This window comes from Prionailurus bengalensis, chromosome B2 (genome assembly GCF_016509475.1).
Source record: "Prionailurus bengalensis isolate Pbe53 chromosome B2, Fcat_Pben_1.1_paternal_pri, whole genome shotgun sequence".
NCBI lineage: Eukaryota > Metazoa > Chordata > Mammalia > Carnivora > Felidae > Prionailurus > Prionailurus bengalensis.
The window spans coordinates 25,925,608-26,069,786 of record NC_057349.1 but is presented as its reverse complement, the minus strand read 5'-3'; the positions used below and the strand labels follow the sequence as shown (position 1 = coordinate 26,069,786).

At 39.6% G+C, this 144,179-nt stretch overlaps 1 protein-coding gene and 1 long non-coding RNA gene across 2 annotated transcripts; both read right to left on the bottom strand.

Moving 5' to 3' along the window:
- Positions 1-51,111: 51,111 nt before the first annotated feature.
- On the bottom strand, positions 51,112-57,969 carry LOC122489303. The gene is made up of 2 exons (XR_006298889.1): positions 57,887-57,969; positions 51,112-55,191 (listed from the first exon to the last, which is right to left on the bottom strand). It is a non-coding gene; the product is annotated as an uncharacterized LOC122489303 (long non-coding RNA).
- Positions 57,970-59,522: 1,553 nt separating this feature from the next.
- MYLK4 (myosin light chain kinase family member 4) lies at positions 59,523-136,201 on the bottom strand. The gene is made up of 11 exons (XM_043593137.1): positions 136,043-136,201; positions 77,205-77,283; positions 73,414-73,519; positions 71,059-71,152; positions 70,876-70,985; positions 69,779-69,920; positions 66,712-66,782; positions 65,782-65,910; positions 65,014-65,166; positions 61,732-61,810; positions 59,523-59,576 (listed from the first exon to the last, which is right to left on the bottom strand). Exons 1-11 carry the CDS (start codon positions 136,199-136,201, stop codon positions 59,523-59,525), a joined length of 1,176 nt encoding a protein of 391 aa, XP_043449072.1.
- Positions 136,202-144,179: the final 7,978 nt, after the last annotated feature.

Genomic DNA, 144,179 nt, shown 5'->3' with positions numbered 1-144,179 from the left:
GGCATCACACTTCCCAATTTCAAACTATATTACAAACACACAGTAATTAAAACACTATGGTATTGGCATAAAAACAGACATATAGATCAATGGAATAGAATAGAAAGCCCAGAATTAAACCCACATGCATACAGTTCATTGATTTACAACAAAGGAGCCAATAATGGACAATGGGAAAAGAACAGTCTCTTCAATAAATGATGTTGGGGAAATTGGACAATCATAAGCAAAAGAATGAAACTGGACCACTGTCTTACACAATACATTAAACTTTTTTTATTTATTTAAATATATGAAATTTATTGTCAAATTGGTTTCCATACAACACCTAGTGTTCATACCAAAAGATGCCCTCCACAATACCCATCACCCACCCTCCCCTTCCTCCCACCCCCCATCAACCCTCAGTTTGTTCTCAGTTTTTAAGAGTCTCTTATGCTTTGGCTCTCTCCCACTCTAACCTCTTTTTTCCCCCCCCTTCCCCTCCCCTATCGGTTCCTGTTAAGTTTCTCAGGATCCACATAAGAGTGAAACCATATGGTATCTGTCTTTCTCTGTATGGCTTATTTCACTTAGCATCACACTCTCCAGTTCTGTCCATGTTGCTACAAAGGGCCATATTTCATTCTTTCTCATTGCCACGTAGTACTCCATTGTGTATATAAACCACAATTTCTTTATCCATTCATCAGTTGATGGACATTTAGGCTCTTTAAATAATTTGGCTATTGTTGAGAGTGCTGCTATAAACATTGGGGTAAAAGTGCCCCTATGCATCAGTACTCCTGTATCCCTTGGGTACATTCCTAGCAGTGCTACTGCTGGGTCATAGGGTAGGTATGTTTTTAATTTTTTGAGGAACCTCCACACTGTTTTCTAGAGTGGCTGCACCAGTTTGCATTCCCACCAACAGTGCAAGAGGGTTCCCGTTTCTCCACATCCTCTCCAGCATCTATAGTCTCCTGATTTGTTCATTTTGGCCACTCTGACTGGCGTGAGGTGATATCTGAGTGCACAATACATTAAAATTAATTCAAAATGGATCGAACACTTGAATATAAGACATGAACCCATAAAACTCCTAGAAGAAAGCATAGTCGGTGAGCTTCCTGACATAGATGGTGATGATTTCATGAATCTGACACCAACAACAAAAGCAACAAAAGAAAACAAACAAGTTGGACTACATTAAACTAAAAAGCTTTTGCACAGCAAAGGAAACCACCAACAAAATGAAAAAGCAACCTACTGAAATGGGAGAAAATATTTGCAAATCATATATCTGATAAGGGGCTAATATCCAAAATATATAAAGAATTCATACTACTCAATAAAAATAAAACAATCCAATTAAAAATGGGCAGAAGATTTGAACAGACATTTTTCTAAAGAAGGTATACAAATGGCCAACAGGTACATGAAAAAATGCTCAGCATCATTAATCACCAGAGAAATGCAAATCAAAACCACAATGAGATAACACCTCAGACCTACTAGAATGGCTACTATCAAAAAGACTAGAAATAGCAAGTGTTGGCAAGGATGTGGAAAAAAGGGAACCCTTGTGCACTGTTAGTGGGAATGTAAATTGGTGTAGGCACTATGGAAAATGGTGTGGTGTTTCCTCAAAAAATCAAAAACAGAACTACCATATTATTTAATAATTTCACTTATGGGTACTTATCTACAGAAAACTAGAACACTAACTCAAAAAGATATATGCACCCCCATGTTCATTGCAACACTATTTGCAGTAAACAAGGTAACAAAAACAACCTATATGTCCACTGATGGATGAATGGATAAAGAATTTGTGGTTTATATACACAATGGAGTACTACGTGGCAATGAGAAAGAATGAAATATGGCCCTTTGTAGCAACATGGATGGAACTGGAGAGTGTTATGCTAAGTGAAATAAGCCATACAGAGAAAGACAGATACCATATGGTTTCACTCTTATGTGGATCCTGAGAAGCTTAACAGAAACCCATGGGGGAGGGGAAGGAAAAAAAAAAAGGAGGTTAGAGTGGGAGAGAGCCAAAGCATAAGAGACTCTTAACAACTGAGAACAAACTGAGGGTTGATGGGGGGTGAGAGGAAGGGGAGGGTGGGTGATGGGTATTGTGGAGGGCATCTTTTGGGATGAGCACTGGGTGTTGTATGGAAACCAATATGACAATAAACTTCATATATTGAAAAAAAAGAATTTGTGGTATAGATATAAAATGGAATATTATTCAGCCATAAAAATGAATGAAATATTGCCATTTGAGACAATGTGGATGGATATGTAGGGCATTATGCTAAGTGAAATAAGTCTAACAGAGAAAGACAAATACTATATGATTTCACATATATGTGGAATCTTAAAAAAATTTTTTTTAATTAAGCTCACAGATACAGACAAAAAATTGGTGGTTTCTAGAGGCAGGGCATTGGACATAGGAGAAATGGGTGAACTGTTTTGTTTTGGCTTAGTTTAGTTTAGTTCAGTTTAGCTTTAGTTTAGTTTAGTTTAAATAAATTACATAAAAAATAAAAAATAAATAAAAGTTAAATCTTTGTGTTTCAAAGCTACTGAGCCACCTGCATCTCTATGGAAAATAACACTTTTTTTGGCTGTGTAGCCAAGAAAAGTAGTAGTATAAACAATACACCATTTAAGGGTTTAATGATACTATCAAGGACAAGAATAGGATTCAAGAAAGATATTTTTTATTTAGTTTTGAAAAAATTCTAGATGTAAGTAAAGGTTTTAAATATGCAAATATTTTGCTTCCTCAAGTTTACATCTTAAATATATATTAACTCTATCTTCTCTCTCACTGCCACCACCTGGACCCAGACCCTAATCATTGCCCAACACCACCAACCAATAACCTAATTGCTTACCCAGTTTCTGGTCTGACCCCTCTGTTAACATTCTTCCACAAAACAATTTTTCTAGAAGTGCAAATCCTCCCTTCTTAAGGCCTCCAATGTCTCTAAAATGCTATGATATTCTTCAGCACATGGGACATCATACTGCTCCCTAGCCACTATCTGTCCAATCCCATACCTCTGTCATTCTCCTCAAATCATAGGCTCCCGATTCCCCTGAGAGTGCAGTCATAGCCAACTAGCTCAGTCTCCATGCCCTTGCAAGCCCTCTGCATTAAGGCATCTCTACTGAATTTGATGCATTTCAGCTCACACCTTGCCTCCTGGGCATTGCCTTCCCTCACCTGCAAACAGAATTCATTAGTCCCTTCTTTGTGTCACTGTGGAACTCATATTGACCTCTATAGCACTCATGCCCCTATATTGTGGTTGTTTACTTCTGCATCCTTCAGGATCTGGCATATAGAGGGGCTGAAGGCATGTTTAATGGATAAATTAATACATTAAATTCTCTGAATTTAGCCTAAGGCAGGAAGTGGTGAAAAATAATCTCAGTTGAGCAATCAGTCCACCGTAAGGACATGACTAATTCTGCAGGCAGTACAACGTTTCGGAGTATCTTGCTGTGCTTAACTCAGGAGTGTTAGCATTCAGGGAACCTGTATGAGGCCCCCAGCATTTCTGAATGGAAACAACATCCTGAGGAAGTGAATCCATTTGGGAACATTCTGATGCTTTGTTCTTTCCAGTTTTTACACATCATTGTGTATTCATGCAACAGAAATGCACCAGATAAGGAAAGCCGAGAGCAGGTTGACTTATCAAGGGGTGGAAACATGTTAGAACTTCATGACAACACATAAGATAGAATTTCAGGGGCGCCTGGGTGGCTCAGTCGGTTAAGCATCCAACTTCCACTCAGGTCATGATCTCACAGTTTGTGAGTTTGAGCCCCACAAACTCACTCTGTGCTAACAGCTGGGAGCCTGCTTCAGATTCTGTGTCTCCCTCTCTCTGCCCTTCCCCAGCTTGCTCTCTGTCTCTCTCTCTCTCTCTCTGTCTCTCTCTCTCTCTCTCTCTTAAATAAATAAATAAATAAATAAGAATTTCCAGAGTAACTTTGTATATAGAAGATCTATGCAGGCTCAATGAATTCCTCAGCTCTGCTCATGGGTATGCAAAATAATATTTTCTATACATTTTCAATAAGAGGCTAAGTGATTAAACACATAGACTCTAGAGACAGACCAACCTGAGTTCAAGTCCTACTTTTACCACCTGCTGAATATATGACTTTTGATATGCAACTTCTCTAAGCCTCCATTTTTTCCCTCCTTGAAACATGGTTGTTATGAGTATTAACAAAGTGCAGGTAAGACATTAAGCATGGGGTCAGACATACTGGATATGATCAAAATATTAAAAGCAGTGATAGACATTAAGCTGAATTATTCTTTTCTGAACAAGTCACTGATTTGAAATATGTCTCCAGATAAATGCACCATGCCTCAGTGTCACATGTATGACCAATACTAATGAAATGTTAAGAAAATAATCCCCTTCTTATGAGTTGCAGTTAATTTGCCTCAGTCAATGGAATCATGTGAGTAGAATCCATTGGGTCACCTAAGTGATTGACATGCTAATTTTCCTATGTTCTGATTATCTGCTGTTACATACAAATATTGCCCACAAACCTTAAATGCATATTACTAAAGGAAAGAAGCCAGTCTAAAAAGGCTATATACTGTATGATCTTAACTACATGATGCTCTGGAAAAGGCAAAACCATGGTGACAGTAAAAAGTTCAGTGGTTGGGGCACCTGAATGGCTCAGCTGGAGAAGCCATTTGATTTGACTCTTGATTTCGGCTCAGGTCATGATCTCATTGTTCCTGAGTTCAAGCCCCATGTTGGGCTCCGCACTGACAGCACAGAGCCTGCTTGGGATTCTCTCTTTCTCTCTCTGCCACACCCCTCTCTCTCTCTCTCTCTCAAAAATAAGTATATAAACTTAAAAATTTTAGTGGTTGCCAGGGGTAAGAGGGTGGGGTTGGAAAGATAAATGAACGGAGCACAGAGAATTTTCAGAGAATAAAATTATTCTGGATGAGGGGCGCCTGGGTGGCGCAGTCGGTTAAGCGTCCGACTTCAGCCAGGTCACGATCTCGCGGTCTGTGAGTTCGAGTCCCGCGTCAGGCTCTGGGCTGATGGCTCAGAGCCTGGAGCCTGTTTCCGATTCTGTGTCTCCCTCTCTCTCTGCCCCTCCCCCGTTCATGCTCTGTCTCTATCTGTCCCAAAAATAAATAAACGTTGAAAATTATTCTGGATGATACTGTAATGGCAAACACATGACATTATGCATTTGTGAAAACCCATAAAATGTACTCCACCAAGAGTGAATCCTAACGTAAACTATGGACCTTTGTTAATAATAATGTACCAATAGTGATCCACCAATTGTAACAAATGTAGCACACTAATACAAAATGTAAATAATAGAGGAAACAGTGTGCAGAAGAGAGCAGGTATGTGAGAACTCCTCTCTGATCAATTTTTCATTAAAGCTAAAACTGCTCCTAAAAAATGAAGTCTAGAGGCACCTGGGTGGCTCAGTCAGTTACGCTTCTGATTCGTGATTTTGGCCCAGGATCGTGGGATCTAGCCATCAGGCTACATGCTGAGAATGGAACCTGCTAAAAATTCTCTCTCTGTCTCTCTTCCCGTCTGCCATTCTCCCCCACTCACACTTGCTCTTTCTTTCTCTCCCTCTCTCTGTAAAAAAATAAAATGAAATCTTATTTAAAAAAAACAGAAAGAAAAAATGAAGTCTATTAATAATAACAAAAACTGCCCCAAAACTTAGTGGAAGCCGATTTTCTAAGAAAAGCCAAATGGTTTTCCCTTTTCAATATAAGAAATGGCAAAGTGTTTGTGGCCATCTTCAATTGACGATAGCAAGTTGGTTCATGTCTCTAGAAAGTAAGATAATCTACTTGAGAAGAAGGTAAAAAGATAGTTTCCATTCACAAATCTGAACAAAGCAGATTTCCCAGGATGCTTTGTAAAACGTCTGAAATGACACTTAAGAACCACTGCTGTAATCCAGACACACAATGTACAAAATGAAAGTTGATCAACATGCTCAGAAAATTAATTTGCTGGGAAACTAGAGGAAATGTCATTGTTTCCAAATAATTAACAGGACCGGGGGTTTAAATTAATGAAAATTCTGAATTATGGTCTCACAAAAGTCCAGTATTGTTATTTTTGAACAAAAGCAGTCATTACACTAGGATAACAGTATTTCTTACCAAGTCTTTTTTTTTTTTAAGATTTTTTTTTTCAACGTTTATTTATTTTTGGGACAGAGAGAGACAGAGCATGAACGGGGGAGGGGCAGAGAGAGAGGGAGACACAGAATCGGAAACAGGCTCCAGGCTCTGAGCCATCAGCCCAGAGCCCGACGCGGGGCTCAAACTCACGGACCGCGAGATCGTGACCTGGCTGAAGTCGGACGCTTAACCGACTGCGCCACCCAGGCGCCCCTCTTACCAAGTCTTTAAATGCCACAGAGAATGTCTTTCCTGTAGACACTCCTGGAAAGGGACTGGTGGGCCCCTCCCCTGGCCTCAGGACTGGGGAGTAGTTCCAGTGCTTCCAGTCACCACAAGGGCCTGGGAGTCTTGGAGAGGTGCCAGTGGCTTGGACGTCCTAGTGCATTGTTCCTCTCTGGGGTCCTGCTGGCTCCCTGCTGGCTCCACTGAGAACTGTGCTCATTGCCCTCCCTTTGTATCCCCAGCCTCAGGGGGTCTTTCTTCCAGTATTACCCTCCTGCTCTTGGACAGCGCATTTGCTTGTCTCCTCAATCCTTTCTTCTCTAATGACTTACATTCTTGAGTGCACAAAATCCAGAGATATTCCTAGACCATTTTTTCTTTCTCACCTGGCATTGCTTTCTCCAAAGCAGTGAAGACACCCAGACAGGTATCTGCCAGAGTTGAGGACAAGAGAGAGAAACACAAATTCCAGAGGGGAGAAACCTATAAATTAATTAGTCAAGAATGTTACACCTACATGCACAGTTCTATAGCAAGAAAGCCACAATGAGCCAGGACTCTATCATGACCAGATGAGAAGCTCATTATTTCCAAACTCTGGGAATATGCTATCAGGGAGGCGTGATTGAGAGAACAGATCATAAGGGATAGATTTGCTAATGCCCCTCTCCTAAACGATATACAAACCAAGCAGAGTGGTAAAGACTTCGGGTAGAATTTGAGGGGAGTTTGGAATATCTCATGAAGTAAAATTCAGCATCATGAAAAATAGACAAGTGAGGATGAACTAGAGGCTGAGAAAATCTGTTGGCTAGAGAAATAATAGGATCACAGGATTGGGGGAGAACCAGAATGTGCTGATCAACATGGAGGTCATTTCAGAATTGACACATGTGCTGACGCACTCTCAAGAGGAGGATGGGGAGAGGGAAAGAGGAAGAAGGCAGGGACACAGGAGGAGAGAGACAAGGCAGAAAAGGAGGAAAAGAAGGACAGGAGAGAAGGAGGCATAAGAGGCTGGCAAGATAGCCAAATGCTCGATGTAATAGTTGGAGGAATTCTGGCAAATATTGCAACATGAGATAGACAGTAGGAAGTAAGGTCCAGTCCAAAAGGAGCCTCCTTTCTCTTGACTATAGTGGCCAGGAGTACATAGACTCCTTTTACATTATAAAATGGCTGGGGTTTCAGTGATTGGGGCTATCGGACAAGTTAGCTGTAAGGTGAGTGACAGGGTGACCCAGCCATGCTGATTGAATTACATGAGACCAAGGCAACTTAGAAAAACCCAGGTCATTCGCATCAAATAGTGAGCTCTGCACCTACAGTGGCTCCCTAACTTTATTACAACAGACTCAATACAGTGAGAGCCACTGGTAGAGGGAGAAGAGGAAGGACCAGAAATCACACCATAGGCCTATTTTTGGAAAGACAACCTTTTCTTATCCTTTTTCTGGATGGTAGCAGCCAATTTTATCTTAGCAAACTACTCATCCAACATGGATGAGACCCCTTACCAGTATCTGAGCAGCCAGCTGCAAAAACTTTATTTAATAAGCAAAAATTTTATATTTAGTACATGAGCTACCTGCAAATGGATTTCAACTGTTTTGAGCATTTTATTGCTATTAGGCAGGCAGAATATTCTACCAGAGGTGCACTATTAACATAGCCTTTATCCTTCAAGAGAACAAAAATAAACTTTACTTAATTCTTGCAACCCAAATTGCAAATTTCATAATCTACATGCTTTTCTTCCTTTTTGTAATATTTCTGTTTCAAAGATATGCACCTATGACCTGTATCACAGAACAATAACCACAAATGTCACATAGACATACTATATGCTTTGAAAATATGACCGAATTGGTGCCAAATGGTATGTGTCACTAGCTGAAAAGGTTTTGCCTCTAAAGCACAGTTATTTGAGTTCTGAAAATTATTTCCATCTGAGGAAGGTTTGGGGGCCTAATATGACAGGAGGGGATAGGGTCAGCAGTAATCTGATCTCCAAAAAAGTTGTCACAATTATCACCTATGCTGGTGGTCTTGGCCCAGATTCAAACTGACCAGGAGCAAAGAAAGAATGCCCTTCTCTTTCTTGTTCTTGGAGCATGGCTATGGTAACTCCTGGGCCCTCCATAGTTAGCAAAGTATGAAAGGCATGCTAATTGTAGGTGAGGTGAGTACAGGACTTGAAGACACAGAAGACATTCACCTAAAAGGCCAATACATTTAAAAGGCCACAATAGGCCAAAATGAACAAATCTGGAGACTATAGATGCTGGAGAGGATGTGGAGAAACAGGAACCCTCTTGCACTGTTGGTGGGAATGCAAACTGGTGCAGCCACTCTAGAAAACAGTGTGGAGGTTCCTCAAAAAATTAAAAACAGACCTACCCTATGACCCAGCAGTAGCACTGCTAGGAATGTACCCAAGGGATACAGGAGTACTGATGCATAGGGGCACTTTTACCCCAATGTTTATAGCAGCACTCTCAACAATAGCCAAATTATTTAAAGAGTCTAAATGTCCATCAACTGATGAATGGATAAAGAAATTGTGGTTTATATACACAATGGAGTACTACGTGGCAATGAGAAAGAATGAAATATGGCCCTTTGTAGCAACATGGACAGAACTGGAGAGTGTGATGCTAAGTGAAATAAGCCATACAGAGAAAGACAGATACCATATGGTTTCACTCTTATGTGGATCCTGAGAAACTTAACAGAAACCCATGGGGGAGGGGAAGGGAAAAAAAAGAGGTTAGAGTGGGAGAGAGCCAAAGCATAAGAGACTCTTAAAAACTGAGAACAAACTGAGGGTTGATGGGGGTGGGAGGAAGGGGAGGGTGGGTGATGGGTATTGCGGAAGGCATCTTTTAGGATGAACACTGGATGTTGTATGGAAACCAATTTGACAATAAATTTCAAAAAAAAAATGAAAAATAAAAAATAAAAAAACGAAAGGCCACAATAGCAGGCAGAATTCCAAGATGGCCCCATGATTTCCATTCTCTAGTGTGCAGACAACCTTCTCTCAGTCACTGGATAGACTAACCTAGATACTGCTGTGAAGGGATTTTACAGATGTAATTAATTAAGCTCCCAAATCAGCTGACCTTAAGATAGATTATCCAACAGGCCTGACCTAATCACATGAGCTCTTTAAATCTGGATGGAGAGGTCAGAGATTCAAAGCATGAGAAGGATTTGATGCACCATCACTGACTTGAAGATACAAGGAAGGCAGGTGACCTCTTAGAGCGTAAGAGTAACCCCAGCTGACAGCAAGCGGGAAACAAGAACCTCGGCCCTATAACTATGGGAACTGAATTCTGCCAACAGTGAGAATGAGCTTGGAAACATTTGTTTTCTATAAAACCTCCAGATGAGAAATAAGACAGGCCCACCCCTTGACTTAAGCCTTCACCTGAGCAGAGAAGCCAGCCAGGTCAATGCTGGACTTCTGATCCACAGAAACCACGGCATAATAAATGTGTGTTGCTTTAAATCACTCAGTTTGTGTTGTTATTCCACGGTAGAAAACACATCGAGCCACCTTTGTGTCTTTCTATATTTGTCTGTCTCCTTTGTCTCACTTATTCTCCTTCTCCATCTATGACACACATAAGCCAGACAAGTGAGAATAATTCATTTGTCTAGATCTAAAAGAGGAAAGTCCTCTATACAAATAAAGTGAAAGTAATATTTCTATTACAAGATTTTGGCATGTAGAGTTTTGTCTTAAGAAAAACAAAACAGCTTGATGACTGCATAAAATGTGGATAGGTCATCCCAGTGATATGCTGGTTCTCTGCCATGGCACCCAGCAGCCCTCAGCTTCTCAGAGTCAGAAAAGCAGGGCCAGGACGAGGGGGTGATGAGTGAGGTGCTCATCTTGGGTGCAAAATTTAAGGGGGTGCCAGAAACATCAGTCATTGAGATGGAAAACATTTTTAATTGCAGTGAAACACACATAGCATAAAATATACCTCTTAATCATGCTTAAGTATGTGCTTCAGTGGCAACATACATGAGCAACCATCACCACTATCCATCTCCAGAACGCTTTTCATTTTGCAAAACTGTAACTCTATACCCACACTATAGTAACTTCCCAGATAAATCACATTTTAATACAGTATTTTTTGTTAGACTTCATTCCTTAGAGCAGTTTTAGTTTCACAGCAAAATTAAGAGGAAAGTACAGAGATTTCCCACATGTCCGCATCCTTACACATGCACAGACTTCCCCACTATCAAGATCCCCACCAGTGGTACAGTTGTCATAATTGATGATTCTACATTGACACGTCATCAGCACCCCAAATTGCAGCTTACATTAGGGTTCACTCTTGGCTGCTGTACATTCTTCCAGCTTAGACACACGAATGATGACATGTATCTACCGATGTAGTTTTTTTGTTAATTTTTTTTTAACATTTATACATTTTTGAGAGACCAAGAAAGCATGAGCAGGGGAGGAGCAGAGACAGAGGGAGACACAGAATCTGAAGCAGGCTCCAGGCTCTGAGCCATCAGCACAGAGCCCGATGCGGGGCTCGAACTCAGCAACTGGGAGATCATGACCTGAGCCAAAGTCGGATGTTTAAGCAACTGAGCCACCCAGGAGCCCCTATACCAGTGTAGTTCTTAACAGAGTAGTGTCACTGTCCTTAAAAATCCTCTGTGCTCTGCCATTTCACCCCTCCCTCCCCTGCAACCCTGGCAAGAACTCATCTTTTTACTGTCTCTACCTCTTTGCCTTTTCCAGGATGTCATATAGTTGGAATCATATAGTACTGGCTTTTTTCACTCAGTAACATGCATTTAAGTTTCCTTAAAACTAGTGCAAAACAAATCCAGGATGAACAAAATATCAGAATTTAAAGACCAGATCAGTACTAGTGGCCACCCCAACCGGCTTGACACTTGAACTCAGTCTGTGGTCTCATCACATAAGGGATTCTGTCCTCTCATCCAATTGGGACATTTTCGTTCAACCACTTGCTGCCAATATTTTTGCTTATTTCGAGAAAATCATCTACGTGAATTATAAGCCAGAATAGACTGGAAATGGAGTCGGCAGTTGCGCGCCCTGCCAACAGTCAGAGCATTGCCGCTCGCCACACCCCCCCCTCCCCTGCGGACATTTCTGGGAAGTTCCTAGGTGGTGGGTGGTGTAGATTACAGCTGAGAAATTAGTTCAGATCCTGCAAATAAATAAGAGGGATGAAGAATCAGCATGGAGCATATGTCCCCAGCTTCCAGCTCAAGCTCCCATCACTGTTTCCAGCGCTTTTACTGGCATGACTTCAAAATAACCCCTTTCTGAATTTCAGCAGAAAAGTGCTTTCAGCAATGAGAGAATTACTTTGTGAGTGGGGAAAGGCAAAGCATGTCCCCTCACAAGCCCTCTCCCCGCCCAAAGAGTGCCGTCAGGTTGGGGTGGAGCAGCTGCAGGTGCTGGCCAGTGCTGGTCCCTCCTTAAATGAGGGGCTCGGGGGTGAGCCCTCCTGGGTGGTGGCCACAGACCCTGACACCACTGCACCGCGTGGTGTGTGATTCACTGGGCTACACGTCTCCAAAGGAGTCCAAGCTCACTGCAGTGAATAAGAAGAAAAGATGAAATTTCTTTCGAGCCTGGTCCAGGAAAGCCATCAGAACGTGCCATTTCTGATATTCCTCTGATGGAAGACAGCCTCTAGGCTTCTCAGGAGCCAGCGAGTGACTTGGCCGCTGTTGATTTCTAAATAGAATATTCCTGAATAGATCCAGGTCCGACAGCAACTGCACTGGAGGTGGAGAAACTTAGGTGTTGCGACAGGGTAGGATCAGGGAAAGGTGATCGGCTTTAAAGTTACTCAAAAGCCCTTCTGGATACAGTCCCCTTGCCTGGCTCCTGGCAAAGCAGGTCGATCTACCAAATGCTCTTTCCTCTCCAAAAGATTGAAAGGTGTTCTGTCCTGCTCCCAGAAGACAATGTTCCTGAACAGATCAAGGGAAACCCATGGGCTCACAGAAAAGAAGTGCTCACTACCTTAGGTTTATTCTTCTCTGCCTACTATGAATATGGCAGTTTAAAAAGGGATGTAAAGAATTTTCATTGTTAATCTCCAGAAAATGGCTCTTAGCTTCTAGAGCAGAAGCCACTTTAATTTTTAAGGATCTATAAAACAATGGCTGAAACTCTTGCATCTCTTCACAACTTCTAGGAATCTTGCACAGGAGAGCAAGATCCACACCCTTCTCTAGAGTTGGAAGCTACTTCAAGCCATTGTGCAGAGGCAATGTCCTTACAAAAAAAGGAAAGGCAGGCTGGAGTGAGGGCCAAATCCCTGTTCTTGGGGAGTTTCTCTGTGTTCTTTACCTCAACCTCATACCTGCTTCAGAGAGAGAATTCAGTTTGTGATTTCCTTGATGAGGAAACAGGTTCTCAGACAATGTAAGGCACTTTCAAAGTCAAACAACTCCTGCCCTTCCTGCTGTGCCTGGAGCCCCTGGAGAGCTGGATTTTGCAGGAGTGAGGGTGGCATGTGCAGTGGGAGTGTTAAAGGGACTTTAACCCTTTTGTGTTTGTGAATGAAGTCAAGTCAGGCTGTGCATTCTTCCCCAGTAGTCTAAGAATTTCTTTTGAGAAATAAAATATTTTATGTTATGCTTTTTGATAGCCTGTGTGGGATAAAGTTAAAAGAGAAAGTTAGGCTTTACTGTTATTTTCCCAGAAATGGTCATTCTGTGATTTTCAGGATCCAAATCCAACTGGCCTTCCTTGAAAGAGAGTGAGGACCTCAAGCACCAGTGGCTGCCACAACCCCCCTCCCCACCTTGTGAAGCACCAGGTGGCTCCATGTGACCAAATCCAGCAGGTAGAATGCTCCCCTGCTCAACAAGCTCTCTCTATGCTCCCAGCCATGGGCAATGAGAGATGGGGCACTGTGTCTCCTTTGATGCACATGCAAAATGAGATTCAGAGAGGTTAGCAGATTCCCCCCAGTACTTGGACTTTGGCCCCAGTGGCCTGATGGCAGGTTTCCATGGCAGAGAGTGGTACAGTAGGAACAGGTCACCTGTCATCTAATGGGGCCACCAGGGGGCTGGTTGAATGAGAGACCTGGGATCCCCTGGGTCTCTGTCCAAGGCCTGGTCAAGGCAGATTCTTCTTTCCTGCTTTCCAAAGAAAGGCTGAGTGCCACTTCCCTGATTTTACCATGTGACTTAAGGCTGAGGTGGGGGTCCCAAGGAAGCTGTAAAATTAGACCCTTCTGACAAGGTGAATATGATGTACTCACATTTTCTCAAGGTGAAAACTCACACTCAGGAGGCAGCGGTGGCAGTCTTTACCCCTGGAAATTCTATGAATGTTGAAGTACGAAATGCAATGAATATATACCATGGTGTCTTTTTGTTTGATAAAAAAAAAAGGCAAAAATAAATCTCTGCTCCAAACTACTCCAGCAATATAGGACTTCTCTGAAACAATCTCAAAAGAGCATCCCCCTCACCACCAAGATCATTTCTCTTCCTGATCATGAATTGCAAAGAAAAGAAGCAAATAGGAGAAAGAAGAGGGAAGCATTTCAGATTGTACAGACGGGTTTCTGGTTCAGCCTTTTTAACAAGGAAGTCCATACAAAAACAAACAAAACAAAATGCAAATTAAAATGCAACCTTGAGAGCTGTGTGTTTATTTTAAATTTGTCACGATTTGCATTACTGTTTGATATGGCTTTGCAACATCCTGAGGCTCTAATTGTGACTTTCTTTTTTCCCAGTTAGATTTTCTGCTCTTTTGAAGTTAGGAAATGTCAGTGGTTTCTTTCAAGCATCTTTGGGCAAGACTTTTTTTTTTTTTTTTTTTTTTTTTTTTTTTTAGCGTCAGAGCAGGAAAGGGCCATTCAGCTTATCTTGTTCACTTCCTGAAATCCAAACAAGCTCTCAGAAAACCACATCTCACCCTATCCATTCAGCAAGAGTCTCTGCACTTGGACAGGATATTTCAGAGCCATTTCAACCTTATAAAAACTTTTAGAACTGGTTTGAAAAGTCTCCAAAGATTTTGAGAAATAACTTAGAAAGTTTGAGACTAAAATTGGTGTGGTTATTTCTCTCCTAAGGAAATGATTCAGAAAAATCCTTTCTTTCCTCAGAGAATTCCATTCCAGTTGGCTGTCCAAAGCCCTCCAGTGGACTGATGGCTAATATTTTCAAACTCTTGTCTTAATTCTATTCAGCCATTGAGTGGAGGATGCCTCCAGCTATTCTTGTAACACCCCTCATCCTGAGTGAGAAACGGGTTTTGAGATTTGCATGTGATAGAAATGAAGCATTTTGAATGAATCTACTTGCCCTCATCCAATAGTATCTATTTAAGACTAATCTGCAAAAAAAAAAAACAAAACTCATTTGCAGAACATAGGGGTTTTCACTATACAAGAACTCCCCCCCCCAAAAAAAAACAAAAAAAACCCACAAAAGATATGAATTCCAGCGCAAACTCTGCATCTTATTTTGCCAAAAAAAGATTTAAAACTGCCTGTCCTTAAAAAACAGTTACAGGGAGGGTCAGTGGTCAGTACAAATCAACTAAATTTCCAAACACAGCGCCACCTCTTGGCCAATAATCTGTAGTCCTCCTATTTTAATGTGGAACCAAATTACTCCTATTTTAATGTAAAAAAGCAGAAATGTCAAGTAAAATATATTACTAAGGACCAGAAGCAAGCAATGTCCAACCTTCTCAATTGAAATAACAAAGCTCCTTATAATGTACCTGGAGTGGTCTTGGGAACATGACAGCATGGGTTTGTGTGAGTGAGCTCTTAATGCCGTGGCTATTATGGCTACAATTGACTTTAAATGGTGGTGTCTCTGAATAAAAGCAGTTACTCCCAGGGGCCCATGAGGGTTATGTGTGTTTAGGGCTGGCCACCAGGAATCTGTTCGTTGTTATCAATGCAGACAGTAAATGTATTCATCCATCAACCCCAGATGCTCATGTGGAAGCCCTAAACTAACACTCATCAGAGGAGCCAGGCTGGGCTCAGGCCATAGAATGAGCCCAGCCATAGAATGCAAGTTATTATTTTTTTAAAGTTCCATTATCACACCACAAGATTTGTAATCATATTTCATTGTGAGTTAAAAATAAAATCCAGTCCCCAAAATCACAACATTCAATTCTATTAGAACATGATTGCTTGCTATTTTTAAACTAATCCCAGTGACATCATATACATCCAGCTTCTTTGATAAAAGAGGGACAATTCATGAGTGAATCATCAAGATAGATTTTGCTTATCCTTTTAAGCAGCACATTTTTATTTTTAATCATAACCATTTTGGTTACATTTTTTCCCAAAACATATCACAAACTTCCCAGCCTTCTTAATAACTGAGTATTTTCATTGTGGTAAAATATACACAACATAATTTGCCATTCTACCCATTTTAAGTGCAGTTCACTTTTAAGTGCACAGTATTTAAATAGTGTGAAATACATCCAAAAGGTTGTGTGCAACCGTCACCACCACCCATAAGAACCAATTATTTTTAACATAAATGAACATTGTTTTGATGATTCTGACATCATTATAAATATCCAGCATTATTCTGTGTTGTAATATTACTCACGGGGACAAATGAAGGGTTTATGGTTGTTTACCCCATATATTAGACAACCTCCAGTTGCTAAAGTATTGAGGCCTTGAGATAGCATTTTAATTGCTTTCGTTTTTGTTGTTCTTTGTCTTTTCCCATTGGGGTGCGAACCGTCATTTGCTTGTGACACCCACTCTTCCTTAACTTTCTGCGGGGAAAGCCAATAATCACACTTGGTAAATGCTACATACACATCCTGTGAATGGACTTCATGGTGTGCATTTTTGTGCTTTGGAAAACATTTTTGTTTCTCTCAGGTTCTTAACTTTGTCTTAGATTGCATGATTGACATATATCTGACCTGTAAATAAGGAAAGACCCTTATTCTTGTGAATCTTGGTTGCCTGAAGCTCCCCGTCACATCAAAAGGCAAAATGCAATAATAACATCTGGAAGCCTAGTCCCCACTGTGAAAGCAAAAGAGAAAATTCAATTAAGGAGACAGAAAAATTTAAGCAAAACTCCCTTTTAGGTTATTATCATTTCCTGCCATAGAAATAAAAGACAGATTCTGCCTATATTTGCTCTCAATTTGTCTTGACCATACATTTTTACTTATGGAATTGTTCCTCATAAATATAGTAAGAAAAGAAATAAACTTTGGCCAAAATCTGAAAATTTAGAGCAACCAGAAATCAGGCAACTCTGGTAAGGATAAATCAGGTGGGAAGGTGATGTTTCCAAATACCTATTTCCTTTCTGCTTCAGTATGTGCTGGGTGGATGAATAAGTACTTTCTCTGAAAGTATCTGCTACAGTTTTGTTTTTGTTTTTGTTTTTTTGTTTTTTCAGTTAAATCAGTGGTTATCACCTGTTGGTGATTTTTTTCCCCCAGAGACATTTGGCAAGGTCTGGAGACATTTTTGGTTGTCACAGCTGGGGAGGAGATGCTACTGGCACCCAGTGGGTAGAGGCCAGGGAGGCTGCTAGGCATTCTACAGTGCACAGGAGAATTCCCATAGCACAGAATTATTCAGTCCCAGTATCAATAGTGCTGAGGCTGAGAGCCCTGAATTAAGCAAATCATAACATAATAGAAGAGACGGTTGCCACAGGGAAAGGCCACAGAGAGGAAAGCAGTAACTATAAGTAGGTCACATAAATGCTGCACGTGTCATGAAATATTTGTGGGTTCCTAAAAATTGATTTTTAAACCTGGAGGACTATTGATTATTTGAGTTTGATCCTACAAAATGTGAATAATCCTCCTAAGAAGTAGAAGCTGTCTGGGCCCCTGGGTGGCTCAGTTGGTTAGGCTACCAACTTCAGCTCAGGTCATGATCTCACAGTCTGTGGATTCGAGCCCCGCATTGGGCTCTGTGCTGACAGCTCAGAGCCTGGATCCTGCTTCAGATTCTGTGTCTCCCTCTCTCTCTGCCCCTCCTCCACTCACACTGTCTCTCTTTCTCTCTCAAAAATTAATAAACATTAAGAAACACACACACACACTTTAGTTAGAAGAAGAAGAAGAAGAAGAAGAAGAAGAAGAAGAAGAAGTCAGGATGAGCCAACCTGAGCATTTGGAGAATTGTTATAGTTGTATCTGCCTCTAAAGGGAGAGGACAGAAGTTGCCTCAGGTCTGGAAAAAGGACCTGACTAGCTTAATCTATGTGATTCTCAGAAGAAACATAATTATTTAATAATAATTGAAGAAATGCTCAAACCCCTCATAATCAGGAAAATGCAAGTTAAGAAAATGGAATGCCCTCTTTCACCCTTCAAATAGCTACACTTTAAAAATATGACAATATAGACTTTTGTTCCTTGTACTTCTATATTGTTATGCATATTTCACTAAGAGTGTGTACTTATATATTACCAAAACAATCATAATTTTTATTTAAAGAATCAAATTCATTTCACAAATATAAAATGACAGGACAAACTATATTTATTTTGTGGCCTATTTGAAGGCATTTTTTGGATGGGATTAACATTTAAATCAATAAACTTTGAGTAAATCAGATTGTCCTCCATAATATGGATTGTGCCTATAATGTGGGTGGGCCTCATCCAATCAGTTGAAAGTCTAAGAAAAAGACTGACCTCCCTCAAGGAAGAGGGAATTCTGTCAGCCTTTGGACTTGCACTGCAACTTTTCCTTGGGTCTCCAGCCTACTGATGTACCCTGCAAATTTTGGACTTGCCAGCCTCCAAAATCAGGTGAGTCAATTCCCTAAAATAATTCCCTCCCTCTTTCTCTCAATATATATATTGAGATATATTTCTATGTAACTATAGATATATCTGTATAGGTACAGATAGACATATAGAGAGTTGCTTTACATACACACACACACACACACACACACACATCCTATTGGTTCTGTTTCTCTGAAGAACCATAACACTAACTAGTTTATAAGAAACAAGTTTGAAGACAATTTAAATTCCCAACATTATTGGAGTCAATATATTAAAAGCACCATATTCGTATAATGGAATTAAAAACATTCATTAAAATGAATAATTATGTTTATGTCTTTCCACTTGAACAGCTCTTGAACACAAAATGTTGAATATACAAAATAGTCTTAAGATGCCACTAATGTAAATTGTAAAAATATAAAACACTACTATCCTTTTATTATGGAAAATATAAGTGTAATGAAAATATTAAAAATGTGATTGGGGAGGATATACATAAAATTACTGAGTTGTGGGTCTGTGGAGGGAGAGGATGAGGGAAGGCATCCCTGATGTGACAAGAAATGGGACTGCGAAGGGCTCAAAGAAAACTCCCATTTCATTAGTAATGTTTAGGGGGGTTTGGGTTCATTTTTTTTGTTTGAGAGACAGAGACAGAGCGTGAGCATCAGAGAGAGAGAGGGACAGAGGATCCAAAGAGGAAGTGGGCTCTGTGCTGACAGCAACAAGCCCAATGCAGGGTCTGAACTCATGAACCATGAGATCATGACCTGAGCCGAATTCAGACACTCAACTGACTAGTCACCTAGGCATCCCATGTTTAGTTTTTTTAATAAAAAATACCTGGGGCATATGAAAAGATGTTAGATGGTGCTTGTAGGGTTTGAATTATGCCCACACACACAAGAGATAGAGATTGAGAGAGAGAGAGAGAGAGAGAGAGAGAGAGTAAAGAACATCCACCCATAACCTATTAATGTGACATTCTTTGGAAAGAAATCTTTGCAGATGTAATTGAGTTAAAGATCTTGAGATGAGATCATCCCAGAGTAGGGTGGGTCCTAAATCTAATGACAAGTTCTTACCATCACAGACTTCAATTCTGCTTCCAAAATTCTGGAACTATTATCCAAAAATATGTTGATATATCTGAGATACATACATCAGGTAAAAGTATGAAGATTAGATCTAATTAGCACAGCAGCACCTAACCAGTTCTTGTCCTTCTTGAGGTGGTACAACACTCTAATTCCAGGACTAGAATATGGTCTTAAAAGCTTCCCACCTGCCCTCTGGCCCTCTCTTCCTCACCTTGGCAATCTTGGGAGCCATGTGCTCCAGATGGCATAGTGACAAGATGTAAGCCTGGATCCCTGCACAACTTTGGGAAGAGATCTGCCTTGAAAGCCGCGTGATCTGGATTTTGATAAGCACAAAGCAAACTTCGATTGAGTTACTAAGACCTTGGGGTTAGCTTCTGCAGCATGAGCAGTTTTCCCAACAAATACAAGCCCCAGAAGCGTCAATCTCATTATTTAGTCTTTGACCTCCTTGAACAACCACATTTACAGATCCTTCCATCACTATTATTCCATTAATTATTATGGCTCACTTAGTTCTTTTTTGGATTATTAAACCATTAGTAAACATGCATTAAAATAAATGTATAGCCTGTCCCACTGGGATTTCATAAATACCATTTAATAGCCAAATACTTTACCTCCCACCCCATCCGACTCTGAAGAGCATATTGTAATTAGAACACTATTTGCACAATGATAAAAACAAAGCAGCTTTATGGATTGTGCTGGATACCCAATGTGGTTAAGCCATTCAACTTTGAGTTCTGACAGGCTCAGATTGTTTGTTTAGACCCTTTTCAAAAAGAAAGAGATACGCCATGTGCTATACAAGGTGTGTATGTGCACATGTTTGTTACCAATTAAGCCTTGCTTAGTCTTCGTTCTTCCTGACCAAAAATTGGCATTTTTTTATAGATCTCTCTCACACAAGATGTCTCACATGTGATATAGATGTGACTTAAGGAAGCAGTAAAATGTAGTGAACACAGGCTTTGAAGTTCAGGAGACCTGGGTTCAAATTCTGACATTTACCAGCTATGTATGCTTGAGCAACTCACTCAACTTCTTGATTTCCTCATGTAGAAAATGGGCTAACAGTATTGCCTTGTGGCATTTGTCATGAGTTTTAAAAATCCTTAACAGAGGGGAGCCTGGGTGGCTCAATCAGCTAAGCCTCCGACTTCAGCTCAGGTCATTAATGATCTCCCAGTTAGTGAGTTCGAGTCCCGCATCAGGTTCTGTGCTGACAGCTCAGAGTCTGGAGCCTGCTTCAGATTCTGTGTCTCTCTGTCTCCCCCTGCCCCTCCCCCACTCGCTGTCTCTCTCTCTCTCTCTCTCTCTCTCTCTCTCTCAAAAATAAATAAATAAACTCAAAAAAAAAAAAAAAAAGATTAACAGAGAGCTTGTCCAGTCTAAGCCCAGGTTGAATGGTATCTTTTACTGTAGCCCTACTGTCCAGAGGAAATTCCCAAAGGTCCTTTGCCTGGAAGATCAAGGAAGAATACAGGAGATACCCATTGTGATCTCCACCACCATGTCCATGGAATCCTGCCCCCTAGAGGCAGAAGGTGTAATATTACCTATCTTAGACCAAGATGCAGCGCCTGGTGGCTCAGTGGGTTGAGGGTCCTACTCTTGGTTTCCACTCAGGTCATGATCTCTGGGTGGGTTCAAGCCCCGAGTTAGGCTCCACTCAGATGGTGTGGATTCTCTCTCTCTCTTGCTCTCGCTCTCTCTGCCCCTCCCTCACTCGTGAGTGTGCACTCTCTCTCTCTCTCTCTCTCTCTCAAAAATAAATAAACTTAAAAAAAGAGAAGACGCTGACCAAGTTGACATTGGGGGAATTCGAGGACACCGTTAGGAGCTGATGAGGCACAGGCATTAGAACCAAGCCTTTACAGAGGTGGAGGAGCAGACACCAGGGGTTGGGGGTGAGGAAATTCTGCAGCCAGGAAGGCACTCCCCTTGACAAAAAACAGAGGCCCACCCAGTTAGACAAATCTGAAGACCAAAAGCCACCTGCTTTGACTCAATTCATTGTGTTGTGACCAATTTTCAAGTAGGAATAGCCTGGGTATTGACAAACTTGTCTTAAAATTAAAGCAAAAGACAGATGTCTTGAAGGATACTTATTAAAATGTTTCTAGTCATCCTTGGATGGTGGTACTTGAGGTGATTTCTCACACTTTATTTTACAAAACCTATAAAGCCATTTTCAATAAGAACAGCAACAACAACAATAAACATAGTGGGAATGTGGAAGAGGTACCCAGGGTTCTAAGTTAAAGAACTAACTTCAGGGGCGCCTGGGTGGCGCAGTCGGTTAAGCGTCCGACTTCAGCCAGGTCACGATCTCGCGGTCTGTGAGTTCGAGCCCCACGTCAGGCTCTAGGCTGATGGCTCAGAGCCTGGAGCCTGTTTCCGATTCTGTGTCTCCCTCTCTGCCCCTCCCCCGTTCATGCTCTGTCTCTCTCTGTCCCAAAAATAAATAAACGTTGAAAAAAAATTTAAAAAAAAAATAAAGAACTAACTTCAAATCCCAAATCTACCACCACCAGCTGGAACCTTGAGTGAATCACATAGAACTACCGAGGGCCTCAGTTTCCACATCTGCATGATGGGGATAATGGTATCTATCCTAGGATTCTTTGAAGCTTAAAGTAGGTAAGTTATGATATGTGAAACATCTAGAATAGGGCTCAGAAAGCAGTATTTTTTTTTTTTATTTTAACACTGTAAAACAACTTGTTTGGGTCAAGTCATTTTTCATGGAAGGTGTTGACTTTATTGGAAACTGACCATCCCCTTCATCACAATTTTCCACAGGAAAGTCAGAGAAGGGGGACTTTCTACTTCACTTCTTAATGCCTCCAAGACACTGGCAGGGGGAGAAAGGGAAAGGGAAGGGGACTGTGAAAAGCACAGCTGTTGAAATCAGAGGATAATGTCAGTATCCACCCATTCAGATTTTAGCTATCACAGCCAAACTAAGAGTCAGCCCCTAGAGAAGGTGTTTGAAGCCACAGCAACTCTGCAGACCCCCACCCATGCGACCTCACCCCAGGCCTGGCCATCTAGCCCACAGTGTACCCAAGCCAGAGGCACCAGTGACTCAAACCCATCTCCATTTTAACTTGGCATCCTGGAGCTTTTGAACAGGTTACACAAATGTGTGTGACAAAAATAGGCCAGCATGCCCTGCTCTGCCAGAGGCTCATTGTTGAGGGATGATGTTGGGGAGAGTCAAAACCAGGAACCCAGGCTCAGCACAGGACCCTCTACCTCTACAGTGGGCGTCCTCTCTTTGCTCTTTACTTGTTCCTCTTCTCCATTCGTTGTAATCCATCTTTTTCCAAAAGTTGGCAGGTTAGCTGGAGACAAATCCCCCTGGTCAGCTTTTCTGTCTTTTCCATCTTTAGTTTAGATTTCTCCTGAGAGCTGCTAATCCACTCTCGGCTCATCAATAACTTCATCAGCAAATCCTTCCAGATCTTCCTCGCCTCCTTCCCCTACTCAGCTAAGCCGAGAATATGACCTGGCTGCCCTGGGGGTTCCAGCCTCTCCATCTTCCCATCTCCTTCCTCCCAGGGCCTCAATCTTTCTCTCCTTGTTTGCATCCTATGCTCACCATTTACCACCGCAATGAACATGCAGTTGTTTTACCGTGACATCAACCAGTTAAGGACTTTTCCCAGGACTTACAATTTTGTAGCAGAGAGGGATTTTCTATCCGAAGCAGAATGTTGGTCTTGTTTTTAAACATAACAATAATCTGAGGCATGCCAGGGTGGCTCAGTAGGTTGAGCATCTGATTCTTGATTTCAGCTCGGGTCATGGGATTGAGTCCCGAGTCAGGCTCCGAGGCAAGGGTGGAGCTTGCTTGGGTTTCTCTTCCTCTCTCTCTCTCTCTCACACACACAATCTCTCTCTCTCTCTCTCTCTCTCTCTCCCTCTGCCCCTCTCCCCCACTCATGTGCACTCTCTGTATTTAAAATAAAAAATAAAAATACATTAAAAGATAAATAAATAAAAATAACAATAAACTGAAAGAACAAGTTACTCTAAAGGTATTTGGCCCAAGGCAGTCATGTCCAGAGAAGCATTTTTCCTATCTATTAATTTGTTCCCTTTCCTTAACCAAATGTGCACACTGCTGTTCCCTTTCCTTAACCAAATGTGCACACAATAGCTTGTGACCTTCCTACAAGGGAATGTGTACTTAAAAAGGATCTCCTCTCTGCCCCTCTGGGCTGTGGCTTCTCAAACCACCCTCCACGCCCAAAGGCAGGGTGCTATAAGAAGGTGAAGAGTAAGCCGGAGGAGACTCACCTGGCCCAGTGTCTTACCCACAGCCTGACGCCACAGTCTGCTACACTCTGAACTGCCAGAAGAGCAGCTCTGGGTGCCTCTCTCCTCTCAGCTGGCAGGAACACTTGTAGGATAAAGGCAACATCCTTTTGAGGTTCTGTGTGGACATGCTCGCTCACTTCTCTGGATGCACACGCATCCGGTTTTTCTTAGGAAGCCAGCAAAGTATAGCAATGGGACCTGGTCAGTCTGAGAGCTGCAGGGCTTTGCCCCGTTCCGGTATTTATCTCACTGGCCATGTGACCCTGAATATCTGACCTTCAATTTCTTCCTCTGTAGAATGGTGAACACAATGCCTACTTTGCTAGAATGTTGGGAGAACTGCTTAAAACAAAATAGGTACCAACCAGCATATTTGATGAACCAAGAGTCTTAAAATAAGCATGTGCTCAGGCTGTCCTAGAGATGCACAGGCACCTGCCAGCTCTTGCCATTTTGCTGTGGCCCTTGCACTCCATGAGCTGTGTCATTTGTATCAAGGTTCTTTATTTTTGTTGCCATCTCATCAACACCCTCCTGTCTGAGTTGCCCCATTAATGATGCCCCCCCCTTTCCAATGTCCCAGTACAAGATATTTTATCGTTTCTTTCAGCTATTCTTACACCAAGGCTCCATCTATAACCTCAGCCATGTTCAGAGTGCTCTCTCAAGGCTCAGCAGTTCCCAGAGTCTGCTCCCAGCGTCCCTGGTCCCAACTCAGGGAGTTCATCTGCATCAGTTCCCTAAACAATGAGAAGCACATTTAGCTCCCTGCAGATTGAGGCAGATTGAGCTGGGCTCTTCCGTTGCCAGTCACAGTGCTGGACTGACAACAAGGACTGATTCAGGCCCAGCAGGTCTTGGCTTGGAATGTTTTGATTGCTAATGTCCAAAGTTGGTCTTCACTCTTTTATGGGAACAAATTCATGCATGCGCCCCAGTGGATAGAGCTGTTTTCCCTGCTTGCTGTGGACACGTGTCACCCTGCTGCTGACCTCCGGCCCCCCATCCCCTGGCCAGTGCCTTTGCCACCAGGGCCCTACTGTCAACAGATTTCTTTCCAGATGTTCACCTGCGTGCCTCTATCAGACCACCTTACACTTTGCAGGGGTTGCTCTCCTTGCTCGTTAATGCTTCTGAGAGCTTTCTCTGAAGCAGCTGGGGTGGGAGGGGAGAATCTGCGGAGAAATGGCGCTTTATAAATCAAAAAATAATAATGGAGTGTATGCTAAGCACTGGAGGCTGGAAAGGGTCTGGCAACCCCAGAGGGCGCGGGAGCAAAGGGGCGCGCGACTAGTGAATGACGACACTGCCCTCTGGTGGCCAGTCTGAGCTAGAACCCGGAAAGTGACTGCAATCTCTGGAGCAAGCCCGGCTGGGTTTCCACACAATGCAGATGAGTTTTCCCATTAACCCCGTAGATACCAAACCATAATTGTACAATGAAAAGAATTCCCCAGGAAACATTAAATCCAGGAGGAAGCATAGTAGAAAAACCTCATTTTTGTACTGTTTCAATTTGTGTGTGTGTGTGTGTGTGTGTGTGTGTGTTTGTCCCCAGATAGTAGAACTTCTGAGTAGTTCAGAGCTCACCAAAGAAGCCCAAACTTTCTAGGGTATTTTAAAACGTTGCTTTTCATAAACAAAATATTTAAGCCATTTCTATCACTGTTGTTGAGGGTTACTACTGACCAAAAACGCTTGTGAAACCCCCTAAAAAAATGGAAGTTTGTACCTCTTTCGCATTAAGTAAAAATGCCAGTTTTCATGTTTAATTTATTCAGACTCTGAACTTCATATATAATATAAACTCAGAATTTAGCTTCTCTCCAAGCCAGAAACCTGGCTTCTGCACTCATCCACATACTGCTTGAGAATGGCATACTTGAAGTTGAACATATAAGCCAAGTTTGATGAAGTTGTCTTTAACAGGGAATTTCATTAAAATTTCAATCACTTGCTGTAAATATCTCCAGTCTAGACTGAGGAAAACGCTGTAGCATACTTGGAAGTTGGGGTGGAGTATTGTAGTCCAAGAAGGCATATTCCTTTTGGTATTTCCACCCCCTGGCTGTGTAATCTCAAAACTTTGACTCTATTTCTTCATAACTGAAAGATCCTAGTGTTTTCATTCTACCCCATAATTGTGTGGAAAAGAGGTTAATATGATAGTTTTTATAAAGCACTTTGAACCCCAAGGGAACAGCTTTATGAAAGTTACCTTCAGTGAAGTAGAAAAAAATAGACTTACATTTAGATATGATGATCCAAAGTTGGAAGTTCTCAGAAGATTATAGATCAAATCTACCCCTCCCCCAAATGATGTAAACTTTGGGCAAACATTAAACTGGTTTTGTGTGTTTATGTTATGGTACTTGAGTGCCTGATGAATAGAAATATTGGTCTGAAGAAAGTGTTGTTTTCTACTAGAGTTATAAGTATCACAGTTAGGAAAACTGAAACCCAAACAAATACACAAAGAAATCATAAGCAAAGGCCTTAACCTGTGCTCTGCAAACTGGGCACTACTCCCACCTTGGATCCTACAGAATACTTACCAGAAGCCCTACCCATATGAAGAAAGATCGATCACGGTGATTAAAGGTTGGAGTGACTCTATGAAGCAGAGGAACAGTAGCAGGGTACCCCAGTTCAGTGGGAAATGATCTCCACATTGAGAGCTCATCTTTCACTAGTTTTCAAGCTGCATTCTTTAAAAAAAAATTGTGGTAAATACACCAACATAAGATTTATCATCTTAAGCATTTTTAAGTGTATGGTCCAATGGCATTAAGTACATTCACATTGCTGTGCAACTATTACCACTATTCAACCACAGAATCCTTTTCATCTTGCAAATCTGAAGCTCTGTACCTATCAAACAAGCCTTTTCAGCCCCTGGCAGCCACCGTTCTCCTTCCTGTTTCTACTCTAGGAAACTCATCCAGTATTTGCCCTTTTGTGACTGGCTTATTTTACTTAGCTTGATGTCCTCAAAGTTCATCCATTGTCTGGCATGTGTCAGAATTACCTTTTTAAGCCTGAGTAACATTCCGTATGTGTATACACCACGTTTTCATCTGTCAGTGGACACTGGGGTGCTTTCACTTTTTGGCTATTGTGAATAATGCTGCTATGAGCATGACTTACAAATATCTCTTCAAGTCCTTGCTTTCAATTCTTTTGGGTGTATACCTCAAAGTGGAATTGCTAGATCATCTAGAAATACTATATTTAATTTATTTTCCATAAGAGCTGCACCATCTCCCATTCCCACCAACAGTGCACGAGGGCTCCAATTTCTCTGCCTCCTTGCCAACACTTATTTTCTGTTTTTTTTGACAGAAGCCATCGTGATGGGCATATGAGGTGATAGAGCTACCTTCTTTTGATTAGTGTGATAATTACAATCTCTGGGAGTTTTACAGAAAGATGATTTATTTTCATTTCTTAGACAAGAATAATTTAGTTAGTCAAGATCTACTCAGCACAGTCTTATAACAGGGCCTAGCCTCCATGGGGATTCTCCATTTCACCTGGCCCACCCATCCCCCAATCTCCTAACCCTGCCCACCTAACCATACAGTAAGAATTGGTGGAGGGAGGGAAGGAGGATACCCAAGACTTGAGGAAACTTGGAGCCCATGTGACCCAGTGCCTGGGTGGCATCCGGAGGGCAGCAGCCTCCAGACAAGACCTCACAACTACCTCACACAGCCCAGACACCCTAAACTCATTAGTCTTGAGGTCCAGTGTCCGGTAGCCGCCTGGTTGGCTGGAGCTGTATGCTGATGTTCAACCACACAGTGGTTTCCAAGGGAGCCTGGGAAAAAGGCTGGACCCCAGATTATAAAGGAACAAGACCCTGATAGACAAAAATGAACAAGTGGGAAGCCGCTGTGGCCCTGACCAGGTCTGGGAATGAGTTGGGATGGAAAGTCATCTAAATATAGCCTGTTTATAGCCAATGATCTGACTTCCTCAGGCACTGCTTATATGACAGTGGTGACTATAGCACAATTATTCTAAACTGGTCATTTTTATCACTGACTTTTTATTTGTACTTGAACTGATTTTATTGTAGGTAGCAGAGAATTATAACCCCAGACTATTGCTGTGGTTAGAAGATATGCACAGCTTCTCTGGAAAGCTTGGTGTTGAGCCTGTTTTGGTGTTTGAATATTTAAAACAAGATAAAAATAATACGAAGGGATCACATCTTTTTTCACATCTCAACATTCATCTTACTTACTTAGTTTCCTACAGAAAAATCCATTTTAACTCCTTACTTGTGCAAAGAGTTGCAAATATAAACTTCAGTTATGGGTCCCACTCGAGGGGCTGTGAATGAGAACCCCAGGACCAAGGATCCTGTAAGCATGGGAACTGTCTTCTTAGGGACAGTGTGGAATTCCAGATGTGGTTAGAGCTTCCCCATCTGTAAGCCATAAGAGTGGACTCAGTAAAAACCGCCTGAGTAATAAACGGAGTAATGTTACTCTGTAAAAAACCAAGTTACTCAGTAGAGAAAAAACAAAAAAACAATCCCATTCCTTCTGGCAGTGAGTAGTCCCCAACCTTACTACATATGAGAATCGCTTGTGGAGATTTTGGAGAGCTCAGTGCCCAGACTGCATCCCAGACAGACTGGATGGGATGGGAACCACCAGGTGGGACCTGGGAAGCATCTGTTAGCTGACTCTTGCATGCACATGAGGTACACGAGCACTGCCCGGCAAATGCATGGCACCTGGCACTCCAGGGCTGATCTGATATGCAGCGGGAACAGCAACAAGACATTTCAAAAGGAAATAATGGATCAAAGATTCTTTGATTAGGTGCAGTGAGCAGCTGACCTCTGAAGAGAATTGTGACTTTTTAGGCAGTGTGAAAGTAAAGAAAAACAAAACACATCAACAAACAACTGACACCATTACAAAGTAGAGGCTTGTGAGCCCCCTTTCACCCAAATACTTCCTTCCCTCACACACTCATTAAAAATCCTCTTAAGGTATGGATTTAAATAATTTTTTTTTTACATTTATTTATTTTTGAGAGACAGAGCACAAGTCGGGGAGGGGCAGAGATAGAAGGAGACACAGAATCCAAAGCAGGCTCCAGGCTCCAAACTGTCAGCACAGAACCCAATGCGGAGCTCGAACACACAAACTGCGAGATCATGACCTGAGCCGAAGTCCAACGTTTAACCAACTGAGCCACCCAGGCGCCCCTTAAGGTATGGATTTAATCAATTCTCTCCGTAGAGTAAATGACTGTGGAAAACCAAAAGGATGCCCTTGGCTGGAGCACTCAACTTGATCCCTCCTCCCCACAACCCCCAACACACAGGCATACATGTGCATCTAGACATACTTGCAAATACACATACCCACACATGCTCAAACACACAAACACGCATGCATGCACGCATGACCACACCCACACGTGCAAACTAATCACTATTTTATGAATCTCCATGTTTATTCGAATCTTAGAAGATTAGGAAGTTCTTCTGCCTTTTAAAAATCTCTTTCCCAGGGCTTCTGGGTTGCTCAGTAGGTTAAGTGTCTGACTCTTGGTTTCAACTCAGGTCATGATCTCACGGCTTGTGGGTTCAAGCCCTGCATCAGGCTCTGTGCTGACAGCCCAGAGCCTGGAGCCTCCTTCAGATTCTGTGTCTCCCTCTCTCTGTTCCTCCCCGATGCATCCTCTGTCTCTCTCTCCTTCAAAAATAAATAAACATTTTAAAAAATAGTTAAAAAAAAACTTTCCCTAAAATTTGCTAATTCCCAGAGCCCATCTCCTACACTGCTCCTAAAATTAAATCTATACATCCTTTTGATTTTAGGGAATTTCATTTTTAAAAATAGTGAAATAGACGAGGTTATAGAATTAACAAGCACAGGAGATAACAGAATCAAAAAATATAGAAAATTATGGAGCCATGGTTCCAACGCTCCTAATTGCCTTTTCTAGGAGATCTGGAACATTCTATCTCTAACTTCTATATGTTTTTCCCAGTGGCTGGCCAGAGAAGCCCAAGAGCTTCAGGTCTTTGCTTTTATTCCTGAGGGTAAAACCCACACCTCACCCCCACCACCATCCTCCTCCAACACTTATCCCTAAGTCCTGAAGGATTCCCTGTCACTAGATCCCCTTTATAGAATCTCTGCCAGCAGGCATATATTAGGCATTTTTTCCCACTGGGCTCTAAGCGCTAAGTTCAAAGACCACCTCTCCCAGAGCAGAAAGTATTTGGGGCATCAAGGAACAAGGAAGGGAAAAGTGACATGGGGTCTTTGCCACCTGCTCCCTAGACCCTGAGAAGATAAATGGAAGGCTTCCTTCCTGCAAACCCCAAATGGGCCAAGCTGATGGAGGAGAATACTTCACAGCAAAATAACTTTCAGCACTTACTAATTAAGCATGTGACATTGCCATTTATTAAATCTAGTAGAAATGGTTAGAAGTACAAGAGCTAAAAAGAACAAAATACTTGGCAAATGTTGAATTGCTGATGTCAGCTATTAATGTCAAAATATGACAAAATATTGTCAAAATGTGCCACTAGCCTGCCAAAATTTCAGGTTGCTAATGTATCTGCAAGGTCCTTTAATAACAGTTGTTCCAAACATTTGAGAGCATGTGGCCTAGTAGAGAATGCACAATTCTAGGAAGCCTCACTTCCAATTCTGCCAGAAGTAACTTAGGTTGTTCATGCAGCCACTATAGGCCTCAGATCTTCATTTGGAAATGAGTGGTAATAACATCTGCCTTAGGCTTGGTGCATCCCCTAAGAATATCTGAGCACTTGTTGAATAGCAACACTATCTGGACTATACTCACATAACAATGTGCTCAACATTATTATCCATCAAGGAAATGCAAATGTGAACCACACTGAGGTAGCACTATGCTCCCACTGAAATGGCTGAAGTAAATAAGGTTGAGCACACCACAAGTTTGTGAGGATAGGGAGCATCTAGAACTCTTATACACCACTAGCGGGGGTGCAAAGTGATACAACCATTTTGAAACCCATGTGGCAGTTATGGTACTTCCATATGACCCAGCAATCCCATGCCTGGGTATTTACCCAAGGAGATGAATCACATGTCCACACAAAGACTCAAATGCCAACATTCACAGCAGCATTATTCAGATAACAAAGACCTGGAACAACTTAAATACCCTTCAGTTGCTAAAAAAAATAAATAAATAAACAAAGTCTGGAATATCCAAAGGGTAAAAATTACTGAGCAATCAAAAGGAACAAAATACTAACCCAAGGAGAAACATGAAAGGATCACAAGACATTCTGCTAAATGAAGAAAGTTGACTTCTTTCCCCCAAAAATTATATATTATTTGATTCCATGGATATGAAAGTGTACAAAAGGCAAAACTATAGTGACATAAGGTATCAGTAGTTGTCAGGGGTTGGGATCAGGAGAGGGGATTAAATGTAAGGGGACACAAGGACATTTTGGGGGTAATAGAAATGTTCCATATCTTTATTATGGTGATGGCTGCTATATGAAAGTACCAAATTCATCATACTGTAGTCTACAGTGTGTATGATGTATGCAGTGTGTGCACTTAAAATGCTTGAATTTTATTGTATGTAAATAATGCCTCATTTAAGCTAGAAAAAAATTAAGTCTTCCATGCAACATCCATTTTAATACTATCATTACAGCATTATCCGTGGGGCAAGCAAGTGTTTGCTGGTTCCCACCATGGCCAGTATCACCCACTTGTGGGGCAGATGGCCGAGGTTAGGGATCAGCCTTGGTTCAACTCTACCACCTCTGCACATTCTAAGGGGATAACTGTTTATTTCACTGGCCCACAAGGCAATTACATTGTGAGAACTTTCTGTTTTCAGCAGGAGAACCAAACAAGTGCAGGAGTAAAGTGTGCCGCCCTTTGGGACAGAGTTCAGGGACCAGATGCTGCTGGCACAGAGGTTTCCAGATGCTCCATGCTGTTCTCAGAAAGCTCTGACTTCTACATGGGGTGGAGGAGCCTTACAGGGAGAGAAAGTGCAGGCTGCACAAAAGGGGCAGGTCCTGGGGGCACCTCAGTGGCTCATTCAGTTAAGCGACTGACTTCGACTCAGGTCATGATCTTATGGTTTGTGAGCTCAAGCCTGAGCCCCGCATCGGGCTCCCTGCTGTTAGCACAGAGTAGGCTTTGGATCCTCTGTCCCCCACACTCTCTCTCTGCCCCTCCCCCCCTTTCTCTCAAAAATAAATATTTAGGGGCGCCTGGGTGGCGCAGCCGGTTAAGCGTCCCACTTCAGCCAGGTCACGATCTCGCGGTCCGTGAGTTCGAGCCCCGCGTCAGGCTCTGGGCTGATGGCTCGGAGCCTGGAGCCTGTTTCCGATTCTGTGTCTCCCTCTCTCTCTGCCCCTCCCCCGTTCATGCTCTGTCTCTCTCTGTCCCAAAAATAAATTAAAAAAAAAAAAATTTAAAAACGTGTGTGTGTGGAGGGGGGTAAGTCCTGAGTAAGAAAGAATCCTGGAGGAGGTTTCAAATCCAATGCAGGAACATGTAGTAGGGAAAAGCATTCATGAGAAGCAGCATACAGGCTCCTGTTGTGTGAAAACCAAATACAATTCATTCAAAAAACCAAAAGCAAATTCATTCAAGTAACCAAATAGATTGTTTATTTAAATAAACTGACCTTCTCTTCCACTTTATTGAGTAGTGGAGAATTAGTTGTAATGACCTAGCCAACTAATTGGTCATTTTGTTCCCGTGTAGACTTAAACTTAAGGACATTACGATGACAGCTGTTAGTTTGAGTTATTTTGAAAGTAGAACCTGAGGGGCGCTGGGTGGTTCAGTCAGTTAAACATCTGACTTTGGCTCAGGTCATGATCTCATGGTTTGTGAGTTCAAGCCCCGTGTCAGACTCTGCACTGACAAGTAGAAGCCTGGAACCTACTTCAGATTCTGTCTCCCTCTCTCTGCCCCTCCCCTGCTCTCTCCCAGAGAGATTCTGTCTCTTGCTCTCTCTCTCTTTCTCTCTCAAATAAATAAATAAATAAACATTAAAAAAGAAGAAGAAGAAGAAGAAGAAGAAGAAAGAAGAAGACAATCAGAGCCTGAGACAGAGTTTGGATGCAGGTATTTTATAGAGAAAATAGTTAGCAGAGTGAAGGATGGAGAGAGGAAGACCAAAAGAGAAGAAAAGTCCATCAAGACTGTGTTACTGAACTGGCTAATGCAGTGGGAAACTGGGCTCAACTCCCCTGGGGGTTCTGAGGAACTGGGAAGAATGTGCCCTAGCATCCTCTCTCCAAAGGACAGGAAGTTGGGGATTTCTCATGGACTTCCATCTCCCATAGGTGGAAGGTCCCCAGGGGGATTTTGCTCCAAGGCTGTGTGTACCTAGACAAAGCCACTTTCCGTGGTTTAGGAAGAGTCCTGCAGCTGAAAAGGAGCAAGCCAGCTGGAGCATACATTTGCACAGACTTGGAACTGCCCACTGCAGTTGCACTGAATTTAGGTGAGTTGAGGGATGTGGTGCCAGACAGTAAAAGTGTGGGGCAGACAGCTCACTCTGTGAGATGTGTTGGGTGATCCTTCAGTGCTGTTCAGTGGCTGGAAGGTGAATATGGAGAGGTTTTCAAGCTGCCATTGGCCTTCTGATCCTATGACCCTATAAAAGGTATGGGTGTCCCTGACTAGAAGAACTGGAGATGCAGGATTGTTACCATGTGCCCTTCATCCTAAAACTTAGACTAAGTCATCACAAAAAGCAAACATGTAGACAAGGTTTAATGGTTTCACTTTAATGGCATCCAATTCCTCCAAGACAAGCCAGGGGCACACTTCCTGTCCCGAGCCTTGCACTTGCAGTGAAAGCTCCAGATCTAAATGGAAGACAAGATGCACTGGAGGTAATCTGATATTCTAGCCTTGTTCCTGAAGTAAGTGGACAGAATATGCACATGTGTAATAAGAGCTCCAAGGGTGACCAGATACTTGCCAAATGACCTGGGGGATTCTCTGTGCTTTTTGAACTTTTCTTTGGAGATAAGGGATAATGAGCAGGTTTCTGCCATTTTTGAAATATCAACTGTATGTGCTCTGCCTTTTCTATGGAGGTCACTTTACCTTAAAGCTTTGAGGAAATGTCTCAATTCTCCAAAAAGCTTAGATCCTGAACAAACTCTTGTCCTACCAAAAGAGGAGAACCAATCCCCAAGCAGCTCACAGATGGGAAATCAGAAGGCAAGAGAAGTGATTTCAGATATGCTCTTAATAACGAAACCTTTTATTAGCAATGGTGTTTCCCTATATCACAAATTCCCAGGACCTGGCTAAACACTTTGGGTAACTGAGAGGCCAGCCTATCCCCAGAGAGTATTTGACACTCAATAAAAAGAGCTGCACTAATTTAAACAGTTTCAGAACGGCTGACAAATATGAACAAAGCTCTAGACTAAAGAGTAAAAATGTAAAGGAGCATTTTCATTTTGAGTGGCCAGATTGACTTTAAAACAGAGATAACAGATAAGAGCATCCAATAAATCAAGCTCATAGACACATTTACAATGAAATAATTATCTGGTAAATACTGACCTAGCCTAAGAAAAAGTCTGGGATATCAGATTATCCGAAATGTGCTTCTTTGTTTTCCACTTAGATTTGTGTCTATTCATGGCAGGTGCTGTAAACAGCATGCAGGAAACTCTAAGTGTGTGTGTGTATTTTTAAACAAATTTCTATCTTAAGCCAACTCTTCTGTACCCTGATGTTTTAATATGAATTCATGATCATTTAGTTTAACCTTTGTTAAATGTTTCCCCGAGGCTAAAACACTACATGTATATGTATGTGTGTTGTATGTAAGTGTGTGTGAATTCATAGAGAATAGAAAATAATGCCAAAAAAAAGAAAGAAAAGAATGTCAGTGAAGATAGGCATAAAGAGAGTTTCCTTATGATACCATAAGTGCTACATATGTGCTGACTACCTTTATGACCACAGCTAGTATCGCTGCAATCATATGTGTCAAAGCACCATCTCTTCAGTAACCCCAAAGGAGAAGATGCATTTTTCACAAGGGAGAGAATTTCAAAGTTTTCCAGATGGGCTCTCTTACAATGTTTCTCCCCTAACCCAATGACTTGGTGCCATCCTCACCAGACCAATATCCATGTAGCCAGGACATGCTTATGAACTGGCATTAGAGACAATGTGATAGACTATTTCACTGATGCTTTTGGTTTAGAAAGACCATAGGGTAAACTCCAGCCTGGCCACTGAATGACCTTCAACAAGTTACCTAACTGTAGAAGACAGTTATATGGAAAAATCAGTATTATAGCAGGACACATTTCACACTGACTACTATGGAGATTAAATTAGATAATGAGGGTAAATCTCTTAGCACAATTCCAGGCACAAAATATCTGCTCAATTAATAATGATAGCTATGAACATGGTATGCCAGGTAACTTTTCATACACGTAAGCACCAATGCTTGAAAACCTCCTTGATCTGTCTCTGTCTTAGAGCCAGTCTGCTTCTTTGGGCAACATATTGGAACCTTATTTTACTTTATGTTATTTTACTTTATTTTATTTTATTTTAATTATTTTCATCTTTATTTATTTTTGAGAGAGAGAGACAGTGTGTGAGCAGGGGAGGAGCAGAGACAGAGGGAGTCACAGAATGTGAAGCAAGCTCCAGGCTCTGAGCTGCCAGCACAGAGCCTGATGCGGGGCTCAAATCCACAAACCATGAGATCATGACCTGAGCCGAAGTCGGACGCTTAACCGACTGAGCCAACCAGGCGCCCTGGAACTTCATTTTAAAATAGCACATGACAGCATAAAACTTAGTAACCCTAATATTCCATGGATTATATCCAAGGAAGCATAGCTATGAGGGAGTTAATGCAGTTTTGCCTGAAAGAATATCCCATGGAATGGATCCTATATACAATGCTATCAGGAGACTGCTGGATATTTTATTTTACAACACAAGCTGAGAAGCTTCTAATTTGTATCACAAACCTCTTTGGGGTTATGGCTAAAGCAGCAGATAGGGAAATTATTAATATTACGTGCCTATATTGGAAAAGAAGGAATATTTCAAATCAATGACTTAAGCTTCCTTCTCAAGAAATTGGGGGCAGAGGGAAGCAAACTGAAACCAAAGTAAAGAAAAGAAAGAAAATAATGAAGATAATAAAAGAAATAAATGAAATAGAAAATAGAAAATGAATAGAGAAAACCAATGAAACCAAAGCTGGTTCTTTGAGAAGATCAATAAAATTGATAAACATCAAGTCAGTATGATCAGAAAAAAAGAAAGAAGACACAAATCAAGAATGAGAAAGGTAAAATCATCATAGATTCCAAAGATGTTAAAAGGAATAGGGAATATTATTAACAACTTTATGCCAACAAAATTAGATGAAATAGGCAAATTCTTTGAAAAACATTAACTTCCAACATTAACTCAGGAAGAAATAAAAACTCTGAATAGTCCTATATCTATTACAGAAATTGAATTGAATTTGAAGTTAAAAACTTTCTCACAAAGAAAACTCCAAGAAAGATGGCTTCATTGGTGAATTCTACCAAATATTTAAGTAATATTTTATAGAAACTCTTCCAGAATACAGAAATGAAGAAATTCTACCCAGTTTGTTCTATGAAGCCAGAATCTCTCTGAAGCCAAAAGACATTATAACAAAACTAAAGAGTAATAATTCTCATAAACATAGATGCAAAAATTCTAAATAAAGTTTTAAGTTTTTTATTTGAAACAGAGAGACAGTGGGGGAAAGGCATAGAAAGAGAGAGAGAGAGAGAGAGAGAGAGAGAGAGAGAGAGAATCCAAGCAGGCTCCATGCTGTCAATGCAGAGCCCAGCATGGGCTCAAACTTACGAACTGTGAGGTTATGACCAGAGCCAAAACCAAGAGTTGGGCGCTTAACTGACTGAGCTACCCAAGGGCCCCTAAATAATGTTTTAACAAATTAATTCCAAGAATATATACAAGGATAATAAATTATGACCACGTTGGGTTTATTTGGGGAATGCATATTTGGCTAATAAATGGATCAGTGTAATTCACCTATTAATAATCTAAAAAGGAAAAGCCACATGATCATATAAATACTTGAAAGTATTTAACAAAATCCAATATCCATTCTTGATGAAAACTCTTATAAAACTAGTAGTAGAAGGAAACTTTCTTAACCTGATAAAGGGTATATATGAAGAACTTACACCTATCATTACACTTAATATTGAAAACTTGAATGCTTTTTTTCCTAAGACCAGGAACTAGACAATGTTGTCTGCTCTCACCACTTCTATTGAATATTGTACTAGAGGTTTTAGCCAGTACAATAAGATATGAAAAGAAATAAAAGATACCCAGATTGGATAGGAAGAAGTAAAATTATTTTTATTTGCAGACAGCATGATTGGTTATGCAGAAAATTCAATGGATAATACAAAAATCTATGATAATTGTTGAGTTCACTAAGGTTGCAGGATATAAGATCAATATGCAAAATCAATTTTATTTTTAGAGTAGCAGTAGACAATCAGAAACTAAATATTTACAAATGCATTTACAATAGCTTCAAGAAACAAGAAATACTTAGGGATAAAATCTGACAAGAGTGAGACCTGAACACTGAAAACCATAAAACATTGATAAAAGAAATTAAAGAATATATAATTACATGCATAAATACACTATATTCGTGTGTTAGAAGACTCAGTGTTTTTTTTTAATTTTTTAATGTTATTTATTTTTGAGAGAGAGAGAATGAGAGAGAGAGCATGAGCAGGGAAGGGAAAGAGAGAGAGGGAAACAGAAAATCTCAAGCAGGCTCTGCACTGACAGCAGGAAGCCCAACATGGGGCTCACAAACCCTAAGATCATGACCTGAACTGAAGTCAGGCACTTAACTGACTGAGCCACCCAGGTGCCCAGCTTAGTGTTTTTAAGATGTCAATTCTCTCCAAGTTAATTTATAGGTTCAGTGAAATTTCAATTAAAATCCAAGTGGAATTTCTTTGTAGAAATTAACAAACACATTAAAAATTCTTGTGGAAATGTAAAGAATCCAGAATAACCAAAACAATTTGAGAAAGAAAAAAAAGGACAAATAATACCCAATTTTTGTACCTAATTATAAAACTCCAGTGATCAAAATAACATGGTCTTGAACTCAAGATAGACAAATAGATCAATGAGACAGAATAGAGTCCAAACTACACACATATATTCATCTGACTTAAGACAAAGACATAAAGTCAGTCCAATGCAAAAGGGATTTTTCCTCCAACAAATAGTGCGGGAACAATTGGTATCCATAGGCAATCAAACAAACTTTTACCCATCCTTGCACCATATGCAAAAATTAACCCCAAAGGCATTATTAGCCTAATGAAAAGTTTAAAATAATAAAACTTACAGAAGAAAATAAAAAAGAAAATTTTTGTGACTTTGGGTTAGACAAAGATATATTGGATATGACATTAGAAGAATGATCTATATAAGAACAAATTGATGAACTACAAAATAAAATTTCTGCCATTTGAAAGACACTGTCAAGAGAATAAAAAGGCAAGTCATAGACTAAGATAAAATATTTGCAAATTGTATAGCTGACTGAGGACCTGCATTCAAAATATACAAGAACTCACAAAACTCAATGATAAGAAAACAAATGACCTAATAAAAAGGGGCAAGAAATCTAATCAGATACTTCACCAAAGATATACAGATGGAACTTAAAGTGGCTAAAATTAAAAGGTCTAGCCATACCAAGCCTTAGCAAAGATGTAGAGGAACTGGTGAGAATGTCAAATGGCATAATTAATGCAAAAAACAGTTTGGTAGTTTCTTAGTAAGTTAAATATTCTTCTGCCATATGATTCAGCCATTCTACTCCAAGGTAGACACACATACACACACACACACACACACTCACACACACACACACACACAAAGAAATTTGATGTCCATTGAAAGGCTTGTACAGTACATGAGTGTTCATAGCAGCTTTATTTGTAATAGGCAAAATTTGGATATAACCCAAATGATTATCAACAGATGACTGCACAAAATGGATTAGTGCTCAACAATACAAATAAATGAACTATTCATATAACATGGATGAATCTTAAAGTAATTGTGTTGCATGAAAAAATCCAGACAAAATGACATATACTATATTTATATGGAATTCTAAAAAATGCAAACTAATTAGCCTTTAGATCTGTTAGAAAACAGATCAAAGTTTGTATTGGAATGTGGGAGTGAGATACAAGGGGCAGGAAAGAAGTCCAACAAAGAGGCATGAGGAAATTTTGAAGAGTGATGGCTATGCTAATTATCTGATTATGGTGATAGTTTCACAGGTATAGGCATATGTCAAAACTTATCAAAGTGTACACTTCAGTTTTGTGGAATTGTTGTATGTTAATTATATACCAATAAATCTGCTAAAATTATGAGTATATTAGCTATTTTCTATACTAATTGCCTATATATACCTTTTCAATGAAGAATGTGTATAGATTTTGTAACTGTCCTCTTTTTATTTGATTTATATTTATTAAAGTCTAATTTTACATGTCTTGAGTCTAACAATGAAAAATTAAGGCCTGTATTTTTAATGTTTTGTTTCTATTTCATTTTATTAGTAATTTTTCATTGAACTTCACAAAAGTACCAATTTGAAATGGATTGAAAATCGGGGCGCCTGGGTGGCTCAGTGGGTTGAGCGTCTGACTTCGGCTCAGGTCATGATTTCCCAGTCTGTGAGTTCGAGCCCCATGTCGGGCTCTGTGCTGACAGCTTGGAGCCTGGAGCCTGCTTCGGATTCTGTGTCTCCCTCTCTCTCTCTGCTCCTCCCCTGCTCATGCTCTGTCTCTCTCTGTCTCAGAAATTTTAAAAAAAAGTGTTGAAATGGATTGAAAATTAAAACTAATAATTCTAAACACTTGGTGTTTCTTGACCTGTAGATTGAGAAACACTTCTCTGGCATAATTCCTGTCTATTAATCAGGATCAGATCACATGGTCATGCCCTAACAGTAAGACAGTCTGGGAAAGAAAGGAGAGCTACCAACTTTTGTCACATCTGAGGTCACAATATCAAAATGTGTATAGCCCAGAATGGTGGAATAAGGGACCTCTGGAAATCCACTGCTCCATTAAAAACATGAAACAAAATAATAAAACAAAACAAAACTGACAAAAATGTCCAAATCAACCTTTTTTAGAACTCTAGAAATTAATCAAAGGTTTACAACAATCTGAGGAATATTTATTCAAGAATGGATGGGGGCGCCTGGGTGGCGCAGTCGGTTGAGCATCCGACTTCAGCCAGGTCACGATCTCGCCGTCTGTGAGTTCAAGCCCCGCGTCGGGCTCTGGGCTGATGGCTCAGAGCCTGGAGTCTGTTTCCGATTCTGTGTCTCCCTCTCTCTCTGCCCCTCCCCCGTTCATGCTCTGTCTCTCTCTGTCCCAAAAATAAATAAAAACGTTGAAAAAAAAAATTTAAAAAAAAAAGAATGGATGAATATCATAATTACAGTTAGCTTTACAACATTTTAACTTGCCCTATTTTTATTGCCTCCTCCCAAGTTCTGTGGTAGTCTTGAAAATCAGCAGCTTAGCAGTCATTAGGGAGTGTATGCTAGTTTGGAAATTCCCCGAAAAGTTTCATCCTGAGAGCATTGTATTAGACCTGTGTGACAGCTTCCTGAGAAATCCCCATTTTCAAGGCTTGTTATTTAAACTGACTCACATCTTGTTCAGTGGGAAAAGTTCTATCCCAAGGGCATGTGTCAAAAACAACCAATGAGAATTGTTTAAAATCTCAGTTGCCTCAGTCGGCATTACCAGTTGGGACAATCAAGAGACTGGCCAAAAACTTAAAAGAAAGACCTGGAGAATGAGATATTCATGGGAGTTTGGGGAAACTCTGACATATTTCTGGGAATTTAGAAAGCCATGCACATGTACAGGGCTATGTGCATGCCCAGGAAAGAACTGAGAAGACTCTAATCTATCAACCTCTGACTGACTTTAAGGCCCTGTGCAAAGCAGGAAATGAAGACTAAGGCAGAGTTCTAAACTTCTTTTGCATTAAAGAAGTGCCCCAACACACAGAGAGAGTCCATCAGCTTTATGTTGGAATCACGTATAAAAATCACTAATTATGAACTCATCACTAAGCTTACATTGAATAGAGACTTCAGCAGCCACTTCATAACAGAGAATACAGATTTTATAAAATTAGTCCAAGAATGTGACTAAACAAGATCATCATCATCAACAACAATAATAACAAAGTAACAATGGCAAAGCACAGGGAGAGAAGAATCTGATTTTCAGAGTAACTACATTATGTTATTTAAAATGTCCAATTTTGGGGGCTCAGTCAGTGAAGCATCCAACTTCAGTTCAGGTCATGATCTCACTGTTAGTGAGTTCAAGCCCAAGCCCCATGTTGGGCTCCGTGCTGACAGCTCAAAGCCTGGAGCCTGCTTCAGATTCTTGTCTCCCTTTCTCTGCCCTCTACCCCCCCCCAAAAAAAAATAAACACTAAAAATTTTTTTAAATAATTAAAAATGAAATGTCCAATTTTCAACAAAAAATCATGAGACACTGAAAGAAAAAGGGAAGTATGGCACATATAAAGGAAAAAAAGTAATCAATAGAAATTTTCTGAATTTCTGAAAAAGCAAAATTTTAGAGCTTACTAAAAATTCTTTTTAATAGCTATCACAAATTTATACAAAGAATTAAAGGAAATCATGTTTAAAGAATTAAAGGAACATATGAAAGTAATGACTCACCAAGCAGAGAATATCAACAAGAGACATCAAAAGAGATGAAAATTATGTTTAAAAATTAGTAATTCTATGGTTAAAAAGTTACAACTGAAGTGAATATTCCACTAGAAGGGCTCAATAGCAGATTTTTTTTAATATATGAAATTTATTGACAAATTGGTTTCCATACAACACCCAGTGCTCATCCCAAAAGGTGCCCTCCTCAATACCCATCACCCACCCTCCCCTCCCTCCCACCCCCCATCAACCCTCAGTTTGTTCTCAGTTTTTAACAGTCTCTTATGCTTTGGCTCTCTCCCACTCTAACCTCTTTTTTTTTTTTCCTTCCCCTCCCCCATGGGTTCCTGTTAAGTTTCTCAGGATCCACATAAGAGTGAAACCATATGGTATCTGTCTTTCTCTGTATGGCTTATTTCACTTAGCATCACACTCTCCAGTTCCATCCACGTAGCTACAAAAGGCCATATTTCATTTTTTCTCAATAGCAGATTTAATTTGTAGAAGAAAGAATCAGTAAAAGTGAAAATAGATTAATTTCATTATCTAAGTTTGTGACCAAAAAAATGAAAAAAAATGAGCAGAGTTTCAGATACCTGTGGGATACCATTAAGCATGCCATCATATACTCAGTGGGAGACGCAGAGGGAGAGATGAGACAGAGAAAGGGGAGGGGGGGCAGAAAAAAATATATTTGAAGGAATAATGACCAAACACTTCCCAAATTTGATGAAAAACATCAAGATGCTCAACAGACTTCAGGTAGAATAAACTAAAAGAAGTCCACACCTAGAAACAGAGTCCAACTTCTAAAAGACAAAGAATCTTGACAACAGCAAGAGAAATCAACTTTTTGTGTACAAATGATCCTCAATAAGTTCAGCTGACTTCTGGTCAGAAACCATAGAGGACAGGAAGCAGTGGAATGGTGTATCTAAAGGGCTGAAGAAAAAAGGCTGTTGGCCAAGAATTCTATATGTAGAAAACTATACTTCAAAAATAAAAGGAAAAGCAATTCCAAGATAAACAAAAATTGAGAGAATACGTTTATAGCTAACCTTCCTTACAAGAAATAGTAAAGGAAATCCATGTGCATGTCAATAAAGTAAAATACATATCTCAATAAAGTAATTTAGATAATAATATGAATCATTTAGGCTGAAATGGACAACAGAGAGTAACTTAAGTCCATATGAAGAGAGAAAGAGCACCAGTAGAGGAACATAGGTAAATATAACATCTTTTGTCTGACCTAAAAGACACTACTGCATAGAGCAATAATTATAAAACTGTGTTGATGGCAAGATAATATATAAAGATATAATTTGTATGATAATAAGAGCACAAAGAAGGAAGAAAGAATAGGGTTATTTTGTAGAAAATCTTTATATATTACTTAAATTAAGTTGGTATTAATACAAAGTAGATTGTTTTAACTTAACATGTTAATTGTAATCCCCAGGAAAATCTCTAAGAAAATAACTAAAAAACATAGTTAAAAAAAAACAAGAGATGGGGCGCCTGGGTGGCGCAGTCGGTTGGGCGTCCGACTTCAGCCAGGTCACGATCTCGCGGTCCGTGAGTTCGAGCCCCACGTCCGGCTCTGGGCTGATGGCTCAGAGCCTGGAGCCTGTTTCCCATTCTGTGTCTCCCTCTCTCTCTGCCCCTCCCCCGTTCATGCTCTGTCTCTCTCTGTCCCAAAATAAATAAACATTGAAAAAAAAAATTAAAAAAAAACAAGAGAATTAAAATGGCACACTAGAAAATACTTTTTAACACAAAATAAAAGAATGAAAGAGGAATAGAGGGGAAGAAAGACATGACATATAGAAAACAAATAGCCTAAAGACATGCATAAATCCTACTTGATCAATAGTTACATTAAATGCAACTGGGTTAAATACTCCAATTAAAAAGCAGATACTGGCAGAATTAATTTTTTTAAAGCCACAACATAACTACATAGTACCTACAAGTGACAAACATTGGGTTCAAAGTTAGTTTGCATGGAAAAAGATAGACCAGGAGAGCTGGAGTGGCTATGCTAATATCACATTATACAGACTTTACGGCAAAAAATATTACCAGCAACAAAGAAAGACACTGTTTAAATGAAAAAAGAGACAATTCATCAGGAAGTCAAAAATTATAAACATATGTGCCTAAGAATAGAGTCCCAAAATACATGAAGCATAAACTTACAAAATTGAAAGGAGAAATAGATAACTCACAGTAACAGTTGGAGAGTTCAATATCCCCCTTTTAGTAATGAATAGATCAAAATGGAAAGAGAAGAATTGAGAATGTGTGAACCAACTACACCTAACAAACACGTATAGAACACCTGTTACTGAACTGGGCCCTTGGGCTCTCTAAACAATGGAAATTGACAAGAGGCAGAACAGGAGTTCCAGGCAAGGCTTTACTGGGGCTTATGCTCAAGCACAAGAGAGAGAGCACAGAGGAAAAGTCCTTCAGGCTGGCTCCCAAGGAGAGGTGGGGGAGAGCTTTAAAGAGGCCCATGGGGCGCCTGGGTGGCTCAGTGGGTTAAGCATCCGACTTCAGCTCAGGTCACGATCTCTCAGTCCGTGAGTTCGAGCCCCGCGTCGGGCTCTGGGCTGATGGCTCGGAGCCTGGAGCCTGCTTCCGATTCTGTGTCTCCCTCTCTCTCTGGCCCTCCCCCGTTCATGCTCTGTCTCTCTCTGTCTCAAAAATAAATAAACGTTAAAAAAAAAAAATTTTAAAGAGGCCCAGGTGGGAAAAGGGTGATATTTAAGCATGAAGAGGTGGAGATTTCGTGGCTCCTGTGCACTTAAACGTCGTGCTTCTTCATGTGTCGCGTGTCTAACCGGCAGGTTAATCTCCACCCTTGGGTACGATTTTTAGTATTGTAACAAGGTTACAAGTCAGTGAAAGGTCAGTGCGGGGGGCCATCTTGGCATAGACCGGTTTCATTCTGTCTTCTCCAGTCTTCATAGTAGAGTCCCTCCTTTCACTAAGTCCCTCCTGCTTCCTCATTCCTGCAAGATACACTACCCAGGAGGCATAGAGCATTAGCTTTACTTTTTATGAGGACAGCCAAGGAATCCTGTATTTTGCAGTTAGAATTGAAGGGACCTTAGTCCAGTCTCTGCTCTGTCTCACACCCAATCACAGCAAAATATACACTCTATACTAATTGTATAGAATGCCCACAGAACATTCTCTAAGATAGACCATAAGTTAGGTCATAAAACAAGTCATCAATAAATTTCTAAGAAGTAAAATTATACAAACTATGTTCTCTGATCACAATGGCATTAAATTAGGAATCAGTAACAGAAATTTGGGAAACTCACAAATATGTGGAAATTAAGAAACAAACTCCTAAATGACCAATAAGTCAAGAAGAAATCACAAATAAAATCAGAAAATACTTTATGATGAATAAAATTAAAACACAACATACCAAATCTTGGGGATCCAGGAAAAGCAGTGCTTATACCTAACTTATATAACTGTTAACATTTACATTACAGGTGGGTCTGGTCACTATCACAGAAGTAACTTGAGAGTTACACCTATCCAATTGTACCAGCATATCTTAAAACCATTTTAGAACTTTTATGGAATAATTTCTAGGGTACCTATTATGGTTTTTAAAAAAATATCTTCAATGATAGCAATTCTTTGAATTTAAAGGTATTACATAATTTTTGAAAACAGAAGTCATATTAGTGAATAAATTGAGTGGTGAGGCTAAAGATTCCATTGTTGGTCTAAAGAAGTGATACTATTTTGATGAAGGCATTTTCAAAACAGGACAGTGGGTGGTTCCTGAAGAGGAATTCCAAACATGCATGAAGCAAAAAAAAAAAAAAAAAAAAAGGAAAAAAGAAAGATTGGAATAAATGAATAAACTATAGAGGATGACTGTTTTGAGTACAACAGTTATTTAAATGTATGCTTTAGGGCACATTTCTAACATAAGTATCCTCAGTGCCTCATTACTTGAAGTATCTCACCATTTCCAAGTGGTTATCATTATATCTGCCCCTGTTTTGTTGGTTCCAAGAGAAATTAGAAATGGTGAATAGACAAATATTGGCCTAGGAGTTTGGTCTTCTAAGTTAAGTTTGTATTGACTAAATGAGTTCCTATTTGATCTTAATTTGATTTTTCCATTGTTTTGACAATTGAACATGTGTTCACAAGTCTAGAGATATGTGCACATGTGGAGACATACCCATACAGAACACAATAGACTATTTTTAAAGCCAGAAAGTCTGTGTGCTATATATACCCATCTTTATAAACCTATTTTTTTATTTCCCTAGCTGTCTCTGTAGGCTACCAATACCACATAGTAACTGCCAATAACTAATAAAAATAACGATTAAGTTATATGCAATATAAACTACTATATAAAGGCTAAACAGTAAACACTGTTTACAGCTTACTATGAGAAAATGGAAACCTCATTGTGCCAATATGAACAAGATCTCCTCTTATCCTGTAATTCAAAGGCTAAAACTTTGAAAATTATGAGTCCCAATTGATTGCCATACTAGAAACAATTATTATCTGATCTGTTCTTCTTTATAGTATTAGTAATGTCCTAATATTCTAAAGGACCTTAATCAAACATTCAATGTTTTAAGAAATATCTGGATGTTAGCCAAATTTGTAAGATAGCACAAGCTAGAGCAAAAGAGGTGGTGAGAGGGACATAAGGAAAGTGAAAGCTATTGCAGAAAAACTGACTAGAACCGTGGAATCTGATTATAGGGAGCTTAGAAGGTAGGCTTGGCAGGGGAACAAAGCCGTGTTTCACCTTGGAAAGCCGTGAGGCACTGCACATGACAAAAGCTGCTAATTATGAATGATAAGATTTAGGACAAATAGGAAGCTTTTAGGCGAAAGGATTTTTTAAAAATTCTGTTAAAGTGTGTATAAAAGCAAACCATACATTGTCTTTTGAAACCTTTGGGAAACTTCATAATTTTTAAAATGTAAAGTTCACTTTTATTAAACATATGGGTAAGTTTGAAATTATTCAGAATATTAAAATTAATTTGAAAATAATTAAAATTCAGAAAAACCTCAGGTGTACATCCAAGTTCTGGGCAATATTAACATGTTATAAAAATTGCTCAGGCAATTTACAGTGAACAGGTGTGTGAAGTAATTGACAGGGGAAAAAGTTCAGACATTAATTAGCAAGAATTATGAATATCCTTGTTGAATTGTTTTCTCTCCATTGACATATTTTTAAGCATATGTGTAGAGGAAATTTTTTTCATTATGAATACGCATGGAAAATGAACTCTTACTTATTCATAATACTCAATGCTTTTGCCATTAATTGCTTGATGAGACATGGAAGGAACACAAAAAGAAAAATGCTCTAAACCAAAAGAAAAATGTTATAAATATTTTTGAAAGTTTATTCAGTCTTGCTAATAATGTTGAAATGTCTACTTCCAAATCCAACAAAATAAGGATTCATGCACTCAAAGAGTATCTCTGTTGAAACTTGGAGAGAAAAGAATAATTATGCCAAAAATAGGACCCAAGTCCTACCTTAAGAAGCTTCCAGGAGGAGGGAAGCCAGTACAGAAAAGCAGAATGTTAGAAAATAATATGAGAACTACCATGAGAAACATAGAGGATGGGATAAGGACTCTGCTCTGGAGGAGGAAGGATGGTAGGATTTGGCTTTGAATCAGGTAGTCAAGATTAGAGGCAAACATTGTACTATTTTTTTAATGTTTTTATTCATTTGTGAGAGACAGAACATGAGTGGGGGAGGGACAGAGAAAGAGGAAGACACAGAATCTGAAGCAGGCTCCAGGCTTGAGCTGTCAGCACAGAGCCTGACACAGGGCTCGAACTCACAAACCACGACCTGAGCCAAAGTCAGACACTTAACCCACTGAGCCACACAGGTGCCCCATAGGGACAAACATTTTAGACAGAGATGGGGTTGTGTAAAGCTGCAGATTTCTAAGGAAGCCTATTGTGCTGGTGCTGTCCAGACACTGTAGGACAGTATGGTAACAAACACCTGGAAGGTGGGAGAGGCTTTGGAAGCAGGTCATGGCAAGAGGCTGGGAAGACTCTGGGGAGAGTGTGAATTTGAAAGCTTGAAGAGCCTGCAAGAGTGTTTCATGAAATCCTAATGACCTTTGAGACGCTTGTGAATGATGGCTTGAGGAGGAAAGTGAAGAAAATGTTATTTGAAACTGGAGGAAAATGATCTTTTTTATATAGTGGCAGAAATTTAGCAACCCTATCACTTGATATAGTAAGTAGAAAACTTATGGAATGAACTGTGTGATCTTAGCTAAGGAGATTTCCAGATACTGTTGAGAGTATTTCTTGGTTTCTTCTTACTGCTTATGATAAATGTGAGAAAAGAAAGGTAACTAAAGAAGGGACTTCTAAACAAAGAAGAACTTAAAATTTCAGCCTCTCCAGAAAATAAATGGTACTACAATTAAGAAATGGCTGGGGCATGGGACTCTTGATCTCAGGGTTGTGAGTTCAAGCCCCATGTTGGGTGTAGAGATCACTTTAAAAAATAAAATCTGAAAGAAAGAAGAAAGAAGGAACGAAAGAGAAAAAGAAAGAAAGAGAAAGAAAGAAAGAAAGAAAGAAAGAAGGGAAAGAAAGGAAGAGGAAAGAAAAAGATCAAATCCAGGACACTCTGAAGAAAACATGATCCAATCACGAAGCCAAATGTTTAAAATCCTCTGTTAAGACCTCAGAAATATTGAAGACAGTACATCAGAGAATCATTCAGTCAAATAATAAGGCTTTTAAGAAGCTTGAGAGTGTTGTTCCTCAAAAGGCTCAGCAGAAGTCCAAGGCAGAGAAGAGTGATTCTCGAAGAGATCTGTGGGGGTGGTTTTTTCTAATGGAGTCAATCCCAATAAAAACTCACAGGTGACCTATACAATTTTTAAAAGATTCACGTCACCAGGTGCACCACCAGCTTGGACTAAGATGGGCAGAGGGAGCACAAAGAGGTTAGGGATTTGAATTCTCAAACTTCTCTGGGCAGGAACTAGGCTGAGGAACCATCTAATAGTCGGCTTATGGGGGAGAAGACTTCAGCCTTCACTTATATCTTTACCTATTGGAAGCTTGTAAGAGTTCCCAAGAAGATCCCGATAGCTATGGTGACTAGGCTTAAGTTGTGACGGCTCAGGTCTGTCCCAGCACGAAGCATGAGACTGACAGGGCACTGAACATTTTCTTCACTTTCATGACACTGTGCACATAGTGTTCATGTGATGGGGTCTCCAGGTACTTGGAGAGCTGGCCTCTTGAGGGAAGCCTGGAGGCAGCACTTGGCAGCAGCAGCTGTTTCAGGGTGGGCTGGAGCAGCCACAGGGAGGTACCCTCAGGTGGTGTCCTGCCAGGAGAGGCCACTCTCCCTGACATACCATTTCTAAACTTGTGTAAAAATACTTTAGAAGTCTCTACAAATAACTGGGTGAGTTTGAGGGGGTTCAGAGGACCTAAGCTTTGCAGTTGAGGCCATGAGCCAACTAAATACAGATTAGTACCTTTCATGAGACCCTATTTGTACCTGCAACAATGCCTGTGGAACATAAATTAAAAGCTCTTAGAGAAGCCCTGTATGAGGAGCAGGAGAAATAAGTTACTGAAGGAGGAGCATCAGGAACCACTTATCCTCCTGATGGGTGTGGATCATGAGGTGGGGTTGGTGTCCCCTTTCAGAGAAAGGAGTGCTCAAACGAAAAGATGAAGTGGGTTTCAGTGCCCTCCCTTTGTGCAGGAAGTGAGGGAGATTGACCCACTCAGTTTACTTCAGGAGAGGGCATGGAGAGGTGGGAATATGATTGGTTCCTATCTCTGAGTCCCAGGCCCTGAAACTCTAGCACTGAGGATTTATTTTTGTAAAAGGGTGGAGATGTCCATTGGGACCTATATTGTTCCAATATTGGAGGGTAAAGGAAAACTGTATCTCTACTCATACCATTTCTGACACTGAACGTGTGGAGGTTTTCATCATATTAAACAATTCTAGCACAAACTACTTGGAGTTTGCACATACCTCACAGGTTAAAAGCTCAGTCCCACAAGGCTGCCCCTAGTTCAGGGGCCAATCACAGGTGATGAGTCCCCAGGTTACCCCCCACTTCTGTATGACATGACTACAAATCTAAGCTCCCTGTGACCCCTTCCTAAGACTCAATTATTTGCTACAATGGTTCACAGAATCCAGGGGAAAACTTCACTCACTATTACCAATTTATTATAAAGGGCATTATAAAGGATACAAATGAACAGCCAGATGAGAAGGTCCATAGGGCAAGGTCCAGAAGGGTCATAAGCACAGAAACTTCTGTCCCTCTGGAGTTTGGGGTAAACCATTCCCCTGGCACATGGATGCGTTCTTGTTCACCAGCTCAGAAACTCTCCAAACCTCTTTGTGTGGGGTTTTTATAGACATTCCATTATATAGGCATGATAGATAAAATCATTGGCCGTTGGTGATTAACTCAGTCCCCAGCTCCTTTCCCCTCCCTGGAGGTGGAGAGAGGAGGCTGGAAGTTCCAACCTTCAATCACCTGGCTGGTTCCTCTGGCAACCGACCCCATCCTCCAAGAATGACCTCAGTGGCCATAAACTCAGGTATGGTTAGAAGGGACTGATCATGAATAACAAAAGATACTCACTCTTCTCATCCTTGCTACTCAGGAAATTCCAAGGGTTTTAGGAGCTCTGTGCCAGGAACCAGGGATAAGACCAAATATATATTTATTAAAATATCACAATATCACAAATGATCAATGAGGTTTCCCCACTTTGGGGAAGAAGTCAGAATACCTCACCTAGAGGTCAGAGTGGGGAAAAACCTGGGGCTCATTCTAAAGAGAGGGATAGGATTGCTTTGTGTGAGACAATAGAAAATTCAGTGGGTCTGTCTCAAGCCAGGTAAAGGTGGGCAGTTTTGTTGACACTGAGTATCTCAGTGTTGATCACTGCTGGGCTAACATGTGAATGTTGACATGGGTGTGAATGTCATCCTCAGGCACAAAGGCATGCTTGATGCTGAAGAGTCTCAGCAGCATTTCCGGCCAATGCTGCCCCCAGAAAGCAATGTGGCTGCTGATGACTGGGTGGCCATTATATACTGAAATATTTCAGTGGCAGATTTTCTGAAGCAGGTGCCTTACAAGCATCTGAGGAATATTCACTAAGATACATTAAAGGGATTGAATTGCTAATTGCCTTAATTTATTAAACAGTGTTCTGATACTAGACACTTTACATATATCTTAGTCAATGTTTTCTATTCATAGGGAACAAAAATCCTAAATCTTTGTGGGTACATTGCAATCACCATGTTTTCAACTGGGAGAGTTGTTTTCTCCACCTTGGGGCTGGCCAGTGTGCAAATGGATCTGGAGCCCCAAATAAATAGCATGGCATCATTCTTTTAAGGTATGGGTTCTTAATGTCATGGGACTTTTAACGTGTCAGAACTTGTCATAAAAAAGAGTTTGTATTGCATTTACCAAGTCCACTTATTTGAATAATTTAGCTCATCAACCAAAGGATAAATAAAGTCCATGTTTATTTGTCAATATAATACATATATATGACTGTTATACATCTTTATAAGGCAAAGAAATACAGCTGAATTAAACTATGTTCAGAAATAAAAAATATACATGACAAATGCAGTCACCACATTGTGAATCCATTTTTATTTCTTATCTACACTACTAAACTTCATCGAAAGGACTCACTGACATCTATCGGATGGGACAAGTACAAAATACATACAATTCAAGATCGGAACACTCAGGTATTAGATGTTCTCTGCTCTCTTGAATAAGTAGTGGTTGAGTTATAAGCCTTCATGGAAGGTGAAACTACACACATAAAGATTACTTATGGAAAGTACACCTGACTGAAATGTATCTAGGAGACATACATAGACCTTCAAATGTGAGAAACTGTTGACTTCGTGCAAGGCAAGGAAGTTGCCTTCATCTGGAAATTGAGCATCTGATAGTCTGATAGTCCAGCTTCAAGTTTCCTTTAGGACAGCAAGCCATTTGCCTTTTGGAAATATAATTTTCATCCCAAAAAGGCTTCAGGGGAGCATTATGATGGATAAGAAGATGGACTTTGATTCTAACTGAAGAAAAAGAGAAAGAAGTAAAAAAAAAAATCAAAACAAAGCAAAAGCAAAATAGGGAGCATCACAGCTATTGAGAAGTGAGCCATGCAGCCTAGACCCATGCTGAACTTGCCAGCGGATAGAGAGCTGAACTGAGTTCACTGGGCATGCCTGCTCAGACCCCTGCTTTGCCCTCTTGCCTCACTTGCACAGATGAACTTTCCAAATGAGGTTCCCTCAGCTGGCCTGTAATCCTAACTAAGCAAGCACATGTAGGCATCCTGACACCATTTGCCTAATGCCTAGGGTGGGGGTACTGGGAGCAGAAGGAAGAATAAAGGAATGAAATAAAGAATAAGACCCTCATTTCCCTAATATCAAATACATATTTTGATTTTAAAACAAGAAAAAAATTCTACTCTAGTTTCCATAAAAATAGTGAAAATGTAATAATTCACGTATCTTTCAAAACACATTCACATCCAAGTATGCCACAACAATAGCAGCATGCCTATTTACATTTTTGAGGAAAGAAAGCAAAATAATGTCAAGTCAGACAAAAAGTAACTAAAAAACAAACATGAGAATTACCCAATTTTGACTTGGAAATCTTTCCCCAAGGTAGTTCAGGTGAGAATCCATTTCAGATGCTTTTATGTAACAAATTAGGGCATGAGCTCTTTTCTCCCTGATTTTTTGAAATAGCAACAGGTTGTGGGTAAGTGTTGGTGTCTTACAAATTACAAAAGGGGCATGCTTTTTCTTTAATCCTTTGTGAGGTTTGTTTCTCTCTAGGCAGTGGGAAGTGCCACATCAGTGCTTTAATTTCCTCTATTTTCTAAAGCAATGGCTACTGCCTAATGCGAGTGAGTGAAGCCATAACGTCCATTAAGTGGGTGGGGGAGAAGTACAGCCTATCAAATCCTAATGACTTCTTGGAAAAAATGATCACAATAGTCCAAGTCTCGCCAGACTCAGCTTCTCTGGTCCATGCTTGCATCTGGTTTGATTCCTCTGCTGTGCAAAGCCCCCTTTCCCATCAAAGTGGCAATCTACCAAGTTACCAGTGCTTGCTGGAGCAGCCACACATGGGTGTGGAGGGAGGGAACAGGATGAGCAGGAGACCGAAAATCTCCCATTTCACTGTAACTGTAGACTGTAATAATCAACTCTGCGATGCAAACTATCCTCAGCTCTCATATAAAAGGCACCCCGCTGGCACGGGGATACCTCCCCATCCAAATGTGGAAATTCAACTCCAAATTCAAAGGAGACTCGTTTTTAAAGTAGAGTCTCCTTTCTAAACCTCTTTTTAAAAAAAATCACACCCACTGACTGCAGGGTCATTAGTGGATTAATTTGTCAAAGAAATCGTTCCTTCATTTGGCCTAAGCTGCCTGTCCCACGTGTGTTGGGGTCTGGTGAAAGGTTCTCTGCCAGCGTGAGTCAGGATGAGAGTTGGATGCAAAAGATCTCCTGCTCTATCTGGTAGAGATTCCACACCACAGGACAGAAAACGCCCTTCCATGAGGGGTTTCAAATCAGACCCTTGCGTCTTATTTAGCATTTGAGTGAATGCCAGCTCTCTGTGGTCTGAGTATTAATGCATGCACTGACTTGTATTTTTCCAGCCTCAATGAATACCATCAGCTAAAGATAGCACAGTAATATAACACTTCAGTCACAAGGCTTTGTTGTGTTTGTGTGTGTGTGTATGTGTGTGTACGTGTTTGTTTGTTTTTTTTTAAGGAAACCAAATTAACCATTTTAAGCACAGTCACATAACAGGTAACAGGAGAAAACCAACCTTGGATAAATGCATAGGCCAAAGGAAAAAAGAAATGCATCATAATGTAAGAGCAAAGCTAGAAAGGAGTCAGTTTTATAGCTAGCATGACCACTAAATTGGCATATGGTCCTAACTAAATTACACATTTTCTTCTGTCTCTACTTCCCTTTTACCTTACACATGAGAATAAGAACATTGCACAGTTATTCATGGGCATGCTATAAGCATCCACTAGGTGCATATGAGCAATAATGGAGAAAAGTCAATGCCAGTTAAAACTGCCCTCACTAACATGGCCATCAAGTCATTCTTATTTCATGTCACTGCTATTGTGACTACCAGAGCCTAGAATGATTTACAGCTAAAAATAAAGACATTATTATAGCTGATCTCAACACAGGAGTTATTTGGAAATGGGAAATATGAGGAAAACTTAAGAGGCTGAATAGTGAGCTTGATGATGGATGTGTAATAGGAATTTAGTGTGGCTTTGCGTGGCCTCCTCTTCGTAAAGAAACGACGCACATGTTTCACCCTTGAGAGGCCCAATGCCCTTCTGCTGTATACAGTCAGGCTCATGTCCATTATTAAATATCTGTAATGAAATGCCACATGAGCTCCAGAGCAAGAAGAAGCTTCCAACTGGAAGTTATTCTCATATCCAAAGAGTGAGCAGCAGTGTTCCCTTCACCGTTGATTTCTGGATGTTCTTTCTTCACAACCACTGAGCCATGTGAGACTCCACGTAGGTGAGATTACCGGTCTTCAGAAATGCTGGAATTTACCCAGAAGCCTGAGTGCTATTTCCCAAGTCATTGCAACACTGGAAGCAAAGCACTGTCCTTCCTTGGCATGCACACGGCCCATGTCTCATTGGTAATGGCAGCATGAGGAAAGTTCTTGTGACTATCAACATTTTTCCAAAGGTTGTAATTCCAAAGACTAACCATAAACAGATACCTCTTGCTCCACCTATGAAAACTAGAGCATTTCATGCAAGCAAATGTACAATCAGAAGACAGCAGGGAGTGTCTTGAGAAATGCACGTCACGCATTTGAAAGTAGAATCAGCTACTCAGAAGAAACTGATGAACTTGGAGAAAGTTCAGGATATATGGAAGATATAACGTCTGATGCCTCTTGCCTCGGGATTCAAAAACAGTTTGTGTTCCAGAAAGTAAATTATTTATCAGTTGGATTCACCTGATTTCAGACCAAATAAAAATAATAGAGTCTGAGAAACTAAATGCTCAAGGGTGTAAAAGACAGAATTTTTTTCTGGCGATATGATGGCCCCCTTTGAAAGGCATAGTTTAAGGACTGGAAGCAGTTTTCTCCCTCTAAATGTATCCTCCAGATTTAAATGTCTCAAATAAATGTCCGGTATGATTGCTCTAATAAGCTAAGAAAGAGAAGAAATAATGTACCCCCTGCCCCAGTGTCTAAAATCAAAAATTAAAAATGAAAACTCAAGATGGCCGGGAAGCATCTTTCCCGTTGTGCACTACCATGGGGTCTGGGGAGTTGAGGAAAGGGATGCAGGGCTTGTCTGCACCCCCTGGGACCACAGGACTAGGTGTCCCCCTTAACTGGGTACTCAGAGTTCAAGTGCAGCGGTTCCACTGCCCCCCCAGGGCCACCCGTCATCACAGGGGTCAAGGCATCAGAACTGCTGATTTTTCCAAAAATCTTCTCAAAGCAGCAGCAACCGCAGCAGTTTTCCTGCAAAGCAAACAAAATATGACTCTTGTTAATTCAGCAGGGCTTTTAAAATTGTAATTAGTTGGTTGTGCGCCTTAGGAAAACCACACATGATTTTTTTTATAATGTATGTGTGCATGTGAGAGAAAAAAAGAAACCCCTTGCAGGATTCCACTGCTTACCCGAGTTGGGTTTTTTTTTTTTCAGTTTATGCAAGATATTTTCGTACTATTTGCAAGATCGAAGGACAAGGCCTCTTTGTTTCATGTGAGGCACAGCCAGCTCCCCAGCTGCTACCACACCATCCATTCTGTCAGCCTGACCCCGCATCAAAGTAAGGCCACAGATTGCGCGTGGGAAAGATTTTCATTTGCTTTATGACCACGTTTGACATAGGCCCGCACAGGGTTTGCTGCCCTACATCAAACTCTGAGAAGGTGTCCTAAATTCAAGGCTCTGAGAAAGTGTCCTAAGTTCATAGTTCACGGGTTGGCAAAAGATGGAACGGAATCACAAAACGAAATGCCACCAGGTTGATTTTTAGAATATTTCCTCAATGCATCAAAAAACCTCTAACAAATTGCAGGAGATTTATATACCTCAATCGACATGATGGATCCTGCCTTATTCACAGGGCCTGGAAGTCATTCTTTTTCCACAGGAATAATCTTCAACCACCAGATTTTAAAAATCAATATTATCACAAAGTTGGTTTTACTCACTAGTGAAGCTTGCCAAAAACCCCATCTTATCCTGGCAGGAAATACTATAAAAAATGACTTAAAAAAAATTCTTCTCAAATGAGGCTGCTCTCAGAGTTAATGTCTTAAGCTTACATTTTAATTTGAAAAAAAAAGAGTAAAAAAAGTAAACTGGGAGGCACCCACATCCCATGGACCTTAAACAATGCTTCCCAGGCCTGCAGTGCAACCAAGTTGAAATTCTGTGGCTCACTGGAGCTGAGGTCCCCAGAGAGGAAGGCAGCCAGCCCAAGGGACCGTCTGGAGGCAGACCTGACCACGCTCAAAGGTCTCATCAAGCAATTCAACAAAGACAGTAGCTAACTGTGCCAGTGTCATCAGCTCCAATGTTTTGTCCTCCACATAACTGTCACTGCTTGGGCTGCTACTGGCCTACATTGCCTTGGGTTCAAAGGACCAACGTGGCATGGAAGGATTCTACTGCCTCCCGCTACCATTTCCTCCTCTTTCTCTCCCTGCCAGCCCCTGGTGACAGGCATGCCTTGCAGTGCAACCTCCAGTCACCCAATGAATTCATTCCTACCAGGCCTCAAAAGTGACTCCAGTGTTTAGGGTGGGAAGGCAGTTTGTGGCAAACCCTTGAGGTTTGTGGTCACCGGAGACAAAATTGCTGGGGGATGGAGGGAGGGAGAGTTCCCCGCAGACTCTGGTGCCCACCACTCACGGGTGAAGGCCAGGCTGTACCTCAGTGAGCCTGACCACCCAGGCCTGGGAGCAGGGAGCGTCCTTCCTTTCTCCACATTATCACAAGGCACACAGCTACATTCTACTCTTCCAAAAACTTTACCGTCCTTGCTATCTTTGACCCATGATAGCGGCCTTTGTAAGTAGGAAGCACAAGCCTTCCTGCTGATGTTTCATAGATTTCTACATAAGTGGTAGACTGGGAAGGAATGACCCTTACACCAAAGGCTGAGTGCTTTCCTAACTCTGGCCTGGGACTTTCATTATGATATACTGACTTATTTCTACCCGATCTTATTCTACAAAAGATTTCAAGGCAGCTTGCAAGAATATAGAGTCAAACAGACAAACAAAAACCTCAGGACCAGAGTAAATACAAATGAGAATAAAAGAGTAAGACCAGCAGGCAGCAAGAATGCAGACTCACAAGTCATCAGTCCTACACATTTGTTAAAATTGAGCAGTAACAGTGGCCATGGACTTACTGCCCCAAGTGAGAGAACTGGCTTGCTGGAGGGTAAATGGCCCCCCAACAAGGACATATATGTTGAGATTTCTAAAAGTTCTCTGTAATAAGTACAAGGCTTTAGGCTTCTCCTTTAGGGCATAAATTAAGCTAGCTTTTGATTCAATCAAAAGTATTCATGTGTAAATCCATCTCTTAATAATTCTGACAAAATTCTAAGCAGGGTACAGGCTGTGTATGAAGTGGTATGGTTCCTCCAGCTCCAAGACTGGGCCAATACCAGGAAGCAGTTCAGGAAAGAAAAACAAGCATGGGCTTTAAATTCAGGGACACCTGAGAAGTCATGCTGTACCATTTACGTGACTTTGGGGGAGTTATTTAGTGTGTGGGTCTCGAGACTGGTTTCCCCATCAACACAAAAAAGGTATTACTTCTTCTGATCCCAATTGTAAGGACTACCAGAGATGGTTTTGTTCAATTACTGGCACCTACTGAGATAATTATCAAGTACCTACTATGTGCCAGGCCCTGGTATCCAGGCTTTGCATGGATTATCTTGTTGGAGCCACTCAACAAGCATAGGAAGTAAGACTATCCCCAACCCACAAAACAGGAAATTGAGGTTTCTGTGCTAGAAAATGGCAGAGCCAGGCTGCACACACAGCAGTCCAAAATTGGAGCCCTCCCCCTCAGCAGAAACACTGCCCTGCTTCCCACATAGTCAGTGCAACACACATTTGATTTCTTTCTTGCTACTCCCTCTTAAGGCTTGCACAACATCTCTTCAGAAAGACCTGAGACCAACCTTTCAAATGGGCACCTTCCATGGACTATTTGGTCACAAGGTCCTTCACATTAGAGCAGCAATTCTTCTTCTTCTAGGGAAATCACAAGACATTTGAAGAAGAATTAGAACTTTAGAATTAGAATATATATATATATATATATATATATATATATATATATAATTTCATTCCTCACTTCTGATATGAGAACACCTGAAGAGTCAATAACTTCCTACTGGTTGAAAATGTTCTTCAAGAGATGTTCTAGAAGCCTAAACTGATCATGACCCTCCAACAGACGCATTGAACCACCTTCAGGGACCAGCTTGAGCATTCCCCACTTTCCCCTGTCATCACTACCTTTCCTCTCAGAGTCAGAAACAAAGAGCTGAGCACCTAATGACACTTCATTTTTATGTGTGTGTTTGGTCAAAACTCCCTTCCACAAATATTCATGTTGACAAAGCTTGAGGGTCAAGACTGAGACCAGATGAGGACAAAAATGAGTCAGATACAACTTTTGCTTTTCAAGCATTATTTAAGTGCCACAAGAGAGGTTCAAGAAGACAAAAAAAGCACCTCCAGTTTGGGGGTTGAGAAGAACCATCTTAAAGGAGGTGGCATTTAAAGTAGGTCTCAGGCACTGACTAGGATTTGGGCTGATCTGGAAGCAGTAGCAAAGACAGGATGGGACACCTGATATCAGGGCATGTCAGAGCAGGCTGGACGGTTGGGTGTGTTAGTTTGGTGTGCACGATGGGGAATACTGGAAGAATTTATGGTGTGGGAGTAATATGATCAGAGTTGTCATTAATGAAATAATGATTTGGTGAATTAGAAAAGAGATGGGTAGATATGGAATATCAGCCCCTACAGTATTTTATTAGTTCAGCATATTGGAAAAAGGACAAGAGCTGAGGTTGTAACACTGGGATTGGGAAGGAAAGGTAGAGGCTTATTAGTCCTGGCAGAAAGGAAACAATGTCATATTTGTTCATTTTTCTTTCCTCCAGGCCCAACACATTTATTAAGCCTGCAGTAGGTGCTTGATGGGTTCTAATAGATTTGTAATTTGGGAATGCTTTCTTCCACTCAAGCTGAGAGCTGTTTCTGATGGAAGGTGGTTTATGTATGGATGGTTGGCAATGTAAGAGCATAATACAGAAGGCAGAGAGCTACAGGGCTTTAATTCCTAAGGAAAAATCCTTTTTAAATTTACTGACTGATTATAAGCATGTTTAGTGGTTAATAAATTGTAAGTTTTTATTTTTAAGCATGAAACAATTAAAAGAGATAAATAAAAGTTTATAAAAGCCTTTTAAAATATAGTTTCAATTTGAATAGTAAATAGTTTGGCATAAGAGTTAAATGTTCAACATAAAGTTACATTCTGATTTTATAAAACATATCAGAACCAAGATTATTCCAAAAATGAATCCTCTGGAAAAATCTAGTCTCAATATTTCTTTAAAAATAAAATACACTAAGCTTGAATACTGGCTTTCAAGAACACCAAAAATGTACTGTACAGGAAGAGTTCTGGAAATATCATCAGGCCTCCTTTGCCCAGAAGCCCATTATCCAGCAGGATAGTAGAGTAGTGAAGCTCTGCCCAGGTTCCAGAGCCTGCCTGTCTACACTGGGGAGCTAGCTCCATCACTTCCTCCTGGTGAGATCCTGGACAAGTACCCCTGTCTTCGGTTTCTTTACCTATATGAGGATAATAACAACACCTGTTTCAGAGAACTGGTATGTGGATTAAATGAATTATTTTTTGTAAAGCAGTGAGAACAGTGCCTGGCACAGTGCCATATAATTATAACTTTAATGATAACTGACTAGATTTATACAGTGGAATTTGTAATTTTTTTTCAAATCTCCATCGTTCTTGAAATATCAATTTACCTAGGTACCAACAGTTGGATAGAATAACAAAAAGGTGATTTTTGCTGTTGTTATATGGTTTTAAAAAATATTTTAAGCACTTTTTAAACTGTATAATGTCATTAATTATCTGTTGTGGTTTCCATATTGTCCTACCACGTCAAAGTGTTATTTGGACACCAATAAGCTTGGATAAAAATACATTGGTGGAAAATTGGCCCAAAATAGGTTGGTAACCCTAATAAGCAGTTTATGTAGTCTGGGTGAGGTACCAACTAGGTAAAAAGTCTATTTTTACTTGACATCAGTACCAATTATCAAGGAAAGGTATATTCAGACACAAATAAAACTCAGTACTGATGCTGAATTTAGAAGTAAAGTTAATTTCAATAAAAACTGGATGTGGAAAAAATGAGTACCTGAAGCATAGTCATTCCAAGGTTTTTTGGTCACTGAAAAAGCTCCATTCCAAAACCCTGAGGAGTAGGGAGGATGGGGTGCAGAGATGGAGGAAATGAAAGTGTATCAAACGCATATGACTCCAGGGCATGACGGCAGCTATCTTAACCATGCTCACGTCAGAACTTCCCTGATAAGGCCCGAAGCACACATTGTTTCTTGCCTCTCCCTACATCTTGGCCAGGTAAACATCCTAAATGTTTAGTTGAGTTACTTAAATGTTACACTTTTGCTTTTGTGTTGTTTGTATAATCCACAGGGATGTGGGTGGAGAAAGTCTGGAGGAGGCTGTTGTAGTAATTCAGATGAGGGGTGTCATGGGCCAGGATAACAAACGGGATGAACAAGGTTAGACAGATTCTAGAAGTAATTAGGGAAAATAATGTACAGAACTTGGATATAAATCAAATATGAGATGGGAGGATTGAGGGACAGGAAGGAAACAACAAAAATGCCCTCAGGTTTGGTTTAGGTCATTCAGTGGGGGGCCATTCTGGGAGAATGGTGGAGGAAGAAGTGAGATGGAAAAGATGAGATCAGTTTAGGACGGAGGAGATCCAAGTGGAAATGTCAAGTGGATATATGCATCTGAAGCTTAGGGAAGGAATCTGTGCCAAAAGGACAGATGAGTTCTTGGACATAAATAGGAATTAAGGCAATAACTAGATTAGGAATCTTATTGTATGAAGTTATCACAGAGTGTGGGCTCAATTTTTGTCAAAAAGTACTTAGGAAAAAGGGGAAAAAAGAGACAAACCTGGAAACAGATATTTAACTATAGAGATCCAACTGAGGGTTGCTGGAAAGGAGATGGGTAGGGGGAAGGGTTAAATGAATGATGGGAATTAAGGAGGGCACTTGGGATGAGCACGGGCTGTGATATGTAAGTGATGAATCACTAAACTCCTGAAACTAATATTCCACTGTATGTTAACTAACTGGAATTTAAATAGAAACTTGAGGAGAAAAAAGATTAAAAACAACAACAACACACCAGTACTTAGGTCATCTTCATTCAGTCTTTGGTAAGAGTCTCCTTCACATAGATTTACATTGCTCTCTGGATCAACCTGAGTAGAACAGTTTTTTGGTTCCCAGAGCATACTGAATCAGGTAAACACAAAAGTTAAAAATCTGAGTTCTGAATTAATGAGGACTATTTATCCTGAATATACACTAACATGTATTTTCCAAAACATTATTTGTTTATATATTCTAGACTATGTATATAAGTATGTGTGCATAGTACAGTGATGTAATTTATTTTATAATAAGTATAATGATTGAATAATAAACACAATAGTTATGCTGAAAGTAATACTCTCCTAAACATCATATTTGACAAAACACAAACTGCTTAATAAAAGCATTTTAAGCAATTCAACACTAGCCCAAGATTTGAAGGCTGTGAGAAATGGAATGAGACAGAAACCCATATAAGGCTGGGATGCTTCTAGCCTCTGATTATCCAAAGATTGAGGTCAGTTAGAAAAGGAGAGGAAAAGCAACAAACCTTGGTTACCTGTGAAATGAGTCTGGAGTGGAGCTTGTGGTCTGACAGCCAGGGGTGCTTGAGAGCCTCACTTGCACTTATTCTCCAACTAAAGGGAGATTCAGAAGGCTGTTAGCAGAGATATACCAAATGAGGCCTGAATCTGCCATTCAACTTCAGCTCTGGCCATTCCCTTTGGGAGACCAGATGGCCAAACGTCAAATTCACAGGCAATTCTACTTTCTCTGGAACTATCATTGATGATTGTAGGTTACCATCAAACCAGTCAGGGTAACAACAGTGGTTAGACAAGTGAGACAAATCATTCAAAATTCTTGTTATTAATTGAACATCTACTTTCAAATACAAGTAACCATTTTTCATGCAATGTTTGAGCTTCATGGATTGAATTTCTATCAGTCAATGGAAGAATAAATGTATACGTACTACTACAAGAGCAAAATGCTACAAGGATTCTTGATAATTGCAAGAGCAATTTATATATTAAAACTTTTGAATAATATGTAGCACTAATTTTTGAATTAAGACATTTTAAAGACTTAAATAGATAGAGAGTTAATATAAGTACTGAGACAGAGTACATTAAGATACCTTTACAAAGAAATTATATCCTTTTGAGACAGCAAACATTTATACAGCTTTAAAAAATAACATGAGAAAGAATTATAGAGATTATATTATATTATAATTCTAAATTTGGTAAACTTGTCTTGTGTGCTAATGTTTATCACATTAAACTAAATAACCTTTCAACATAAAAACTACAAGAGAGTGTAACAATCTGGAGTCTACTTCTGAAATTGTATCAAGAAAATAATTTCAAGCAGTCATGGAGCTTCAGTTTGTAGATTGCTTCAATAAAATTGTTTCATCAGATAACAAATATTTAAGTATAAGATTTGAAGAGATGATAAATCTTTACCATGAAGGAAAGTTTAATAACTTGGTGAGAGCGTCACCATTGGCAGGACCCGAAGCAGGCAGATGTAATGTTTCTTAAAACTCTTGACCTCTACCAACCTCAGAGGGAAGTGCTATTTTGTTGAATATTATACATTTTCAGTATTGGACCCCCAGAAGCATTCCAATAGCTGATAGTGCCCAAAAAATTATTATTTCTGCACTGTAATGTCAAACTTGTTAAAGTTGACTATTAAAAAGTTAACAATAACACACTACTAATAATTAAATTCTTAATACATTTCAAGTTTATTTTTGTACATGGAAATGTATTCTATGAGAGTGGTATCAGGTGTTGGCCTTAGTTTCATCCAATAATAATCAGCCAGTTGTCATTCTGCCCAAATGTGCAATTGTCCCTCCCATGGTATTAATGTGACCCTCAGACTGAAGGAGGAGGCAGGACATGGTGCTGAAGGCCAAAAGGTCTCGCTCTGACTCTGCACTGCACTAGCTGTGTGATTGCTTCACTGCTCTCAGCCTCAATTTCCTCATTTAATCCAGAGGATTAAATCAGTAACACATAAAAATATATCTGTAAAATAGATTCTTAGTAAATGTGGATCTTAGCCACCAAAAACTTGACAGAGTTGACACCTTCTATCTGTTCACTGCCTGGTGTTCAGTCATCTACAAATAATAATAGTAACAACAGCTTTGTGCCTTTCCATTAAAGATAAAATCAATGTATTTTCATTACCCCTGTCCTCATACAGATACCACCAGCCTGGCTAAGTTCTCCTTATCCTTTAGGACTCAGTCCTGACCCTTTTCAATATACTCTAACTTTGCGTTAACTGCATTGGGTTATATCTTTTTTAAAAATACCTATCTATTAGATCATGTGTTACCTAAAGGCAGGAACTGGACTTTATACATCTGTTCTCAATGCCCCAGACACATTTCCTGGCGGATTATACATAAAATGCCTCCTTTGTGTCAGGCACTTTTCCAGACCCAATGCCCATGATACTTCTTTAATCCCCTCTCCCCAAATACACCCTCCTATCTGTTCATGGTCATGTTTATTAATAACTTAAAAGCAGTAGAGATAATAAAACAAGGAAACAAGTATTGTTGGCTTTGAAAATCTTAAATACTATTTACTAGTATATATTTTCAATACAAAACCATCTGGGGGCACCTGAGTGGCTCAGTCAGTTAAGCATCTCACTCATGATTTTGGCTCACGTCATGATCTCATCATTTGCGAGTTCAAGCCCTACATCGGGCTCAACGCTGACAGTGCAGAGCCTGATTGGGATTCCCTCTTCTCTCTCTCTCTCTCTCTCTCTCTCTCTCTCTCTCTCTCCCCCCCCCCCCGCTGTGCTCTTTCTCTCTCCCTCTTTCAAAATAAATAAAATAAACTTAAAAAATCTGAAAGAGTGTTTTTCACTAGTTAATCACAATGTCCTTCCCCAACCATAATTCTAAAATGCAAGCACCTATATTTCAAAATCATTCTTCTTCATCCTCTGAATTTTGAATTAATGTGGTTTGAGCATGACAGAAAATATGAGGCCATGTTATATATCACAGTTAAATGTACAGCCTTAGGGGAAGGTTGACATGACTATCAGTTCTGCCAATTACTGGCCATATGATCTTAGGAAAACTACTTAGAGTCTTATCCATAAAACAGTAATGACAATTCCAGCATCTTGGAGATTGATGGAGGTTAAAAAACATGTCTAGGGGCACCTGGGTGGCTCAGTTAGTCAAGCATCCGACCCTTGATTTTGGCTCAGGTCATGATCTCACGGACATGGGATCAAGCCCTTTCTTGGGCTTTGCACTGACAGTAAAGAGCCTGACTGGGATTCTCTCTCTCTTATCTCTCTCCGCCCTTTCCCCATGTTCTCTCTCTCTCTCTCAAAATAAATAAATAAATAAACTTTTTTTTAAAAAAAAAGGCATGTCTATAAAGCACTTGGCACAGTCTGGCCCACAGTAGGTTCTCAAATGAAATGATAGTTAAGTGTTCACCTACACAGAGCCAGATACATGCTTTGTAGATGTGAAAGGGGTTATGGAAATAACTTATTCCAAACCCTTCATTTTGAGGCCTAGCAAGAGCCCCTAATTGCTGCAGCCTCACTGAAAAAGGCAGAAGGAGGGAAGTTTTTGTAGCCCCTTTCAAGCCTCAGGACCAAACCAGTCCCAGACCTCAGTAAATGAGATTAAGAGCATCAAATTCCTTCCATTTACAACTTTGCACAGGCATCGGAGATGTCACTAAGGGAATTCAGGGATTATCTCACATGAATTGTGGTGGCATGTGCTTCCCTATTATCCTTCCTTCTTCCAGAGCCCGGAACAAACTTGGATTACCTCTTCTCCTTAATCAGAAGCTTGGAGATAAACTCTCTGGCTTCCTCTGAGATGTCCTGAAATTCTTCATCCTGTAAGTCCCACCTGCAGGCCAGGATGTTGTTCAGGGTCTCAGCATCATTGTCACCCAGGAAGGGGGACAATCCACTCAGTCTGTAAGACACAAGATCCAGAGTGGGCATTGTTTAAATAGCTTCAAATCCTTTATAGATAGTTGCTTTTTCGGGCTCTGTCATTTAAAACTGAGAGAAGGCAAATAACCTGATAATTAAACATAATTCTGTAATGTATTTTTGCAATCAAGAAAATGCTTACTCCCCCCACCCCAGCTCCTAATTCAACACCTGCAGCAATGGAGTCAGCAGCTACACTGAAATATGAATCTCTAAGGACAGCACAACTTCCTTTTTAAAGCATTTACAGCTGCTAAAGTCTGCCACACACTCAGAGGGCAAACACCAGAGCGTCACCCCCAAGGAATAAGGCTAGCATTAGTCATTTAGGAAATCAGGACACACGTTGTTTTTTAATGTTTTTTAATTACTTTTATGGCATTAGGTGGTGTCCTAAGAGTTAAAGTGATTACAAGTAGACATACATTTACTTTTTCAGGTGATGTGCAGGAAAAGAATTTATTCCTTTCACCCACAGGATCCACAGAGCCTAGAAAGTGGCTCAATATGGCACGATGCTATTTACTTTTAAAAGACCTAATTTAAGGTTTTTATTCATATTTGTGAGTGTCAGAGAGACTGGAGAACTGCTTACAGCATATAGGCAATGACGCCCACACTCCACATGTCAGTGGGAAAGGAAACAAAATCATAGTTCACAACTTCAGGAGCAAGAAATTCTGGGGTTCCAAAATTCACCTTCAGCTTCTCTCTGGGTTTGTATCTAGAATTTAGGAAACAAAGTGGAGGGATGGAGAAGGTCAATCAAAAGTCAACAATCATAGAAACTGAAAAGATGCAGTCTGTTAGACAAAATAACTTCAGCCAAACAGCAAATTTAAAATACACAGACTTTAAAGGAAATCACATATTTAAGAAATAGTGTTAAAAAATTGTAAAAAAAAAATTCCAGCAGTTTAAGAGTAATAATTCATACTCTAAAGCCTTAATAATCTAAAACAGTGGTGGGAAAAGCCAGTCAGAATAATTAGAACACCTGAATTATAACAAAAGGAAAACTGATAAAATCTTTGACATGTCAATGGCTTGAATAAGCCCATATTAATGAGTAAATGAAATGCAATAATTTACAATCATTTTATATTCAACATTAATGTGCTGAAGTTTACGTAAACTCTTTGTTCACTTAAGAAGCTTATGTATACCAGAAACTTTTGCCATCTTGTGTACACTACCTATTTTTTAAAGTAAATCTTCTCTTTACAGATAGAACAATTATAAAAGACTAAGAGAAAATTACAAATTCTAAATTAACGTCTTCAAATTTAATAACTTTACTGTATTAGATTTTAAGTTTTTTATATTTTTTTCTTAGATGCACTGTAGAAACCTCTAAACATTCAAATTCCAAAATCAGCAAGGTAAAGCTGGGATATAATTTTTGTTAAGTTAATTCTAAATAACAGTATAAAACCAAGAGGTATATCAGATTTATCTTTGCAAAGAAAGGGCATCCATCATGCTCCCTACCTTCATTCATGTACCTATGTCCAAATACACATACCTTCTGGCCAATCCAAAATCAATAATTTTTATTTGTTTAGCATCCCGATTCACACACAGGATATTCTCAGGCTGCCAGGAGAAAGAGACACATTAGCAATGAAAACAACCATCATTCACTCAAATTGTCCTCGAACCACAACTAAAAATACAACGATGCTCAGGAAAAACATATCAGGCCTTTCACTTTGGGGCTGGCTTGTCTGTGTGGGTATTTTCTCCTTTAATTATGTGGTGGATGAGGTTGTGGGTACCCTGCCAACCTTGCATTACCCTGCCTGTCTCTCTCCCTGGTTCTGCAGTTTACCATAATGTGTGAGTTCAGTCAGAGGCCTCCTTGAGGAAAGAAAGACAAGGGGGCTGCTTCAGTACCTTTCAAATGGACTGGTGGAGGCTGTCTCAGACTTGACATCTGCCCCCCTAAAATTATTAAGTATGAATTTCCCCTTCTTGGAGGAATATCTTTCCCAAGGATTTATGAGTTCCAGGAGAAATGGCCTGATTCATTTAAACAGCCACACTGAGTATGCAATATAACGTGAACGCTCCTGACCTCCAGAATTTCCCTTTGTGCTTACTCTTTGAGAAAGTCATGTGTAAGAGAAAGGCTTCCCCCCCGTTCATTCTTCATTCTCAGCAATTCCAAAGTTTTGCTGAGTTTTTTCTTAATGCCTAAACCCTTGACTAAGTGTTCCCTTGGAGTTTGACTCTGGATAGACTTTGCTCTGCCAATCCAACTGTCTTGGGTGAAGAGGGAGAAGCGTAGATAGTAGCACTGCATGGAACTCAGCGTTTATAGAATGTCTTACAAGTGTGTCTGTATTTGTTAAGTCTGGAAAACTGAGGTCTGAGAAAAATAAGGAATTTCATTTAAAGTCAAGGTCAGCCAGGGTGCCTGGGAAGCTCAGTCAGTTAAGCATCTGATTTCAGCTCAGTTCATGATCTCATGGTTCATCAGTTCAAGCCCACATCAGGCTCTGCGCTGACAATGTGGAACCTGCTTAGGATTCTCTCTCTCTCTGCCCCTCCTGTGCTCCTTCTCTCTCTTTCTCAAAGTAAATAAACTTCTAGAAAATTAAAAAAGTAATAAAGTCAAGGTCATCCATAAAAAAAGAAATAAAGTGTTCAAAGAATTGCCTGGAACTCTCAAGGTCTAATTCCAACTCTTTCCTAATCAGCAAGGTGCATTAGCTGAGTTGCTGAATCCCCCAGATCTTATGTCCTTTTAGGTGGCATCACGGCTGTCCCTCCCCTGTTTGTCTGGGTGCAGAGTAGGTTCAAATGAGATCAGAAACTAAGCACTTTATGAAATGATGTAGTAGTGTCTCCTTATCAATATTCAATGGTCCGTTTGGTTGGCATAATGTCTTTGGAGGCCCTTTTCTAGAATATCTCTAAAACTGATGTCTACAAGTAAAAGCTATTTATAGAGAATGGATGCTACATAAGAACATTTGGTTTCATGCTCAAATAACTGATCAATCATGTATAAAGCTGTTCAGTTGTCAAAGAATACTGTGACATAAAAATATGTTTGCTGAATGTAAAGAAACAGTTTTGAGGATACTTCAAAAAGTTAAATTTTTTCTAATTATTAAATTAAAGCATATTCATTGAATGAGATTTGTGAAACACAGAAAAATATAAAGAAGACCATTTTTAAGTCACCTTTAATCTCTCCTCCATGGTAACAAGAATTCTTAATATTTTTGGCCATTTTCCTTCCAAGGAGACTTCTGCAAGGGATGAGTGGTCCTTAATGACTCACCCAGCTTTTGCCTTTACTATTATCTTTACCTACAAGCCATAATTAAAATTGCCCATTGCAAGTCCTCAATCAATGTTATGAAGCCACGTACAGAGCTGTTTGACTTATGATAGGTCAAGTCCTAGTTTCAGTTGCCAATCAAATCCCTTTAGGGATATCTGCAGAATATCTACACTCATTGAAAATGTTTCATGAAAATACACATTACAGAACTCAGTTTGTAGCCAAGGGCTTTGCTAATGATTTTTAACCTATGACATTGTCTTATAGACCACTTCCTCCTGCCCTGTGAATAGGAGAGGTAGTGCACATAAATCAAGACAGTGAGGGAAGCCAAATTATAAGAAGAGAGGACCATGGAAGCCGACTTAAGGAAGTTAGATTTGTTTAGCTCTACAATCCCCTATGACTTGCAATAGATGGTATGTTCTACAGAATATGTATTTTATATCATGGTCATGTTGTGCAAACAGGGAAATGAGAAAATGATTGAGCCACACAAGAAGAAGCAACTTATGATACTTAGCCCCAATATTAGAACTGATCAGAGTTATTGAGCTTGGGTCTTTCACTAGTTGTAACTATGTATAGTCCAATTCTAGGCACTTCATAATAGGAGAGAGATCAAAAGGGAAGGGTCATTAAATAAAAGAAGGAAAGTGGCTTGACTCCCTGCTGCTCACATAGGCTCCCCACTATGTCCATCATAATGCCACCAGCCTTCTCTGCTCCTTAGCGTTTTAGCTCTACCCTTCTGGCTGCCCTGTATCCCACTCTGCCATAGGTTTCAACCCAGTGCTCTACCATGCCCACAAGAAAACAAATCCCTAAAGTTCAGAACCTCCTAAAAATTTGTGAGACTGCTAGGGATGCTTGGGGAGATAGAAAGTTTGGCTACCACTAGTGAATTCTGAGTTAGCTAAAATCCTCCCACCTACTTATTCTAAAAATGAGAGGGACACAACAAGGAGACCATGGTGGTGGTCGTGGTGGTGGTGGTGGTTTTAGTTCTAAACTTTTAGGGAAAGCATCTCCCATATGGATTCCTTTAACACAAGCAAGTTATAAGAATCTGGATAATTGTCCCTAAAGATGCAGACATGAAAATATTAGGGGGTGACAAAAGTTGGAAATGAGGAGATGATATTAAGAATCTAGATTTTTATGTATTCCCAAACATAACACTTCATACCAGCATGGATTTCCCAAGCTGGTATATAGTATCTGACAGGGCCCACTGATCCAGAGGAGGAAAGGGATGGAGGGGTTTACATTTCATACCATACAAAATATGTTCTACCTTCAGATCCAAATGGAGAATGTACATCTGATGCATGTGTCTTATGCCCTCACATATTTGCTTGATGAACAGGATGGTGTCAAACTCGGTCAGATTGTAGTTGTCATCGATGATGCGATCAAACAGCTCCCCTCCATCCACGCTGAAGAGGGTAGAGGAACAAAGTCCTGAGTCATGAGTCCTACAGCCATTTCTTATAGTGGCAGCCCGGTGTTTAAGCTCCCATAACTCTTCCAAGGAATGTGTGCACAGAGTGATTTCTTCACCTCTGTCACTCACTGTCTCAGTTAGATGATGCTTAGGCTGAAGACCTTAACTTTAGCTATCATCAATTTCACAACTAGAAAGTCTTAAGGTCTCTGTCATCCAGTGGCTGCAGCTCTGGGGTGAGTCCACATCTGCCATTCTTTAACACATAGAAGATAAAGAAGACTCTACAAAGGCAGGGAGAGGAATCCCAAATACCAAATGAAGGTCAAACAGGGTCTTCTTAGACTAATTTCAGTGTTAAAGTGTTTCTATGTGCTTCTGATGCTGGACTTTTTATTATCCAAAATTTCTACTGTACAATGATAAAGAAACCCCAAGCAGAGGAAAGAATGAACCGAATCATAATACTAATTCAGCGTTAGTTAAAGCTACTCATTTTCTAACTAAATACCTATTAATTTTCTATAAAAGTGATTTAAATGAAACTATCTTAACCCTAATTATTAAGAATTTGATGTGAACTTTGCATTAATGATTAAGTTGAAAATAAAATGTAGGTCAAAGGTCATGTTCCTCCAGGTTAACCAGAATAATATTTAAGCTGGATATTTGACAGTATAACTTCGATATAAAACTACATCTATGCTGTCATTCTACTTCATCTCAGTAAAGTCACACATGGAGATGTGTATTCCTAAGTAATTTTCCTTCTGAAACTGATGCAATTGTCTAATACACACTAATCAGAATCAGAGGTGCACCAAGCATGGATCTAATGACTTCTGAAGCAGGAAAGAGCTACAGCCGCATAGTCATGGGTTCTGTGGGATGATCTGGATGGGTGCATGCATTGGTTCAGGGGAGGGAGGGGCAAGGAGAACACTCACTACTCCATGACCAGCACAATGTCATTCTTAGACTCAAACGCATCATAGAGCTGAATGAGGTTCACATGATCCAGTTGGTTCATGATGTTGATCTCGTTCTTTACTTCATCCTAAGAAGAAGGAAAGGTGCTTTAGTGAGGCAAAGATGAGGGTAAGGAGAGATCCACGTTGCACGGCCTTTACCTTATCCTTTGTGCCTCTGGTCTTGATGATCTTAGCTGCCAGCTTTAGACCTGTTGCTTTCTCTTCACACTTGTGTACCTGGCCAAAGCGCCCCCTGCCAGAGAAGAGCACGTGTATAGCATGAGGTAGGGCCAAGTGGAAGATGGGGTTGTCAGGGCATTTATCCTTTGGGGTTTGAATGAGCAAACCTACTAGTGCATCTACTGTAGCCGATAAACTTCTAAAACAATATCAACGTGTGTCTATCGGTCATGGTCATTGAATCTGCTGAGGGGTTTCCCGGTCCTACCCAGAACTATTGAGGCAAGAATACAGGGTGAGGCCCCAGAATCTATATTTTCACAACGTTCCTTGGGTGATTCAAATGCCCCCTAAAATTTGACAACTTGTGTTATAGGAAAAAATAGAATCTTTCTGAATACATATGAATGTAATAAGCTAGGCTTTGTAAGCATATGAATAATACAGGCTATAGGCGAGGATTGTAAAATTATTCTTGGAAACTGCATATAAATAAAATAATAACAATATTGCATATAGATAAATATAATAAAAATTCATATTGCATAATCACCTATAAAATGTTCAACAGTTTAGCTTGGATATAAATTTATATATACTATGAAAGACAGCTTCTTACAAATGTGATCACATACAGAAATACACAATCATTAACAATTTTAAAATGTGACTTCTTGGATTGTCTGGGTGGCTCAGTCAGTTAAGCATCTGACTCTGGATTTTGGCTCAGGTCATGATCTCACGGTTCGTGAGATCGAGCCTCACATCGGGCTCTGTGCTGACAGTGTGGGGCCTGCTTAGGATTCTCTCTCCCTCTCTCTCTGCCCCTCCCCCTCTCACATGCACACGTGCTTTCTCTCTCTCCCTCTCTCTCTCAAAATAAATAAACATTTTTTTTTAATTTGACTTCTTGCTTTGATTCCTGAGTTAGTAAAATAGAGCACAGGTGCCTGCTTGTGCAATGTGGCTATCATGGCAGGGTAGAAAGGGGAAGCTTCCTGAACAACACTGTGAACCTAAGGTCCACCACAGTCCTGGAGAACTGCAGAGGTGAGGGTGGTGGCAATAACTGACAAGGCAGAGTGGTGACTACCACCACATCCCACTCAACTTAGCCACACACCTGTGCAAGAAACAGATGGGTCTTAGAGAATGACATTACTGTAAACAAAACCAAGTGATGACTGTAATTCCAACTACTTTTCCAGATGCAGTCTCTTTAATGGAGCACATAAACACAGCCCCAGGCACCTCACATATGGCTACTGATTAAGAAAATGCCTTGGGAATTGTTGCAAAGCCTCTTCTGCAAAAAACTTTTCTCCTTCAGAGAAACAGTTGCTGGCTTGCCATTAATGTCCCCGAAGACCGAAATGAGCTGCTATGTGGAGTAATGCTAAAGACTCCCATGGCACCTATTCACATGTTAGAATTCCCTTTCCTCTCTCTGCCCTCCCTCACAGTCTTGAGGGGCGTTCTCTCTAATCAACAGGCTGAGGAGTAAAACATTCAGGTGGTTCCCCATGGTGGAGGGCAGAAAAAATATGGAACAGAAAGAGGAAGAAGGGACTTCACAAATATTGACCACACCCCCACTGACCAATGCAGAAACATGCACGATAGTTGCTATGCATATTTTCCATGTGTTGGTAAAGAAATTTGGGGCCTCTTAGTAAAAATGGTCTGCTTCCTCTTGCTATTTCACATAGATATGCTGAAGGCAGTAAACTTTATACTTTAGACTTTAAATGACAAAACATCAAAGGGGGGTTGTGATTGACATCGAAGAGGAATATCTCCTAGGAATAAACTTGGTCTCTGATGGGCTTTACTCCTTCTTCCTTCTTCAGGGAGAGAGTGTACATTTAGATGTCCTTCAAATAAATTCTTCAGTGAGGGAAGTAATCAATTGAAGTGGATAATAATAATTAATCCAGTAAAAACCTAAATAGAAAACCAACAACAGTGATAAAAAAGATATATGCCACAAGAAATACACTGTGTTCACTCATTTCTACATTTAGTGTCTCCGTTTTCAAGTTTTGGACAGCTTCTAAACCTTCTGGTGACTCACATGGTGTTTGTCCCACTTTCAGACATTACAACATGGGAAGTAAAGCAGATAATAAATGTGGAGTTTAGTCACTGTCCCCACATCAATCTTTCTGACATCAGTGGCGATTTTCAGAAATGGTTAAATCTCTTAAAATGTTTGTTTATGATGTTTCTGGTTCTCAGGTCAAGACTAGCAAACACTTTATGAAATCTTCAGGATCTGTCTCTTTGAAAACGCTCTTCTTTTGTTGAAAGAGGATTAAATTGAGCATTACTTACCCTCCTAAAATTTCAGTTCTGCTCACAGTGTAAAAACTGTTGACTGCTGCTTGCTTGGCTGTCACAATACGGTGATTAAAGGGGGCAGGAGGAGCTGGGACATCATCTAGAAGATAAGAGGAAAAGAAGGGCCACTTGTTAAGCAGTCAGACCTCTTTCCAGCACCACGATTGGGTCTCAGAATAAAATGTTGCAAAGGGCGCCTGGATGGCTCAGTTGGCTAAGTGCCTCCCTTCAGCTCAGGTCATGATCTCATGATTCATGGATTTGAACCCCACATGGGGTTCAGTGCGTCAGCTCAGAGACTAGAGCCTGTTTCCAATTCTGTGTCTCCCTCTCTCTCTCTCTGCCCCTTCCTCACTCTGCCTCTCAGAAATGAATAAATGTTTTAAAAAATTAGAATAAAATGTTGCTTATTTAATAATAAAATAAATGATCCATTTATTTTATTCCTAATAATCCTGAGAATATATGCTTTTATTTCATATTATGATCTGTAATTCATGTAGGTGATACCTGACATCTTTGAGAAAGAATGTCAGGACCACAAAACTATGGTTTATACCATCTTCAGGACAACTTTTAGAAATGTCACAGTAGTTGAAAATCTCCAACTGCAATATGGTTCACATGGGTGATCCTCCCAAGCCCAAAATGAAAATTCGAACATGAGAAACTGAGCCACGAAAAAAAAAGGCACCATTGATAATATCCATTATTTTGATTAAAGCAAAGAGAGAAAGATGAAAAGGTTTTTTTTTCATGTCATTGAAATGTTTGATATTATTATATATTACTTTCCAAAATATTTTAACCTTTATTTAAGGTACATTAAAAGCACAAAGATGAATTTTTCTTGGCTGGAAATAAAAGAACCAGTAAAGCTGGCTAAGGACGTATTATACAGCTCTCAAATTTCCCCTAAGTGTTTAAACTCTAGTCCACACCCCGATTGGTTCTAAAACACATACTCAGTAATATTGCAGTATTCTTTCTACTTTTCCATGGCTTGCTTTCCGTGAACCTATTCATTTCCCCATTTATTACTTATTTAAGCGTCTACCACAGGCAGCTTCTTACATGCACACAAAGGATAAAAAGGGAGGTGAGTAAATAATAACTTTGCCTTCAGAACTTTAAATTTATTCAACATATAATTCTCGAGCACTTATCTTGTGCTAGGCACTCTGCCAAGTGTTAATATTTTTAAAAATTCAGATAATAGAAGTCTCCAGGAAACTGACTTGATATAGACATTCATCTCTCACATCGTAAAAATGCTGGAAACTAAAGAAGTCATGAAAGAATTCTCTTGGTGGCATTCATCTCTTCAGACAAAAAAAAAAGGTGATTGAGTTACAAACACAAATGGCATCAGTATGGCATTATGTCTCCTTCAGGCTGTTAGGCTAAGTGAAATTTAGTTGGAAATGCTTGCTGGAAAAAGGTTAAGAAGCTTCAAAAGACTGAAACAAAAGCCATTTCCTACCCAATGGGGTCACCAGATCTTGCTGTCTGGAGGTCTTAATTCCAGCAGATTCCAGGGGGTTGCCTTGTAAGCTCCCCTGGGCTTGTCTGGTTTCCTGTGTCCTAAATGCATGTCCTTCACCTGTACTCGCTACATCTATTCTGCTCTTTTTGTTGTCCTCTTTGATGAAGCACTCCTCCGTCACCCGCCGCTTGCTGCTGCCAATATGCTCTGCTTGCTCAGCATTCTGGAAAATGGGTGCTATTGCTGAATTTTCCAGGATTCGTGATGTAGAAATGGCTTTTACATTGCTGATACACCTGGAAAATAAAATCCAGCTGCAGCTCTCAACGATTCAAGGAGATAACTTTCAGATGGTCAAAATTCTTAGAACTAAAGCTTCCTTAACAGGGTGTTTTGGTGAAGGGTCATAAGCTTCATGATAGAGAGTTGGCTGTTTCAGCATTTGGGATAAAATAGAGCAGTATGCTTCCCCATCAAACTAAGCAGCACAAGAACAGGTATAGATAACTACGATCCCAGAAACTCTCCCTGATGACCTCATTGTGCCCCGCAAGTTGTCCACTGGCCCTTTACAAGAGTAGTCATTTTATGAATACCTAGCTAATTCGATCTTCATTTTTTTCACTTCCTTTTCTTATAGAAGAGAGAAATTACTAAATTAAAGTATAATAAAGGATGCAATCATCTCTCTGAATATTAACAGAGAGATGTAAACCTTTATTGATGAAAGAATTGAACTAACTTCAGTTTTTTAACAGCTCCAGACCTTACCAAGCACATCTTTGCAGTGATGGATTTTCTTAATAAACAATAGTCTTTATGTTTAATTCTTACAAAATTAGATTTTTCTCTATAATTAGGTGTCAAATACGTTATCAATAAATTAAATAAAAATTATATTGTAATTCCCTAAAAAACTCACTTATAATTTGGACACTCTGTCCAGATAGATTCTGTGATCCATTATAACACAGAGTAGTTGATTATAATTGGTTGAATAATTCTGCATTTATATGTGAAACTTTGCAGTTGAGGAAGAGTCATTCAATAATCTACTTCTTACTCAATCCTCAAAATATTCTAGAAAACAGACAATTTATCATCTATAATGGGGTGGGTAAACTTTTTAAGAATTAGCTTTTTAACTTACAGATAAATCTGATCACTATTCAATTCCTGATCTTAGAAAGGATGTGCTCCATATTGCTGAAAATAAGAACTTTTTATTTGATCTCTAGAAAATATTGATTGATAAAAATCATTATCTTTGCCTATAAGTTGGTAGGAGAAAAAAATTAAAATGCCTGAAAATTTCACGGGCAAGAAGAAAAAGTAATAGCAAGAGAACATGGCCAAGAAAAACCCACAGAAGCTGGGAAACCGTTTTCTAAACCATTGCTTTAAAAACTCACTTCAGTTATTCTTTTGATATGGCCTTAAGTTTCAACAGCACATAGATCTACCAAAAACATCAGTTGTAGGTGTGTGATGCTTTAAGCCCTACCTTTCATAGAATTGATCACCATTAGTTTTATCAACATACTGCTTTTTATTTGAACACTTGTCCAACACTGTTTCATTTGCAATTGCTGGTCCTCCTTTTTTCTCAACTTCTCTTTCACTAGTGTCTTCCTTAGAACGAAGCCCATTTTTCTCTCCTTTGAACACTGGAAGTTCATTTTTATCCACAGAGGCTTGTTTATCATCTCCAGCACTAATCTTTTCTTGTCTGTTCAGTCTCTCTGTGCTTGAAATGTCTCTTGTGTCTATATTTTCTCTTGACTCTATGGAATTTCTTAGGGCAAAATCTTCTACCTCGTCTTGAGGTCTTTCTGTATGAAATGTGACAAAACTTCTCTGAGCTAGAGAGGCATTGGTCTTCTCAGAATTTTTCTTGTTGAGTTTATTAACCTTTTCCTTCTCAGAGGAGAGCTGGTTCTTCTGGGAAGATCTCTCTAAAAGCCACAAAATATTTTAATGGAGGACGCATGTGATCAGTATAATTTTGTCTTCACATAATGGCATTTCTATTCATGTTTCTTTTTATCAGAAGATATAAGCTTTTGAAAAGCAAAGTGGAAATGAACATGACCAATTGACTGACATCTGGGTTCCCAAAGATTTTCTAGTTAGTAATTAGTAGGACCCAAAGCCAATCAGATAAAGATATTCAAACAGCACTTCTCCCGACAAAGGGCTTTATGAACATGTGACTCCCTCTGAATAAGAAGAATGACAACAGGACTGTCATACCAGAGCTTTCTTGATCCATAAATATCTAGTCTTCTAAAGATGTTACCTGTGAGGGCCAATGTCCTTTTGCCTTTGACAGGTGCCGTTTCCTTCAGCCCAGGGTGTGACTGTGCCTTCTCCTTACCCTGTAGATACACAATTGAGTAATTGAAGTCACATATTAATTACATCAGGGTTTCTCAACCTCAGCACTACTGACACATAGGGTGGGTAATTCTTGGTCGTGGAAAATGTTATGAGAATTATAGAATGTTTAGCAGCATCTCTGTCCTCTACCCACCAGATGACGATGATACCTTCCCTCCTAGCTATAATATCCAAAAATGTCTCCAGAAATTGCTAGTGTCCCCCAGGACAAAATCATCCCAGACTGAAAACCACTGTATTACATGATTCAAATACGGAAAAAAAAACCACTAAAATTAATAGTAATTTAGAGAGCAGGACAGTCTGAATTAATGAAACCCTTCATTTCATGTATAGACTACAATATTTGGAAACAAATGGACTCACTATTTTGAAAAAAAATTCTGTTAAACTCTGGCATTGTTTGTAAAAGAAGGCCCATCTTCGTGAATAGATTAAAGGATGTTGATAATGTATGTATCACTTGTGACCTCTGCTTGTATTGTCTTGATATGGTTCACATATAAATCAAATGAAAATGAGAGGATATATCTGAATAGGTTTTATAAACCAGAAAGCAGAAGACTAAAGTAAGTAAGCTTTCATAAATGAGCTTTCACACTGCTTAAAACAGATGGCCCCTTTCCTAAGCAGATAAACATCCTTCTCAGAGTCCTGGCTTCTCTGAATTTGCTTAGCAAACTTTTCTTAAATGCCATATAAAAGGTAAATATTAGCCCCATCCACCCAAATAATCACAAAATTCTGAAGTTATGCAATGTAAATTAATGAAATTGTATGAATGCCCAAAGAATCAGTCTTCTTTTCTTTGGAAAGAGCAAAATTTGCCTTCGGGTGACTTGCAAGCATGAAACGCTGTGTAAGCGCAGCTTGGAGTCTTCAAGACAAACTGCAAATGTACTTTTAAATAATCCAAGGGACAATACCATAGGTTCAGAGCATTTCCATTTTTCATATAGAGACCTGGAAACACAGAGATATGTTTAGTAAATCTGTGTAAAACCAAAATTAGAGATGAGAACCTCGGAGTCTGTAACTTATTTTAAGTGAAAGTGAAGGAAAAATGTTCTTCCACTTGCTCAGGCAAAGCCAGTTGCTCTCTTCTCTGCACACAGCACTCAGTTTATGTGCCCATCCCAGAATCACTTCCAACACTTTTAAACATTTTTTTTCCTGTCAGTTTCCCACTAGCTTGTGGGCCTTAAATGGGCAAAAAGACTGATTCATCTTTGAGTCCTTGGCACTTAGCCCAGACACTGAAATATAGTGATTGATGGTGATGATGGTGGTGGTGATGATGTCGATGATGATGATGGTGGTAGTAATGATGTCAATGATGATGATAGTGGTGGTGATGATGATGATGATGATGACGACAATGATAATGATAGTGGTGATGATATTGATGATGATGATGGCTAATATACACTAATCCCTGTCTTCATACTAGGCATATTTCTAAGCATGTTATTAACTCTGTTGATTCTCATAGCAACCCTTTGGGATAGAGACACTATTAGCCCCATTTTATAATGATATTGGGTAATTTCTGAGGGTTATATAGTTCAGAAATGATTCAACCAAGATTATTAATCAGTTGTCTACTTCATTCTGTGCTCTTTCATTTTTTTTAAATTTTTTTAATGTTTATTTATTTTTGAGAGAGAGAGAAAGAGACAAAGCATGAGTGGGGGAGGGGAATAAAGATGGAGACACAGAATCTGAAGCAGGCTCCAGGCTCTGAGCTGTCAGCACAGAGCCCAACACGGAGCTCAAACTCAGAAGCCGTGAGATCATGACCTGAGCCAAAGTCGGCCACTTAGCCAACTGTATTCTGTGCTCTTTCTTAATTACTACATTGTACTGTCACTTATTAAAAAAAGATAGAGGATTATAGGCAAGATACGTTGTTAGTATTTACTGAATATCTATCACACAGCACATACCACAAGAGATAAGAAAGAAGATTAAGAGACAAGGGTGTAAAATTGAAAGAAATTAGTAGAGTGAAGAAATAAATATTTGTCAGTCAAAAGATTAGAATTAACATAAAAGAAAGGCAAGAGAGAGATAGAATTTAAGTCCAACTTAGAAAATAAGTCAATTGTCAAATAAGGTAGTTTAACAACTATCTTATCTGTGTTTAAGATATTGTATAATTTTGTCTTTTAGTGTCTTTCGGTGTTTCTCTTTTGAAATGAAAACTCCTGGTGGATAAGCATTGTGCTTCTGAATTTATTCTTGATGACATGAACATAGGTAGACTTAATAGTGAAAACTGGTATGTATCAATCAATTTCAGTTCATCAAAATATGTAAAATTGAGAATTTGATGGTAAGACTCCATGGAGTGCCAAATCGATGAACATTTGCCTCTAAGGTCATCGAAGTGTTGGTGGCAAATGACCACTAGTTGTGCCAACATTCTTTGGGTGGAGCAGTCTGAGGTGACCAACAGGAGAAGCTGTCGATTCTGAGGAATATTAGAAACTAGCTTCCAAATGAGGCTGTTATTTTTCTTTGTCAATTACATATCACATATGTTTTACCATTTAAATAAGGTAAGAAGGTCTTTATTCATTGCCATAGGCTATTATATTTTCATTTCTTTATGTAATACTGACATCTAGAGGAACTTTGAACTGAAGCGTTTCCAAAACACAGAGGTTGTATTTCTCTTTTCTGTTTCTGGGCAGCAACTTCAGTACAAAGAATTTTCACTTTGTGTTTCCCTATTACACACAGAAGTTGCTAAAATAGGAAGCACAAGTCTGTAGATACAACTTATTCAAAGATGAACATATTTTCTACTGATGAGAGAGGACATAACAGTGCTATCAAGCATGATATTTCTGTAAGGATTAATATCACCCTCTGTTAATGGATAAAAATCGTATCAGAGACTACGTTCCTCTGCTAAATTCACACTGATTACCAAGATGAGCAAGAGGGCCTCATTTCACACAAATTCACTTATTCCTTCACTTAATAAATACTTCTATATCTGCATATGGATTCCTTTTATAATAATCCATCGATGCATTTAGAATGACATAGGGAAGAAAGGGGACCCAAAATGGGCAAGTATTAAAAACATAGTTTTGCTCTCTCCACTCTGTACGGTTTTCTAGGCTGGTGTCCTGAGTGCAGAGTATGTACCCAGAGTGCATCCAAAATAGTCTTCAGGGAATGTAAAGGAAATGTTAGAATTCATTTCTATTTGTTTTCCATTCTTTTAAAATTTATGCTTTTGGGGCGCCTGGGTGGCGCAGTCGGTTGAGCGTCCGACTTCAGCCAGGTCACAATCTCGCGGTCTGTGAGCTCGAGCCCCGCGTCAGGCTCTGGGCTGATGGCTCAGAGCCTGGAGCCTGTTTCCGATTCTGTGTCTCCCTCTCTCTGCCCCTGCCCCGTTCATGCTCTGTCTCTCTCTGTCCCAAAAATAAACAAAAAACGTTGAAAAAAAAAATTTTTTTTTAAATAAAAATAAATAAATAAATAAAATTTATGCTTTACATATTTTTTAAAACATGTGTTAATAAAATTGAACACATATATAATTTATAAGTATCAGTAATATATGTAAATATAAATGTAAATATATGTATAAATGTATAAATATGTATATATGCACAAATGTATAAATGTATAAATATATGTAAATATAAATGTAAATCAGTAATATATTAAATTTACTCATAAAAATAAATATACATGTACTGCTTATCAATGTACATAATTTATAAATAAACCTATTGGGATACGCTTAAATGTATGTTACTGATAACATACAAAATATGTTGGAGACATATAATATAATGTCAAAATATTTTGGAGACCATTTACCAGATAACACTATTCCTTACATTCTGACTTCCTGAAATATGTGTTTTATTTTTTTTTAATTTTTTTTAATGTTTATTTATTTTTGACAGAGTGAGAGAGAGAGAGAGAGAGAGAGCATGAGCGGGGGAGGGGCAGAGAGAGAGGGAGGCACAGAATCTGAAGCAAGCTCCAGGCTCTAAGCTGTCAGCACAGAGCCCAACGCAGGGCTCGAACTCACAGACTGCAAGATCATGACCTGGGCCGAAGTCGGACGCTCAACCGATTCAGCCACGCAGGCGCCCCTTGAAATATGTGTTTTAGAGAAGAATTATTCTTTTTTTTAATTTTTTTTAATTTTTTTATTTTTTCAATATATGAAATTTATTGTCAAATTGGTTTCCATACAACACCCAGTGCTCATCCCAAAAGGTGCCTTCCTCAATACCCATCACCCACCCTCCCCTCCCTCCCACCCCCCATCAACCCTCAGTTTGTTCTCAGTTTTTAAGAGTCTCTTATGCTTTGGCTCTCTCCCCCTCTAACCTCTTTTTTTTTTTCCTTCCCCTCCCCCATGGGTTTCTGTTAAGTTTCTCAGGATCCACATAAGAGTGAAAACATATGGTATCTGTCTTTCTCTGTATGCCTTATTTCACTTAGCATCACACTCTCCAGTTCCATCCACGTTGCTACAAAGAGCCAGATTTAATTCTTTCTCATTGCCACATAGTACTCCATTGTGTATATAAACCACAATTTCTTTATCCATTCATCAGTTGATGGACATTTAGGCTCTTTCCATAATTTGGCTATTGTTGAGAGTGCTGCTATAAACCTTGGGGTACAAGTGCCCCTATGCATCAGTATTCCTGTATCCCTTGGGTAAATTCTTAGCAGTGCTATTGCTGGGTCATAGGGTAGGTCTATTTTTAATTTTCTGAGGAACTCCACACTGTTTTCCAGAGTGGCTGCACCAATTTGCATTCCCACCAACAGTGCAAGAGGGTTCCCGTTTCTCCACATCCTCTCCAGCATCTATAGTCTCCTGATTTGTTCATTTTGGCCACTCTGACTGGCGTGAGGTGATATCTGAGTTTGGTTTTGATTTGTATTTCCCTGATAAGGAACGACGTTGGGCATCTTTTCATGTGCCTGTTGGCCATCCAGATGTCTTCTTTCGAGAAGTGTCTATTCATGTTTTCTGCCCATTTTAGAGAAGAATTATTCTAATGAGCAGGTACAAGGACAAGTACATAACTAGAATGATCAGTTCATTTCTTGCAAACTACTTTCTAGAGGTCAAGATTCATTGCTTAATGACCATTTTCACAATTTTGACCAATTGTATGCACTTTGTACTCTTCATGCAGTTTCACTGACTGCCATGGAATCAAGAGCTGAGCAGGAAGGCAACATCCACCTAGAAGCATGTGCCCACCTACCTGGGTACACTCCCAGGTGCAGGGTCCTTCACTCCCGCCGCAGACCACAAGCCTGTCCCAGTTGTACCCTACAACTCTCCCTCCCCTCAAAGTTGTGGGAAACCAAAAGGAAAATTAGTTCACGTGAACAACTTTGCCTCATTCTTCTTCCATTTCCATTCAATAAAAATCAACTTTAAATAATCTTTCTGAGGGGCGCCTTGGTGGCTCAGTCAGTTAAGCATCCAACTCTTGATCCTCAGCTCAGGTCTTGATCTCAGGGTCATGAGTTCAAGCCCCATATGGGGCTCTGCACTGGGCATGAAGCCTACTTGAAAAAAAATCCAGGGCACCTGAGTGGCTCAGTTGGGTAAGCGACCCACTCTTGATTCTGGCTCAGGTCATGATCTCATGGTTCCTGAGTTCAAGCCCCACATCAGGTTCTGTGCTGGCAGTGCAGACCCTGCTTGGGATTCTCTACCTCTCTCTCTGTCTCTCTGCCCCTCACCACTTGTTCTCTCTCTCTCTTGCAAAATAAATAAACTAAAAAAATAAAAATAAAAAGATCTTTTTAAAAAATCTATCCTAAAGTGGATTTAACTTTAAAAGAACAGAAAGGCAAAATAGCTGTAGCCTCCTCTGGACGTCCACAATGCAGTGATCATTTTCCAGGTTACTGTATGTCACTTGACAGGCCTGTCCCCCTACTGGGGCATGGACCCTTCTCTTCACCTTTTTTCCCCCAGCACCACACGGGGGTCAGATTCTGAATATGCTTGGTGAACCCATGTGCAGTAAAGGAAAGAAGTGCCTGCAGGACCAGTGTACCCTCAGTCTGAGAACATTCTTTAATCAGGCTGCATCACTGAAAAGCCTGACTACCCTAGGCACCATCTGAAATGCATCCCTGTCACTGATGCTCATATCCTTTTGCATCACTTAACTGATGGTGAGTGATATCCACAGCCCTGCATTTGGGGATTACGGTTGCCATGGAAAACTGTTTTCTTAACATCACAATGGCACATGACTACACTAACTGCATACCCTGAGCTGAGGGCTTTTCATCTCACTGCTTGTGGAGATGCTGAGATGAACACTTTTTGGTAATTTTAACCTAATGCCTAGAAATACAAAAACAAAATTTTAACAATTTATAATGACTTTGTTAAACTTTTTTTAAGTTTATTTATTTATTTTGAGAGAGAGAGAGAGAGAGAGAGAGAGAGAAGGGTCAGAGAGAGAGAGAGAGAGGGAGAGAGAGAATCCCAAGCAGGCTCTGCCCTATGCAAGTCTCGAACTCACAAACAGTGAGATCAAGACCTGAGCTGAAACCAAGAGTCAGATGCTTAACTGACTGAGCCACCCAGGTACCCCAACTTTGTTAAACTTTGATCAGGTTCATTATCAGGGAGAGGAAAAAAACAGAGACAAAAAGAAATACAAAGGAACATTCATAGGAAATATCAAAACTACATATCCTTGCTTGAGTATGGAAGATAATCTTAAAGTTCATTTGTAAAATAAATCTATTTCTTTTCATCTTCAGGGCATGCTCAAATTCTTGCACTAAATGAGAAAACTCCCTAAAGTCCCTGACTGATTAAAGGAATGTTAACAAAGCAATAACCTGTTTCATGGTCCATAGGGACTGGCATGGAATAAGGCAGGACAGGATCCAATTGACTGAATCCAGGAAGGGAAAGTGTTAACCTCAGCCTCAGAACCTCCCTGTGCTACTGAGAACATCAGAGATAATCAAATAGTCACCTGAGAAAATAACCCTGCCAGGAAAATTAAAGTCTTCTGATGTATCCACTGACATGGACAGTACTTCATTCAGAAATCGAGTAAATAAAATTCCTCGAAGATATATATCCAAAAAAGGGCCTGAAATTAAAGATTCATTCAGGAAAGTCTAATTGGGCCATCTTTTCAGTTGAAGATACGTGGGTTATTTTACTTTATGATCTGTTGAGCAGTACTATATTAAAAAAAAAAAAAGTGTGCTACCACATTTAACTGTCTCCTCTAACAGGAAAAGACTGAATAGGATATAGCAATGGTCAAATGAACTGTATGAAGTTATTCTTTATTGACTACAGACTTCCCTTAATTTAAATACACTTTCAGGTTTTCTTATTCCAATAACCCCCTTGTTCTGGCAAGACCATGCGGGCCTTATGTTCAGTCCTGAACAAGTGTACAAAGACCAGCAGGTCAGGGAGTGGCAGACCCCTAATATTTACCCCGCCATCTCAGCGGCCAGGCTATGGATGGAGCTACAAATCAGTAAAAAAAAAAATGGCTCTCTTCCATTCTATTCAGCCTGCCTCTGTCAATTTTAGAAGAACCAGTTCAAACAAGTTAAGAATCTTCACCTAAATATTTAGTCACATTAAGCACTTTGATCAAATAGATCGTGCTTCTTCCTCATTTTATGCCTGGTGGATAAGCTTACCAAAAACATCTTATAAATAGACTCATGTTTTTTCTTTTTAATTTCCCTTTCATTGCCAACTTTCTGTCCTCCCCAGACAGAAAATGCTGAGCCCTCTGACTTAAAACTGCTCATTTTTCCCAAACTACCAACATGACTTTGGCTGGCCACACATGCCATCCCCCACCTTCCAGGCCCAACCCCTCCTTTGCTCTTACAAGGTCAAAACTTTGAGGGAATTAGGTGTTTGAAAATATTTGATGCCTGGGTCCTGCCCCTATAGAGGGGGTAGGGATGGACACTTGGGTTTTTTAATATCCTCCCCTGCCCCAGCCCCACAATCACAGACACACCCCCCAGTGACTCCAACGTTCTGCAGGTGTTGGGAGCCATTGCCTCTGTGTACTCCAGCCCAGCTCCCCTCTGGGTTATTTTTTTTTCTCCTGAGTCCTTCTTGCCACCCAGGCTGGTGTGCCACAGTTTTGAATGATAGTAATAACCCTGAAGATGTGGTGTTCCTCTAACTCCCAGATCCTCCCACCCACCAGCAATGGTCTTTGATCCTCTCCCCCACAGATTATCCAGCAAACCACTGCCTCTTCCTTGCCGACCACCCAGGGACACATGTGTGGAAATTAGCCTCAGGTAGACTGCCCCGGAGACCACAAAACCTCCTCTCCAAAAGTGATATCAGGGGCATCCAGGGAGGGCAAGCAAATAAAAAAAAAAAAAGCCAGCATTTCCAACCACATCTGAAATCCTCTGCCTTGCTTCCTGGTCAGAGTTTAGTAATTGAAAGTGATTTAATTCCTCCACCAAAACGGAGGTAAGCAGAAGAGGAGAGGACTTGGGTTAAGTGGAGAATCACCACTTCACAGGGTGTAGAATTATTTATACCACTTTACACAAAAGCATATCTGAAACCATAAATGGTGGCATACCTCTGCCTTCTTGGGATTCTGCCACCAGAAAAGCAAGCACCTGAGCATTTCAAAAACTGTGCAGCGAGGTTCCTAAGAAAGTGCAACAGTGTGTGTGTTTGTGTGTGTGTGTGCGTGCGCGCGCACCTACGCGTGAGAGACACAGAAAGAGAATAACCAATTTGAAATCCAGGTATAAATGGGATTATAGCTCCTTGATATTCATTTGATTAAAACGAGTCTTACTAAGTTTCCTCTTTTATATAAACTACACAAGACTCAACCTTGGAATGTTTTCACATGAAGTTTACAGTGTTTTTTCATCACCTAATAAAACTCTTCTATTTCTTCCTGCCGCAGACAGTTTTACAAGCATTCATTTCACATGGTGTTCTCAGTGTGCTTTTTAATTTTTATTTTAGGTTCACTTTTATCACTCCATCTCCTGTCTCCTGCTCTGAGTAAGCAATCTACGTTTTTGTGCAGCCTCTGGCCACAGGCTGGCTCATGGAGGTGTGTCTGCTGGCAGAGGCTCCCAGGAGCTCAGTGCTCCTCAGGTGAGGTGATGTGTGGTCCCGCGAGTTGTTAGGGAAGTTCAGCGATCTGAACTTAGATTCGCGGAGCAAAATATTTTACCTCCTCGTAGTTTGCTTTTCCATATCTTTCCCCTCACGGCAAATTTGGCAAGCACACTACAAAGTGGCTGTAAAAAGCTGTCTCTGAAAAGCAATGAGAAGCTGCAAAGCTCTTAAAAAGTCTCTGAATTTGGGATATGTAATCCAAATTCAGTAGCTATAAACTAAGCAGCCATGACTATCCCCAAACATTTCGTCTAGTCTGTCCCACTCAAAGTAGGTCCACGCACAACAGCAACATGGGAGCTTTTCAGAAATGGAGCTGCTCAGCCCCTCCCTCCATTTATCCAATTAGAACCTGTGCTTCACCACTCCCCAGGTGATTTCCATGCACGTTCAAATTTGAAAAGCATTGGCCCAGGTAGCATCCTTAATGACTTTGTGGCATCCTTAATGACTTGGAAGAAATATTTCACAAAATATTCGTCATGGCCGCTTGTATTTGAATCTTGCCTCCATCCACCAAAAGACAATGTCATACTTGGTTAAGCTCTCAAGGGAGGATCATGGAGACAGCAGGAAGGAGCCAACAAACACTCAGCTGGTCTTGAGGGCAGTGGCCAGCAGAAGTCCAGGACTGTGTAGAATATCAGTGGGCTTTGGGGCGCCTGGGTGGCTCAGTCGGTTAAGCCTCCAACTTCAGCTCAGGTCATGATCTCACAGTTCATGAGTTCAATTCCCTCCTCAGGCTCTCTGCTGTCAACACTGCTTCAGATCCTCTGTCCCCCTCACACTCTGCCCTCTCCCACTTGTGCTGTCTCTCTCAAAAATAAACATTAAAAAATATTTTTTAAAAAAGAATATCAGCTTTGAAGAAGGTCCAGAATATTGACACTGACCCAGGAGTCCTGGCAGGGACTCAGAAGAGTATGCAAGGCTTGATATCATGTGTCTAGAATGTTCCACTAACCTCTGGGGTCTCTGCCAAACTTAGGCCTCACAGAAAAGCAGCATTAAGGTGTAAAGGTTCTGTTATGGGCTGTTTGTGTCCCTCCTAAATTCATATATTGAAGCCCTAACTTCCGGTAGCATAGTGTTAGGAGGCGGGGCCTTTAGGTAATAATTAGGTATAGATGATGTCATGAGGGTAGAATCTCTATGATGAAACCAGTGTCTTTAGAAGGAGAGGTTGAGACTAGGGTCTTCCTCTGTCTCTCTGCCATGGGAGGATACAGAAAGAATGCAGCTATCTGCAAGACAGGGAGAGGGTTCTCATCAGAACCAGACCATGCTGGCATCCTGATCTCACACTTGTAGCCTCTAAAACCGTGAGAAAGAAATTGCTGTGTAAGTCACACAGTCTGCAGTATTTTGTTACAACCACCTGAACTAAGAAAGGTACAAAGGTAAACTCTAGAGAATCAGGAATATATTCTGATCAGCTCCAAAATGAGAAGAACACAGTAAGAATTATTAATAGAAGTGCTAATAACTTGGTTGCTGTAAAGGGGACTATCAACTTTAAAAGGAACATAAGTAATTTTATTTAGCCCTGTTCTTGCAAAAGAAAGATAGTACATAACCTCTGATACCATCTTAAACCCTCAATTTATGCAGAACATAAACACCTTACTGAACTCTTCGTGTTTTATCTCATTCTTTTGTTTTATTATGTACATATAGGAGAATATTCAGCTGGCACACTGGTACCATACCAGTTATTAAAATAGGGAAATACTTCCATACTGGTTGGTAAATAGTGGGTGTCCTGAGACCTCCAGGAGCCCCCTCTCCCAACTCCTGACATAACCACCCTCAGGACCTTCATGCAATAACTTGAGGGTCAATATTTGGTGTGGCAGAGACCTTCAGTTCTCCATCCATCCATTCCAGTGCAGTCTGATCTGAAAGGTAAGTGACCATGGACTCCCAGGTATGAAATTCAGTTCTACACCAATGAACATGAATATAAAATGAAAGCACTTGACCATAATAGTAGACTCATAGCCATGTAATTTTTAATATTGGATTAAAAACTTTTAAAATTATCTGTGCTACCCCTGAAAGCTAATTATTAGTAGGAATTGAAAATGTGCCTTGACACTCAAGGATAAAGCAATAGCTGATGAGTCAAAAGAGGTAGGGGAGTCTCCACCAACAACAGCTTTGCCCACCTTAGACCTTGGGACAGTGGTCCTGAAGTTTACAAATCTCCTGCCCCAGAGATTCTTAGTCAATAGGTCTGGGCTGGAGCCCAAGACCATTTTTCATAAGCTTTGGATGTCGTTCTATTGTAAGTGCTCCAGGGTTCATACTTTCAGAAATGTATGAAATTCTTACTTGTTATGCAAGCCCCTACCTTAAGAAGTTTCCCTTTGTGAATTCTTCCTTGAAACACTCTGGTCCCACATCCTTCTACCAAAAGAAGAGTCTATCTTTCTTCCACCTTTATTAACCATGCATCCGTCAGGTATTTATCATACTGTGTTGGCATTATTTGTTTGCAAGCCTGACTCTGCCTGGATATCTTGGTATCTCTGGCATCTGACTCAGCATATGGCAAACACTAATTGATACACTGGTTGATTAGAAAGTAGGGGTAGGGGCTGATGCTGGGAAATATTTACTGAGCATCTCAACCAATTATATAAAATGTTTCCTTAAGGGGTGCTATAGCACACCTTTTATGATATCTTCCTCAGTATCAGACTTTGTTGTCTCACCCTCAGGCTCCTGTGGCACCTAGAAGTTCCCACTTTCATGTAGAGAAACTTGTTGGCCTGAACCTCTAGGAGAAAGCTTAGAGTCTTCTTAGACCTTTGAGTAAAGTTTTAAAGGTTTGTTTTACCAGTAACATCTGAGACTCCACCCTCAGTGTAGGTTATTGAGGTAATTTACCATTTGATTACCTTCTCAATAAATATCTTATAGCTAATAAAAATCAGAACATGTACTATAAACATTCATTTCTTAAAGCATATATTTAAGATCCATTATTCATAAAACTACAACTATAACTTTTTAAATATGCTTTAACACATTAGCACACAGAGACACTTGAATACTTTTTTTAAAAAAAGATTTTATTATTTTTAAGTAATCTCTACAAGCAACGTGGGGCTCGAACTTAACAACCCTGAGATCAAGAATGGTACGCTGTACTGACTGAGCCAGCCAAGTGCCCCCAGGAGACACTTAATGAATACTTTTGATGCTAGAAATGAAAAAAGGTTAGATATTGTTATTGCCACATTTTACTTCATTATGATTATGGAACTTAATTTTGCCACAAGACAAGAGTAAGCAGTAGCTATTTCCTTTGACATGTCTGATTGAACTTCTTTGTATATCACCTAACTCAACATTAAAATAGGTGTTAAATAAATGCCTTTGCATTTTACAACTGAAGCCTTCAGAATATTTCTAATGGTGATTAAGTAGCTGGTCTAATTATACATCACATCCATTACTCTAATGTTCCTTTAGCTCTAAAGCTCTATGATGCCACAGAATCAAGAACAAAGCTTGGCACAGTTAAAGAGCACACTCTGAAGCTTCACATGCTGGCAAGAGACTGCTTCTCAGGTGCTTTTCCAAGTAGCTTCACTCTCAGCATCTATTTTCTGTTGTGATGTTTAGTAATAGCCAGTGTCTTTATGGCAGATCATGGAAAAAAAAGTAATGTGTGTTTGTTTGGTTTGCGCTGCTTATTTAGGTCTCCAATTCTCCAATTCTCTCCCAAAGCAGGTGAGGGCTTTGCTTCAACCACAGTAGTCATGGTCAACATGGAAGGAGTTCTCTTGGGGATTTTATCAACAAACTTTCCAACTTGCCTTACTAACAAGGAGAAGGCAGTGTGATGGGAGTAGCGCCCCAGTTCTACTGTGTCTTCTTAAGCACTGCTCCAAGGTAGTAACAAGGGATGTGGGGGATGGGTTTGTAAGACAAGCCCCTCCAGTTCCCTTTCAAATTCATGGTCTCAGGCAGCTTTGGTAGTGTTTAAATAGGGACCTTCATTTGCTGATTCCTATAAGAACGATATTCTTATTCTCAAAGGCAAGAGATTGCTATTTCAATATCAAAGGCAAAACAAAGCAAAAAAAAAAAAAGGCAGGTTTTTTTGTTGTGGAAATCAGTTATTTATTAGCCATGATGGCTAATGGCAGGACGGAAAGGAATCTGAAAGACCACCTTAGATTTTACATCACAGATTTAAATTATATTTTAGAAAGAAATTAATGGAACGAGTTTGCCTCACAATCCAGTGGGTTAGATACATATTTCATACTGTTTCATATTCCCAGTCACACAATTCACCACACACACAAAAAAGACAATATTCTAAGTGTTCCAAATAAGACAACAAAATAGAAAACTTACTAAATCATAAAATCCATTTTGAATTTGGCGAGACCTTAAAGAGCATTGTGGTATGTGTTACGGATACCTAACTCACAATCAGAGACAGGAAGTCATGAAGGGAGAGCTGTCACACACACCCTACTCATTGCAGCTTACATAGTCCAGCAGGAAGAAGGAAGATTTCCTCTCAACCTGGCAACTGCCCTCACCTGCAGCCAATAAGAGGCCACCTCCACTTCTAAACTTTCTCCTCTCTATAAAAGGACACTCCTCCTGTGTTCTCTGTATTTACAATGAACTTGGAAAAACCACTCTCCAAACTGGAAATGAATCTCTGTCCTGATATTGGAGCTACACTTTAGATGTTCAACCTCACTACCATTATTTTTTTCATGTTCTTTATTTATTTTTATTTATATTTTAGTTAGTTAATATACAGGGCAATATTGGCTTCAGAAGTAAAATTCAGTGATTCACAACCTCACCACCATTAAACAGCCCCTACCTCAGAGTACTAAAACAGTTCAAATAGTGAATGTCTCCAATAAACCTCAACAGGTTTCCTTCTGCTTAGTCCTCAAAGATATACCATCTTTCCTCCTTAGTTCCTCCACCATATTGATTTATTTGGGCCAAGATTTTTTAAAAAATATATCATGCTAGAAGTTCTTTCTCCTGAAAAGGAGAAATAGTTCTAGAATTTCAGAGCAGCAACCAAAATAGCCAACTAGGTAAATCCCATGACCCTCAGTATCTTTTATTTGCTCTGACCCTGATGGCCCTTAGAACTAATTCCAAGAACAGTAACCATTTGTCCCCTTTGAATGAGCTACCACCCTCCTTATGGGTAAATCCTCAGCTGATATTGACAGAATCCAGTGTACCTCCTACTAAGATCCAAATAGATCCCTCAAAAGCTCTCCCCATAATTTATGAATAAAGAGGCCTCTCAAGACATTAAGCAATAATAAAAGACCATAAGGGTCAGAGCCCCATTATCCCCTGTACCTATCCCTGCAACACTTGTATTTTACCTGTGAAGAAACCAAAGGGCCATAGATAGAGGCTTGTCCAGGGCTTCCAAGCTATAAACATTATTATAATCCCTCACCATTCTATTGTCCCCAACTCTCACACCTTATTAACCCCCAACCCTACTGAGAGCAATTTTTTTTTCATGACTGATTTATGTAGTGCTTTCTTTAGTGTTGCAGTAGATAAAGCTAGTCAATATCTTCTTGCTTTTACTTGGGAAGGATAGCAAAGCTACTGAGCAGTAATGCCAGGGTTTCACGGAAAGTCCTTCTTATTTCTCACAAACATTAAAGGCTGATATCAAGTTCCCTAGAGGCTCCACTTTAATACAATATGTGGATGACTTCTCTGCTTCTCTTTCCAAGCCTTCTCACAAGAAGATAGCATCTATGTGCTAAAACTCCTAGCCAAAAAGGGATACACCATCTCTAAGGAGACATTACAATTTGTTCAAACTCAAGTTCAATATTTAGGACATCTAATCTCAGAACAAGGACTTCATTTGGATCCAGACAATTTTCATGGCATCCTGAACTTCCCAAAGCCTCAAACCAAATGTCAACTGTGAGGTTTTCTTGAATTGACAGATTATTATTGCAACTGTATCCCAAACTTCTCCTTATGGCCCAACCTTTATACACCTGACCCTATCATCTAGGAAGATCCAGATGACATAACTTTCCAATGTCAAAAGAAAGTTTAATAAAGCCCCTTGCTCTTGAACATCCATATTATCAGCTCCCTTTCTTCCTTTTTGCATACAAAAAAGAAAGGAATGCCTGAAGCCTGGGCATATGCCCTCCCCATGCCTCCCAGCTTCACCTGCTACTTACTGTCTTTTTTTGTGAAAGCCACTGAGAAAACAGTCTTTGCATCCCCTTTAACCACTTCTGTGCTGTGAAAGCTCTCCTTACCTTTCGTCACACTCAGTTTCTTTCTATAGGCTATCTCACCTCCTATGAAATTCTACTGTGTACCGCCCCTTATGTTACTTTTGCTTGTTGTAATAACCTTAACCCTGACACTCTTCTCACCTCCTCTACCAATTAAACCACCCATAACTGCTTAATACTGACAGATCACCTTCTTGCCCATATGATGACTTACAGGAAACTTCTTTGGATAACGGTTGACTTTTCATTGTTCACTGATGGTTCTTAGTTAAAAGATGAAAATGGCAAATACTGTGTTGGGTATGCAACATCAACTCCTTCTGAAGTAACTGAAGCAGCACCCTTGCCTTTGGCTACTTCAGCCTAACAAGGAACTACAATCACACACATGGATCTATGTTCCAGCCAAAGGCAAAACTGCCAGCATTTACACCAACAGTATATATGCCTTTGGAGTGGCTCCCAATTTTGGAATGTTATGGAAACAATGTGGCTTCTTTACTTCCAGTGAAGATAAAATTAAAAGCAGCCCTTACATTCAGGAATTACTGGATGTCATACTCTTACCTGCTGCTTCGGCTATTATTAAAATCCTGGAGCATTATAAACTTGACTTGCTGGAAGCTAAAGGAAAACATCTCACTGACATTTCCATTTAAAAATGCTATCCTCAAAGGGTCTAGAAGTCAAATCTCTGTCATGGTGCAAAGGAACTCACGTCCAGAGGATAATCTGGAGAAACTGACTAGAGACACCCAACAGTAAAACAAGATTGGCAATCAAATGGTTGTTAGTATGATAAGAAGAGAAACTTCTGGTTTGGACCAAGTACAAACCTGGCCCTACCAGAAATTCTAAAGTTCCCACTATTGACCAACATGCATTGAACCACTGGTATAAAGATAAAATGATGTTCATAAGTTAATAGTTGTAGGGAAATACCAACAAGACTACAAAAAGTACCTACTTTGCTTTCCCCACCTGCCAAAAATACAATCCAGGGAAACCTGTCGACACTATTCCTAGGCACTTTAAATTGCCTAATGGGTCATTTGAATTTTGGCAAATGGACTTTATTCAGCTACCCCTACCTCATGGATACAAATATGTCTTGGTAATGATTTGTATGTCTTCCCACTGGCCAAAGCCCTTCCATGTAGACTAGCTACTATTTTTCTTCAGTAGCTAAAATCCTATTAGAATACAACCATCCCTACGTGGGGAATGCCTCTTGAGCTCCATAGCAACTGAAGAACCCATTCTATTGGTCAAATATTATGGCAAGTCTGTGCCGTTTGGCCAGTTCTATAGCATTTTCACTGTGTTTACCATCCTCAGTCTTCAAGGCTAGTCAAAGGAACCAAAATAAATTAAAAATTTTATGGAAACCCTCCAAATACCTTGGCCAAAAGTATTGCCATTGGGCCTTCTAAATCTCAGATCCACTCCCTTTAACTCATAAACTCTCACCCTTTGAGACAAATACTGGGTTCCTGATGCATCTAGCTTCTCCCTTTTCTGATCTGCACGTAATAAAGGAGACATATGTTACTGTTGCAAAGCTCTAATTACATCCCTTAAAAATAATCATACTCTAGTAGGGCAATCTTTTCACAGCGCACTCCCAGGAGACAAAGACATCAAACACCACACTCTGCAACCTAGGAATTTTGCTTATAGGAAGAGACATCTCAAAAAACCTATTTTCAAGCACACTGGAAAGGCCCTTATCAAGTGTTACTAACCAATCCTCATGCCACCAAACTGCAAGGAGTTGACTCTTGGATCAATGTTCTTCATCTAAAGAAAGCCCCTGACTAGAACTACACACCAATTGGTGACCTCAAATTAAAGATTTCCAGGAACTTAAGCAGACAGCTTTCCCAAGATGACAGGATCAGGCCTGTTCTCCTTTCTGCTTTTTCTCACCTTGTTTTCTCCTTCTCTGTCCTGGAAAGACATTTCCCTTGCTTTCATTTCCCAATCCATCGCAGAAGGAGGAAACTTTTCTGATTGTTCGGAAAACCCTGATCTGGCCATGACAGACGTGATCCTTTAGTCTTCCCCATAGCAAACTTTTCCTTCATTCCCAATGTGACCTCTAATAATACCTGCACCCCTCCAGGTGTTTCTCACTGAGTCAAACCTCAACAACCACGTTCTCCTATGCCTTGCTTTGACCTCTCCCCATTATAACTCCCAATGCAACTAACTGTACCTATTCCACCCATACAGTTTCCCATTCTCCCTAATACCTCAGGTCTGTGTGCAGTAGCAGAAGAACTTCCCTCTGTACAGCCATCAAGAATAAAGTCCACATAACAGAACGGTTTCTCCTTAATTATTCCCCAAACACCACTGACCCTTGACTTGGAAGAACCAATCAAGTAATTCCAAGTAATGGCACTATTAGTAATCAGCCCCCAATAGGAATTTTATGTGCACCACCTGGTTTAATCGTTGCATGTGGTGAATTGGCCTCTAAATGGGTCTGTGAATGTACTGGAAGATTTGATTCTAACTGTTCCTGTGGCCATCCACAATAAATTGGAAGCCTCCCATGGTCCTCCATTGGTCTTTTCCATTAAGCTTTTATCACCACCTCAAATGGGAATTCATAGGACATATACATGACTCTGTATTTGCCTCCTTTGGAAGGGCACTTATCCCTTCTGTGCATGTTCACGCCAATGAACAAATAATTAGAAATCTCTTTCTGGAATTGGGAAAACTTACGTATTCTACCACTATGGCAATAACGGGCCAACAATGATCACTTAGCTCATAAGTCAAAGTAGTTTTAAACAATTGCATAGTACTTGATTACCTACTTGCTGAACAGGGAGGCATTTGTGTGATAACAAACATGGCCTGTTGCACATGGATAAATTCCTTCAATTACATAATATTAGAGGAACAAGCACATTGGCCACAAAAAATTCCACCTGATGATCTATGGTGCTTTGATTTCTTTAGCTGGCTTGAGCTTCTGGTTTAGGACTATAATACAAGCTGGGGTCACTATTCTGCTCCTCATCTTATTTTGTGTAAACGTTGTTAAAGCTTTGTACCTGTTGGCCTGTTGAACCTTTATAGTAACAAAGTACCCAATACGGTGATGCTGACTCAGTGCTTCCAGATGATCCCCAACACTTACAACTCTGATAAGATGTAGACCTTGGATGGGAAATGCCAGAAAGCTCTCCCTTCCCACCCTTGCTTGTTTTCAAAATATGGCCTCAGTGTCTTCCAGTCTATGTACTTTCCTTCCAGCATGGGATGTGACATCTGGAAAAGGTCCTTCCTGGCACCAAGGGACAAAAACGATTCCAATAAGGAATAGATGATCCAGAGAAAGATCTTTATCAAAAGGGGGAAATATGAAAATGTGTTAAGTAAAACCTAACCCAAAATTGGAGCCAGGAAGCCTGTAAGGGGGTAGTTCTCATGCTCATGGCACTTGTCACAGCTTGCAAAATCCAGCAAGATGAAGACTTCCTCTCCACTAGCAATAGCAAGCTGACCTCACCTCCAGCCAATGAAGGGCCACCACTTCAATTGCCTGCAACCAATGAAAAGTTGCCACTACTTTACACTCATCTTTCTCCAATGAACTTTTGTTCAAAACAACCCCTTCCTAACTTCCTCCTTTCCTCTATGAAGAGACACTTTTCTCCTTTGTTCTCTGGACTTGTCTATGGTTTGCCACAGTTTGCTTGTCCTGAATTGCAATTCTTCTGCTTTTCCCAATAAACTAGATTTTGCTGGCTGAATCCTTTACCTTTCCCTTTTAAAAGATTGACAGCATGTAGCCCAGTCAGCTCAACTAGAGATGAGAAATGAGATTCTACCCAATTTCACCTAATTATAGGAGATTTTAATAACGTTAAAATGTTTCTGCTAAAAGGAAAAGTTGTTGATATTACTGGTGATTTTTTCCACAACACCTTCATCCTTAAAAATGTAGAGGTGGCTCAGTTGGCTAAGCGAGTCTGACTTTGGCTCTGTTCATGATCTCGCAGTTCGTGAGTTCAAACCCTGTGTCAGGCTCTGTGCTGGCAGCTGGGAGCCTGGAACCTGCTTCAGATTCTGCATCTTCTGCCCTCTCTGCCCCTCCCCCACTGGTGCTCTGTCTCTCGCTCTCTCTCTCTCTCTCTCTCTCCAAAATAAACATTAAAAAAAATTGGGCGGGGGAGGGGGGAACCCCTGAGTGGCTCAGTCAGTTAAGCGTCCGACTTCGGCCCAGGTCATGATCTCATGGTTCATGAGTTCAAACCTTGTGATGGGTTCTGTGCTGACAGTTCGAGCCTGGAGCCTGCTTTGAATTCTGTGTCTCCCTCTCTCTTCCCTTCCCCCACTCATGCTCTGTCTTTCAAAAATGAATAAACCTTAAAAAAAATTAAAATTTTTTTAAATGTAAAAGGACATTGTGGCACACAGTCTCAGTCTTTATTTTCTCTCATTAAAAATCTACCACCACCAATAAATTTTTTGAATGTACACATAGTCTCAGCATTTCATTTGTTGTTGCATACCAGTTTTCTATGATGTTTAAAAGTAGTAGGCAACTATAGATTATGTTAGGTATTGGCATAAGCACTAATCTATGTTTTCTTATTAGACTGCTATCATGAGAAGTACATAGTTAGGTCAAGTAAGTTTTAAAGTGACTACTTTTGTCTGGAGGAAAAAAATCCCTGTCAAATAAGACATAATGATGGATGGGATTAAGAAAACTCTTCAGCCTTAGACTAGACATCCCCTGAGAATAGGGAGCGGCCATTCTTTACTTTCCTTGGCTTGTGAAGAGTCCCTCTTGGAATTCTGTGTGAGGGGAGAGGTGAGCACTATCATGCACACCATATATTTCCATAGGAAGCAAAAAACAATTGCAGACTTGCTCTTCTGCCTTCCTGGAGACTGTAGGCTAGACTACACCCAGATAACAATAAATAAATAAATGCCTATGATGAGGTGACAGCTGGTCTCTACGGCAGAAATGCATAATCAGTGTTGGAAAGTTCAAGCGTGGGTATTCCAAGAACAGGATTAAAGTCTGTTTTCAGTTAGGAACCTCATATAAAAGTGTGCTCCATCTGTGTTTACTACATGCAGCTGCACCTCTCTCCAAGGGCGTAATGAACTTTTTCTTCTTTGTGAACACTGACTTACACTCAAATGTAACAACCTTAAGTAATTATCACTAGGAAAATACCTGTGTGAGACAACACAGACCAATACATGTGTGCTCTTCCCCCATTTATTGAAAGGTACTGCATACTTCATATTCATGCGCCCAGCTATTTAATCAGATTCCAGAAAATAAATCTAAACTGTGAAATGAGAAACTGCTAAGAGAAAAAAAAATAGAGGTAACTTTTTCCAACTATTCTGATCATATCTCATTATGTTCATGTATTAAAATTTAGGCAATAGTCTAAATATACTTGAATTTCACATTTAATGAGATCAGTTCAATTTGGCACTTAACAATCACTATAAAAATTTTCATTTTGATTTAGTTCAGTTACAAGCAATATAGTTTTCAAACTGACCTCATTACTGGTGGAATACATTTACACAAATATATAATGTACCAGCAAAATCGGTCAACTCTGAACATGAAAAGTTCTTCACATGCTATTACTTTGCTGTTGTTCGTTTTCTGTTCACTCCCACAAAATTACTCATATTGGCACCAATTTCTCCTATCTAACAGAGAAGTAGTGTTATTTAAAAATAAGTAAGTTCCAGGTAGATGTTATAATAGCATTAAGTACATTTTATGAATTTTACTTATAGAATCACCTCAAAATTTTCTCTACTAAAAGTTGTTACAATAAATGTCAGTCAGATTCAGTTTTTCCTTTGAATTTTAAAGAGAATTAACCAGAGGAGAATTACAACTCTATGAAAATCTACATTCTATAAAATGGAGACTCACCTGCAAAAAATCCTCAATTCAAAATCCTAAAATGTGTATTTTTTTCAAGTGGTTAAATAACTAAGACTAGCTTATTATATAATAATGAAATAATTTTAATTAAATAGCATACCATTCATATACAGTTCGTAATCATCCATATTTTTATTAAATATTGTTTCCATCAATAGTGATTTAACCAAATTAATGTCTGCAGAGTATACATAGCCTTTCCCCCTAGATGATCTAATATCTTTATTAAAACTTAAAAATAGGAACTGTGATAGAATTAATCCTACCCTAATATCTAAATAATGTTTTATTTTTATAATTAACAATGTTAGAATAAGTTCCCTTCCTAAGTTCAAGTTCTAATCAAACAACACCAGCTCCAAACTACAACTACAACCTGAAAAAGTTGACAGTGAATATATAAACATACTTGTGCTTAGAAATAATAGAAGTGTATGCTTACAATTGATATTGCTGAATGAAAACTCCATTTTTTAAAATTTGCCTTTAAGCATTATATTTTGCTACATTCTCCTTCAATGATTTTATGGATCATTTTTCAGACAATATGAAAGAGTTGACTTCTACTTATCATTTAACTTCAAAAACTTGCCATATAATGTAGGCTTCATTGTCATAAATTTTGGCTATGGGGAAAAAAAAATCATGGCTCACCCTTCCATTTCCTCTGCTAACACAACAGAAGCAATTATCCAATCTCAAAAAGTATCCTTGCTTTGACTTAAGCCATTAGTCTCATTAGCCTTAGGGAGCTCAGGGGTAAATTGGCTACTCCTCACCCACTTAGGGATTCTGGCAGCTCTCAGCTCCTCACAGGGGTTGTTGTTTTGTTTATGCCCAGGACTATATGTTCCAGTCCACTTAATCTTTTGGCTTGTTACTTTGTACTCCAACTCATAACCACAAGTTCTGATTTCCTCCCCACATGGTTCCCTCAGCGCTGCAGTCTTTATATTATAGGAAGGCCTGGGTTCACCTTCTGGCTTCTACAGCTCTGTATATTTTCCTGCATAGCACATAACCTTGAAAACACTATCTGGTTTCTTTCTAAATGAGCAACTCTCATATGGCACTTTTAAAAATATCTTAAAACTTTAATATCTCTTGGTAAGCCGTGTACCTATCAGGTTTCTGATGGTTCCTGTTCTCTTAGAAGAAAGATCCTTCGGTTTCTTCAGCTTAGACCTACTCCCATTAACCGTACTTATTATTTATGCATAATCAGAAACTGATATCTGTGTGACATTTTTTCCCACTTTGGCCATCATAACACTCTTACCAGTCTTTTCATCTACTGGTATATTTGACATCTAAAATAAAAGCTGCCCTAAGGAATAGCAGAGAGGTCCAGGGAGCCTAGCAGTTCTTACTTTACCCCAAGCCTATGGATCCACAGCCCACTTGAAACAGAGGTAAATTATACACTTGTAAGTCATGGGAACAAGGTTCAAAACTGAAACACATATTATAGGGCAGTGACCCTCTATCCTAGCTGCATAATAGAATTACCTGGAGAGTCTTTGAAAAATAGCAATACTGGTTTTTCATGCCAGACTAATTGTATCCAAAACTCTGGAGGGAGGCCCACACTTTGGTATTTTCTAAAGGCTTACAGTTGTCCGATTTAGCAAATGAAAACATAGGTGCCCAGTTAAATTTAAATTTCAGATAAAAAACAAATACTTTTTTTAGTGTAAGTATGACCCATACAATATTCTTATACTAGAAAAAATCATTATTTATCTGAAATTCTATTTTAACTTGTACCTTGTGTATTTTCTCTGGCAACCTATGTGACTATAATGAGCAGTCAAGAGTTGGGAACAATTGTCCTAGGGTTAGCTTTCTAGGGTGCTATCCCTCTAATTTGCCATGTTTGTCTTGGTGGAAAGTGAATTCTGTTGCCCCATTCAAGACTCATCTTTCAGATTTGGTTAACTATGGTTTAATTTACCACACTTTAGTAGTATGTGTTGCAGACATGCTAGGATTTGACAACAGAGAAATAAACAAGATACTGTCCCTGTCCTCAAAAGACCATTCCAGAGGTGAAATCAAACCTTCCATACTTGAACCTATATTTGATTAAAATAAGAAATAATTTTTTAAAAATATTTACCTAAATAGTAATTGTGTTGACATTTCTGTTTATAAGAAAAGTCCATTTGGAGCAAGACTTACAGGAAAACGATTCTTTAGAGTTATCAAAAGTACATTCTTAAAAATGAACTTCTAAACACTGGTTTAAAGTTTCCCTCATCTATAGGTTTTCTGGCACTGATAGCCAATTCCAGTGTTAAATGATGCCTTCCTTCTCCAGGCTGCTTTCAGCTTTGGTGCTGTTACAAGCTCTCAAGCCATACAGTTCCTTAGAAGATTTGAAGCACATTTTTTAGTATTTTTTAAAATTGGTGTTTAAAATGTTGAACAGGATGAGATCAAGAGACAAAGAGCCAAGTATTTTGTAATAGCATCACAGCTGGTATCTTACAGCATGACAAATAATTTGTTACCGACAATGTCCAAGGTATGGAAATCTGCAAGCCTTTTATTTTCCAAATCAGAGTGGTGAATTTATTCTCATATCTTGCACTAACTCATCTCCAGGTGTGTGTTCTTGAGTGGGACAGATAGGCTGGACTTGTGGCCAGTCTGCTGGACTATGCGTAACTGCACACAAGCATGTACACGGGTCTAAGACAGGACCCATCACCCTCCATGTGAGCCACAGCAGAGAACATGCTGAAAGCCACAGGTCTACATTGGTATCGATATGTTCATTCACACATATGGAGTATTGTTTTGTAATTAACCACAACTTCAGCCAGCTCTTCTGTTACCCAGTTTACATGCCTCTGAATTTCCCACAAGACATGGCAAGAAACTCAATTGCAGAAATTTATCTATATCATGGCATTCCCACACCAGCTAGTAACTCAGGAGAAAAAGGAATAAAACGAGTTTAGCATGACATGTTCTTGATGAATGCAAGTTATAGATTTTCATTAGTGTTTTGATATGTTGGCAAACCCCTACCTTTACCCCCAGATGGTACTATATACCAAATATTCTTAACTACCAGTTACTCCCAAATGTTTCGTTAATTTCTCTTCCACACGTCTCAGAATAGATGAAATAAAATGAGAGGGAAGAGTCTCTTTTTATTTTCAAACTGTGTGTTAGTATGATGCAGGAGGAAATTTTTCTGGTTGTCATGCATGAGATTTTCTGGGGGGGGTGGCGCTCAGCCCCACGGAATGAACATAATTGGGTATGAATAAACTTTAACAGGGTGGTATTCTCTGAGAAGCTATGAGGTGAAAAAATGCATCTGAGACAGGCATTCAACATGTAACATTATCCACTAATTAAAAACAGTTTTTAAGTAATGCTTAAAGTTGAGTATCTTTGGTTTAAAAAAAATAAGCAAATTTTAAGGTATTTAATTTTAAAGTAGGCTCTGAGGATTTTGTTACACAGAGCAAGATACTAACATACTTGTTTCTCACACTAATGCTCTTCTGTCCAATCACAGTATCCTTGACAAAAGGTACTTCTGTACCAATATAATTAATAAAAACAAAGATTATATATTATGAATGGGAATATGTATCAGAATACATATCAGAATTGGCCAGTATGAACTAAGTTTTTCTCATCTTTTTTTTAAATTTCTTTCAAATGTTTGTTTATTTTTGAGAGAGAGACAGAGTGAGTGGGCGAGGGGCAGAGAAAGAGGGAGACACAGAGTCCAAGGTAGGCTCTAGGCTCCGAGCCGTTAGCCGAGGGCCCAATACAGGGCTCAAACTCACAACCCGCGAGATCATGACCTGAGCTGAAGACAGATGCTTAACCAACTGAGCCACCCAGGCGCACCATATCTTTTCTTTTAAAGCAGAAGAGGGACTGCTGTTAACTGATTTATTTAAATAAACCATCACCATATTCTCATCTAATACTCACCGTAATCTAAAACCATCAAGCACTGATATTACTCTCACTGTAACAACAGCTTCATCATGTTCTGGGGCTCATATTCATCAGAGGCCACCTGAGCTGATGGATGATCTCTGTGGAGAGAAGTCTTAAGTCTCAGCTGGTCCCCTTTTGTCCATCAATGGTGTTCACCTGCTGTGTTCATAAGTATCCATGTGCTCTCTCTGACACGTAGGTCTCATTGGTCTCAAGTTGGCAAATTCCAGAAGAGGGACCATTTATGCGTAGGCTTGCATATTTGCAAATAACCTGATGAGCTCCGCCCAGACCTGTGTGTCTACTTCAGGCCATTTAAAATCCAGTAGGAAGCCACCAGTTAGTCAAAGCATATCATCAGTGATATAAAATTTCAAGTGATCTCTGACTTGAGCTAAGCAGAACAACAAAAACCTAGAATATTCATTAGTCTAGGATATTCATATTTTGAGAAGCTGATTTTAATGATCACGAAAATCATAAGCAATGGTTTCAAACTTAATTTAAGCAGAATTAACCAAACCTGATTTCTAAGGGTTTCGAGGAGTACTAAGTGGTACCCTGAGGTGAAGAAGGCCCCACTGAGGTATGCTTGTCTTCATGGAGTCAGATTTCTACTCCCTTAACACCAAGACTTTATGGCAAAAGGGCCAGATATAAGCTACTCTGCCACTGCTCAACAGAGTACCTTGCTTCAAGTAATAAATAGTTCTGAAGAAAGCAAGCTATTCAAATCCATGAAATTTTAACTCCTAGATGAGGTCATCTCCATCAAAATCGATTATTGATCTATAGCCAGGATGCTAGGTTCTAGTCCCATTTCTGCTCACCAACTGTGTGCCCTGAGGAAGGCATTTAATATCTCAAAGACCATGTTTCTCTCTGCCAAATGGGCTTACTTTCTACTTTCTAGATCCAAAGATTACTGTGAGACTAAGATACAGTGACAAATGTGTAAGTGTTTTTGGAAAAAGAAAAGCAACAAAAACACTAACTCAATTTAGTCTTCCTCAAACAAGCATTTTCAAGTGTCTGCACAAACTGTGTTTGCTCTGAATCCTCTCTCTACTGCCAAAGGGGAAGTTTCTGTGTGTCTCTACATCTAGTCTGTCACCACTGCTGAAATAGAAGGAGTGTCCATGCATGACCCTGACACTTGGAAGAACACTCTTCCTTTTACATAAGAGTTCGTACAAAGCTGCCACTGGCATTATGTTAGAGAGGGGGAGTTCCCCACCCCAAGAGTCAGGACAAGCTTTAACTGTCAGGAATTCCCTGGGGAGGTCACCAAGGACCAGCACAGCCAGGTGGTGCAGGGTTTCCCAGCCAGTACCTTTTAAAGGTCGTATTCCATATTTAGGCCCAAGGATAGGCTGGCAAATGTGCCCTGAGCTACAACTCAATAGAGAACTTTGTGTGTCTTCAAAAGAAAAATAAGTCACTGCCACTCCCACCTGAACCTAGAATAAAGAATGATTTTTTTTCGAGTGAAAAGTAATAAAAGCCAAAACCACCATGAGATACCACTCATCAGGATGGCTACTATCAAAAACAAAAATGGACAAACAAAAACCAGTGTTGGTGAGAATGTGGAGAAATTGGAACCTTTGGGCCCTGTTGGTAGAAATGTAAAATGGTGCAGCTGTTGTGGAAAATGGTGTAGCAGTTTCTCAAAAAATAAACATAGAATTACCATATGATCCAGCAATTCCATTTCTGGGTATATACCAAAATAATTAAAAGCAAAGACTCAAAGAGATATTTGTATATTCATGTTCTCAGCAGCATTATTCACAATAGCCAAAAGGTGGAAGCAATTCAAGGATCCATTTACAGATGAATAGATAAACAAAGCATGGTCTATACAGACAATGGGAATATTGTTCAGCCTTAAAAAGGAAGGAAATTCTGACAGAGGCTACAACATGGATGAACCTTGAAAACTTGCTCAGTGAAATGAGCCCATCACAAAAGGACAAATAGTGTATGGTTCCACATATACAAGGTACCTAGAAGAGTCAGATTCATAGAAACAGAAAATAGAAGGGTGGTTACTGGGAGCTGGAGGACGGGGAAATGGGGAGTTAGTGTTTCATGGGTTCAAAAGTTTCAGTTTTGCAAGATGAAAAAGTTCTGGAGGGGCGCCTGGGTGACTCAGTCGGTTAAGCGTCCGACTTCAGCTCAGGTCATGATCTCACGGTTCATGAGTTCAAGCCCCATGTCAGGCTCTGTGCTGACAGTTCGGAGCCTGGGGCCTGCTTCAGATTCTGTGTCTGTCTCTCTCTCTGCTCCTCCCCCAGTCATGCTCTGTCTGTCTCTCCTTCAAAAATAAATAAAAACATTAAAAAACATTTTTTTAAAGTTCTGGAGATGGATGGTGGTGATAGTGGCACAACAATGTAAATGTACTTAAAAGCCACAAAGTTGTACCCTTGAAAATGGTTAAGGTAGTATATTTTATATTTTACCATTGTTTTTTTAAATCATAAAAGCTAATATATGTTCTGCTGTTTGGGAATTTTCTGAAAAAAAGTAGGCTAACCAGACAATTGTGGACAGAGAAAAGGGCTATTAAAGCTGTAAAGGCATGTTAAGGTATCCTGGCTCCATTAAAGGTCCGAGCCCAGGAGAGTTCATCTGCTCAAGGAAAAGGAGTATATCCCTACTGGGCATCTGTCAAAGCTTTCTGCTGAGCTAGTCCTGCGTCAAGCTCCCAGTCTATAGTTAAGGATCAAGATCACAAATACATTGTTCTTCTCTGGTTCACCTTTGCAGAAATTCATGTTCTCTTTCCATTTCTGCAAGAGGTACATGTTTGCACCGTATGGAAAATGAAGGTGTTTTCCCTGCCAGAGAAGGAGATGTTTGCACAGTAGAAGAACTCAGAGCATGTGTGAAACTAGAGTTCCTTGGCAAATCCAAGATTTATGGAAACTTCTCTACTAGCCAGGAGCCCATGGTTTGTAATGCACACCCACTGCCCAGGCTCCCATGACTGACTCCTGCCGCCATGAATTTTAGAGACTTCACACTCTGCTCAAAGGTCTCAGTTCCCCAGCTCCATTTCTAAACAAAGAAACAAACAAAAACCCCTCTAGTAAATGCTTCTTTGTAAATGCAGAATAACAGAAATGAAAGGGTTCTAAGTAAGCACTGTTGATAAGTGGGTTGCTTAAGCTAGATAATTATCTTTTTCCATATTTCTTTTCTTCTTTCCCAAAGGATTTGAGGTCATTACCACATAGTTAGAACATTTTAACAGTTGGATTTGGTGTTATGGTCAATAATTTTAAATGACAACAGGTTTTTTTTAATTTTTTATTTATTATTTTTGAGAGAGTAGGCGGGGAAGGGGCAAAGGGACGTTGGGGAAGAGAGGATCTGAAGCGGCTTCTGTGCTGACAGCAGACTGCCCAATGAGGGGCTCAAATTCATGAACTATGAGATCTTGATCTGGGCCAAAGCCAGATGCTCAACCCACTGAGCCACCCAGGTACCCCAAATGACAACAGTTTTTATGGAAACTAAGTCTGTGGATGCCTTTTCAAGGCATCATAATCAAAATATCATGAATCACCTCTTCTTTGGTTTTTCTTTTTTTTTTTTAAGTTGAAAATAGACTTGTACATACTAGCAAGGATGTGTTTAAGCATGATCCTTTTTGGATAAATCTTTAAAGCATTTGCATATGTGCTGAAATGTGCATAAAAACTTCTAGAAGAAAGCACAAGAAATGACTAACAGTGTTAACTGCATAGACAGAAACATGAATTGGGCCCACAGAGTAATCTCTGTCCATTTTAGAGTTTTCTGTACAGTTTGAATTTGTTATCCCAAGCTAGCATGTGTACACATATATATTCATTCATTCAAGATAAAATGTTGGGTATGCTCAGAGGAATAAGACAGAGCCCCTGACAGAAAACTCTTTATAACCTAGTAAGGGACACTGATAATAAGTACATTATTAAATAATTATCATGTATGTGCTATAATTGTTTAAGAGCCTGGGCTCAGGGGTGCCTGAGTGGCTCAGTTGGTTAAGCAATCGACTTCGGCTCAAGTCAAGATCTCACCATCTGTGAGTTCAAGCCCCGCATCCGGCTCTGTGCTGACAGCTTGGAGCCTGGAGCCTGCTTCGGATTCTGTGTCTCCCTCTCTCTCTCCCCTCCCCCGTCCATGCTCTGTCTCTCTCTGTCTCAAAAATAAAATAAAACATTAAAAGAAAATTTTAAAAAAAGAACCTGGGTTCAAATTCTGACTTGGCCATTTTCTAGCTATGTGATTTTGGGTAAACTACTTAATCTTTCTGTGCCTCAGTTTTCATCTGGAATAGGATAATAATAGTTGCTACTTCATCAAGTTTTTATGAGCATTAAATGAATGAGCATATGTAAAGCACTTAGGACAGTGCTGGGCTTATGGTAAGCTCTCAATAAACCCCTAATATTATTATGGGAAAGATGCAAGATAGGCAATACACCAACCAGCACAGTGAAAAGAGGAACTTCTTCTGCCTGGGTCCTGGGTACCAAGGTTTTGAGGTGAAGATGCTGCTTAAATGAGGCCCTAAAAGATAAATAGGTTTTTGCCAGGGGAATGGGAGGGAAAGAACATTTTGGGGAAAGAGAACAGTGTGAGAAAGGGCAGGGAGGTGTGGCTGCCTGGACAGCAGCCCAAAATAGGCAATTTGAACTCCTGAACTTTCCTTCCAGGAGTGTCTCAAGGAAATGAAAAAGAAAGGGCAACTTTGTTCGTTTTTAAAGTCCAGTACGTAATATGTGTAAAGTCTGACCCTTCATATGGCATTTCAGACTCACTTGTTAAATTGCTTTTTTATAGTCTTCTTGGTAGAAGTTCACACCTGATCAAACATCTGTAAATTAACTAGTATAAAAAATGAAAATCGTGAAATATAAAGCAGATACCTATGCAGACCTCCAGAGCACAGATACACAGGATAGAGCGGGCCTCACACCTCTGCAATCCAATTTACACCTGCTTCTGGGGTCGAGTCATTTGAGACACACTGTTTGGTATTGGGAAACAGACCCCTGACAGGTCCACCTCAGCACCCACTAAGTGGTATTCAAGGCAGAGGTCCAGCACATCCCACTCCCCCAGTTGTCCCCAACTCTGAGTTTGGACCATGACCTTGCACTCCTCAACTCAAAGTCACATTGACTGGGCACCTACGTGTGCAAGACTCTGCACTAAGGGGTTTCTTAATATCTCAGTCAATCCTCACAAGGAGCCTCTGGGAAAACATTTCTGATTTCCTTCTTGGAGGGGAAAACTGAGCTTCTGAGAAGTTAAGCAATTTTCCCCAGTTCCTGGCCAATAGTTAGGATTTGTATCCATGTCTTCTTAATCTACATTCAGTGCTCTTTTCGCTATCTGCTGCCGCCTCGGAGAAATGCCCTAAGCTCAGCATGCCAAGATGTCATAGAATTAAAGAGAGAGATGGAAGAAATCCTGGACATCTAGCCCACACACTGAGAACTCCCTTGCTGCCCATGATTCCAGATGCACTCTCAGCATTGTCTACAGCCTGTGTCATAGATTGCCCAGGCAACATCCCTCTCCCATCTTCTAACAGAGACTTGTGCTCTTAGATAATGTGCTGCATTCTTCAACCTCCTTTGGGGTAGCCACTGAGATATAAGCATAAAAGAATAAAAATCTTGCAAGAAATTTTTTTGCCATTCCATTGTCCTTCTTTCCTCAAGCTTCAAGAAAAGCAGATATCATGTCAGGAGCTCCAGCAACCACTTTGGGACCATGAAGGAAAGGCCAGAGAATTTCAGAGATCTTGGCTATAAACCAACACATATGGGCTTCTTTATCATGAAGGTCTAAATCTTTATGTGTTTAATCCACCATAGCTAGAGCTGTGTTTCTAAAAACTACATGAAATTCCTAAGTGATATAGTGGCTAAAAATTAGCATGAACTGAATGCATGACTATTGTTCAAATGTTTGTTTATACTGGTGTGGTTGGTAAAATTCAGACTTACTTGAAAGAATCGCTGAATAAAAATAGCTTTCAGTCATGTATTTTCTCAACAGGAAATAACAGAAGTATAGTTGCTATTATGAGTCTGTGAACTTTTTTCTTTTACATTAATAAGGTTGGAAGTCACTAATCTCATTAGGCCTTGAAGTGACTTTGTAAGGCTACTTGGCATTCTCTTTGCACCATTCCACCAGCATCAGTTTGGATTGGTATTGCAGACAGATCTTACTAGTAAGGAGTGAGCAAAAGTGGGAAGTTAATTTTGAGCAAAAGTCTTGGGGCTTCTTAGGGAAAGCCAGAACTCCTCACAAAGAAGACTCTTCAAAGGGCAGGAAGTGCAGCTAAATCTTGGGTTATGTCCTAGAGTCACACCCATCCACAAGGGAGAAAACACTCTAGTCAATTTTGTTCATAAAAATCAACACATTGAATTTTCATCATTGAAGAATGAAAGAAGGGAGGGAGGGAGGAAGCAAAGAAAGGAGGAAAGGGGGAAAGGAGAGAGGGTGGAAGGAAGGAAGAAAAGAAAGAATAGAGGGAGGAAAGAAAAGACCAATGGGTAGTATTAAAAAGAAATAAAAGAATACTCTGTGAACTGGAAGACTGAGGCACAATTTCCCCATCTTTTATAATAGTCCCTGAGAGTATGAAAAGAAGACCACCGTTTCACAGGTAAAATTGTGAATTTGAAAGCAATTAAATATAGTAATTTTTCCCACCTAGCTATAGAATTGAATGTGCCAAATAATTAAGTATTAATTGACTGTGAAAATGCATGTCATTTTATAGCCCTTAAATTTCTTGCCTGTGTTTAGTGATTTATTAATTATAAATGACATGTTATATTTCACAGTTTGTCTTTCTGTTATTTTCATTAGAGTAAGTTCTTAACAATTCCAGGTTCAGGTACGTGGGAAGTCTATTAAAAAAAAGTATGAAATTTGTTTAAAAAGAAGTGCAAATTTAATCCAGTTCTTTTAATTCAGTAATACAAATTAATAGCTAATAAAGTATGGTTCAAGTACATGCATATCAGATTCACATCAACAAGCAGCATTTGTAATCAGAAGAACTAGTTTGTCTTTCCACATGTAAGTTCTAATAATATCTTTGAATATTTTCTCTCTTACCTAGGTTGCTAATCTACAATCTTGTTTACACTAATTTTTTAAATCAAATCCTCTCTCTGCCAAGTAGAACAAAAGTAAACTTTAACCAAGTCCATTATCACCAATTATTGGTTAGCAAAGTTTGACTACATGAGGTTTTACTGTGTAACTGACTATATGACAGTGCTGTCATATTTAATGAAAATTTGGGTTATTTTTGAACTAGTAACCCCTTATTAGAATAAGAAGTGAAATCACTGCTAATATACCTGAAAATATATCAATAGGACCTTTCCAGTTCAAAACTCACCTTTTCAACATACTCTTTCCTAAACTCCACACTCTGCTCCTTCCTTAAACTCCATTAAAATAACAGTAAAGGGATTTGTGAAATGACAAATACACAAACACACAGTAAAAAAAAAAAAAAAGAAAGATAACACTGATAGAATTTTGGAAGCTGGAGGCATAAGCAGGAGAGCTGAATCTTAAGACAAAAGAGGAAAACATTGAGAAGTATCTTAAATTGTCCCACAAAATCCCATAACATCACCTGGAATGCTTCACATATATTGATCTCTAAGTCCTATTCCCAAAGATTATGGTGTAATTGGTCTGGCATGTGGCCTAGATTTTGGAGGTTTTTCAGATTTCCTAGGTGATTCTAATATGCAGACAAGTTTTGGGATCCCTGCCCTAACATGAAAAACAGAGATTTAAAACTAATGAAACAAAGCAATTAGAGGAAACAGAGATTATGCAGAGAAAAAAATTTCCTAAAAAACTCACCAATATCCTCAGAGAAATAACAGAATGTATAAAATCTATGTAACAAGAACAGGATTCATAAAAAAGAAACACTCAGAATTAAAAAGAATTCTTGGAAATTAATACCATACAGGAGACAAGAAAATTTTTAAAAAGTTTCCACAATAAGGAAGTAATGTTGAAAGCAGAGCAGCCAGATATATAAAATAAAAATGAAAGGAAAAGATAAGAAATTTAGAAGCCTAGACTAGGAGATCCAACATTCAAATAATAGGATCTCCAGAACAAGAACAAAGAAACATGAAATTGTCCAAGAAAGTTTCCAAGATTGAAAGATGTAAGAGTCCAGCAAATATCCTGCACAGTGGATGAATAACATGTACAAGGTCTATCATTATGAAATTTCTGAATATCAGGGACAAATAGAGAGTCTCACAGATGCTAGAGAGAAAAATATATGCCTCATACAAAATATCAGAATTCTGAACTTACTTGGACATTTCCATAGAAATATGAAAGCTAGAAGACAAACTACAATGCCTTCCAAATCCTGAAAAGAAATTATTTCTAATCTAGAATTATATGCCAGATAAACTATTATCCAAGTGCTTATGTAAAATAAGGCATTTTCAGACATGTAAGATCTCAAAAATCTTACATCCCTCCATCACTTCTCAGGAAACTACTAGAAGATGTGTTCTATCTAAACAAAGTCATAAAACAAGAAAGAAAAACAAAGCATAACTACCAGATGATACCCAATATAAGAGACAGGATCTCTCTACACTGATGGGGAGTAGAAATCCTAAGATATCAACTGTTCTTCAGGTTTAGAGGGCAACCAGTGTAGAATGGATTAAAGTTCAGATTGATCAGAAGTCTCTGGGAGAAATTCCTTTAAGAAGATAAAATTGATAGGATAACTAATATATATGAAGATTTTTAGAAAAGGTTTAGAAAGTTAAGTTTGGTTTTGATACATAATACATTTTTTTAAATAAGCAAATTTTTAAATCAAGGCAACCAATAACTCCAGGAAAAAGAAAAGGCTGAGCAAGAAATGAAAATACACAATGAAGCTCTACATTTCTCTGTCATGAATAGAATTTTCAAAATCACAATAATTGAAACACTGAAATTTTATTTAACCAAAAATTATAATTATATTGGGAGAAAAGGTGTGTGTGTGTGTGTGTGTGTGTGTGTGTTGTGTGTGTGTGTTGGAAGTGGGAGACGAAAGAGACTTAATCCTTGTCTTTCTACAGCATTCAATGAAAGAAGTCTAACTATGAAATGAAAAAATAACATATACATGTTATTTAGACATATGAAAGTAAGTAACAAAAGAATCAACTAAAACAAATGAAAATGCTTACCTCTGATGAGGAGGAAATGGGGACAATAATGGTAAGGACTGCTGTTTCTCACCAAAAACATTATATAACTTTATGACTTATGGGAATGTATAATAAATATTTTAAAATATATGAAAAATATGAAGATTTTATGTAAAAATATTCTATGTATCTTATATATAAAACATTTTAACTCTGAGTGAGCCACCCCAGTTTTAGCATGACAACTTGACACCCTGTTATATAACCTTAATAATTCACTTTTACATTTAATAATTCACATTTTTTTCAATGATATACCAACTCCTATTTTTACTTCTCTAATCAAAAAAATAAAAGTTATGTGATATCTGATAATTCTTAAGATGACAAAGTAAAGTTTTAAATGTAAGCTTTCTCATCTCTGTGGAGCATCAAAAAGAGCATATATTAAAGCTTGAAGTGAATTTGCTCAAGCAATTCAGCATTCAAATATTTGGAAGTACAAAAGATGCAAAGATCTCAATAAAATTGGATGACTGCCCTCATCCTGGGCTATCTTGAGGTTTTCTCACTGGCACTCTACAGTTTGCATTTTTTTTATTTAGAATCAATTTTCCATAGTTCTTCATTCATGGCTTAGTCAAAACACCTCATAAAGTGTGGAATTTTTGCATCCTCAAGAAGAGCTCAAATAGAAGTGGTTGGGCTATGGGTGACTCTGGCTCCAGACATATCTGGCTAGACAGACACCTTTCGTTAAGTTGTTAGCCTTCAGGGGAACCTGGCTATTTCTGGGTCTTTCTACACAAAGTTAATTTTGACATTCCTGATATTCTTTACACTGGCTCTCTGCTCATTTTAAAGATGACTTTATCCTACTTTAGTCTCCCTGTAGCCAAGAATGATGCTTCTCCTTCTCACCTAACACCTGTGCTGGTGAGCTAGACACAGAAGGGACCAAACCCCTGGATCCTGATGTTCCTGCTCCTAAGGGTCCAGTGGGGGGTTGTTTTCTGTTAGGATTATGTTAAGGAAAAACAACAGAAATCCCAGAAGGTTTGGATTTATAGGAGCTGTGAAGGGGTGCTCTGACTTTGAACCAGCTGAGAAGAAACCAAGCAGAAAGACATTTATAGATCCTTAGTCACCCTGTGCTGAGGAACAAAAGTGTGAAGGATCACTGAGAGCCATTAGGGAAATTATGGAGGAAAGAATAAAGTTTTTTTTTCTTTTGCCAAGTAAACTCACACGACAGAAATCCATCCTTTAGACCTTTATGGTCAGTTGCTAAGTAATACAAGACATTTTAACCCACTCCACAGTTCATTATTTTCTGGAGATCTGGAAGGAATCCATTTCATGGAGTGAACACATATAGAACAATCTGGTCTGCCTAACTTTCTAAGTACTGTATGTAGCACAGCACCAGAGAAATGAAAAATTCGTTAATATCTTGATGATGATAAAGACTAACAGGGAAATATCCTCATGGAGAATCCTCATATTCTATTAAGAAACATAATTTTTCAAGTTAAAGTTCATGACACAACTCAAGCTTACTAAAACTATATATAAAATTTTAAATATACTGTGTAGCTAAGTGAGATATTGGACTTAACATCTTTTGAATTAAATCTTGATATGCAAAGTACTTTTAAAAATAATCTCATGTGTACTGGGGGAATATAAATCAGAATTCAACATATCTCAGGATTCGATATTTTAAAAAATCAAAGAGTTTTATACTTTGTGACTGTGTCTCATTCAAACCCTTTTTATAATATCACTGACAAATGTTTGTACAGCTACAGGTTCATGATTTCATGATCATGTTGCAGGATGGAATGACCTCAGTGTTTGGAAGGTCTACTCTTACATACCATGGTCAACATTTCTGGTCTCATCTTCAAGACACTGACATAGAGTTTACCAAGTAGCAAACAATGGCCGTGGGTGCTGGGCTGCCTTCTTTTGGCTGACTTCTTATCCTTATTGGTTGCACATACTACCAAATGTTTCAAAGAGTTAAAGGGCACTAAAGCATTTCTAACAAGACTAGGAAAAAAATCAGCATCTCCAGTGTATTTAGGAAACATATCTTTTAAAAGTCCAAAAATGGTACTTAGGCTCTACAACTATAGAATTGCAGAAAAGTACAATGTTTCAAGTTACAGACAGCTGTAATAAAAAGCAGAGAAGATGTAGGAGGTGAGAGGAAGGAAGGAGCTCTGGGCACACAAAGCCATAGCCATTTGCCAGGAAATAGTTGCAAGTGTTTCAAGACTGTAGGTGAGTGGTTTTCGTGAAACCAGATCTCAGTGTTAGGTGTCTGCTTAAGTAAATTCCATCCTCAGTGCACTCTCCTAGCCACTGAGAAAATACTTGCTCCAACTTAGAGGACACAAAAGCCCTATGCAGAATTGTAAGGATATTACAACAGATGAGAAAGCACATTGAAAAGTAGGAGTGAGTAGCTCAAAGGAAACCAAGACCAAAGTAGACCTCACACCCCTGGCTTTTCTTTACTATATAATTAACCAAATGATAACTCAAGCGAAAACAAAATTCTATGTAAATATCTTAAAACTGGATTATTACCTTACAGCAGGAAAGACCAATTTTGTGGTATATGATACTTGGGAATTATAAATATGTGTCAGATTCTGTTACCTGAAATGTGGCTCTAGTAAAGTCCACTGTGTGGTTTCAGAGAGCATAGATGCAGGCAGATGGGTGGAACCCCAAGGACATGAAGAATTTGGCAATCTTTATTAATCTTAAAGAACTGGCCCCATTAACTAAATCAAAGGCAATTGCTGCTACTCTTTAAAACAAAATACAGTAGATCCAGTGTTCTGCCTCAAACACAAAAACTTTGTATTCTACTACTCCAAGAGTCTAGACACAAAGAAGGAGCAAGACACCGGGAAGCCCTTTTGGGGTAAAAATGGAAATTGAGAAGAGTGGGGAACATGTCAGGGAAAGAGGCTGCCCTAGAGCTGGTGGCAAGGAGGCACTAGAAAGTTCCTCTTCTCCTTCAGAGTCTCAGGGACACAACCTACACTATAAGTAGGTGGGAAGCCCCCCAAGGACAGGCATTTTTTCATAGAAAACAAAAGTCAGTGTTTCTAAAAGTTTAGAATACCTAAGAATCACTAGACATAAGGATCAGAAATTTTGATTTCACGTGTCTGGGATAGAGCTCAGAAATTAAAAAAAAAAAAAAGTAACCTGGTTGCTTCATACCTTCTTCTCCTTTTTTTTCCTTGTTGTTGTTGTTGCTATTATTATTATCCAGCATTTACTGAGGACTCAACAATGGCCTGACACTGCCCTTGTTCAAGCCACCTCAACCTTTTAAATGTTCATTTTTCTTCCATTCCACACACAAGTAAACTGAGGCACAGAAAAGTTAAGTCATGACTCCAAGGCAACTTAGGTAGTAATTAGCAGAGCTGATACCTCTATTTTTAAAAGTTACCCAAGTGCCACAGTTCAAAACACAAAGTCCTAGCAAGTGGCATCAGACAGTGGGGGGCAAATCCTGCTGCAACATGCTTTGTTTCTCCCTATTTGTTTCAAGGTTGTTTTTCGTAGGTAAGACACAGGAGGTGCAATGAAATCTTACTCTTTTCTGTACAGTGGGGGGTTTGTACCTTTCCCCTCTCACACCTGTATTTTCTTGATCTTCAATTAGTCGAGCCCCCACCTTCCAATCAGTAGACTCTCTGGGTTCCTCCACCCATACACACTCAGTTCCAATGAGAGAGAAATGGAGAACATTCGCAGTGCACATAGTTGCAGGTTACTGCCCCTCTGCCTTCTGTAGCTGCCTCCCCATTGGGCTAGTACAGTGCCCAGCATGACAATCAAGTCATTGCTGGTCCCCCATTGGTGCCTTCGAGCAATGGGTCCTCGGTGCCCCCACACCCTCCTGTGGTCCAGTCCACCAACTGCCCTCACACCTGGGCTCTCCAGGCTCCAGGGCCTTCCGTTCACAGCCACAGTCACAAAGCACATCATGTGTAGCCTTACTTACGGGCCACACCCCATGACTGTGCAAATAAAAGTACAGGAAGCCCAGAGAAATGTGAATTTCAGATAAGCAATGAGTAACTTTGGGGTATAAGTATGTCTCAAATATCGCATGAACATACTTATACTAAAAATGATGCATTGTTTATCTGAAATTCAAATTTCACTGGGGGCCTGAACTTTATTTGGCAACCCTACCCCAGCCTCTGCCTACAGCAGTGGGCCAGACCCCCTCAAGGAGAGGTTCTCTTTCGGCCTCCTTGGATAATTTCCAGACTGGAGATTTCAGGTCATCAGATGTGTTTTAATAACTTTGGGGAGAAAAGCAAAGGTCTCATTTTGTTTCTTTCTAGGAGGCTCCTCCTCAGGGGCATTTTTCAGCATTTACCCACCAAGACCATTGGGAGAGAAGTTTTTGACCGACTACAAAGGAACTTGTTGAAACCTATCCTAGAGGCAGTGGTTTCTGTGATTTTTTTTTATTATTTACATAACCCAGAAGGGGTTACTCAAGCAATTCTCCCAGCAGGACCACTGGGCCCAAGACAACTTTTTACCTCCATCCAGATGGAGATGCATTTGGCAAATGCTAACTTTTCTTCTCCCTAAAGCACTGCCTTACCAGGAAACCCACTAAGCTTTTGCAAATGCATGATTTAGATTCTCAAGAATGAACTTTTAGCAGTTCAACAAGAATGAATGGACAGCAGACTAAGAACAGGTTCTACATTCCAGCAAGACATCCACGTTCAGTGAGTGGTTCACACACTGAACAAAGTTGCCCTTCAAGGAGGCAAATGGACTGAAAGCCAGCGTGTTCCCTTGGCTGAGCCTAAGGAAGAGATGCCTTTTTCTTCTCTCATAAGTGAGGTCACATGACCAAGATGTCAGCTCAAGGGGCACATAGAAGAATGTTGCTGCAAATCTACTGCCCTAGAGGGAACACTTGTTAAAATTTTGCACACAGGTACTTTTCCAGCTTGGAGTGACTGCCTGTTTGAGGAGAATTGCCCAGCATAGGGGAAGAAAGAAGGAGAAAACATGGATAGGAGGCAAGTCTCAAAAACCCAGTTTTGCTTAGTTGCAACATTGAATAAAGGACTCCAAATAGCCACAGGAGCAAGTCCTTATGTGGTTAAAGGCTCTGGCGTTTGCTTAAGAGCCGAATTTTCAGTCCACATTCTCTTACTCAGCACTTTTAATCAAAATAATCAGTCCAGTGTCTGAGAAGGAGCAGGGAATGAATAGGGCAGTGTAAGAATCCCCTGTTGCTAATGAAATATTTAAAAATCCAGGACAGGGATGGCCTGTACTATTTAAGACAGAGGAGACTCTTACCATGCCCCTCCATACCCTGTTTTTTTTATTTGCAAGAGGAAAAAAATAGAATTTATGCACCTTAAAAAAATATGAAGTGAAAAATTATCCATTAGCACAGCAAAGACCTATTTCCAGGAAACAGGTTTTAAAAGAAAATTCTTGACGTCCTGAGGTTAAAACCAGGAGGTGTCATGACTTTGAAAGTGAATGATGAAAGAGCCACTGTGTCCAGGTGCAGTGCAGGCTTGCCTCGTTTCATCTGTTAAGGGAGGCTGGTTAAATCCCTGGTTGTGGTCCAAAAATATCCTGGCAGTTAGCATCTTACATTAAAATTTATAAACCACGAAAGACCTTTTCTTAAAGAAAAGTTAATTCAGACTGGATAGCCTGGAAAAAAAAAGCATTTAAAAGGGGTAGTCATCAGAAGTGGTTATATGGAAAACTAGAGGTAAGTAATGCTTTTTACTCCTCTAAAACATACTAAAAATATAGCAATAGTAATTTCAGAAGGAAGGGAAATGGCACCAAGTATAATTTCATTTCTAAGAAGTCCCAGGAATGAGCCCTGGAACTGCCAGAATTAACTTTTAGGGGTGACAAAATAATGGTAGGGATATTAGCAGGAAATCAGACTTGTCAAAAGGATGGAAACAGGCTACCCTCTGGTATCTCCACTCAAGCCAGCTAAGAGGTTCTACTCTAAGATCTTGGTTAGGCAGGTCTGGAAGGGCACTCAGCCTTTCCCCTCCAACTCTTTCTGCTATGCCTCCTTCTTTAATTCACCTTTATTGACCACCTCCTGTGTGCTGCCCTGCTCTATGTATGCTTGCTCATCCTACAGGTGCAAACTGAAAAGCACCACACACTCAAAGAGACCTTCATGAATTACCTACAGATTAGGTAAAATCCCCCATCTGTGCTTCTCTCCACCCTCATCACTCTTTTTAATGGCCTGACTTCCCTGTGAGATTGTGGGAATGGAGGGGAGACTTTCTTTTACTCACCATATAGCTACACTCTCCATCACCCGCCCAACACCCACCCATTGGGGTGCCCAGTGAAGACTGGCAAAATGAATAAACTCCAAGCTCTGTGATTCCAGTTTCATAGGCCTATTTTATCTGTTTTCATTCCAAAAGGACTTGGAGATTCAGCTCCTGAGTTTGAGTTTTAAGGGGGATTGGTAAAGTAGAGAAAGTGACAGGAAGGGGAGGGTAATCATAACAATACATGGCCATGACATGGTCCCTTCTACGTGGTAGTGAGCTTGTCAACAGGGAATCTGACCCATGGCCTGTGGGTGACTCCATCTCTGCACAAACCCAAGTGAGGGGAGAGAAAGCCCTAAACAACAGCCCCCTGCAGGTTCATCCAGCAAGAGGTCAGCCTGGACCAGCCAGCTGGCTCCACTTGGAGAATTACAGTCCCCAAGCACCATGCATGAATTTCCCAATCTTGTTTTCTTCCTAATTCATGTAATCAGACATTTCAACTCCAACTAAATGATCAGCTTCTACAGTAACAGTAACAACAACATTAACATTAGCTACCACTTAGTGAGTACTCACATATCAGGCATAGTGCTAAGTGTTTCATACACAGTCCCTACATATTCTGCATAGCAGCCAGCATGAGAGCAATATTATTAACCCCATATTTCAAATACCTACTCAGCAAGCTACAGGAATTGATAGAGGTCCAACAGCTAATCATGATGGGTACTGTAAATCCCATTTCTTTGGCCTCCTCTATAGATCCTAGCAGGTATCTGGGCACTTGGGAAGCATTTCATAAATCTTTTCCAGTTGGCCTGAGCAGAACGGTACATTTCCTTACATTTCTGGTGACAGTAGTTCCCACGTGGGCCCACACACAGCCAGAATCCGTCTGAGCTGGACTCTGGTCTTGACAGAGTTTATTGGACAGCTCTACAGTGACCCTAGGAATGGTGTTGTGTGCCAGGCCATGTGGAGTGAACCCTGAAGCTGCTGGAGCCTTGGGAAGAGGTGGAATCAACATTCTGGGAGGTGGGTGGAACCTTTACTGCTAATGCCTTAAAACTGAAAATCTAGAGGGTTTTGCAGGAATGGCCAAAGGGACTGCACTGGTGCTTTATTTCTGCTGAGAGTGACCTCACACTGAAGAAGGTTTGAGCTTCATTCCACCTGACCTTGGCTGTTCCTCCCAAACATTCTTTCACATGCAACCTTCCTTGACCCTCTGTCCCCAACTGCTCTCTTGATCTATTTGTGGATATGTTTAGGGCTAATAACCCTGGGGTTGAATTTCATTCAGTGTCTCAAGTACATTCAAAGAAGGCTTGCTTTATTATAATTATTTAGACAGGGACAGGTCCCTCTACCAGCTTGCACATCATGCAAAACGATTCTCAATTCTTCTTTAAACCTTTTATTATATCTTTCTTCTTTTCATATTATTTTTAATCTGTTCATTTTATCCTGAATGAATCCTCTTTTGCTACCTTAACTACCTATTGCATCTTCTACCAAACTGTGAAGAAGCCAGACTTCTCTCTTCTCTCACTGGATATGAGAGAACCAAATTTTTAATCCTACAAAATATTTTTTATCTTAGTCTTGATGTGACTAATATAAAGACATAAGAGTTATGGTGGAATGGTAATACATATGTAAATTATATATATATATTTTCCATGAATTCATAATCCCCAGAGACCAAGATACCTGAGAGACTTAACAAGCAACAGAGTGGTCAAGAAACTCAATAATATCAGCTGACATTTATGTAACATTGATTCAGAGCAAAAATCAACTGTATGTATAATTTCCAGCTTATTCTATAGAAATGGAAACTCAAGTGGTCACAACACTAACTTAAGAGGTAGGGATGATGAGTACTCAAGCTAGATATTTCTTTTTTTTATTTCATCTTTAGATAGAGTGAGCATGAGTTGGGGGGGAGGGGCAGAAGAAGAAGAAGAGAGAGAGAGAGAATCTTAAGCAGACTCCACACTCAGCATGGAGCCCAATGCAGGGCTCAATCCCACAACCCTGGGGTCATGACCAAAGCCAAAATCAAGAGTCAGATGCTCAACCCACTGAGCCACCCAGGCATCTCTAGATATTTCAAAGTTTAGTATCTTTTTATGGTCTAACCAACCCGCAGCAATGACACAACATCACCTTCTTTGTTGCCACTTGGCATTTCCTGATATAAACAAATTTAGGAATTGAAGAAGGGAAGTGAGCTGGATATTAATCAAATGGCTTCCCTAGAACAGTGCTAACCACACTTCTTACAAGAATCCCCTGGAGGGTTATTAGAAACACAGATTCCCAAGCTCCACTCATGGAGATTCTGGCCCAATAGTTTTAGGGGGGCTAGGCATCTGTCCATTCACCAAGAATCCTAGGTGATTCCCATCTTCAAAAGAGTTAGAGAAATGCTGCCTTCAAACAGTAGTTGTCATCCCAGACAAACAAATATCAGAGAGTTACATAACGTGCTCAGAGTCAAGGTCACTTATCTAACATGAATGGCAAAGCCCAGATGGACCGACAAACTCCAGATACCAATGACCTTTTCACTTGACCCTGAGAGCTTCTGAACCGTAAGCTATCCTAAAACTGGCAACAGCAGAAGGGGATGGATCCAGTCACTCCACACCACACGTGCTCATGGTTACGTGCTAGAAAGCACCTGCAGAAGTAACTCAGTTATCAGATAGATTCTCACGGATTAGTCCTTTACTCAGCACATATGTGGCTTTCAATTATACTGCCTGCTGCTTTGCCGACAAGAGCAGACTAAGGAATTTCCATGACGCAGTCTCATCAGAGGGCTACAACCTCTCAAATGGGCAAGGAACTTGATGTCCACACCCGTCTCTGAGAGGACCAATGTGACCTTCACAGGGAAGGCAGACCATGCCTGGCACTTCACATGCTCTCTCACCCAGCTAATCTCACTGGACAGAGTGCAAGTTTTGTGTTTTGTCTGCCTGGGAAATCAAATGGAAAGAACTATTATTAGACATATTTATTTTATCAAGGAAAATATGCTCTTAAGATGTTCAGGAAAGGATATTGCCTGGTTCCCAAGAAACAGCCGGAGAGACCCCTTGGAGAATACACACATATACACATGTGTCCTGAATAGATATGCATGTATGCATATGTAACATACATATCTGCTACCTAGGTAAACATATACTCATAAGTGCAATAGTAAATGTTTATTTCAGCAATTTTTTTACAGTAAACTTTAATTAACCCTTCATTTTTCAATTGCAGGAGGTAACGAATATTCTAGTGCTTCTCAAACTTTGATGTGTATGTGCATGTGCATCCAGAGACCTTAGTAAAATGGAGATTCCTATTCAGTAGGTGCAAGTTGGACCTAACAGTCTGCATCCTAACAAGTTCCCTGGAGATGCTGATGAGTCATGGATCACGTTTTAGGTAGTAAGATTCTGGTTTGTGGTGAATGACTATCTTCATCATACATAAAATAGCACAACTGTCAAAGGTTAGAATATATAAAATAAATGAAAACAATAAAAATAAAAACTATATTCACGGGCGCCTAGGTGGCTCAGTCAGTTAAGTCAGGTCATAATCTCACAGTTCGTGGGTTTGAGCCCTGAGTCCGGCTCTGTGCTGACAGTTCAGAGCATGGAGCCTGCTTTGGTTTCTGTGTCTCCCTCTCTCACTTCCCCTCCTCTATTCTTGCTCTGTCTCTCTCTCTGCCTCTCAAAAATAAATAAGCGTTAAAAAATATTTTTAATTTATTTTAAAAACTATATTCAAATTAACTTTTTTGGATAATTAATTCCAAAATGGGCTTCAGAATCTATGAAATGTCCCTTGGATATAATTATACACAATTTTCACCCAATTTTATTAGAGCAATTTCAGAGTACAAGTTGATAGACACTTTCAACTTGAGAGAAAGAGGTGGCAGATAGCCTTCTTCTCCAGAAGGAGGCAGCAAGCACCAGAACTCCTGGTATTCTCTTATCTCAGACATTCTGATCTGTGGGTAATGAAGAATGCTGCAGTACATCAGATCATGCTGACCTCTCAAAATTGGTTCTGCCAGTCTAGAAATGATTAAAATTCCATTCAAACACATCCTCTTAGATCTTTTTGAGAAAATGTCCAACACCAATATTATTCCAAATATTCTGCAATTTGGAGGTTGACTCTACTCATTACTTTGTTTAAATATTTGAAATAAGGATATTAATAATTATCTTCACTTCTAAGGCTTAAAATATGAAATTGTTCCTAAAATGTGTTGGTAATAACTAGAGCACAAATGAAAATGGACGTGCATCGCACAGTTGCTATGAAGGATACAAAGAAATCTAAGGAATGATCCCCACAGGCAAGGAGCCCCAGCTTTTTTACAAGCAGAGGCCCAACCTATGAAATAATTATTGCCAGAAAAGACATCAAAAATATCCACACAAATGGCACAGGTTGTGATGTAGTCAGTGCATACTTGGTGGGGGTGGGGAGGAAGCAAGATGTCAGATAAGAATCAACTGTGGGAGGATTTGAATCTAACCTTGAAGGACACGAAGGATTTCAAAAGGCATAGAAGAGAAAGAATGAGGCAAGGTGTGGTGAAAATAAAGAAGTGGGAACAGATATTAAATATGGAGGCCACATCTCTGTGCCAGGCACCAAACCATTTGCTAACAGATTAGCTAATTTAATCCTCCCAATTATTCTGCAAGGTTGGCATTCCGACCCATTTTGATGAACCAAGGACAGAGATTCAGGTTAAATAACTAAGGTCACACAGCTGGTAAGGGGTCCCACAGGGATTTGAATCGGGGCCTATTTGATACCAGAGTCAATAATGAATCGTCTCTAAACCAGTATTCCCCAAGGTACATCTTAGGGCACCCTAAAACATGAACGTGAGTCAGGAAACAGAAGAGTTCAGTGGTCAGATCAATTTTGAAAGCTCTTAGGGTAAATTAGAATGCTAATGTTTCAGATATGACCTAACATTTATTGAATGTGTCCCATGTGCCTGGTTAAAATGGTTTTGTTGTTTTAACAAGGGACTGCTCAGAGCCTTGAATACTGTAGGTGCATCCGAGAATTTCCAACATTATGTGTTGGGGAATAATACTAATAAGCCCACAGAAGATGATATGATCATGCAAACACAGTATTAAAATAGAAGGATTGGAAATAGATTGATAGGCTTCAATTAGAAGTCATTACCTTCTGGTGCACAAGATTAAGAGTTAGATATTGTTCCTGGTGACTTTCCATTCTTCCCTTTATCCCCTTTATCCCCCCAATAACTTCACTGTAATATACAGCTCTGTTCGTAAACCGTGTGGCCTTCTGAGCTTGGGACCAGGGATGGTCTCAGGGTTGAAGACTGGACAGGTGGAGAATGCAGCTTGTCCTGTGGTATCGGACAGCTAGGTAAGACAGTTATAGTCACTCACCATTTGAAGTATCAAGAGACAAGGGTGCTGGACAGCACACCAGTAGAGTCTCTCCTGCCCCTTTTGTCCTAGGGGTGATAGTACTTGTTGTAATTTGAGAGTTTGTAAATCTTTGTAAATTGTATCTGTGTCAGGCTTGATGGAGTCACACATTGCCTATCTCCTGTGGCATACTGAGTAATGTGTCCAATCAAATAAATGGGCTCTGTCTTCTCTCATGTCCTAGTAAGCCCATGTTACTAAATCCTTCTGTATGTCAAATACAGTTGACCCTAGAACAATGTGGGGTTGGGGCTGCTGATGCCCTGACAACTGAAAATCCACATATAACTTTTAACTCTACAAAAAATTAACTACCAATAGACTACAGTTGACCAGAAGCCTTACCAATAATATAAACAGCCAATTAACACATGTTTTGTATATTATGTACTATATTCTTACAATAAAGTAAGCTAATTTAGTTTATGATTTTCCAACCTTACTATATGTTTGAGAGAATAATACTTCCAATGTATTCTCTCTCCCAGCTTCCACTGTGTTCATGAACCAACGCCTGACAATGGCTGACTGCAGCCACAAGAGTTTCCTCTGATCATAGGATCAGAAGGATTAGCCTCAAGTGCTGTTAACGTCACTGCACTGCCGCAGTGACTTTTGCAACTTCTCTCCACTGGAGGCCACTGTTACATCACAGTTCCAGAAAAAAAGCCTGACTCATGCAAAAGAAAGTGGATCGTTTTTTATCCATCAAGTCTGACTGTGTTTGCATAAATAGAACAAACAAGCAAAACAGTCATCAAATGTGAACTATATTTCAGATAATGTGAGGATAGTACAAACTGCCCTTAGAAAATTCATCAGAGACCATTTGTTTTCAAATACTTCATGTTTAATTTTTTAAAAATTAATTCCAGTCAAATTTTCTACAAATATAATTTTCCTTTTCATATTATTGGGAAAGCTAACCCATCCACGGGATATCATGGTATATAGTTGCATAACTTTGGGCAAGTACCTGACGTCATTAAGCCTCAATTTACTTTTCTCTAAAACAGAGGCAACAATTATACTAAATCCATTGGACCATTGAGATTTAACTGAGATGCTCTATGACAAGTGCTTAACACAGTGCCTGGGACTCAATAAACATAACATAAATGGTAGCACTCATTATTATTATCCATACAGCCAAACAGGGTAGTGCCTATAAGCCTTAAATGAGTCCTTATTTATTTGTAAACAGCTTAGAACAGGGTCTGGCACACATGTAAGGGCCACTTTCATACTTGTTAAATAAAATAAGTAAGTAAATAAGTAGACCCAAGTTAAAGTATAAATCCTAAATTGGCAAATGCAAACACAGCCTTAAGAATGGAGAAACTAGGGGGGCGCCTGGGTGGCGCAGTCGGTTAAGCGTCCGACTTCAGCCAGGTCACGATCTCACGGTCCGTGAGTTCGAGCCCCGCGTCAGGCTCTGGGCTGATGGCTCAGAGCCTGGAGCCTGTTTCCGATTCTGTGTCTCCCTCTCTCTCTGACCCTCCCCCGTTCATGCTCTGTCTCTCTCTGTCCCAAAAATAAATAAACGTTGAAAAAAAAAATTTAAGAATGGAGAAACTAGGGACGCCTGGGTGGCTTGGTCTGTTAAGCATCCGGTTTCAACTCAGGTCATGATTTTGCAGTGCATGAGTTCAAGCCCCACATCGGGCTCTGTGCTGACAGCTCAGAGCCTGGATCCTGCCTTGGATTCTGTGCCTCCCTCTATCTCTGCCTCTCCCCCACTCGCACTCTCTCAAAAATAAATAGACATTTTAAAATATTTTTAAAAAGAATGGAGAAACTTACCTATGTTATCATATTAATTCAACATACCTATTCTAGAAGGTTGGGAAGAAAGTAAGACCTAACACAGGTCACCATTCATGTTTAAATTTCCAAATAGCTAGAGATTTCCAAGTGGTCTAAGGAAGATCCTAATATCTCTAATATGTGGAGTTCAGACTGAACAGAAAAGAGCCCTTTGCAACCTAAATGCATATCTTATGAATGATCTTGTTTCATCAGTTTCTGCCTCTTTTTGATACCATCAACCATCAGTAAGTGAAACTATGTGTGTCTTTGAGTTTCAGGTATCTTCCCTCCAAACCAGAACCATATCCTGCAACGATTTGGGGACAGTCCCCACAGAATCAACAGGGTGTCTTCATGCAGTAGAAACTCAGCGATTCTTTTTTTTTTAAATTTTTTTAACGTTTATTTATTTTTGAGACAGAGAGAGACAGAGCATGAACGGGGAAGGGGCAGAGAGAGAGAGAGAGAGACAGAATCGGAAGCAGGCTCCAGGCTCTGAGCCATCAGCTCAGAGCCCGACGTGGGGCTCGAACTCGTGGACCGCGAGATCGTGACCTGAGCTGAAGTCGGACGCTTAACCAACTGAGCCACCCAGGCGCCCCTCAGCAATTCTTTATTGAGTAAAGTAAAACAGTATATACGCACGAAGATCTAAATGACTTTGATACAGGCTGATTAAATACATTTACGTTCCTGTTTCATCAAGTACATTTTTAAAGAAGACTGGCTCTTTACAAAACAAAACAAAAAATTCAAGTGTCTGGTGGTGAAAAATGCTATGATTACTGGGACACTTTGGTGCCACTGCCTTATTTTGTGCTGAGGTGCTAGCAGTTTTACCCACTACAGCCTTTTCATCATCAGTGCAAATGTCAATGCAGTGAAAAAGGCACAAATATTCAAGTTATTATGAAATAGTTTTGAACTTGCAGACCTCTGAAAGAGTCTTAGGGACCCTAGGGAGGCCCAGGAATTTCACCTTGAGAACTTCTGGCCTAGTGGATGATGTTCCAGTGAAAGACAGTGCCAAACAGTGTAGACTCATCATGTGTTCCCCTTGCCTGTTCCATCCCCTTGCTTCTCTTCCTTGGGCACCGTGGCTTCTAGGACCTTCCTTAGAGGAGAGGCTGGAATGGGGGGATGAGCACTTTCTGAAGCCACACCTGAGACACTTTCTAAAGCCCTCTCCAGATAACTGAAGGGACTTGAGTGATTCAGGGACATGCAAAGGCCTCTGGCAGAGTCTAGGAGACTCAGAAACTCCAAATAAAATATTCAGCTCTTATTTCCTCCTCTCTTCTTGTGTCTAAGGGAGCTCAAAATCCCTTTCAGAATCTGGAACCATCCTGTAGACCAAATATATGCTAGAGACAAAGATATCCAACCCGGAAGTGGGCCCCAAGAATGACAGATGCTCTGGAATTGAGAAGACAGAAATTCTTGCCAGAAGTTGCTTATTATGGCCCACATATAAGAACTCTGCAGTTAAAAATTCCAGTGGTATACCTGCAGGCTGGCACTCCAAAAACAGCAGAGCAAAACCCAACTTAGAATTGAATGGCTGGATGTGGGAAATACTATTATAACACTTGTATATTGCACAGAAGGTAGAGTCATTTCTTTTTTTTTTTTTTTTACATTCATTTATTTTTGAGAGACAGAGTGAGACAGAGCACGAGCAGAGGAGGGGCAGAGAGAGGAGACACAGAATCTGAAGTAGGCTCCAGGCTCTGAACAAGCATTCAGCACAAAGCCCGATGTGGGGCTTGAACTCACAAACCATGAGATCATGACCTGAGCCGAAGTCGGATGCTTAACTGACTGAGCCACCCAGGTGCCCCAAAGTAGAGTCATTTCTTAAGGACACAAGAAAAAAACACTTAGTAATTAACATCTTGTCTCTATAATTCATCTTGGTACTCACCCCTCACCCCAATTAGGTTCAGATAAGCCCTAAACCTTATATAAAGTGGAACAACAGGAAAAGTTTACAACCCTGTTCACTGCTTACACTTAGAATGCCCAATTCTAGAAGCTAGAGGTCTAGTAGACAAATCAGAGGTTGGGCTCACACACCACTCATTCTAGCTTGCTCACTGCCTTGTTTTAGAATTTCCTGACACCTGGCCACTGATAGGAACATTAAACCTGCTCTGTCACAACCTGAATCTTCTTTATTATTATTATTATTATTTTCACATTTATTCCTTTTTGACAGACAGAGCATGAGTGGGAGCGGGGCAGAGAGAGGGAGACACAGAATCCAAAGCAGGCTCCAGGCTCTGAGCTGTCAGCACAAAGCCCGACATGGGGCTCAAACCCACGAACCCTGAAATCATGACCTGAGCCAAAGTCCAATGCTTGACTGAGCCACCCAGGTGCCCCACAACCTGAGTCTTCTAATTGGGCTCCTTGCTGCTCAGATTCCTGGCTCCTGAGCTGAAGCTTTGGGAGAATTGTTCATAGAGGGAGAGCCTGAGGCACTGGAAAATTAAGAAGCAGGATGCTCCTGCCTAGAAAGAGGTGGCGCCAAGACAAGATGCCAGCAGGCCTGGCTGATGGCCAGCCATCCTTCGAGGCAGGCCTGCAGGACTCGACACGCTGCCTTGCTCTGGGCCGGCTGACCCGGGTAGCTGCTGTGCTGTGTCCACGTTGGAAATGGCCAAGAGGGAACCTTAGCAGCAACCATGCAAAGTGCTGCCCACCCTCTCTGAAAAAAAGCTGGCTCAAATAAAACAAAATGTGTAAAGAGCAGCATAGAAAACACAGTTGGAAGGTAATTCTGGTTTTAAGAAAGAATTGGCCCTCCACGTACTGAATCTTGGGCAAGTCCATTTTACCTCTCTTAGACTTTGAGTCCCCCTTTCAAAGAAGGATTTGGATGAGCTGACTGCCAAGATCCCTTAAGAACTATGTTTCTAGGTCCCTAATCTTTGAGACACTGACTCCATACTAGAGCTCAGGTCTTTAGTGTCCCATTCATTATGGAAATACCACAATAACCTGCACTCATTAGAACCCTCAAGTAGGCAGAGCCAGGATTGTGCTGGTATCCAAATGAGCACGAATCACATCCACGCAATCAATGGACTAGCAAATCAGACACTTTTCCTGAAGTCAAAGTTGTAAGTGAGGTTGAAGCATTGTGTGGGATGTCCCTTGAGAACCAACAATCACCTACGTGCGTGCAACTGAAAGTGCTAGGATTTTAGTCACCCCATGTGACAGCTCTTGACCAGTGGGGATGGCCCAGTGCATCAATGCTCCCCACGCCCCAGTCTTACCAGTGGGTAGCTCTGAGGTCATCCAGCCTGTCAGTGGTCAGCTTGTCAATGTGAACTTTTTAGGTCTTCTTTCCTTATCTATTTCACACTCTCCAGGCCCCTACACTTAGTTGCTGAAGTCAATTCCAAAAATAAACCATCTATCTACATGCTCTTGTCTTAGCTCTGCTTTCTGATGGGATCTCAAGACTGACAATGTGGAGAACATGGGTCCAAGCACAGAAAAAATGCTACATAAACTTTACCTATTACCAATTCTCTGTGTATCCACTATCTAGAGGAAAGACTTTGGATTTCTCTTCTCTCCATGCTGTCCACTCATTACCAGTTTCCCTGGTCTTTGTTATTGTTACTGCATGCTGGGCAGAAAATGAGAAATAGAGTAGAAAGTACAAAGTGGCACAGGGCAAAGATGTGGAAATAGCTTCTTGAGTCCAAGTGTCCAGAGACTGACTTGGGATCATGTCATTGCTAGGGATTTGGGGTGATTTAAGGTTGTAAACTAACAAACCATTTTTTAAAGTTTATCTGTGTGCATTATTGTATATCTGAATATCTAAACCATAATTTCACTCTAAAATTTTTGCTAAACATTTTAAATGATTTGATATTGTGAACATATTAATTGATAGGGGTTAAAGTAGTATGCAGATATGGCAAAACCCATGAAGGTGTATGTGAAAAACTGAAGTCCTGGAAACACTAATAGATAAATATGCTTTTACAGCTATAGTGTTTTAGATAAACGGATAAGGACATATTCTGATCAATTATATTTAGGAATTTATCAATATGTTACGCATTTTCTTACTTAGGAACACAGACTTGATTTGCAATATTTATATTTTTTAATATATTGCTATAACTTTTAGAGAAAATAAGATTTTTTTCTCATATTACACCAAATAACATAAAACTATCATAATTTTAATTATTCTGAGAACCTGAAATGACACAAACAATATGAATCATCTGTGTGTTTGGTCCAGGACACCCAGAATTTTACATGGGCAAGTATCTGTACCTAATGTGTTGGAAAAAAAACTTTCAACTGTTTCATGTTCTGAATGGAGACAGAGTACATTAACATCACAAATAGGATTCTCTGATGCCCCTATAAAAGGCAGTTTCTAGAACTTCTGTGTTTGTAGAAATTTCTAAGACAATAGGTTGTCCACATTTCTAAATAACCATTAGCAATGCAGAAAAAAAGTAAGAGGATATATTATAAAATCTGACTTAAAAGATATTTTCTTTACAGTTCAAAAGTTACAAAAACTTTGAAATACATACCCATAACACTCCCAATTAGCCCATATATCTTATTGACCTTGTCATTGGGAAATACTACAAGGGCTACTTTCTCAGAGCTTGGGTGAATAACTCATTCTTTTCCATATTGAAGATGAAAGCCCTCATGGTATTTCCCATAGGAATCTGTTAAGCAGCCAAAAATGAGTAATGTTTGGACAACAGTGACCAAGTCTGAAAACGCAAACCTAACAGTGCTATTAGGTCAGAACTAAAGAGACTTATAATGTTTTATGATGTCTTACTCTAAAAAAAAAAAGTCTATTCCTGTCTATCCATCTTTCTCCCATCTCTTTTACCTTGTCCTCAACTAAGATATATCAGATAATAAACTATTCCAAGGTTTGGCAATTCCTCTGAAAGTGAACTTAATGGTCCCCGAAATACTTACTGTGTCAGGGTCCCACGGAAAAAGGCTCAGGGCCATTATGAAAGCCTGACACCTGGTGCTCTGCATCCTCCAACCCCACAGGGTACTGAGTTGGTGGTTTCTTATTGAATAAATAAATATAAAGAAGGCATTTGCATACAGGTATACGGATATATTGCCCAACTCCCCTGGAGACAGTTTTTTTTAACTATAAATCATGCGTTCGTAATGAGGGAGTAAAAATTGGTTGTTTAGGTAGGGTGAAAAAAAACCTTCTTTTTATGTATAAAACAGGTTGACCTATAATATGTAAACAGGTAACAGTGTACCTGTGTGGTTCAGATTTCATGGGAAGGGTTCCACCAGGGGGAGAAAAGTCTGAAATCTCTGCAAAAGGAGTAGATGGTAATGAAACAAAGCTGAGAGACGCCACTGTAAGTCCCCTTCCTATGATTCAGGCTGGCTTCTACATTATCTTCCAAACTGTTTTACACTGAATTGAAAATAACGTATCTTATGCTAATTGACAGAAGAATTACATCCGTGGAAAAAGCTGTTTCCCCAGATACAGATACCCTCTCTTGGGAAGTGCTAAAATCCTTAGAATCTGAATTATTTCTCTTCTTTCAGAATTGTACTATTCTCCTGGCTGAATTCCATTCCTGGAATAGCTGCGGCATCACGTGAAAGGCATTATCGGGCAACAGTTCAAAAGAAAGAGCATATAGACTGTGCTAGCTAGCTCTCCCAGGGGAGGTGGTCACTCTTCAGATGCTGGTTTTGCCATAGACATGATGAGGGGGATGGAAGTTTTGCTTTTGTGTTATTTTATTTTCGTTATTAAGTCATATAATAGTAGGGTAATGAAGAGATGTTGACATTATTCAGCTCTCAAAACAAAAATAGATCATCAACTTTAATATGCACCAGGAATGGCTGCTTTGAGGTTCCCCGAAAGTTGGGGCAAGTGTTTGGAATGTTGAAATGTGCCACATGCCACTATTATTATCCCAACCCCTCCTAAGGCAGTAGTAGTCTCAGGCAAGGATTAAGACGGGACATGCATTCCGTCTCCTCTGGCAAGCACCACTCCCTGGTTGGAAATAGAACAGTAAATAGAACAGCAAAATGAATCTGTCGTAGTTAAAAGTGATGTTACTACCTGTGTGTCCTCAAGAGCAGGAGACTGTCTGTGACCTCCCCGTGTCATCATGGACCGGAACACACGCCAGAGTAGGGAAGATGAGATAAGGCACACACTACCTACAATCCAGATGTCTTTTCTTCTAAGTGCTAAGTCCATTCTCTGGGAGCAGCTATAGAAGTCACTTGGCTTATATGTTCCTTCCCTCCCCTGATCTAGCATAAGCACGTTTCCAAGCACATGCTTATTACATGCTCTGTTCTGAGGAGTAGGCGTTGCCGAATTGCAGAAGGTTCTTGCAGGGTCCTGCGATACGTGTTTCCAGTTACGTGATCAACAGATAATCTGCCTCTTTAAAAGGAAAAATATGATGACCTGTGTGACAGATCTGAAACAGGTGCAGGGGCAGAGAGAGACCCACTGGTGACAGTTGACACCAACTCGATTCTCTTGTCCCCAGTTCAAGGACGATTAGCACCACAGAAACTGGCATCTGCCTTGATGGCTGGGCTACTGCCAAGGAGCTTTCTCCTGCCCTTACGGGCGAGGAGCAAAGAGATGGGGATGGGGAAATGCAACCTTAAAAATCACAAAACCTCCACCCTCAGCTATGTTATTTTGATATCTAAGTAATTCATTATGAACACTACTGATACAATTTCACAGTGGTTAGTCAGGAAATGCCACCTGCTATTTAGCACACCAACTGCAATCAAAATAGGGAGATCCACACTTTGCTCCCACCCACTCTATCCTCTTCACATCCTGTCAATAAACATTTTATTTTGTTTGTTCTTTGGAGCATTTGCACCAGGCATTTAAACATTCTGCCTCTGCTAGGGTTATCCTTATTTTCTACCCCCACATCTTTGCCTTCCTCTCCTGGTTGGGACAAAGCCTTTCAGATGGAGGATTGGAACCAGGGTTATTCAGGAGGGTAGGGGCAAACCAAAGGACAAAGATGTGAGCATAGATGATCTCAGGCATAAAAAGTAGGTATGTGTACAATAAATAGGGGCAGGCAAAGGGAGAAAGACAGAACCAAATGGAAGAGTGGAACTCTGCTTGGTGGGCCCTTTTGTCTTTTATTAAACAAATAAAGTCTCTGTGTGTGTGTGTGTGTGTGTGTGTGCGCGCGCGCGCACACACACACACACACACACACTGAACAGTAAATTATATCTTAGGAAAATATAGCAGGGGCTATTTATATGGGTAACAGAGAACTCACAAAAGAAGAAAACTTGAATTTGATTACATACAATCAAATTATATGTAATCAAATTTGATTACAAATAATCAAATTACTAATAATACTAATTAGAGTTATGGGAGTCATTTATCATTCGTGAGTTCATGTTATATACACAATAGCTAGTAAGCTCTCACTCATTTTTTTGTTTTACTTAATTTCAATGCCGTATTATATAGGCTTAGAACAGACTTATTATGACATATCTGCTAAAAGTTTTTAAAATCCAGGGGCGTCTGGGTGGCTCAGTCAGTTGAGCGTCCAACTTCAGCTCAGGTCATGATCTCACAGCTGGTGAGTTCGAGCCCCACATCGGGTTCTGTGCTCACAGCTCAGAGCCTGGAGCCTGCTTCAGATTCTGTATCTCCCTCTCTCTCTGCCCCTAACCCACTCACATTCTGTCTCTGTCTCTCTCAAAAATAAATAAACATTAAAAAAATTTTAAATAAATAAAAGTTTTTAAAATTCTACATTATCTAAGTGATTTTGAACACCCTCTAGAACATAATACAACGAAAAAGTTCATTAGAAAACAGAATAAGAAGGGAAGTAGAAAAATAAAGTGAACAAAACATAGTAGAAAAGTAGAAGATGTGGTACTTAACAACTTCAACAAAAAATAGAGGAAAAGAAAGAAGATAGTCAAAATTAGTCTAGTGGAGGAAAAAAAAGTGAAATAGAAAAACCTGGTTAAGTGCAAGAAAAGAGAATGAACCTGAGCTTAACCAACCTAGACTAAGGAGTAAAGACTCTTCTAGAAAGAAATTGCATCTCAAGCCTTTAAAACAAAGCTCCCACTTCACTAGAGTATCTGAAATTCAGAGTGAATTCTTTTTAATGCACCACAGTGAAGTTTTCTACTATGATCAGCAATGCTAAGCTTCTCAAAAAGAGAAAAGATAAAAGAAAATAGGTCTTCTCCACTTATGGAAAATTACAACAGGCATTTTTTATATAGTCCCTGCAGAGAAAAGATTGCTATTGCGAAGATTTACTGAGGCTGCAGCAGAAGATGGAGACATGTCAATCTAGCTCTGTCTACATACCTGCAGACATCTGAGCTGCTCGAATGCCCTTCTCCACCCACCCACTGCCAAAACCTGCTCCTGACCCTGGCACCCACTGACTGGGCAAGCCAGAGCCCTCCAACACTGCAGCCTTGGCAGCCACAGAAAGAAGAGCTCTGTGTCTCCCATTCGTGTCCCATCCCTTCTCCACAAGGCAAGAGAGAGAGGCAGGCAAATTTATTGCTGACATCTCTGGGCTCTCAGCCATTTACAAAGAAGAAACTGAATGGGACATAGGGAGCAACCAGTCATTCCTTTCCACCTTCTGAACAGCATCCACTGCAGAAGCGAAGCCAGGAGGCCCACATCACATGGGATATCAGAATAGGTGCGAAAGATGTTCTTTTAGGGTTTCTGAAAAGCAACATTCTCAGTCTTGTCCTCAAAAATATCCTAAAATATTTAATTTTCAAATCATGTTATATCTAATATTCTGGAGCAGTTTATCATGAAAACAATTCTTCCTAACAATGTTTCTGTTCCAGCTTAGCACCATATCACTCTTTAAAGATATTTCCTACCTGTAAAAATTATAGCACAGAACCCAGAGAAAAACAGTACTAGAAAAAATAATCAACTTCTTATAAACTATTACCGGTAGTTGGTTATTTCAAAGTTATCCAAGAAGATTGTTTTGTCTTCTCTGTCCTACCAAAATTAATGAACATAAAAAAGAATGCTTCTGTTTAATTATTTGTGTTTTAACAGCCCTAAGGAGGAAGTTCTTCATATGCGGCTTCAATTTTGTCTGCGGAAATTTCTTTTTGGTGTATACTGAACAAGATATTAACTCATAGGGAAAGTGGAGGTCTCAGAAAACCTAAGCTTCAACCCAACTCATTTCTTCTCTCTGGCACATTCTATCATTCCATATTCACTGACAATGAAAAGACTTGTCTGCCCTGTATACCTAACAGCCCTATTCATTGTCCATGGCACAGTTAGAAATGTCCTTCCTACCCGAACAGTGCTTTTCAGAACAGTAGCTGAACAAAGAAGGATGTTTCCCAATCCTGCCTAATAAGAATCACCTGCTCTCATTTTTAAAAATAATCATTCCTAGCCTTCAATCAGAATGCAGAATTCACCTCTATAGATCTGTTCATTCTACAGACATTTTGGGGACCTATTCTGTGCTAGTTACCAGGACAGTAACTAAGAGTCCAAGTATGAGTGATTCAAGGTCTCGACCTTGAAGAGTGGTGTCTAGAGAAAAGTGACAGACGTTCAGAACAATTGCATGTACTAGAATAAGACACAGACAACATGCTGAGAGGCCAATGCTGGGCCAGGAGCTGCACTTCCATGGACCCATGAGTGGCAATTACTGAGTCAAGGTAGAGAGCAGATTGTTGCTGGAATGCATTTCTAGAATGCTTACCATGGTGACAGATACTGTGCTACATGCTTTATATACATTATCACACGTAACTTCCTCAACAGACATCATCCCATTACTCTGATGAGGCAGCCTCTTCTTGATCACCAAAGATCAAGCAGCCCGAATCAGGTTCAGAGCCTCATTGTGCACAAATGAAGACACAGGCATAACCTTCAGGGAAGGCTTGCTTGTCCCCATCTCTGACTGTCACTGTCAACAGCTATGTCACCTATACTGTGAGGAGCTCATGGTCTTAAGGAAATTAGAAACTTCTTCTGCAGAGTGATTGTGCCCCTCATAATGCTTCTCTGAATTGCATGCCCAAAGCAATCCTTTTAAATGATCCTTTTCAAGAAAGATGTGTTTCCATAAGTTCAATTTCAAAATATCAAAGCCACTAACCACAACGAGGAGTATCCAGCTACTAGAGATGCATATTCAAAGACCTCTCAACTATTTACCAAACTCAGTCATATAATCTACAACACGTTATCTTCAGTGAAACAAAATGAAAATTTCTTACCCATAAATGTTCGTTAATTCTTCACACAAGTAACAAAAATAAAATTTGTTACTGATTCATGTAAGAATAGATAAAGTAGCACTGATACTTTTTACAAGACGAAATTAGCACGTAATTACCTCATTCTTTCCAGATCTTGAATCCTGTTCACTAGAACTTTCTTCCAGAAAACATTTCACTTTCTCAACCTGTTCCATGCAGTGGAAAAAGGCCATTTTCTCCAGTTTGTTACTGTTATAACATGTGTTGATTTCTTCCAGCCTCTTCACTTTTAACATCTTGGTGGTGAGACCGATTAAGTTACTGTCTGGAGTGTGGTTTTCATCTCCCTCTGTCTCTGATTTGTAAATTAAGACGCAATCATGAGCTTTGAGAGTGCCTTCCTCTTGACTGTAGAAAGAAAGAAAGAAAGAAAGAAAGAAAGAAAGAAAGAAGAAAGAAAGAAAGAAAGAAAGAAAGAAAGAAAGAAAGAAAGAAAGAAAAGAAACAAAAGTTCTCATCAGTTATTCACATATTTGACTTTTGGGGAAAATGACCAATGAGAATTTTGAAGTCCCTTCTATTTAAACTGGAGAGGAGATCAAAAATTAGGAAGAGAAATGCTAATGTTAATATCAAATTTCAAATGCTAGGACTTAGAAAGAAAAAAAGGATTTTCCCCCACCTTTTCCTATAGAAGCAAACAGTAAGAAGCAAACTTCATTTTCACTGGGTGACTAAATATTTCCCTCATTGCATAAAATAAGATTTATATCAAGTGACCAGGTTAAATATAGAATATAAAGTTTCACTGAGGTTAATTGGTATTGCAGCCCACCCCCTGAGAGGGAAGGGCTTCTTCCTGTGGGAGGATTCTCTTGTGTTCCCTGGGAATTTTGTCCCCCTCTGGGGAGTGATCTCCACCAAATGAGCCATTTCCAGAGCTGTTCTCTGCCTACACCAGAAATGTTTGGTGTTTATTTTAAAAAAGAAATTTCCTGGGGCACCTGGTTGGCTCAGTTGGTTAAGCATTGAAGTCCAACTCTTGATTTCGGCTCAGGTCATGATCTCACAGTTCGTGAGATGGAGCCCCCTCCTGGCATGGTGACAGCAAGGAGCCTGTTGAGATTCTCTTTCTCTCTCCCTCTCTCTCCGCTCCTCCCCCTGACCCTAAATAAATAAATAAATAAATAAATAATTAAAAAAAATAAATTTCCTTGCAGCCCTCTCACGCAGATAACATAGATAGATATCCAGATAGCTTTCTTTGCATTGTCATTAACTGCTAGTTATCAAGAAGTTCAAATCCTTGTGCTTTCCTTGAAATACTTTCATTACAAATTAAGTAGTTCACCTAGTACTGCTCTGATACTACAGATCTACACTTAGGTATGTGTCCACACACTTGATAGTGGGGGACTTGGGGAGAAAGATTGATTTCAATTTACCGCTGGTACCCCACTGCTGTCTGCTGAGGCCCCCTGCTGGAGATGTTCTGAAAATTGCTTCCAGCTTTTGCTCCAATTAACATCATCTGCACTTATCTCCACAAGACTTCATTTTTTATTTTCTCAACTCATATAGTAAAACTCATACATACCTTGAGTTCCAAATTATTAAAAATAGATGCTCTACAAAATTCTACTTCACTACACAAACACCTTACTTCAAACATTAAAATGTGAATAGTATCAACCAGAGTTCAGTACTACCTAGATCAATAGTAGCATTCCTTCAAATTGCCCTGAAACAAAAGTCATTAAAATAAGGAGAAAGATACATAGTTATTTCTAAGGCAAACTATGACTTAAATATAATATATAATTGCAGATGGTACCCACATTGGATCAGGAAGCCACATAAAATTAACATATTAAAAAGAAAACAGGTCCAAGATATAATAATTTTGCAAAGAAATATTAAATGCTAAATACATGGAGTTTGGAAATATTAAATGCTAAATAACATACAACTTGTTATTTAAGGCAACGTAGAAATAGAAGTAAGTGTGAGAGGTTATAACAATGTTTTAAAATAGAGTAATTACCATTGATAGGAGGACATCCTAGGGTTTGGACCACTTCAAGTGCAGAGTATGATTTCCGGCAGATAACGGGAAGTTTCTCAGAGTTCAGAAAGACTACAAAGTTCTCTGGTAAAGGTCTTTATTCTCAGTCAGTATAAGTCTTCTGAAAAGACAAGCGTCCACTCTGAAAGGAAGTATCCTCTCTCTCAAATGCCACTTTGAGCCCCTGTTTAAACTAATATGGTCCTTGATCTCATGTTGCTCAGCTGTTGCCTTCTTAGTCAGATGGGGAAGAACATTAATTTTAGACACTAGGCTTTTCAAGGCCAATGGCTCCATTTCAGAGGTCAGGTAAGGAGAGGATGTACTGGGAACAGTGGATGAAATATCACCTTCACCTTTTCTTCTCATCAGTGTGGTAATACTCTCAGAATTACCAAGCTGCATTTGCCTTTGGCCCTGTTCTTCTGCCCCTTTTAGACTCATGATGATTTAAGTGCTCATTCCCAGCCAAGAAGATTCTGGGTGTGAGAATCCCCTTTGTTTGCCCATGTGACACTTTGAACATACACAACTAGAATATGAGAGATCTTTTGAAACCTTGACTGCTTAAAAAAACAAAACTAGTAATACAGACAATCACACAATTCATCAAGACCTGGAAACTTTTCACCTCTTTGGAGGCTTAGCTGATCCCTCCACTCCTCACCCCAACACCAGCCTCTAGTGCTCTCTTACTTTTCCAAAAGAAAAAAAGTTATTATTCTTAATTCAGATCCATGTGTTCCATAATATAAAAATATATGTTTCCATTTTGAGTAGCATATAAAAATTATAGCAAAATCTTTATAAAGTAAAACTTAGGTGTTTTTCTAGGATTGGAGAACTATCCTTTAGGAGGAGTAACTAAGCAAAATTAGACATTTTTTAAAGATAGATTATTTAATAAGGTGGTTATAAAAAGACAACAGATTTGAGGTTATCAATTTTTCCCAGAATAAATTGTGAAAAAGTGATAAACTGATAAAATGACAAATCTCCTGCCAAAGAAAACAACACATGTGGCCTTCTGCTGATTTGACTGTAATTTTCACCTAGACCATCCAAACAACAGGATCAGATTTTCCATCCCCTCTGTTCCAGCAAACCAGCCACAGGCTCCAATGAACCAGAAAACAACAAAATCTTCACCTTTGCTTTTTTTTCTTAATAAGTTGTTTTATTTTAGAGTAGTTTTAGATCTACAGAAAAGGTGAAAAGTGAAAATATAGTACAGAAAGTTTCCTAATGCCCTGTACCCAATTTCCCCTATTTTTAACACCTACACTGGTCACAATTAATGAACTAATACTGATATTAAACTCCACACTTCACTAAGAGTCTATGAGGGTTTTTTTTCCCTAATGTCCCTTTTCTGTGCAAGAATCTCATCCAGGATTTCAGATTCCATTTAGAACCACTAGAATTTGTGATGAGTTGGGTCTGGGGTGTGAAAGAAAAAGGATATAGACAAGGGTGACTTTCCAAATTTTTTGCTGAGTATTTGAAGGAGGGAGTTGACATTAACTGAGATGGAAGAGGATGTGAGAAGGAGCAACTTTTCTTGGGTGGGCAGGGGGGAGGAATCAGGAGCTCAGTTTTTGATACGTCCATTGGACATTCAAGTTGAATAAGTTGTGAAATAGAAATCTAGACTTCAGGGAAGAAGTCCAGATTGGAGATAAAAATTTGGAAGTCATCACATGTAAATAGTTCCATGCACAATATGTATTGAATGAATATTTGTTGATTAATTACTAGAGGGAAGCTTTTTACTTGTGTCTATTTGTTATAAAAAAGAAAAACCAATTAAAATAATCCATGCTACTTGCCTTCTAAAATTAGATGACAGTAGTCCACTTATGCTATGTCATACTGTCTCCAGCTTCTGATAGCACAGAGGACAAGCAACCTGGTATAATACTTGACCACCAAAACAGAACAAAACAAGACAAAAAACCAGGTAATATATGCATGTCCATTATGATCTATCTGCCTAGTCTTAGCACCCTAAGTCCATACCCATAAAATAATTGGAATCTCTTAAAGATACTCCTATGCTTGAGAAAGTTCACAGTAAGGCTATCAGCAGATTCAGTGATACGTTTCCTGGATAGCCCTGATATTTTGAAGATATAAACCCTTAAAAAAAAAACAACCTCAGAAAAACCATATTCCACAGAGTCATGGGAACTGCAATTCTTTTCAAGGGACATTTTCATTAACTAGCAAGAAACTATACTATCAGAAAAGCCACACAAAGCCACACAAAGTCACACAATGACTATGTTCTGGTTGGCATTCAAACAAGGCTAGATAATGCTTATCACTTCTATTTGTACACAGCATTATTAATATTTCCAGAACAACAAAGCCTCTTGAACATGTATCCATAAAAGTGGAGCAATCTTCACAAATACCAAAATGCAAACAAAAGACTTCCCTGTTATCCACATAACTATTGAATTTTCTTCCTTTCAAAAACCACCATTGACAATGACCCATAAAAGCAAAAATGGATAAGTTGCACTTCATTGAAATTCAAAATTTGCTCTTCAAAAGGCAGCATCGGAAAATGAAAAGACAAATTACAGACCTAGAGAAAATACTGTGAAGTCACACATTTGATAAAGGACTTGCATCCTGAATATACTCTTACAAATCAACAATATAATAACAATCCAATTGTTTAAAATGGACAACTGATTGGAAAGACATCTCATCAAAGAATATATATAAATGAATGGTTACAAAGCACACAAAAAAATGCTCAAAGTCAGTCATTAAGGAGATGCAAATTAAAATCACAATGAAAACATTTTACACCCACTAGAAGAGCTATAATTAAAAAGACAGACAAGAGTAAATGTTAGCAAGGATTTGGAGTGCCCAGTACCCTCATCATACATGTTGGTGGGAAAGTAAAGTGGTACAGGTGTTTTGGAAAACAGTTTAGCAGTTTCTTTAAAAATTATCTCCCATGTGACCTTACAATTCTTTTTCTGGGTATCTACCCAAGAGAAATGAAAACAGGCACACTCAAGGCTTTGCTCATGAATGTTCATAGCAGCAGTATTCACAACAGCCAAAAATCGGCAGCTACCCAAATATCCATCAAATTGGTCCAATGAATAGAAAGAGATGATGTGATACATCCATTCAAATGGAATACTACTCAATAATAAAAAGGAATGAAGTACCAATCCCTGCTACAATATGGATAAACAAAAATATTGTACTAAGCAAAAAAAAGCCAGAAATGAAGGCCACATACTATATAGTTTCATTTGTTTGAAATGTCCAGAGAAGACAAATCTAAACACAAAAAGTAGATTAGTAGTTGCCTGGGTCTGAAAGCAGGAACAGGGATTAACTGTAAGCAAAATCTTATTGGGGCGATAAAAATGTTAAAAAAAAAAACAACACTGTTCTGTGGTGGTAATTGTCCAACTCATGAAGCTTCCTAAAACATGGCTGGATTGTATACTTAGAGTTGGTGAATGTTATATGCAAGTTATACTTCAATAAATTAATTTAGAAAAAAGAAAGCCTAGTAATACGATAAATAAAAAGTAAACTTGTTCAAAGAAAAAAGAACAAAGCACTGCTGAACATTTATGGTAACCAAGCTTTTCCAGGTGACTGGAATCCAATTATACCCAAACTTGTTGGGTTATCTGGAGCCAAAGAAAGGGAAAGGGGAATGGTGAGTGGGGAAAAGTCAAGACTCTTACTCTTCTGGGATGAACACCACATAATGCATGGTTTTGTAATTAATAGAAAAATCAATGGCAATTTAAAACTAAATTCTATCTCATTTTATCTCAGAATACTTGAAAGGCTAATGATGTTAGAGAACATCACGATGTATTTACAACCCAGTTTGATATTAGGCCCTTAATATTTCCAAGTGACAGTGAATAAGTAGCTAAATTCTGTGCACTAAAAAATAAGAGGGTTTAAAAAAACTAGATAAAAATATAAATGGAGCCATTTAAAAATTAATCTCCTCCAAAATATTAAGTAATGTTTTAGTTCATTACTTCTGTAATGGTTTCACAATTTGTTTATCTAGTTATATCCTTTTTTTACTTTCATATAAAATGTAAATGCACGTCACTGAGTAAATATACTGTGGATAAAATAATACGTGTGAAATTCAATAGGAACAAAGTACATTGTGAAAATACTATTCATAAATAAATATCCAAGGCTGACATGACTTTCATATAATTTTTGTTAAATATTTTTCCCTTTCTCTGACTTATTTATTAAAACTTAAAATTCTCTACAGAGAATTTACATGACTAGAACAATGAATCTCCATATACCCTTCACAGAGATTCACTAAATGTTACACTTAATGTACTATATTTGCTGTGTCTCTTTTCTGAGAGTAAGTTACAGACCACATGAACCTTTATCCCTAAATACATTAGCATATGTCTCCTATGAATAAAGACACTTTCTCACATAACGGGATCCATTCACAAATTACACAGCACATTTAGCTGGCATGTCTTTTTAGTCTACTTTTATATATTCAAGAAACAATCACGCAGTCTTTTTTGTTTTTTTAACCCTTCATGACATTGACATTTTTGGAGACTCCAGAACACTTTCTTCACAAAATATCTCTCAATTTGAATTGCCTCATTGTTTCTTCATGTTTGAAACTGGGCAAACCATTGAGCACGAAAACCACACAAGTGATGTGTCTTTCTCAGAACATCACAACAGGCGGTACATGGTGCAGCTTGTAGTATGATCGGTTATGTTAAATTTGGTGGTCTGATTAAGGCGGCATCTGCCAGTTTTCTCCAATGTAAATTTACCCTTTTTCTTTTTGTAATTAATAAGTAACTCTGAAAATTTATGGATATCCTATTCTCCAATAGTCGATCATCCTAAGAGTTTAGTGTTTACTCTTGCCTATATCAATTATTCCCACAGGAATTATTAAGTGGTGATTTTCTAATTCCATCGTTTCTTCTACATTTATTACTTGGTATTCACCAAGAGAACAGCTCCCCAACTCTATCCTGGTCCCCTTTGCTTATTAGTATCACCATGAACTTGTGGATTTTTAAAAATGAATATATGTCCCGGGGCGCCTGGGTAGCGCAGTCGGTTAAGCATCCGACTTCAGCCAGGTCACGATCTCACGGTCCGTGAGTTCGAGCCCCGCGTCAGGCTCTGGGCTGATGGCTCGGAGCCTGGAGCCTGTTTCCGATTCTGTGTCTCCCTCTCTCTCTGCCCCTCCCCTGTTCATGCTCTGTCTCTCTCTGTCCCAAAAATAAATAAACGTTGAAAAAAATGAATATATGTCCCCTATATTATTCATTTTGATGCTCAAAGTTTTCCAGATTTGGTCCATTCAGGGCACATCTGAGTGAGGTCCTTGTACTTCTGACATGCCACCATTATTTTTTGAGTATTTGCTTACTTTCTGGCATAACAAGTTGTTCAAAGCTCACATCGTATATTTCCAACTCTATTTCTATAATCTGCCATTTCTCAAAGGAGTCCTGGTTCCTTTTAGAGAATGGTATTTAGAAATTAAGAGAAAGACAATGGGAATGTTCTTTGATACTGGGATGTCATTGCTTCTAGCTGGTTCAGGGACAGAGCTAGGAAATATAACTTTTTAAAAATCATGAGTTCATACCTGTATATTTCTAATTCCAACTCAACACTATAGGATTCTTTCTTCCCCTTCCCTCATTCCCTATATGTATCTCCCTCTCATTATTTAGCCCTGAAAATGAAAAAAACACAATAAAATGCTTGCTACAAGGTAAAATTCATGCTACTGTGTGACTATCTATTCTAAACAATGAGGGCAAGTCTAAGAGTGTTCACACCCAATTTTTAAAAACTCCATTCTACAGCATGAATCATCATTTTCTTAGTTTTTGGAATTGGAGGAAGGGTATATTTATGTTTACATTCTTGGGAATGCTTTTCTGCCTTCTAAATTAGAAGTGAATTTCAGGAGCTAGAAGAAGCTTATGATAGTAACAGGGCATGAAATTACAGAAGTGCAAAGCCTAAGTCATGCTCTTCTGACCAAATGTTGGCCTGCTTTTCCCAAGAGGGTAAGGTTCAGGCAAGGAATTTTCCATAGGGAAAAATACTTCAGTACAGAGGGTACTAGTGGCTGATGGGGAGATGGCTGAAAACTTCACATACTTTTAGGGATGTGTTATTTC

Excerpts from the sequence above, each read along its gene's own strand:
- MYLK4 (XM_043593137.1), bottom strand. The coding sequence starts at position 136,201 with ATGTTAAAAGTGAAGAGGCTGGAAGAAATCAACACATGTTATAACAGT. Across the intron at positions 69,921-70,875 it reads ATTGTGCTGGTCATGGAGTA|CGTGGATGGAGGGGAGCTGT; the intron begins GTGAGTGTTCTC and ends TACCCTCTTCAG. Across the intron at positions 66,783-69,778 it reads TTCTCCATTTGGATCTGAAG|CCTGAGAATATCCTGTGTGT; the intron begins GTAGAACATATT and ends TTCTCCTGGCAG.